General features: G+C 43.3%; 4 protein-coding genes across 5 annotated transcripts; 2 read left to right on the top strand and 2 right to left on the bottom strand.

Annotated features, from left to right (window-relative positions):
- Positions 1-13041: 13041 nt before the first annotated feature.
- On the top strand, positions 13042-14608 carry LOC115776297 (uncharacterized). The gene is made up of 2 exons (XM_030723913.1): positions 13042-13246; positions 13372-14608. Exons 1-2 carry the CDS (start codon positions 13146-13148, stop codon positions 14606-14608), a joined length of 1338 nt encoding a protein of 445 aa, XP_030579773.1. The 5' UTR covers positions 13042-13145.
- Positions 14609-64416: 49808 nt separating this feature from the next.
- Positions 64417-66774, bottom strand: LOC115776310 (uncharacterized). The gene is made up of 2 exons (XM_030723934.1): positions 66570-66774; positions 64417-66444 (listed from the first exon to the last, which is right to left on the bottom strand). The coding sequence occupies exons 1-2, from the start codon at positions 66668-66670 to the stop codon at positions 65208-65210; spliced, it is 1338 nt and encodes a 445-aa protein (XP_030579794.1). The 5' UTR covers positions 66671-66774; the 3' UTR covers positions 64417-65207.
- A 257-nt stretch (positions 66775-67031) lies between these two features.
- LOC115776309 (scavenger receptor cysteine-rich type 1 protein M130-like) lies at positions 67032-108481 on the top strand. Of its 2 annotated transcripts, XM_030723932.1 has the most exons (15): positions 67032-67272; positions 67431-67454; positions 73507-74323; positions 77498-77896; positions 79875-80030; positions 80316-81285; positions 91208-91240; positions 91338-91622; positions 92519-92824; positions 92903-93187; positions 97321-97626; positions 97705-97995; positions 101110-101436; positions 107926-108017; positions 108113-108481. In XM_030723932.1, the coding sequence occupies exons 6-15, from the start codon at positions 81216-81218 to the stop codon at positions 108164-108166; spliced, it is 2049 nt and encodes a 682-aa protein (XP_030579792.1). In that variant the 5' UTR covers positions 67032-67272; positions 67431-67454; positions 73507-74323; positions 77498-77896; positions 79875-80030; positions 80316-81215; the 3' UTR covers positions 108167-108481. The 2 variants fall into 2 exon arrangements, with proteins under 2 accessions (XP_030579792.1, XP_030579793.1); XM_030723933.1 differs by lacking the exons at positions 67032-67272; positions 67431-67454; positions 73507-74323; ... (1 more) ...; positions 79875-80030; positions 80316-81285 and adding an exon at positions 83325-83371.
- A 3825-nt stretch (positions 108482-112306) lies between these two features.
- On the bottom strand, positions 112307-123827 carry LOC115776296 (uncharacterized). Its single transcript, XM_030723912.1, has 3 exons — positions 123796-123827; positions 113250-114152; positions 112307-113123 (listed from the first exon to the last, which is right to left on the bottom strand). The coding sequence occupies exons 1-3, from the start codon at positions 123825-123827 to the stop codon at positions 112307-112309; spliced, it is 1752 nt and encodes a 583-aa protein (XP_030579772.1).
- Positions 123828-144179: the final 20352 nt, after the last annotated feature.

The following is a 144179-nucleotide window of genomic DNA, read 5'->3' as shown; positions in this document are numbered from 1 at the left end:
TAAAGAAGTGGAGCTGTAAATGAAGAGAATAATTCTCCTTTCTTACAGTATAGCCAAATGTACAATAACATTCTACCTTTCTTGTCATCAGTGTGATTTTAAAACCTGTTTTCTGTTTTTTTTTTTCTCCAACTTTCACCATGATGATCATCTTGGCTGTAATCCGCATCAGTAAAGACCACGGCGCGGGCCACCCACCTGTCGCCTCTTTGTCTGGAGTTCCCAACCTGTTCGGGGTGTGCGTCTACTCCTTCATGTGCCAACAGCTTTTTGAGGGATTCTGATGTGTTTCTTTTAGTCTCCACTTTGTCCGCACCATATTTACATGTTCTTGTTATTTTGCAGTTTAAATTGAAAGTTAATGTGCTGTGACAAAAAAATTATAATCTTTGTTTTTCTTTGTGTTCTTTTTTTTCTGTTTGTTCCATAAGTTCAAGTTCAAATAACAAAAATTTAATAAAAATAAACGATTTGTGTCCATCTGAACTGCATCAGACTTTTGGTGGCGCTGTCACTTGGTGTTGGCTCTCACTGCGGTATTGTATCACTTCCTGTTCCTGTTTCGGAGCACAGTGTTTTGCTGTCTGTTAGCTGTTATATCTGTATAACTCGATTTATCTGGATAATAACATATTTTAGTGTAATCTTCACCTACTTTAAATAGCATACTCTTTGCTGAATCACCTGTATTCACATTATTTGTTTTTAGAAATTCGCTAGCTTAGCTCAGCTAGTAGCTTAGCCCTTAGCCGACTCACTACCAGCATGGCTTCTTCTCCTGTCTCTCCTGCACTTTCCTGCTCTGGGTGTCACATGTTTAGTTACTCCTCGGCCTCCTTTAGCAGTAACGGTACTTGTAATAAATGTAGTCTGTTTGTAGCTCTGGAGGCCAGGCTTTCTGAACTGGAGACTCGGCTCCGCACCCTGGATAATCCTGCATCTAGCCAGGCCCCTGTAGCGGGTGCGGACCATGGTAGCTTAGCCGCCGTTAGCTCCCCCCCAGCAGATCCCGAGCAGCAGGGAAAACAGGCCAGCTGGGTGACGGTGAGGAGGAAGCGTAGTCCTAAGCAGAAGCCCCGGGTACACCACCAACCTGTTCACGTCTCTAACCGTTTTTCTCCACTCGGCGACACACCCGCCGAGGAACAAACTCTGGTTATTGGCGACTCTGTTTTGAGAAACGTGAAGCTAGAGACACCGGCGACCATAGTCAAATGTCTTCCAGGGGCCAGAGCAGGCGACATTCATGGAAATTTGAAACTGCTGGCTAAGGCTAATCGTAGATTTGGTAAGATCGTTATTCACGTCGGCAGTAATGACACCCGGTTACGCCAATCGGAGGTCACTAAAATTAATATTGACTCGGTGTGTAACTTTGCAAAAACAATGTCGGACTCTGTAGTTTTCTCTGGGCCCCTCCCCAATCAGACCAGGAGCCACATGTTTAGCCGTATGTTCTCCTTGAATCGCTGGCTGTCTGAGTGGTGTCCAAAAAACGACGTGGGCTTCATAGATAACTGGCAAAGTTTCTGGGGAAAACCTGGTCTTGTTAGGAGAGACGGCATCCATCCCACTTTGGATGGAGCAGCTCTCATTTCTAGAAATCTGGCCAAATTTATTAACCCTCCTAAAAACTGACTACCCAGGGTTGAGACCAGGAAGCAGAGTTGCAGTCTTACACGCCTCTCTGCAGCTTCTCTCCTCCTGCCATCCCCCCAAAACCCCATCCCCATAGAGTCGGTGCTGCTCCCAGACCACCAAAAAACAAAGCTAAAATCAGCAAAAAACTATTTAAGCATAAAAATTCAAAAACAATAAATAATACAGCTTCATCAACTGCACCAAAAAATAAAACAATTAAATGTGGATTGTTAAACATTAGGTCTCTCTCTTCCAAGTCCCTATTAGTAAATGATTTAATAATTGATCAACATATTGATTTATTCTGCCTTACAGAAACCTGGTTACAGCAGGATGAATATGTTAGTTTAAATGAATCAACACCCCCGAGTCACAGTAACTGTCAGAATGCTCGAAGCACAGGTCGAGGAGGAGGAGTAGCTGCAATCTTCAATTCCAGCTTATTAATTAATCAAAGACCCAGACAAAGTTTTCATTCTTTTGAAAGCCTGACTCTGTTTTATTTGTTATTATCTATCGTCCACCTGGTCCTTACTCAGAGTTTCTGTCTGATTTCTCAGACTTTTTATCTGATTTAGTGCTCAGTTCAGATAAAATAATTATAGTGGGTGATTTTAACATCCATGTAGATGCTGAGAATGACAGCCTCAACACTGCATTTAATCTATTGTTAGATTCACTTGGCTTCTCTCAAAATGTAAAGGAGCCCACCCACCACTTTAATCATACTCTGGATCTTGTCCTGACATATGGCATAGAAACTGAAGACTTAACAGTATTCCCTGAAAGCCCCCTCCTGTCTGATCATTTCTTAGTAACATTTACATTTACTTTAATGTATTACACAGCAGTGGGGAATAGGTTTAATTACAGTAGAAGTCTTTCTGAAAGTGCTGTAACTAAGTTTAAGGATCTAATTCCTTCATTGTTATGCTCTTCAGTGCCATGTGCCAACACAGTGCAGAGCAGCTACCTAAACTCTGCTCCCAGTGAGGTCGATTATCTCGTCAATAGTTTTACATCCTCACTGCGTATAACTTTGGATACTGTGGCTCCTCTGAAAAGGAAAGCTTCAAATCAGAAGTGCCTGACTCCGTGGTATAATTCACAAACGCACAGCTTAAAGCAGATAACCCGAAAGCTGGAGAGGGAATGGCGTCTCACTAAATTAGAAGATGCTCATTTAGCCTGGAAAAAGAGTTTGTTGCTCTATAAAAAAGCCCTCCGTAAAGCTAGGACATCTTACTATTCATCATTAATTGAAGAAAATAAGAACAACCCCAGGTTTCTTTTCAGCACTGTAGCCAGTCTGACAAAGAGTCAGAGCTCTGTAGAGCCGAGTATTCCTTTCACTTTAACTAGTAGGGACTTCATGGATTTCTTTACAAATAAAATTTTAGACATTAGAGAAAAAATTATTCATAACCATCTCAAAGATTATTCTTCATGTTCGGCTGCTTTCAGCACTGCTGGTATTTGTTTAGACTCTTTTGCTCCAGTTGATCTTTCAGAGTTAACTTCAATAGTTACTTCCTCCAAACCAGCAACATGTTTATTAGATCCCATTCCTACTAGACTGTTCAAAGAAGTCTTTCCAATTATTGATGCTTCAATCTTAAAAATGATCAATCAGTCTTTATTAGTTGGCTGTGTACCACAGACCTTCAAGGTGGCTGTAATTAAACCTCTGCTTAGAAAGCCATCACTTGACCCAGCTGTCTTAGCTAATTATAGGCCAATCTCCAACCTTCCTTTTCTCTCAAAGATCCTTGAAAGAGTAGTTGTAAAACAGCTAACTGATCATCTGCAGAGGAACGGTTTATTTGAAGAGTTTCAGTCAGGTTTCAGAATTCATCACAGTACAGAAACAGCATTAGTGAAGGTTACCAATGATCTTCTTACAGCCTCTGACAGTGGACTCATCTCTGTTCTTGTCCTGTTGGACCTCAGTGCAGCTTTGATACTGTTGACCATAACATTTTATTACAGAGATTAGAGCTTGCTATAGGTATTAAAGGTACTGCACTGCAGTGGTTTGAATCATATTTATCTCATAGACTCCAATTTGTTCATGTAAATGGGGAGTCTTCTTCACACACTAAGGTTAATTATGGAGTTCCACAGGGTTCTGTGCTAGGACCAATTTTATTTACATTATACATGCTTCCCTTAGGCAGTATTATTAGAAAGCACTGCATCAATTTTCATTGTTATGCAGATGATACTCAGCTTTATCTATCAATGAAGCCAGATGACACACATCAATTAGTTAAACTGCAGGAATGTCTTAAAGACATTAAGGCCTGGATGACCTCTAATTTCCTGCTTCTAAATTCAGATCAAACTGAAATTCTTGTTCTCGGCCCCACAAATCTTAGAAACATGGTGTCTAACCAGATACTTACTCTGGATGGCATTACTTTGGCCTCCAGTAACACTGTCAGAAATCTTGGAGTCATTTTTGACCAGGATATGTCCTTCAATGCACATATTAAACAAATATGTAGGACCGCTTTTTTGCATTTGTGCAATATTTCTAAAATTAGAAACATCCTTTCTCAGAGTGCTGCTGAAAAGCTCATTCATGCATTTATTACTTCTATTGTGGACTATTGTAATTCATTATTATCAGGCTGTCCTAAAAGCTCCCTGAAAAGCCTTCAGCTGATCCAAAATGCTGCAGCTAGAGTACTGACAGGGACTAGAAAGAGAGAGCAGATTTCTCCCATATTGGCTTCTCTTCATTGGCTCCCTGTTAAATCTAGAATAGAATTTAAAATTCTTCTCCTCACCTACAAGGTCTTGAATAATCAGGCCCCATCTTATCTCAAAGACCTCATAGTCCCATATCACCCCAACAGAGCACTTCGCTCTCAGTCTGCTGGCTTACTTGTGGTTCCTAGGATACTTAAGAGTAGAATGGGAGGCAGAGCCTTCAGCTTTCAGGCGCCTCTTCTGTGGAACCAGCTCCCAGCTTGGATTCAGGAGACAGACACCCTCTCTATTTTTAAGATTAGGCTTAAAACTTTCCTTTATGATAAAGCTTATAGTTAGGACTGGATCAGGTGACCCTGAACCATCCCTTAGTTATGCTGCTATAGGCCTAGTCTGCTGGGGGGTTCCCATAATGCACTGTTTCTTCTCATTCACCTTATTTACTTTGTTTATACTCCACTCTGCATTTAATCATTAATTGATATTAATCTCTGGCTCTCTTCCACAGCATGTCTTTCTCTCCCCTCAGCCCAACCGGTCGCGGCAGATGACCCCCCCTCCCTGAGCCTGGTTCTGATGGAGGTTTCTTCCTGTTAAAAGGGAGTTTTTCCTTCCCAATGTCACCAAGTGCTGCTCATAGGGGGTCGTTTTGACTGTTGGGTTTTCTCTGTATTATTGTAGGGTCTTTACCCACAATACAAAGCGCCTTGAGGCGACTGTTTGTTGTGATTTGGCGCTATATAAATAAAATTGAATTGAATTGAATTGAATTGAAGTGAAGTGAAGGGAAATTCAGCTTTCCAAACCCTGAGTGACTTCTGCCATTTAGTCCTCAAAAAACGGTCAGGGCAGAGAGCTGTCTTCTCTTAGACTTCTACGGAAATGGAAGTGTTTCTGCAGCCACAGGTATCGCCCCCTGCTGGCCTTCAAAAAGAATGCAAGCACACGTTACTACAAGCACCTGCATCGAGCGAGTTTGTGCAGCGTCTTCTCTCCTAGATAATCCACGATCGACTGTGAGTGTAGGATTATTGCAAAGTGTTTAGGAACCACAACAACTCGGCCACAAAGTGGTAGATCACGGAAAGCTAGAGTGCAGTCACCAAGTGCATAAAAGTCATTGATGCTCTGCTGACTCAATAACTGCAGAGCTCCAAACCTCCTCTGACATTAACATCAGCACCAGGAGCTTCATGGGATGGATTTCTGAGGCCAAGCAGCTCCTGTAGGTGTTTAGGTGGCTCACCGACAGGACACCAGTGCCCCTCCACAACTGGTTCCATGCATTTTTGGCAAGAAAGGCTAAAAACCATCACAGTGCACTAATTTAGTTTGTTTTTCAGCCATGTGTAAATGTAGGCTCCCAGCGAGTGTGTACCAACAGCACAAATGCCCCCATGAAATGGTCACATGTTCTACAGCTTTTCCAGATCCTCTGGCCGGATGAAGCAGCCAGCTGGGGCTCATTCAGTGTGGAGATGTTTGGTGGGCTGGTTTTCAGAAGGCACGGAGTTTCATCGAGGAAATGATTCGTATCGTGACCCTCAGAATGGCAAAACCTACAGAAACACGACCCGTTCTGCACAAATATCAAACCCTCCTGTAAGATTCTAATTACGAGAGTTTGTGTCCTGCTTGCAGGATTATTATATTTAACAAATTCAGGGTTTACTTCCAACACGATGAATCGCAGTCTGCCCCCCCAACTGCTTATTTTGAGGACCACATGGACTTCCCTCCTGGTGCCAGCAGAACTGTCGTTCCCTGGAACTGAAAGCATGACTCAGATCAGAGTGCCTCGGTCATACCACTTTCTTGTTTTCAGCCGTACTTCTGCGCAGTCGCACACTCACCGTTGGCAGTGTTTGCATCTGCTCTGCAGGTAATTGGCATCTTCTTTTTTTCTTTCCAGCCCTCTTCACCTCGATCTTCCCTGAAGCACGCGGCAGTCTTTTTTATTGATACTTGAGATGGCTGTTTTTATTATCGAAGCAAGCCCCCCCCTCTGAATTCCAATCTCAGCAGGGCTGCTCCAGCGTAATTTAATTTACCCTCTGCCCTTTTATGTATGTGGGATGTGCCTGCATGTTTGGGGGCAGAGCTTTAATTGGAAATGCAAACTTAATTAATTCAGAGTTTTTAATTGCTGCATGGTTGTGCTGGAAGAGGGAGCACATACTGGCTGCTTCTCACTTGCAAATATTTGATCACCTGGGGTGAAATTGAGGATTATTTTTTTTTTGGACTGCTGGCTTCATCAACATCTATCAGAACTAATCAAAAACCTCAAAGCTGCTCTCATCTCCACTGAAGCGTCAGATAATTGCAGAATTAAACTCCCGTCTCTCATTAAAGACCTGATTTTAACAGGTGGTTTTGGTTGATTTTGTGCATCCTTTAAAAAAAAGTTTTCTCTCATTTGTTTTTGAATTCATATTTAAGAATACTGTTAATAAAAGTATTTCAGAGCATTAGCGTTGTTTTTATTTAACATTTACATCTTTACATCTTCCTGCCACAATGGGACAGAAAAGACACTTCAGGATTTTCTACACCTATATATACACACAGATAACATACATACACATGCACACACATACATGCATATTTTTGGTGTTTCTCCTCCATTTCATTACATCAGCCATAATTTTGATTCAATCTATTGCCGTTCTATCATAACCCCCAAACCACTTTCTATCAGCAAACACATTCTCATCTATATGTAACTCAGCAACAGGCCATGTTAAAAGGTACCAGGTGAAAGTCAGAGATGGAAATCATCATTGTCATTTTGCATACACCACAGTCCTGGTTGGAGGTAGATATTACCGTTTAATTACCGCATGCATGGGGCTGTTGACCCCCCCGTTTAGAGCATCTCCATGTGTTCCTGCTCCACACTCGCTCTCTGAGAAGTATGCAGCGTCCACTTGTAGGAGCGACCTGTGGAACAACAACTGTCTCTCTGGCTGTAAGTTCCACTCAAAGAGAAATCTGTTGGCTCCATCAAATGTATTTAATTAATTTGCTTATTTATTTTAAATCTGGTAAATTTACAGATTCCTTTAAGACTATTCTGGGAACCAGGCAGATACACAGCAGAGAGATCATTGCAACTCACCCCCCCTTCTTCTTAATCCTCTGGTATTCAAAGAGTGCGCTGAGGTGAAGACGTCTTCTGCACTGAGAACACACACAATCCACCAAATAACACAACAATATCTCCCGAGGACCAGCTTACAGATTTTTCTCTTTCTGGGAACTCCTTTTAAATGTATTTTGGATTCAATCTTGAATTAAAGGATCTTGTGAGTTGTCAAAGCTTCAGGTTGATCAGCGAGTGTCCTGCAGTCTCAGAATCTGTTACACAGATGAATGTCTTATCAGATTATCTGTATTTAAAATTCTTCAGTTCTTTTATTTCCTCGGAGGCTCAGGTGCTATCTCATCCTCCCCAGTCTATACTCACCTCACTCACAACTACTACATTTATATTTTCAGTTCAATCTATTTATTTTAGGCTCAGTTTATGTCCAAGCTATCTTATTATTATTACTATTTTGTTATTATGTATCTTACTATTGATGTCTGTTTTATTTAGTTCTCTTTATACCCCTTATTCTCCCAAACATTTTCAACTTTATTTGCCCTTATTCATCCAATTTTACAATTTATTCTTACCCATTCTCTTAAGCTTTTAGTTTAATTTGACTCTCTCTCTAATTAATGCTACTTTTATTATTATTTTTAATTAATCCAGCATTATTAATCCAACCCCATCAGGGGTTCATCACACTTAAATGGGTTATTTTTTTTATTCAGATTTAGTTGAACTATTCCTGCTTTCCCTTTTTGATCTCTAATTTAACACTTCTAACGCCTCCAAATGATCTAATTTCAGACTTTTTACACTCTGCAAATTAACTTTAAACCCCAATGATTAATTTTCCTAGTTTACACTTATTTCTCCCAATTTTATGCAAACTTTCATTTCACACCCAAACACATTTGAGCCACTGCAGGCTGAGGCCTCACAGCCAGCAGCGGCTCCCTCCTCACTACATTTACCAAAAGTTTTTAAACGCTTTTGATCTGGTTTATTTATTCCAAGCTCGGATTATTTAAAAGATATTTTATTAATACCTTCACATAATTTTATCTGTTGTTCTACTACAGGTGTTACAGATGTTTTATTCACTTTTCCATGACCTTCTAGTTTCCCCCAAGTATTTCCACCCTTATTTTATCGAATTTACCCAATTGTGTCACTTGTTCTCACCCATCTATTTTAAACTTTTCATTTTAATCAAGTTCTTTTAATTTTTCTGTTGACTGATATCAATTTCAGTATTTTTGATTGACTTATTGGCTTTGGCAGAAACTTTGCCCTGTTTACAGGAATTATTATTTATTTAAGCTCCTCCAGATTGTTCAGTTTTAAGCCTTTTACTCTTTACAAATTTACTATTAACCCCAATTCTAAACGTATTCACCTTTAACCTTCAGTTTTACACAACTTTTCTCCTTTTAGACCAGAGTGCACTGCTCTCTGCCTCACACACACACACACTCACACACACTTTTATGACTGCAGAAGCTCGGTCTCCCCCTCTCTCACACACACCACTCACAGCATAACTAAGCATATACTTGAAGCAAATTTACAGCGATTAATGATGATAAATTAATCATATTTTTAAAGCAAAATTACAGCAAGGTGATTATATTCGTGCACGTGCTATATACAAACATTTACAACTTGACCAAGCTGTCACTTCTCATTCAGTGACACAACACGACGTCAATTCATCATCCAGCCCAATTTTCATGCGTTGTAAAACAAAGATCTCTGAACTTTAATCAGTGCAGAAATCCCCAAGAGCTCAATCCAGTTGGCGACCTGGGAACTGCCCACAGCCCGAGCTAAACTACTTCTTCTGGGCTCAGAACCGTTGGATCCAGAAAGAGCAGCGGTAACCACTCTGTGACATAATAGCTTTCTTATTCAAAACCTCCAAACCGAATTCTTGTGCACTGTAAAACAAAGGTCTGCAAATGTTACTTTAGAAACCCCCAAGAGCTTATGTAAACTCACGATTGGGCAGTATCTGTCATGTATCAGCTGTGTGGCGGGCAGGAAGAAAACCCCAACGCAGGATAAGCCAGACAGAAGTAAAATGTCAAACACAGCTTTATTGGCTGGCAGAGAAAACACAAGGCAGGGCTGGACAGGACCAGAGGCACAGAATGCAGAACAAAATTAAAGTCAACTCCAATCTCCAGAAAACGGGGTAACCAAACAGAAAGCACACAGCGAGGGAAACATTAGGGGAAGACGACTGACTGGAAACACTGGACTTAAACACACAGGAGGACTGATGAGGGAAGAGGAAACAGGTGGGAACACAGGTGACGCTGATTACCTAGACGAGACCAGAGGAAACAAAACTGAACACAGACAGAGACCAGACGACTATCAAAATAAAACAGGAAGACACAAGGAGGAAACAAAGACACAGACCTGACACAGAATACAGAGAGAACACCAGGAACTAGAAATAACAACTAAACCCCACAACCTAAAGAAACCAGAACAGAACAGGCAAAATGAAGCAGAACAAAACACACAGGGTCAAAAGGACCCTGGACCATGACAGTATCTTCCACCGACCCGACCCGAGCTCACCTGACTTCTTTCCGGCCTATAACCGTTAGATGGATCGTGAAAAAAGCCAGCGGTAACCGCTGTGGAAGATTTCCTTTTCCATCTCTAAAGCTCTACACAACACAACACTAACAACACAGACTAACATAAACAGAATGCACAACACAAACACCATTCACAGCAGCTGCAGTCACTCACACACATCTTTCCTTCCTGCCTGAGCTGCCTGACTCCGTCTCTGCCCAAACAGCCGATTTGGACCGAGACGAGACCAGTGACGGTCACCGTGAAGGATTTTTACTTCAAACCCCCCAAAAACAAAAAGAAACCAGCTCTCAGCTTCAGGTTAACCTTGTGACCTCTTCACACAAGTCTTATCTCTACCCCCTCCTGGCCGGAAGAGCACGAGGGTGGGGGGCCTACAGAACTCCATTTGAGGAATGTACCTGTCATAAAACACTGCTGAAGTATAACATAGTGTTACAGGTGTCATGAGGAGCAGCGCTTCTTCTGGCAACTCTCCAAAAGCCTCAAACGCACACCCAAGATCAAACAGGTCTCACCCTCACCCCAGTGACCCAGAGAACCTAAAGCACTCTATACGCTGGTGTGTGTGTCTTACTTTGCACAGGCCATAAAAGTGGTGCCTGGTACCTAAAACATGAGAATAATGACTCCATGCACCAGTATGAAGGCCATATAGAATACAAAACAATCTCAGCATAAGTAATAAAAGTAAGAATAGTGACAGTACCAATAACATAAGTGAACAATAAAAGCAGATATATTCCCATAAATGTGATGATAAATGAAAGTAACAATGACTCATCAGAGGCCTCTGGGAACAGGGCCAGTAATTATCCATGGGGAAAGTAGAGTATTGAGATAATGGATGAGTCCCCCCCCCCCAGCAGTGGAAGAGTGGCCCTCACAGTACACAGTATGAAATGATGGATGTCCCACTGCTGTGGGTGGGGAAAAGTCCCCCCCAGTATATGATGCAGTGAGTGTGTGGCTGCTGCCAGTGGAAAGGCCCCGCCAGTATACAGTACGAAATACTGAATGGGCCTCTGATTGCAGTAAGGAAAGTACAGATAATAAATGAAAGCAGCAAAAAATATCCCTACAGTATGTTTTACTAAGCCAGCAGCAGTGATGGCATAGTTACCTTGAAAAGGTAATATGATTACCCCTTTAACAAGTAACTTAGTTACTTTAAAGATTACTTAATTTTAGAAGTAACTAAGTTAGATTACAAGTTACTTTATTAGTTACATAATACAGCTGCCGGTTTTGCTCCAAAAAGTGATTATCTGCCAAAAAGCAATTTCCAGTGTTGGACAAAAAATGACTGCCTGTATCTAAAAGCTGTAAATGACTTGTTCACCTCTAATCTGTGAAACATGTGTCAAACATGACTCTCATGAATGATATGAAACAGCATTTCTATCACAAGGTAGAAGCTGCACTCAGTTTTTGGCAAATTGACTTTTCTGTACTTAGTTTTTACCTTGATTAAAAAAACATCATTGACATTAAAAATGTCTTTTTAAACAGAAATCTGGCTCAGAAGGCTGCAGAAATCACAACAAATATAACATCACAGTTCTATAAAGATATTTGAAGAGGTCAAAAATCACAGATTGATTATAATGTAGGTACAATAACACTCCTAAACATTGTTGAAAAACAGGTTACTGCTATATTTCATATATAAGCCCTTTGTTAACCTTTCCTGCAGCAGCTCTCAGACCGGGGTCAGAGAGCACAGGGGAGATTTACTCTTCTCCAGGGCCGAATACCTCGGGGTTAACTCCCTTATTCTCCACCGTGGAAACAACAGACGGGACACCACTGTCCGCTGGAGCAACAGCAATCTCCTTGCCCCGGGGCCCAGACCCACCTTAATCCGGGCCTGCACTGCTGTTCCTTCTCTCTCTCTTAAAGGGGCCACACCATTCTCATAACACCTTCATAAATCATGCTGACTCCACTCTATTTACCAATTTAAGCAAAGACATGGGGAAAACCCTTTATGGTGATACAAAGTTTCAGCAATAACCAAGACGTACGTGGAGGTGTAGTGTATTTCTGAGGGTGTCAGTGTACCAGTTAGTTGGGCTAATATCAAATCAGCAAACTTGCAGACGATGTCATCGTCACTTTGAGGATTAACATCCAGTACGGTTTTGATCAGTGATGGTTTCTTGGCGCTGCAGACACACACACACACACACACACACACACACACACACACACACACACACACACACACACACACACACAGGCGCATTGATCACTTACAGCAGCACTCTCGCGCTCTCTGAACAACTCACTTTTTCTTTCAAGAGCTGGTGAAACTGCGAGGAGAAAACAGTGAGCGAGAATCACATCTTCTCATTTATCAATGCAGTCACTTTCTAAAGGTAACAGGCTATAAACTGACAGCTACAGACGTGAGTTTGGTCGTGTGAATATACATAAGTGAATATACACAGTTAAACTCTTCCACACTTACTGACAGTGTGTTGGAGAAATCGCAGTAATTAATAAGCGGCTGTGTGCGGACTTTAAATCCGGGCCGCTACGTTAGCTAAACATCGTAAAACAACGACTTCACAAAGTCACAGTAAACAAACGCCAGGGTTAGCTCAGAGAGCCTACTGCGAGTCTGAAATAATATATTACTGAGCGGTTTTCTCAGTTTTTCCATTAAAATAAAGCAAAAAAGAATGAATGAATCGGTACCCCGCGATACTCACGAAGCGCTTCCGGTGGGCGGGTCAAAGAAGAAATCCGGCCCTCCCATTGGACGCCAAAGGTTTGATAATTGAAATTCACCCCCAGAAAGGGAAGGGGGGGGGGGGTGCTGCGGCGCAGCGATTGGTCACAAGTTGGAAGCGATTCCGCATGGAACCCGAGAGGCGCATGCGTAGAAAATATCTGACGTCACACAGAACAGAATGTCCAATGAGACTGGAGAAAAAAACCTTTGATCTGCCTAACCCTTAACTAGAACCCAGCCCTCTCAGGCGCTGCAAAGGTTTTTCGTGACAGGAAGAAACAAATAACCTCGAAAACGTGCGTCTAGCAATTTATAAAAAAAATCTGATTGTCTTTGTAAATGTCAGGAGAAAAGGGAGCACTGGATTGCTGGGATTTTCAGGTGAACCCGCTGTTCCTTGAGGAACTCATCAGCCCCTGTCTGAATGCTATTTCATACGAGTAAGTCACAAGTTCAAAGTCATCAAGCAAACAAGAAGCAGATAATTATCACTAAATATACGCATGCATACACTGGTCAAAGGTTTGTTTTTGCTCAACCATATTTGTCTGTTTTTTTGTTTCAGAGAGTGGATGTCTTTGGATACCAATGACAGTGGATCAGAAGTTGTCGTTCTGCTGTCGGACATGTGCGGTGCGGTTTTAGGTACTATTAGCAACTTGATCCTGGAGATTGTAGAGCCTCTGGTTATTACCTCGGGCCACGATCTTTCATGTGGCGATGATGTAACTGTGCAGGGTGGGTGCAGTAATTTCAAAGTGATGGAGGAGAATATCGAGGCCTGCTTTGGAAACAGCCTTAATCAGTATTTTGTTGAAGCCCTGGACATAGCAGAGGGAAGCTGCGACACCTTGGATGAATTAGTGAGACTGTTTACAGCAGAGGTTACTAAAAAAGTAACCTCATCACTGGCTCAAGTCACAGGGTCAACTCTTTCCCTGAACACACGTGACTCGCTGAGAGCAGCATCCACTTTACAAATGGTCGATACCGTAGGAAAACTGTTTAAAGATGTGTTGGAAGGCTGTAAAATAATGGATGAGTCATGTGATGAGCTGGCATCCCCGCCCTGTAACTCCCAGGAGCGTTTTGACTCTGAGGATGCTGAAAACGTTGAGGAGGACAGCACAGAAATCTCAGGGTTCAGTTTCTCTTTTTCAGAGATGCCAGAACTGGATAATTTAATGGCTGTGTCAGTGCCACAGAATTATGATGACTCACAATCAAATGATGTCAAAAGTCCCACAGAGTTAAATACTATTTCATCAGATCTGCCACCTCCTGATTACACCAAGACCTTTCTCACTGTGATTCTTTTGAAGTTAATTGACCACATTGCTTCTGAAACCGGAACATCCTTAGAAGACGTGGATTTCGATGAGATAGTGTACACTGTAACATGGTTGATTTTCGGCATGCTGGATCTTTCTCCCCTAAGAAGTGTTGACAATCTGCACATCTCCATTTACAAAAGTCTGTGCCAGAAATTTAGATGCAAATTCGTGCTGCAGGATGTCATGGTATCAGATGGTCATGCATTTGAGTTAGCTGTTATAGTGACTTTATTATTACAGTTCGAAAAGTACAAGACCTCTAAGAATATATGGGATATATGGAACCCTTTCAATCCCGGGAACCTTTCTCCTGTGATTGAGAGTCAAACACCAGAACCTCACAGAGAAGAAAGGAGCACACAAACAACGCCCTCACCTCCAAAAAGATCACTGTGCAGCACCCTCAGGAAGAAGTTTTCACGCTGGGCTTCTAATGTTGTGAATTTTTTTAAGAGGTCTGGACAGTGAAATTCACAGACTTGACTTTACAGTCACATCACCCCCCCCCCCCCCCCCCCCCCCCCCAACCAGTCACGGCAGATGACCCCCCCTCCCTGAGCCTGGTTCTGCTGGAGGTTTCTTCCTGTTAAAGGGAGTTTTTCCTTCCCACTGTTGCAGAGTGCTGCTCATAGGGGGTCTTTTTGACTGTTGGGGTTTTGTTCTCCTTTGCCTGACAGTATAAAGGCTTGATCTGATTATGTATATATATACATATATACAGAGTACCAGTGACTGGTACTCTGTATATATATATATATATATATATATATATATATATATATACAGAGTACCAGTGACTGGTACTGTATATATAGCATCAAACTGAATTATTTCTGGAGGAAGGCTGGGGGGTATTTTATTGCCTCAGCCTCTCTCTGGTGTGCAGTTTGCATGTTCTCTCATTGTTCCTGGATTTCTTCCATGAAACTCAAAAAAATGTCAAAAACAAATTGGAAAATAAAACTAATTGAAATTTTATTTAAATGTGCTTTTTCTTTTCTTTTACTATTTTATAAGCATTTAAGCTGCTGTATGTTTTACATAGTATCAGAATAGGCTTAGTCAAATTTGATTCATTTGCACCAACTCAGCTAAGACTCACGGTGCTCAGTTCCACTTGAACATGCTGAACAATTATTCTCTTTTGTTTGTAATCAGATCAATACGGGGTTAACAATTCTAGCAGTTCTGTGCAAAAGTCTTTGACTGCCCCCCCCCCCCCCCCCCCCGTGCCACAGAGACACAGAACATATAAACATACATACATGACGATCATTACAGTATGAGGCTACATTATCTTGTGACATCATTCTAATCTGACATCACATTGTCCAAGTGTCAAATGTACAAATACATTCACGACTGTGGGATCTGTACAAGATATTTATAGATGCCTTATAGATGTTGGCACTCACAGTACCCCAGGCAATGATGATGCAAAATTTCATCAAGATTGGTCCAGTCGTCTTGGAGGAAATGGGAACTACATAAACATACATACATGTGGTGATCCTTACAGTATGTTTTTGCTGGGAAAATGGGAAACAGGTGCAGTTATTTATTGAAATGAACAAACATGAATGGAAATACAGTAAATAAGACAAAGACAAGAGTTTGCACCCTGCCTCTCTCCCTGTAACAGCTGGGATAGGCTACAGATCTACTTTATTGGCCTAAAGATGGGAAATTCTTTAGTCAAAATATCTTAAAAAAAAATTAAAGTTTAAAACCTCAAACATGCAACAGATAGCATAAATAAGCAGATATCATGAGGCTTAAACATGTTTTGCGGCTCTAGATTAATGTTTTGTGTCAAAAATTGCTTTAAAATTCTTGTTTGTAGTAAAGTTGCCGACCCCCCCCCCCCCCCCCCCCCCCCCCCCCCCCTCCATCTTCTTCCGCTTATCCGGGGCCGGGTCACGGGGGCAGAAGCCTAAGCAGAGAAGCCCAGGCTTCCCTCTCCCCAGCCACCTCCTCCAGCTCATCCGGAGGGGCCCCAAGGCGTTCCCAGGCCAGCCGAGATACATAATCTCTCCAGCGTGTCCTGGGTCTACCACGGGGCCTCTTCCCGGTGGGACATGCCCGGAACACCTCACCCAGGAGGCGGCCAGGAGGCATCCTAATCAGAGGCCCGAGCCACCTCAACTGGCTCCTTTCGATGTGGAGGAGCAGCGGCTCTACTCTGAGTGTATATATGTATACATATATACACATATACACATACATATATATATATATACATATATATATATATACATATATATATATATATATATATATATATATATATATATATATATATATATGTATATGTATATATATCAGAGGCGATTGCTCTAAGACTGCAAGGGAAGCTTAGCTTCCCCTAAAATGTCAAAAAATAAGTGATCAAACATATACTGTAGTGTGTACATGTCATTGACTAAATGTGCACTACAACGCGCTCAACTTTTGTTCAGAATCAGCTTCTTATCACTGGTAACGACGCGGCTTTCCTCTCACTCATTCCCGCAGCTTCACAGTGCTTTAAACAGTGTTGACGCTGAGCGTCCGCAGAGTTCAATAGCGAAGCAAAGACTGCAGCGAAACGAGACGAGTCATTGGATAAATGCTGGGCTTTGTCCCGCCCATCGGACGCTCAGCGTCTCTGGGGGTCTATGGGGCAGTGGGCTGGCCTCGGCTGGCCCGGACGCTCAGCTTCTGCATGATGATTGGATGATCTGTCTGAGGCTGAATCCCTTTTTGATTGACAGCGAAATGAGCGAATCAGCGATCTTTTGGTGTAAACATCCATGGGAGCATTTTTAAATTTTCATTCTGTTCTGAGTTGAACTGGAGACTTTCCTAAACCTCTTAGCGTCATTTTCTTTGTTAAAAACGACTAGCGACAAATCAAGCTTCTATTTCTGGTGGTTTTTTTGTAGCTGCTTGTGTTTGGAGACTGACTTCTGTCACTCTTTCTTACTTCTATCGCAGTTTCTGTCCAGCGGGTGCTGCTGAGCCCCTCCACCGTCACAAAGCACTCACAGGCGGACACACTGAACACTAGCCTCGCGCCAGTCCCAGCTAGCAAGCTAGCTAGGTAGCAAGCTGCACATAATGGCAGACAGTTTGAATGTTGTGGACCGGAGTTGGACAGTGCAATGCCTCAGGTGTACAAACCATTGTCATTAGTGGCAACGATTGGAGCTACATCTGCAGGTGTAGAGAGGAGCTTCTCCTGTTTAAAGCGGCTCAAGTCTTACACCCACAACACCATGGGCCAAGGCCGTTTAAGCAGCCTAGCTCTGCTGGCCATTGAGAGGACACTAGTCAAGTCCCTGGAAAAGAGGCCTTGTTGGTAGACAGGGTCACAGATCATTTTCTTGAAAAGGAACGGAGGGTAGAATAAATAAGCCGACACATTTTACGATGTAGGCTGAAATTGAGCTTCCCCTCCTTGAAAGACCAGCATCCACCACTGATATATATATATATATATATATATGTGTGTGTATATATATATATAAATATATGTGTGTGTATATATATATATATATGCATATATATATATATATATGTGTGTGTGTATATATATATACATATATATATATATATATATATATATATGCATATATATATATATATATTGTAACGTTGTAAACACACTTCCACAGTCGGCGATGTTCACAACAAAGGTCGTCTTTATTAGCAGAAAAACGGCTGCTGTAGGCCACAGCCACGCCAACCACAACTACAACAACGGAACAGCAACACACACACACAGGCAAGCTCTCGGTCTTTTCTCTCTCTCCATGCTGCCTTCACGAACCTCCCGAACAGTCCGAAATCCCACAACATCAACACACTCTCTAACTAAGAGAATCGCTACATTGCCCCCCCTCACTAAATCCCTCGCCCCGAGGGATCCCGTACAAAGTCTCTGAGGTGACCTGGGGGTCTTCTCTGCCTCTGCAGCCCCCTTGTAGACGACACTTGGGGCTGTGTCTGCTGTCCTGCAGCACCCTGCTTTTGATCTGGGATGGGGTGCAAAAGTGGAGGAAGCTGTGGGGCAGTAGAAGGGGGCACAGTCAGTGAGTCTGGGGCTGTGGCTGTTTCATTTCTCAGGGGGGTCGACTGGACCGGGCGCACATCACCCTTATATGGAGCCAGCCTGTCTCTATGAAGGGCCACTCGTCTCCCCCTAGTCGGCAGCTGAACCCTGTACACCACTTCCCCCAGCTTCTCTACCACTACACAAGGCCCCACCCAGTGGCAGTCCAGCTTAGGGCACCGGCCTTTCTTCCTCCTCGGGCTGTACACCCACACAAGGTCACCGGCCCTGAAGTCTTTCCCTTTTACCCTCAAGTCATAATTCCTTTTCTGTCTCATTCCCGCTTTCTCCAGCTGATCACGGGCAAAAGCATGGGCCGACTCCAGCCGGTCCTGCAGTCTCCTGGCGTATTCCGGACCCGGTACGACTACCGGAGCGTCCGGAGGCCTCCCCAGTGCCATCTCCGCTGGCGTCCGTAGCTCTCGCCCCAGCATGAGCAGGGCAGGCGTACACAAGGTGGAATCCTGCACAGCGGACCTATACGCCAACAAAACAAGGGGGAGATGCATGTCCCAATCACGCTGGTGCTCTGCAGTGAGGATGGCCAGCTGTTTCGCCAGGGTCCTGTTGAAGCGCTCGACGAGCCCATCACTCTGCGGGTGTAACGGTGTCGTCCGGGTCTTTCGCATCCCTAAGCGCTCACACATGACAGAGAAAACAGCCGACTCAAAGTTCCTTCCCTGGTCACTGTGAATGGTTTCTGCCATCCCGAACCTGGCAACCATGCCCTCCACCAGCCTGTCGACCACCGTCTCCGCCTCCTGGTCGGGTATGGCATATGCCTCCGGCCATTTTGTGAAGTAGTCCATGGCAACTAAGACATAACGATTTCCTCTGTCTGTGCGTGGAAAAGGCCCCATCACGTCCACTGCTACTCTCTCCATCGGGGCTCCCACTGCTAACTGCTGTAGCTGGGCCCGGGACTGGTCTGAGGGACCCTTGTGCGCTGCACAGAGGTCACACCGGCGGCAAAAGTCCTCAACATCCCTCCTGAGCTGCCCCCAGTAGAAACTCTGCCGGAGCCGCCGAAGGGTTTTGGAAACTCCAAAATGCCCCACCCCGGCGGTTCCGTGGGAGGCCTTCAAAACTGCCTCCCTCAGGGCCCTGGGGACCACCACCTGCCACCTCTCCTCCCCCGTAGCTGGCTCCTTCCAGGCTCTCTGCAGCACTCCGTCCTTTACTCGGAGAGCTGAAAATTTCACAAACAGTCCTTTAGTTGCAGGTGAGTATCCAGCCACTCCGCTCCACTGCGGTCTTTGACCAGACTCCACCCATTGTAGCACTGGCCGGAGGTCAACATCCTGCTCCTGTTGCGCTCTCCACTCGAGCGGGTCAATCACCTGTGCCACTCTGCAGGCCAGCTCACCTCCGCTACACCCGGAATCATGCTCTCCCCCAGCCCGGAGCTCCTCCTCCCGGGCTTCCCGCTTTTCGCAGTACCGGCAACCAGCTGGAGCACAGGGGCGGCGGGACATGGCATCTGCGTTGGCGTGGTGAGCCCCCGCTCGGTACTTCACTTCGAAGACGTATGGCGCTAATTCCTCCAGCCAGCGTGCAATCTGCCCCTCTGGCTCCTTAAACGCCATTAGCCACTGCAAGGCTGAATGGTCTGACCGGACAGTGAAGGGCAGGCCACAAAGGTAGTACCTGAAGTGACTTATTGCCCGTACTATGGCCAGGAGCTCCCTTCGCGTCACACAGTAGCGTCGTTCAGCCTTATTAAAGGTTCTGCTGAAGTACGCCACCACTCTCTCCCCCGCTGGCCCCACCTGGCTCAACACTGCCCCCATTCCGACATCGCTGGCATCTGTGTCTAGAATAAACGGCAGACTGGGGTCTGGGGTGGCGAGGGTGGGAGATTCTGTTAGGGCGTTTTTCAGCCGCTCAAAAGCCTGTTCACATCCTGCTGACCAGTCAAAGTCACTATCCTTTTTCTGCAGGCGGAACAGGGGCGCAGCAATACAGGAGAACCCCCTTACAAACCGCCTGTAGTAGGACGCCAGACCAAGGAAGCTCTTTAAGTCCTTCAAGTTTGTGGGGGTTGGCCAGTCCTTCACCGCCTGCACTTTCTCCTCCAGCGTACTGATACCCTCACCCCCGATTTTGTGTCCCAGGAACTCCAGCTCTTTCCTCATAAAGCAGCACTTATCAGGGTGGAGTTTCAGGCCCGCTGCCGCTATCCGCTGTAGAATCTGCCGCAGGGATGCCAGAGCTGCCTCGAAGGAACTTCCGTGGACCAGGATGTCGTCCAAGTAGACCAAACATTCCTGTCGGGGAATATCGGCCAGCACCTTTTCCATCAACCTTTCAAACGTGGCCGGCGCATTGCATAGGCCGAAGCAGAGAACACGGAATTGCCACAGCCCCCTGCCTGTGCTGAAAGCAGTCTTTGGTCTGGCTGCGGGGCTGAGGGGCACTTGCCAATACCCGCTACGCAGGTCCAGCGAGGAGAACCAGGAAGAGCCGGAAACCAAATCCAGGCACTCATCGATGCGGGGCAGCGGGTATGAGTCTTTCTTAGTCACACTGTTCAACGGCCTAAAATCGGCACAGAATCTCATTTTGGGGCTCTTCTTCTTTTTAACCATCACAACCCCCGAGGCCCAGGGGCTGTCGGAGGGTTCAATGACGCCAGCCCTGAGCATCTCCCCGATCGCACTATCAGCCGCAGCCTGATGCGCCAGGGGGAGGCGGCGAGGGCGTGACTTCACAGGCCGTGCATCTCCCGTGTCAATGTCGTGCTGCAGGAGGTGAGTTAAGCCTACCTCGTCTTCTGACAGAGCAAAAATGTCCTTGAACTCCAGCAGCACCTGCCACAGCTCCTCCCGCTGTGGATGATCTAAATCTTGGCAGCTACGTGTCCATATGTCCCTCACTACTGCCAGTCTATCCCCCTCCCCCATTACAGTGTGCTGGTCTGAGGCAGGAGAACCCACCACGGTGGCTAAATCAGGGTCAGGGGACAGGGGTGCAGGGGGGTAGATCGGGGGCGGAAGGTGTGCCTCATGGTGCACCCCCGCTGCTCTCGACTTTGGCGGGTGTAGGTTCGGGGCCTGTGCGGGGCGCACCAGGTCAACCATGGGGCCCCCTGGAAAGGTCAGCGTGTTATTCCCCAGGTCTAAGACACTCTGTGAGGCCCGCAGAAAGTCCAGGCCTAATATGCAAACGTCCTGCACCGCTGCCACCCACACCTCCAAGTTCACTCCCAGGCCCCCCACCTGAATAGGGACCAGTCCTTTTCCCAACATCGGGGCTAACTCACCAGTCACTGTACGCAGTTTTACTGTAGTTGGTTCCAACTGGGTTCCTACCGGCACCACGTCAGGTCTCATCAAGGTCGCAGTGGAGCCAGTGTCGACCAGAGCTGTGCACGGAGCCCCTGCCAGGGTGATGGGGATGTGACAAAAATCCCCTGCACGCGTCCAGCCCACCACCCTCGCGGACTCTGTGCTGTCGTCTGCTTCTGGGGGGAGCTGAGCCCCGCACCCCCAGCTGTACCGTTGGGCTCTGTCCACCGGCGCCCCGGCGGATTGGGACACAGAAGAAGGGGCCTGCGCCGTCCCGCCTACGCAGGCCCTGAGGCGTTTCCCTGAACACCGGCACGGTCTGGGCATCGCACGCTGATGTGGCCCAGCTGTCCGCACGTCCAGCAAACAGGAGGGTCTCGGCGAGGACGAGCACCGCGGCGTGAAGATTGTAGAGACACGCCTCGAACCAGTTCGGTCAATTCGGCCGCCCAAGCTGGCACCCCCTGGCCCGGGGCCTCCGGCACCGCAGCCCTCACCACCGGGTCATACTCGCTATGGTCGCACCCCGCAGAAGCCACCACGGCCTCCCTCTCCAAGGCCATCTCCAGGGCCTCGTGCAGATTGCGGGGGTGGGAAAGTTGAGTCTGGATGCGCAGCTCACCAGGGATAATGGCGCGGATGAACTGGTCTCTGGCCAGCTCGTTCTGCACGTCGATGGGCATGTGGGCATATGCTTTCTTCGCTAGCATCTCAATGTCATTAGCCAAAGCGCGAAGCGGCTCACCCGGTTGTCTCCGTCTACTCGTCAGTTCGGACCGCAGGACAGCAGGCTGGCCACACTGCCCAAACCGCCGCTGCAGAGCACCAACCAGAGCCCTGTAGTCACCCCTCTCCGCTGGGCTAAGCAGCAGCAGGCATGCCAAAGCGTCGTCAGTGAGGCACAAGGCTAGCTGGAGTGCTTTAGTGTCTGTGGACCAGGCCGCAGCATGCGCTAACAGTTCAAATTGAGCATGGAAGGCCTCCCAGTCAGCCTTACCGGAGTACTTGGGGGTTTTCACATTTGCCTGGCAGGGCCGGGCGCCACTATCGCCAAGCACGGGCCCCGCGCTGTTCGGGGCGGGCGTCTCTGCGCCCGCGTATATTCCTGCAGTCGATGGGCTAAAGTCAGCGGCGGCCGCCAGGCCTCTGGCAGTCGGTCTGAGGCGGGCCAAACGCTCTCCGGCACTGTCCGCTCCCTCAGGACCCAGCGTGCCCCCAAAGTCACTGTCCATAGCCTCTCTCTTGATCTTCGGGCGGGCCCCGGCCACATCTCGCTGCGCTGCCATAGTTAGCGCAGGCTGTCAACTGAGGTAGCCGAAGCAGGGCTAGCCGACGGTTAGCAGTTTGACTTCTGACACCAATGTAACGTTGTAAACACACTTCCACAGTCGGCGATGTTCACAACAAAGGTCGTCTTTATTACCAGAAAAACGGCTGCTGTAGGCCACAGCCACGCCAACCACAACTACAACAACGGAACAGCAACACACACACACAGGCAAGCTCTTGGTCTTTTCTCTCTCTCCATGCTGCCTTCACGAACCTCCCGAACAGTCCGAAATCCCACAACATCAACACGCTCTCTAACTAAGAGAATCGCTACAATATATATGCATATATATATATATATATACATATATATATATATATATATGCATATATATATATATATATATATACACACACACATATATATATATATATATATATATATATATATATATATATATATATATATGCATATATATATATATATATATATATATATATATATATATATATATATATATATATATATATGCATATATATATATATATATGTATATATATACTGAGTACTGAGTACTGCTCCACCACTCCTCCAGCCCACTCCCTCTCCTGTGTCAGTGCTTGTAAACTCACCACCGTCGGATCAGAAGCATTCGCCAAATCATCTGCGAGCTCTTTGAGTTTCTCCCAGCTTTTCCGTGCGTGTGAAACACGCCTGCACACTCTTCACATGACATAATTAAAAGACACTGTAAAAACGTTGACCTAAAAATAACTAATTGCGTGTTTTTGTGTGTGTTACCTTTTCCAAGCCCGGATAAAGCATCAGTTATAACCACCACCTTGTTGTGTACTGATGTTTTGGACAACAGTCCCATAATTACACCATAGAGGTAGAAAAATCCAGCTGTTAGCAGGGCCGCGCAGGGCACCAGGAGGACGGTGGGGGTCCATGCTGAGTCCATCTCCTGGAGGGTGTCCTGAAAAATGCAGAAATGAAGTTTAAAAAAAGTTTCTTTCTCAATGTTCACACAAAATGTCAAAAGTGTGACATTTTAGATGAAAACATTGAAACACAGACACACTTCTCTAACAGAGGGAGGGTAACAGTCTGCATGATTATCAAAGTGTAAAAATGTCATTTAGCTTTTCTGGGATGGTTTTTGTGCTGCTGCTTAGCAAAAACATGAAGAAACGAGGCAGCAAATGAACCTTTATAGAACTTTAGATTGTCACTTTTACACTTTGGCTCCTGTGTGAGCTGCACAGGTGCTGGTAGGTAACTGTTTCCGATCTGTTAGGCTCTACCCGCCAACAGGAGCGGCAACAGTGTTGAAATGCCTACTTAAAGACACGGCTGTTGGAATCATGGTTAGGCACATGTTCTAGTGAAAAGCATGTTTCAAGGCTGAAACATCTGTTTTAAAAGAAAAGTGATTTGGATTCTACTGATGCAGATGCAAAGGGATGGAAGAGATTCACTACATTATAAAGAAAAATGAGCGTTTCATATCCCGAAGCTCTCCGGCTCCGTTACATGGGAATCCACCTCACCCTTTACAACCATTTTTAAGTCTAACTAGGTGTTCTTATCACTCTGAAACAAAAACAGAGAAGGCATGTTCTTACACCAGTAATCAAGGACAAATGACAAATCATTAATGCCTTTCTCCTGGATATACAGGCGGTATATTTATGCACATTCGGGGCTTCCTGATGAATAAATCTCTTCTGAGATTTGATTGGACAGAACTGGCTTTGTGTGGAGTTACCTTTTGGGCAAACTCTGTGTTTAAAAGGAGTATAAACTCATTAAATGAACAAAAACTATCAACAGGAGGTAAAGAAACAGCAGCTATACTGTTATGTTGAAGGTATCTGTGTATTGCTCTGCAGAGATATCAACTTACAGTAAAATACAGCTGGGTTGTACTCTCACGCAATACTGCTTTGAACCACACGGCGGTGCTCCAATCTATAGAACTTCAGACATCTAAACATTATTTCTGCCCATGTTTGCTCAACATTTGCACAGAATTCACTTGTGATAAAAGTTTTTATCACACTTTTCAGAGGTTCACTTGTGTGTAAATGTGTTTATATAAATGTGTGTTGCTACGTATGTGTGCTGAGATATGTAACTTTAACTTTAATGTGTGGATTTTATCTAAATTACAGCCTTGTGTTCACCCTGATTTGCATGAAGTAGCATTGAATTTGTGCTACCAGAATGGATTGTATGGCTGGCTGTGGATTTGACAGCTGACACAGAGACCACAGAGACACAAAAAGACTGCAACCATATAAAAACAAATACAAATGCACAAAAAATAACAACTTCACCAAGATACAAATGACAACAAAGACTGAAACTGCAGACAAAAAGAAAAAAATAAAGAGACACAAAATGGTTACAAAGAGATAAAAAATTGTATAAATAAAAACAACTAAAGGCAAAAAAAAAAAGAAAAAAAAGGGACTCCAAGCACACATAAATTAACAGCAAACTGAAAAAGACATAAAGGCACTTTAGTCTACAGATGCATAAAAAATACAAACATCCCATTACCACATCTGGAAGTCAGTTGCCGGTGGTCAAAGTTACTTTTTTCACATTCTTTGGTTGATAATCCCTTTGTGTAGCTTGAAACACTCCACCATATTTCTGTTTCCAAAGTGCGTGCGCATCGTTACCTACGTCATCATTGTTTACAAACTGTAAAAGGATCTATAGGTATTGATTTGTGAACACCTGATGGGAATAACTTGAGCGTATTATATATTATACTGCATATTTCTAACTAACCAGGCAGCTCTTTCTCTCGACAACACTTTCTTTAAATGTGGAACACGCTTTGGGGTCAGCTTGAAAGAAAGGCAGATGTGAAATATAAAAGTGAGGTCAGAAGTCAAATAATAATAATAATAATAATCCTGTCTTCTGCATTGTCGGTGTTTTTCTAAAGCATTTTCATTGCTGCTTCAAGTCTGTGTTGCCTGTGCGTGTGTGAGTGAGAGTTCAGGTCAAAATATATTGGATCCCACTGCCTGCTTACAGATGTTTATAATTCAGCAATAAAGCACACTGGCCTGCGACCAGCCACTCAACCCATCACTCTCTCTCTCTCTCTCAATCTGTCTCTCTCTCTCTCACACGCACAACACATGTGCAAAATAGTTCTGTTCTTATCAGCCAATCACATCGACCCCATCCGCTCGCATCAGCTAGCTCTGAGAAGAGCTACAGCCTGTGACAGTAAGTAAAGTAAAGTAAAGTAAAACTTTATTTATATACTGTACTTCCGGTGCCGCGCGAGCAGGCAGGCAGTTTCAGCAGCTCCGCACTAATTCCGTGTTTTTTCTCATTTTGTTTAGTATTAGATGTGTTTTTGTGTTTCTGTATCTTCTGCTCTTTTTCCTCATGATGGAGCAGACTTTTTTCTGGAAAACTTTGTTTTTATTTACCCTTTTTATGGTGTTTATGTTTGGAGACTGCGAGAGTGGCCACGCTCCTATTGTTTACTCTCGGGACCAGCTGATCTCCATCGGGCGCTCCGCTGTGCCTACTCCTGCTGAACGACTCGATATTCCCCGCGAACTGAGAAGGAAGAGACGCGGGAGACGTGCGGGCATAGGTCGTCGTTGCCAGGGGAGAAGGTACAGGCCCGTCATCCCGTCCATCATCATGGGAAACGTGAGATCTCTTCCCAACAAAGTGGACGAGCTGGCGGCGCTAACGCGACATCAAAGGAGCTACCGGGAGAGCAGCCTCATGTGCCTGACGGAGACGTGGCTAACCGAGCTAACCCCGGACTCACACATAAACATGGACGGCTTTCATTTGATCCGTGCCGACAGAACCAAGGAGAGTGGTAAGAAGAGGGGCGGGGGTCTGGCTGTGTTTGTGAACGATAGATGGTGCAACTCCAGACATCTAACCATCAAAGAGACGCTCTGCAGTAAGGACATTGAACTGCTCGCTGTTGGTATGAGACCGCACTATCTTCCTCGGGAGTTTTCACATGTTATTGTGATAACTGTGTATGTGCCGCCCTCTGCTAACGCTGCTGCAGCCTGCGATGTCCTCCATGCTACTACCAGCAGACTCCAAACACAGCACCCACAGGCCATCTTTCTGATCTCAGGGGACTTTAACCACGTCTCCCTGTCCTCCACTCTCCCCACCTTCACCCAGTATGTCACCTGCCACACCAGGAATACCAACACACTGGATCTACTGTATGCCAACATCAAGGAGGCATACAGCTCATCACCTCTGCCTCCCCTGGGGGGCTCAGATCACAACCTGGTTCATCTCCAGCCTGTGTACAAACCCTTGGTACACAGAGAACCAGTTGTGACACACACAGTGAAGAAATGGTCTGAGGAGACTGAAGAAGCTCTGAGAGACTGCTTTAGCTCCACTGTGTGGGAAGAGCTTTGTGCCCCTCATGGGGAGGACATCGACAGCATCACGGACTGCATCACTGATTACATCAATTTCTGCGTGGAAAACACTGTGCCCACCAGGAGGGTACGGTGTTTTTCAAACAACAAACCCTGGATCAACTCTGAAATAAAGGCTCTCCTGAAGGAGAAGAAGAGAGCCTTTAGATCAGGAAATAAGGAGGAGCTGAGAGCCGTGCAGAAGGATCTGAGAAGGAAAATCAGGGATGGAAAAAACATCTACAGGAAGAAGATGGAGGACCAGCTACAGCAGAGCAACATCAGTGGGGTTTGGAGGAGTTTGAACTCAATTTCAGGCCACAAACCAAGCCCTAGGGTTGTGGGAGACTTAGAGTGGGTTAACAACCTGAACCAGTTCTTTAACAGGTTTGACCAGCCACCCACCCCTCCCCCAGCCCAGTCCCCCCTGCTGTCAGCCCCACCATCTTTAATGACTGCCAACCTTTCTTCTTCTTGGGACCTCACACTTCTCAGCTCTCAGCCATCACCCACCCCCTTCACTTCTGAGGACTCCATCTCACAACCCCCATCCCCCACCTCCATCTTGTCCCTCTCAACTCATCATGTGAGGAAGGAGCTACGTAAGATCAAGGTGCGAAAGGCTGCTGGTCCAGACGGCATCAGCTCCAGGCTCCTGAGGTGCTGCGCAGATCAGCTGTGTGGCATCATGGGATACATGTTCAACCTGAGCTTGAAGCTGGGGAAAGTACCACAACTGTGGAAGACCTCCTGTGTGGTACCGGTACCAAAGACCAAACATCCAAAGGATCTTAACAGCTACAGGCCGGTAGCCCTGACATCGCATCTAATGAAGACCCTCGAGAGGCTGGTCCTCAACCATCTACGCCTCATGGTGTCGTCTTCGTTGGACCCGCTGCAGTTCGCCTACCGGCCTGGCATCGGGGTGGATGACGCCATCATCTACCTCCTGCACCGAGCTCTGACCCACATGGAGAAGCCTGGAAGCACTGTGAGGATCATGTTCTTTGATTTCTCCAGTGCTTTTAACACCATCCAGCCAGGACTTCTGAGAGACAAGCTGGAACTGTCAGGAGTGGACCACCACATCTCCGAGTGGATACTGGACTACCTCACTGACCGCCCACAGTACGTGAGGACACAGGGCTGTGTCTCTGACAGGCTGGTCTGCAGTACGGGGGCCCCACAGGGAACTGTGCTGGCACCGTTCCTCTTCACCCTCTACACTGCAGACTTCTCCATCAACTCCCCACGCTGCCATCTGCAGAAGTTCTCTGACGACTCTGCCATAGTTGGCCTCATCACAGGTGAGGATGACTCAGAGTACAGACAGTGGACTCAGGACTTTGTGGACTGGTGCCAGCGGAACCACCTCCTGATCAACGCCGCTAAAACCAAGGAGCTGGTGGTGGATTTCCGCAGGCGCAGACCCACCACACGGACACCGGTGAACATCCAGGGAGTGGACATTGAGATAGTGGACTCTTATAAGTACCTGGGTGTTCACCTAAACAATAAACTGGACTGGACTCATAACACTGATGCGCTCTACAGGAAGGGTCAGAGCAGACTCTACCTGCTGAGAAGGCTGAGGTCTTTTGGAGTGCAGGGGACACTCCTGAAGACCTTCTATGACTCTGTGGTGGCATCAGCCATCTTCTATGCAGCAGTATGTTGGAGCAGCAGCTTGTCTACAGCTGAGAGGAAGAGGATAGACAAGCTCATCAGGAAAGCCAGCTCTGTCCTAGGATGTCCTCTCGACTCAGTGCAGGTGGTGGGAGACAGAAGGACTCTGACCAAAATAACATCACTGATGGACAAGGGTCTCCCATCCCATGCATGAAACTGTTGCTGAGCTGGAGAGCTCCTTCAGTGACAGACTGCTGCATCCTAAATGCACAAAGGAGCGTTACCGCAGATCCTTCCTCCCAGCAGCTGTAAGACTTTATAACCATCACTGCTCCCAACAAAAACCACAATAACCTACACAATGTAGGATAATATATAATATACTGTAAATAGTCCGGCACATCATGCACATTGTATATAGTGTTATTATTATTAGTAGTATTAAGGTTAATATTGTTTGTTGATTTTATATATATTCTTTTCTTAATAGTGTGAATTATTATATCTTTATTTATATTTATAATAACTGCGGCTGCTGTTACACCCAAATTTCCCCTCTGTGGGACAATAAAGGCTGTTTCTTCTTCTTCTTCTTCTTCTATAGCACCTTTCACAGATAAAATCACAAAGTGCTTTACAATGTGCAAGTAAAATAAATAACAATAGCCGATAAGCCAAAGTAAAACATTTAACTAAAAGCTTGTCTGAATAAAAGTGTTTTGAGCTGCTTTTTAAAAGAATCAACAGATTCAGCCATACGGAGAGACAACGGCAGGGCATTCCACAGCCTGGGGGCTACTACCTGAAAGGACCGGTCACCCCGGGTTTTAAACCGGGTCTTAGGGACCCTCAGGAGGTTCTGGCTTGTGGACCGAAGAGTGCAGCCTGAAGACAAAGTGGTCAACATTTTGGTGATGTATTGGGGGGGCCTGTCCATTAAAAGCTCTGAAAGTCAAGACTAAAATTTTGAAATCAATTCAAAATTTTACAGGTAGCCAATGTAGGGAGGATAAAACAGGTGTGATGTGTGCCCTTCTGTTGGTTCCTGTCAAAAGCCTCGCTGCAGCATTCTGGACCAGCTGCAGACGAGTTACAGCAGATTTATTAAAACAGGTAAAAAGAGAACCCACATATGTCCATGCCAGAAAGCGAAGGCTAGTGCTGCAAAGCTGTCTCTGTGTTGGCAGCATCTGTGCCTCTGCTGAGCAGAGCCGGGTCCCTGATAATGAAATCTGACCACACAAGTTCATGATGTAAACACCGAAAACAACACACTAATGAAGAGTTTGCCTCACTATAGCTGTGCTAAAATATTGTGAGTGAACATCTGCCTGTGGTCACATGGAGCCATGGATATGTGATAGTGAATTTATTAGATGGGATAATGAGCCCTGATTGAACAGAAGTTTCCATATTCTGTGTGATATTGTCAGTCTTGCAGGACTCATGGCATTGTGACTGCTGAGGGTCAGAGATGAGGAAGAATGTTACAGTGCCAGCCATGCATTACTGTATGTGCATGCACACAGTGGCAGTCCTAGTGTAGTGGCTATCTCAGTTCTTCTCGTTCTGGTGTAATTGTATACTTAAAATAACCACACTCGGGACGGACTGGCAACTGTTTTAACGCGTCGGTTCATCAGCAACAACGACGAAGACGGTAAAACCATCGTGTCGCTCCACCGTCCGCTTCTTTATTTATTTTCACCAAAAAACTTTCAAAATAAAGTTCAACTTCCTGGAGAAACCTTCAAAATGAACTGAAATGACACAAACATTCTCAAACATAAAATTAAGAGTGTGCATCAAAATTGTTACTTCCACAAATCATGACTCAAATATAAATGGCGCTTACATTCAGGCCCCTAATTGTTACTGCTGGGCCAACAATTACACATTATCACATTAAAGCGTCATTTAATCTTAAACTCAAAAGTCATTCATTTAAAGTGGAATCCTGTGAGACATAAATCTTGTGCCTTAAACCCAAATCTCCAACACATAACATAAAATTTCAAACTTTCTCATCCATTTCAAGCAACAAACACAACTTATCTATTGGCCTCTCCAAAACACTGGTTTTGGTCTTGACAAACACACGTCTGACAAATCCCTTTGAGTCAGGAATAGTTCTCTCAACCTTTCCCAGTAACCAGGAGCTCCTTGGAGCAGTGTCATCAACTATGAGAACAACATCTCCTGGTTCCAGATTTCTCCTGGTCACTAACCATTTCTGTCTTTCTTGCAGAAGTGGCAAGTATTCTTTGATCCAGCGCTTCCAAAAGATTTCAGACAGGTACTGCACTTGTCTCCATCTTTTCTTGGCATACAAGTCCTCCTTCTGGAACAAACCAGGTGGCAGTATTGGTTGCCCTTTTAGAAGAAGTAGGTGGTTGGGTGTAAGTGCCTCTAAATCATTGGGATCGTTTGACACTCTTGTTATTGGTCTACCATTGACAACCGCCTCAACTTCACATAACAGTGTCTGCAAATGTTCATCGTCAAGAGGTTGCTGTTTCAGCATCTGGTTGAGAACTCTCCTCACTGAACGTATTTGCCTTTCCCAGATTCCTCCAAAATGTGACCCTGCTGGAGGATTAAATATCCAGGTAACACCTTTCTGAATCAGCATTGCTGAGATTTTTGAGTGGTTCCATGCTTTAATTGCTTCACGCATCTCTTTTTCCGCACCCACCAGGTTAGTGCCATTATCTGATCTCATGACAGATACCTGGCCTCTCCTAGCTACAAATCTCCTAAATGCATTTATACAGGAATCAGTCTCAAGTGAATGGGCAACTTCTATGTGTATAGCTCTAACAGTAAGACATGTAAACAATACACCATATCTTTTAACTCTGCTACGCCCACACTTGACCTCAAAAGGTCCGAAATAGTCTATGCCAACATTGGTAAAAGGAGGTTTATCAGGCATCAAACGATCTTGTGGCAAATTTGCCATCCTTTGTTCACCAGGTTTTGCAAATGTCTTCTTGCATGTAACACATTTTGACAGTATCTTTCTGATTGCTGAGTTTGCCTGTGGAATCCAAAACCTTTCTCTCAGGCTGGATAAGGTGTAATTCCTTCCACCATGACCGGTTTCTTGGTGAATGTGTCTCAGAATTAAATCAGAAATGTGATGACCTTTAGGAAGAATCACTGGATGTTTAGCATCTGTTGGTAATTCAGCTTTATGCAGTCTTCCTCCAACCCTTAAAATCCCATCCTGGATAAAAGGATCAAGCTTTGCAATGTGACTACTCCTTCTAAGGTTATCACCTTTCTGAAGAGTTGCAAGTTCATCACGGAAGCTCTGACCTTGACAACACTTAATGATCACAGATTCTCCTACTGCAACGTCCGTAACAGTGAGTGGCGATACCTTGATACCTGATCTAAACTGCTGCATTTGATTCGCAACTTTTTCAGCCTTTTTCTTACTATTTTCACAGTCATTTGGTTGTGACATGAGCAGCTTCCGATGCGTGCTCAGCTTGCTGAGTAGCTGCTTAAATATCACCATCCAGGAAACTGCCTTTTTTAGACGGTGCCAATCGGAATAGTGCCAGATGAGCTTGTTTAGTGGGCTCACATGCACCTCTGTAAATTGTACACTCATTACTTCTTTAACCTCAACATCATTCTTTTGTATTTCTCTAATATCCGGTGAAATCGGCCAGTTTTCCTGGTCCTTTGCTAAAAACTCTGGCCCAGCAATCCAGTCAAGACACTTTGTAAAAGTATCTGCGCTCATCCCTCTTGAAGCGTGATCAGCGGGATTTAGATCAGAGTTCACGTACATCCATTGACTTGTCCTTGTATTGTCTCTAATAAAAGACACTCTATTTGCTACAAATGTCTTAAACCTGACACTATCACTGGAAATGTACTTTAGCACAGTGGTACTGTCAGACCAAAACACAGATTCTTCTGACAGCATTTGCAACTCCTTTCTCATGAGCCTGTCCATTTTCACAGCTACTGCAGCTGCTGTCAATTCAAGCCTTGGAATCGTTGTTTGTTTTAGAGGAGACACTCTGGACTTGCCAATGATAAATGAGCAGTGAATTGCCCCTTTTTTATTTGTCATGCGCGTGTAAGTGACAACTCCATAACCTTTCTCACTGGCATCAGCAAAATGATGCAGCTGTGCTGACTTGACTGCTCCAAATCCAGTAGGTTTCAGACACCTGTCTACAGTGAAACCATGAAGTTTTGCAAGACCAGACTGCCATACTCGTGACCTTTGAGCTAGCTCTGACGGGATCTCCTCATCCCAAGAGAGTTTCCTGCCACACAATTCTTGCAGAATTATTTTGGCTGGTAAGATGGCAGGAGACAAAAATCCCAAAGGATCATATATTGCACTTACAAATGAAAGGATGCCACGCCTTGTATGTTTCATCTGCCTTTCATTCATTCTAATCTTGAACACATCTGACTCTGTGCTCCAGTTTATTCCAAGTACTCTCTCATCAGGTAATGTGTCATTACTCAGATCCAAGTCTTTAATCTCTTTTGCTCTTTCTGCTTCGGGAATGGAAGCGAGAACAACTCTGCTGTTACTCATCCACTTTGTCAAACAAAATCCTCCACTTTTACACAGTGCCGTTAAGTCCCTAACCATGTCACATGCTTTGGTTTCATCAGAAACTGAAAGAAGACAATCATCTACGTAAAAATTGTTCAGAACAGCATTAACTGCTGCTGCAGGCACCTTATCTTTTGCGTCTTCAGCTGCCTTCTTCAGTGCAAAGTTGGCACAGCTGGGAGAGGACGTTGCCCCAAACAAGTGCACTGCCATTTTGTATTCTTGTAGAGGTTCATTCAAGTTACCATTTGGCCACCAGAAAAACCGCAAAAGATTGCTGTCTTCAGGTGGCACTCGTACCTGGTGATACATAGCCTCTATGTCTGACATTAAAGCAATGTGTTCACGTCTGAATCGTGTCAGTACTCCAATTAAGGAGTTTGTTAAATCTGGGCCTTGCAAAAGTTCTCCATTTAGTGACTTGCCTCGATAAGATGCTGCACAGTCAAAAACTACACGGAGCTTTCCCTTTTGGGGGTGGTACACTCCATGGTGTGGTAAATACCACACTTGCTCATTTTCAGACACAGACCTTTCCTGTGGTGCCTCAATGGCATAGCCTTTGCTCAGTAAGTCATACATAAAGTTCTGATACTCTTTGTGGAACTCTTTGTTTCTGACAAGTTTTCTTTTCAGATTTTCTGCTCTCTGCATTACCACATTGCGGTTGTTTGGCATTTTAATGGCTTTGTTTCTCAATGGGAGACCTATGCTATAATGCCCATCAACCATTTTGACTGTTTCATTAACAGAGTCCAAAAATTGAATGTCTTCTCGTGACAGTTCCTGTTTTTCTTCACAAGCTTTCTCTGGAAAGTCATAGTTGAACTGTTGCATCAACAGATTTTCAACGTTTGTCACAGAGATGCGATTCACTGATACACTTAGCTCTCTGTCAAAGGGAGCAGAGCAATGACCTCTCTTGAGAGGACCATTGATAACCCAACCTAGCACAGTTCGAACAGCGTATGGCCCATCATCCTGACTATGAATGACCTCCCAGGGTTCCATAGCCTTATGCACATCACATCCTATCAAAAGGCCAATGTCTGCATCTACGTGTGGCAACTGGATTTGCTGGAGGTGTGGCCACTTCTTTAAGTCCTCCTGTGTAGGAATGTTCTCTCTAGACACAGGAATGTCTGAATGAGTGTAAATGTCAGGTAAGTCAATGTAAATGTTCTCATTCAAACCACACACTTCTAAGCCTGAAATCTGGTAGCTTATCTCCAATTTTTCCTGTCCCATGGTGCGGAGCAGGATTTTTGTTTTCTTACCCTCTATGTCAAGCTGTCTCATCAGCTTCTCTGAGCAGAATGTGGCTTGGCTCCCATTGTCCATGAATGCATAAGTTTCTATTATCTTGTTGCCTTTCTTTAACTTGATGCACACGGGAACGATTGCTAAAACATGAATGTTTCTTCCGGCCCCGGTGGCGCCACAAATTCTGCTAGAAACGTGTGTTGCATCACTTGTCATGGGGCTATCAGAAATGCTTCTCTGAGCACACTCATTTACCTTACTGTCCTCTTCCCTAGTGCAATGAAGCATGCTTGGATGTCCTTTGGAGCAGTGCTGACATGATGCTCTCTTCTTACAGTCCTTGCTCAAATGACCTTGCGTCAAACATGCGAAACACAGCCCTTTTACTTTAAGGAACTCTAGCCTTTCTTTATAAGGCTGGTTTCTGACCCTTTGACAATCTGCCAGTGTATGCTGTTTTTCACAGTACATGCACGGCTTCTGAAAGGCACTACTACTTTGACAAGAAAGGTTTTTGCTACTTTCATTTGCAACTTGTGAAACACTCGTGGCAAATGTGCTTCCCTTTGGTCTGGATGCTCTAGTCATTCTCGCATTTGGATACGACTTTGCTTTATCTTCAGCATCCTTAATGTCACCAAACATAGGATCTGCAGCTATTCTTGCTTGTCTGTTCACGAAACTAACCAGATTCGAAAACTTTGCTCTGCTTCCACTGGCTTCCTGAATGTCAAATGCACAGATTCTCCACATGTCTCTCATTTTATATGGCAACTTAGATACCATTACTCTTAGATTAGTGGGATTATCCATTTCCTGCAGTTGATTAATGTCCTGCATCGCATTATTACAGCTAGTGAGAAACAGAGAGTAACTATGAAGTGCCTTACCATCATCTGGTTTGATCTGTGGCCAGTTGAATGCTTGAGTCATGTAGGCAGTTGCAATTCTCAGTTCGTTACCATAATGATATGATAGCAACTTCCTCGCCTCACTATAACCTTGTTGAGGATTCATGTGTTGACAACTTCTTACCAAGTCTCTGGGTTCACCTCTGGTAAACTGTTCAAGGTAATACAACCTGTCACTGTCACTATCAGTTTTATCATGAATGTTATGGTCAAAGGCTCTTGCAAACGATATGAACTCAAGTGGATCACCACTAAAGATTGAAACATCTCTTTGGGGCAAATGTGACAGTCTATGCTGTTTGACTAACATCTCAGTAATGTCATTTTGTTTCAACATCACCTCACATAAGTTGTCTGGAACACCACTGACATCAGTTTGGTGTATATTATCATTTTGTTTTACATAATGATCATTTCCCTTTGACTGCTCATTAGGTTCACGATATACCTTTGGCTCTTGAATGCTTAACTGGTGAATACCTGATAATTCTTCATCAGCAGCCGCACAATCATATACATCATTTTTGCAGTTATCATATTCACAAGCTTCTAACACCTTTATCTTGGCTGTTGAAGCAGCAATAGCTGTCTCGATATCAAGCTGCTCCTTCTTTGCCTTCAACTTGCATTCTTCAATGTCTAAAGCTTGTCGCTGCTTCAGGGATGCTGCACGTGCGAGAAGACCAGCACGCTCAGCTTCTTCTTTCCGCCGCACAGATGATATGGATGAGACTCTGGATGATCGTGATGTGCCGCTACTGACTGCGCTTCTTGCTGCACTGAGACCAGATTTCTCGTTGGCTGGTGTATCGGTCACTGACACACTATCATCTGGGCTCACATCTTCTTGATGCTGCTGCCTCGTCGCAGTAATCCATTTTTCAACTTGAGTTATGAAATTGCTAAACTGTTCTTTCTTTGGTTTGAACCAAAATGTTTGGTCCGCCCCCTTTTCATCTTCTGGCAACAGCATCTGTACATCATCGTTTGCACGTATAAACTCGACGTGTAGTTTTGAGAGTTCATTTAACTGTTCATCAACAATCTCAAGACTCTCATTATCTTTCATTAGTCCATTAATTTTATTCATTTTCAAAGTTAATTGTGACAGCTTGGACCTTCTTGTGTTTACGTGCCTGCCCAGCCGTTCTTCCCGACCCTTTTGGGTGTACTTTTGTGCCCTCTTGTGGCCAGCCTCGCTGCTGCAGCTCCGTGCTCTGTACCTGGAATTGCTCATGTTTTCGTCCGCCATCTTAACTTCTTTTACGCAGCTTCCAGTTCAACAAGTATTCGTAGAAATGGCCTATGACACAAAGCGCAGGCTTTCGTAGTAAATGTCATCTTCTTAGGACCAAAACAAACTCGTTGTCTTATTTTATTAGAAGCTGAGTATCATAATTTCCTTCAATTCTGGCACACCTCGTACGGTAGCTCGCAGCGCATCACAGTCCAGAACATTTGCAGAGGCTTATTCCTTTATGTCTTCTTCATAGACACAACTCTTAAGACTTATCTGCTGTGTCGTATTCAGTCTTGTTCGGCTGTGCGATCTCATGGTGATGCAGTTGTCTCTCTCTGAAGCCTGATGGTTTTACTTGATGTAGTGGCTATCTCAGTTCTTCTCGTTCTGCTGTAATTGTATACTTAAAATAACCACACTCGGGACGGACTGGCAACTGTTTTAACGCGTCGGTTCATCAGCAACAACGACGAAGACGGTAAAACCATCGTGTCGCTCCACCGTCCGCTTCTTTATTTATTTTCACCAAAAAACTTTCAAAATAAAGTTCAACTTCCTGGAGAAACCTTCAAAATGAACTGAAATGACACAAACATTCTCAAACATAAAATTAAGAGTGTGCATCAAAATTGTTACTTCCACAAATCATGACTCAAATATAAATGGCGCTTACACCTAGCCTGTTTGGCGCCCTGGGCGAGCATCCCTGCCGGCGCCCTCCCACCCCCACCCCAACCCCCCATAGCAATCGCGCAGCAGCGCCTACCGCACTACTCCACTTGGGGGGTAATGAGCACCTGCTGTGTGGTGCATGTAGCTTTCTGCCATGGTCTGACAGACAGCTTTTAACTGAAGGTCTCCCCACCATCACAGGCACACTCAGAATTTCTTTTAAATTTTTTAAAAATTAAAAAAAAAAAAAAAAAAAAAAAAAGAATTTTTTAAATTTTATTTGAAAAAAACATGGAAGAAACTGAAATATTACACAGCTTCTGCTTACCTTCATCTTTGCTTATTTCTCCTGTTGTTCTTTTCTCTTTTTCCTAAACTGCACACCTGATGGCTTTGACCTTTTCCTTTCCATCTGCCGTAATTTGCACTGAAGCGGAATAGGTTATAACCACCACCCATCCACAGGGTTGTCAGATCTGACTGACAGTTGCCAGCCCAACACAACAAAACCTCCATTGAAACTCATGTTAATAGCACCAGGTGTGATATATATTTAACTAGAAGCACTCAGAGAGCGCAAACCTCCGCCAAGGCCATAGGGTCACTGACGCTGTAATACGTGTATCTAAATACTGTGAAATAATCTTTCATCTTTCCCAGACAACAATAACCCCCTATCCCGCAATAGCGTGTTACCTCGACCAGATCGCGGCTCCTAACCGTAGTAGGGAGACCTCTGGTCTCTACTTCGCTTGGCTCGTGGCTGGTAACTAACTTGCTCATCCATGTGGGTCACCTTTAGCAAGGCGGAGAAATGCAGCAAGTCGAAGGATTTTAGCAACAGAACTTTTATTCCTTTTTCCACCGCCACCGAACACAATTTTTCCCTCGCGCTCGTCTCCCACGCTAGCCCGCATACACACACACGGGGCAGAGAAAAGTGGGTGGTGTCTCTTAAAGGGGAAGGCTCTGCCTGTATCCCGCAATACCGAAGAATCCTTAAAAAAAATTCCTGGATCCAGATCGTGATTTGGATCGCCACCAAAATTTAATCACTTCTTCCTCTTGTCATTTCCAAACGCTTCACAAAATTTCAGTGACATCCGTTCATAACTTTTGGAGTAATTCTGCTGAAAAACAGACAGACAAACAACGCAACCGAAAACATAACCTCCTTGGCGGAGGTAAATATACAGAGCTTTGGGTGAGTTGCCTTTATTTATAATTCAGCAGTTACTGTTGGCTGTAACCAGGCCAAAACTGTACAGGCATGAATGAATGAACCCGGCTGACTGTCTCACTCTCACGCCATCACTGCTTCACTTGACTCGCACCCCAGGCTGAGAGGAGAAGGGGGCGGGGCAGCGCTGTGTGTGTGTGACGATCTAGTGAAGCAGTGACAGCGAGACAGAGAATCCCCCGCCTGCCCCTTTCCTTCTGTTACAACCTGTCTGACCATTGCAGAAAGCTACATGCAATACACAGCAGGCAGAGGGCGCCCATTACCCCACAAGTGGAGTAGTGCGGTAGGCGCTGCTGCGGCGATCGCAATGCATTGGGGGAAGGGGGGCGGTCATGCCGCCCTAGATGAAATGCCGCCCTGGGCGGCTGCCCATGTCGCCCATATCAGAAACCGCCACTGCATGCACAGATTAGGTTAAAGACTGCTTTATTAGGTATGTTACACAAGGTTACTAGAATTCAGCTTTTCAAGAGGATTTCCATCGATCAGCACAACCCTAAACCAAAGAGAGTTTCATTTGATTGAGTTAAAATCTGTGGAATCTGCATGGAAACCCAAAACCCCAAACTACCGATGCTGATACAGTACTACTTGTCATAGTCCAAGTTGTGTTGTGTGTTGTGCACTACCTAGTGGACAAACGAGTAGTAGCAGGCTCGACGGACAAGTAATGGAACAGACGCATGTATGTGAGTGCTGCTGTCAGTAATAAAGTCGACGTTATGTTATTACCCCGGTCGTCTCCTTATGGTCACCAAAAACACTACATTGGCGACGAGGAGTAAATTTGGATGCATAGCGTGTCAGCGCCGATGTTCCTTTAAGGAAGGAAAGGGTAGGAAGTTATAACCTCCCAGAAGCTAAGCTACGCTAACAACAACAACAGCAACAGACCTCTACGCACCAGGCAAGCATGGCGCAGATGACTGCTCTCCTATTCTTAGACACAGAAACTGATCCTGGCTCTGTTGGACCTCGCTGGAATAAATGGCTGCAAAGGTTTGAAAATGATACCACTGCCATGAACATATCAGGAGATGGAAGACTCAAAGCACTGTTATTACATCTTGCTGGAGAGCGGGTGCATGATATCTATGACACAGTAGCAGCAGCAGACGACAAATATGCTGACATACTATGGGGTAAGATAACTGTCAAAAAGAATGTATGTGTAAGGAGTCTAAATTGTACATGTAAGTCAATAAACGTACATAAATATAAGATTTGTATTTCGAATACAATCTACAAAGTTACAGCTTCGCAACAATACAAGTACAAATCACAAATTTACAAGTACAAACCTCTAACTATCAAACGTCATACTGCGCATGCGTTAAAAGACAACATTCTTATGGCGGATGGAGGATACTTCTTCCTGGTTGGTGGCTTATTGTGTTGATTATGAAGTATGATTCTGAGTTCCCTGTCATTTTTGCGGAGTTTCGGTTGAGGTACATAACCTAATATTATGTGTTTGCTAGGCTAGGAGATCTTGAACACCGCTCACAGTCTGGTGTCAATGATAACTAGCAGGTTAGGTTCTACAGGGAATGCCAGAGCCAAGGTTAGAGAGCCAAGATGGCGGACGGAGAGAGTGAACGTAATCAGGTAACAGATGATTTAATGTTGGAGTTATTAGAATCGGACAGTTTAATATTGTGTTATGTTCTATACTGTTTCTAACTCAGGGATGTAAACATACACTGTTGCCTGGAACATGGCAACCCCGGCCCACAGTGCATTGCGAGCAGCCTTTCGAGACCTGCTACCTTAGCTCGCTATACTCACCAACATAAAATATATAAAAAATGCTCTGGAAGCCAAATACACTACAGCGGTATAGAACATAATACCTATTTTCCTGCACAATGAGCTGATTTCAGTCCATGTGCAGAGAGGATGAAAAGGGTACAGCTAGTAGTGTCGGGTCGTGGTTGCGGCTCTCTTCCGCTGCTCCTCTAACCAGGCGGAAGTGAGACCAATGAAAACAAATGCACCTTGATAGAAATTCCACACGTTACAAAAACTCAGTGGAGATGAGCAGGTTTGGTTTCCAGGATTTATTGAAGCACAAAGTTAAACAAAGTACAAGAAAGCAAAAAGCCCTCCCGAGAGTGTGTGCCTTGGTGCCGTTGCAGGGGTGGTAGAGGAAGAGCAAAAAAGTAGAAGTCCAGAGTTTAACAGAGTGTAAGAAAGCAAAGAAGCCCTCCCGGGAGTTGAGTCTTGGAGCCGCTGCAAAAGGGGAGAGAGAGAGCAACAAGTGCGCTAAAAGGAGCCAAATAGAGCTACCAGAAAAAGCTCTCTCCCAACTTTGCCTCTGCCCTTTATCGCCCAAACTCGCACCTCCCCCTGCTGTTATCAGGAACAGTGGGCACAGAAGGATGCTCCCAATCCACTATGTATCGTACTAGTTCGATCCTCATGCACTGGCTCCATCACTGTTATCTGGACTGTCATAAACAAACAACTTCCCCACGTGGAAATACCTCCCACCGGAGCACTTCTATCCATAGTTTCACATTATAAGAAACACTTTTAGGCGGTCTTATCTCAATACTCCCTTACATTATTACAGTAGCTCAGGTGGAGCTTCAACCCCCCTTTTCAGGACACACACTCCCCGCTACTAGACCTTCACTCTAGCAGTGCTGTGTCAAAAGTGCACTGTGTACAAAGGTGAGGCTCTAAATATGAATGAGTGCCGTTCTACTAGTGGAAAAAAAACCCAAGGCCTGGGCTGAGCAGGCCTCAGTCCTTTCCACTCACTCCATGCAGTGTTCCAGTGTATGAATAACAATATAGGTGACAAATAATATAATGTGACCATTAATTCAGATTAATATAGGTACTAATAAATGATATAGTAAAATACCAATATCAGATGATAAAAATATCCGACAGTGGTCTACAACTTTTTGAGGGGATTTGAACTTTGTTTCTATTTTTATTGCACACAAGCTCAAGAGTGTTATGATAAGTGCGTCCAGTACAAAAACAACTGCATTGTACTGCTAATACAACATCCCCTCTTTGCAAGCATCTGCACAGACAGCATGCTAACCCAAAGGTAGCAAAGACTGAGTGAGTGTATGTTGACCTCAACCAAGCCCCAGAGGCCAGAGGCTGATCTTCCACAGGTAACAAAGGCTGTGATGTAGCAGTTAGGCTTGCAGCACTGCAGCCTCCATCTCTACCTGCACCTGTTTCCACAGTAGAATTGCTGTGGAGGTCGCTTTGAAATCTCTCCAGGCTGGTTTTCAACTGCTTTGTGTTGTTGTCTTTGTGTTCTTTGTGTTCAAAGTTAAACACTAACAGAAAGATCTTTTGTGTGTCCTCATTAGGATAGGGATTTGTGTCAGTGTGTGCAGCCTGGAGCCTAAGGTACACATTGTTAACTGGTAATTATGTGGCAAAGCATTTCAGGTTTACATGTCACATATTGTAAACGTAAAAATGTATTTCTTCAGGGAGTAATTAAGTAATGTAATGCATTACTTTAAATAAAGTAAAAGTAATGTGTAATACATTTTGTACTTTTTTTGAGTAACGAGTGTTTTTGGCATAATTTCATACAGACAAACATTTGTCTTGTTCTGATTTGGTCTTTGTGCTCAGCTGGAGAGAGCTGGAGGGAAGGACAGGATGAGATAAGAAAGGATTTAAAGTGAGAGAGAGAAAGGGGGGGCGAGGGGGAAGGAAGTGTCACTTTTAACATTCTTCACTGGAGAATCATCCAAACCTTAATCCTGGTTTATATTTAGAATCTCAGAGATAAAGATTAAAATTTTGCTCAGTACAGGTTTCAAAAAACATACATTTAATAATAATACATTTTATTTGTAAGCACCTTTCATGACACCCAAGGACACTTTAAAGGGAGAAAACAAGACAAACCACAAAAAAGCACAAACAAGAAACTGAAATGACCAAAAGAACGTTTAATAATCATAAAGTGTGGAATTGGGACATTTTAATGATTTATCAAAGAATATACAATTTGTGCAAAGGTCTTGAGCCACCTATTCCTGGGAAATAGGTGCAGCAATTTATTGAAACACATGCAAATATACATGGAAATACACACTGCTTTAATAATATTGAGACCCAGGATCTGGAGGCTCAGGAGTTTTGCACAGTACTTTATCATGTTTCCCATGATGCAGTTGATGCATGTTCTTTGTTTTCTTTTGTCATTAGTGTAGAAATAAGCTCTTCTCCCTACATCTGTTAATGTGTGACTTTTATTACTTGGAGCTATTATATCATCTTTGAAGTAATGTCTTAGTTGCCAACCAAACAACACTAAATGTTTTATTAACCCACAGAAGCTGCTTTATATTGGTAGAAGGACTCTTATGTATCAGTGAATATTCAGCCATTTTGCTATCGTCCCAGCCTTTCTAGTAAAGCTTTGAGCGTCACACTCTGGGTGCAAACAAAGCTGGGAATGCGATGGAGTCCAAAGATGTCTTGATCCTGGATACCTTTTTTCTTTCTCGTGCTCTCTGTCACACACATGCCCATCAACACACAAGCACGCACACACCTGGTTCCCTGGTGAGTCTGCTTGTAAAAGACTTCCTGAAATACCCTGTTATTGTCATCCTGTGGAACTTTGCAGCAGAATGATCTGATTTTCTCAGCTTCCCTTTATTGTGCCGCTTTAACACATGCACATTTATTCTGACACACAAGCAAACACACGGACGGACAAGCGGGATGGAAGCAGCCCCATCACCTCTCTTGCAGTCAGGCAAGCATGTGTGTGTGTGTGTGTGTGTGTGTGTGTGTGTGTGTGTGTGTGTGTGTGCGTGTGTGTGTGTGTGTGTGTGTGTGCTGCACCTAGAGACTCAGATCTGCAGGCTGTCACTTTGCTGTGAGAGTCAATCATTATTTCATCTATGTGAATGTGCATGTGGGGCTATGTGAGTGTATTTTGTCCCTTTTACTTATCTCTTTAGTCACCTAAAGGCTAATGTGAATTTACATTTACCAGTCTTCTTTTATAAAACCCCTTTCTTACACATCTGCCGTAATGTTCCATCTAAAACACTCCTACGGCCTTAGAAAACATGCCTGTGATGTACCGCAATCATATCACTGCTACTCTGTGCCTGAGCTTGTCAAATACAGACGTAACTGTCATCAAAATCCCACTTCCTTACATGCATGCCCCATGCTGCTGATGCATGTTTGTTGCAGTTATGCAGGGCGGGGAGCTTTAATGCAGTAATTACTACTCTACACATAATGTGTTAAAGGCCATTGCGACACTCAAAATTGCTATTCTACACAGCAGTGAAAGGGCAGGTCAGTTAATAAAAAGAATGGTAATCACTCAGAGTATTTATAGATATTTTATTACCTGTAAGCTTTATCTGTAACCCAGTAACCCACAACTTGATGTTTAAGTACTTCAAACCAGCTTGCTTGCATTGTAATTTGTGATTTATTTGGCTTTTTTATTCTTTAGCTTTTGCTGTGTTTGCAAATGGATAAACGTACTGGGACACCTCCACATTAATACAGGAGTTCCTTGTCCATAGAAACCCATGCCACGAAGCTCTGAGGTATAAAACAGCACAGATTTTGTGCATTTGTTAATGCCAGAGGAAGTTTGCAGCTGTGCAGCTACTGAGTCAGCAGAGCGTCGGTCACGTTTACGGACTGTGCGCCTCAGCACTCGATGACCCTGCTTTGTAATGTTACATGGTTTGACACTTTGCGGCTGAGTTGCTGTGGTTCCTAAACACTTCCAGTTGGCAATAAAACCGCTTAGAGTTGCTTGTGGAATATCTAGAATGGAATGAATTTAATGAAGTGCCGTGTTGAAACAGTGACATCCTGTTATAGTACCATGCATGAATTCAGTGAGCTCTTTAGAACAACTGATTCTTTCCCAAATGTTTGTCAGACTGGCGGACTTCATGGCCAGGAACTGAAAACACCTGAATTCAAACATTAACAGGTGTGGTCCAATACTTTTGAGCATATAGTCTAGAATGACCTGTGAGAGAAAAGCTTTGCTAAAATGGAAAATAAGTTTAAGTTTGGTCAAAATTCCTGTTATGGTGCAGCATCATGGACAGAAATTATACTACTGAGAAGTGGGAGAAGACTATATCTTTGTTGAAGCCAGTTACTGGTTTGAGCAATGACAAACTGGCGCTGGTAGCTGATAGGCTGGTGGTGGGAAATGTGGCGAGAACAAGCCACTGGATAATCTATTGACTTAGCTGGACATTAGCATGTCGAGGCTAGTGATTAGCATGTGAAAGCTGGCAGCTTGGTACTATTGACAGTATAAAATATGGAAGCAGCTTCAGAGTTGGAAAATTAAGCCAGTGCAGAAATTCCATAAACCTGCATTAACTGAAGGCCACCAGTTGGCAATAACTGGTTACAAACAACAATAAGGTGAATGAGGTGTGTTCAAAACTGAAGTTTAAACATTCTGTGACAAATTGTGTCAGAAGAGCTTAAGTTGCAGACTGGGCTACAAGCAGGACAAGTTATATATAAGGAGAAAAGTTTTGTGTTCTGGTTACTACAGCATGGTCATTTGCAGGTAGCTGCTATCCACACACACACACACACACACACACACACACACACACACACACACACACCGCTACAACAAAACATACTGTATGGAGATCAGTTAGTCTCCCTTATGGTTCTTGATCATTTTATTGAGAGTACAATTCAGTGGATCCACCAGTTTTCTAGATGCAGTGGTCTGATAATAAAAATCAATTTTTTCATTTCTCTATAGCCCCCCAACACATACACATAAATCTGTAAAATGACAGTACACAGATGTACACACGTAAATGTGTACACCCACAATGTGCACGTTTATCTGTCCCAAATAAAATTATTGTCACTGCTGTATCCTTGAGTTCTTCTGTTCTTTCCCTGTGTTTTCCGTTCCGTTAGTCTGAGTGTGTTCCATGTTTCTTTTTCCAGTTCCTCCCTGTTTTATTTTAAAGGTTTGCTTTCCTCACGTGTCATTTTTTTATTTGCTTGATTAGCTTCACTTGTTCCTTCCAGCCTGTTCCCATCCCGGTGTCTTTAACATTGCACTTCTGTGAGATGGTGCTGTGAGTGTGCAGATGCGTACACGGTGCACTTTGGCTGTTGTTGCCTTGATGCATCAGCTGCAGAAATATTGGCACTGAGAGAAAAGGTCCTCTTTTAAAGAGTGAGTGGTGGCAGTGGATTATGTCACAAGTTTGTAAGCCAAGGGACAGTGTGTGTGTCCTTTTTGAGAGCTACACGCTCGTACACACCGGACAGTTCACCAGTCAATCACAGGGCTAACGCAGAGAGAGACAACCACACTCGCTCTGCAGCTAAGGCCAATTTAGAATAAGCAATTAATCTGTGGGAGGAAAGGGGAGCACCCAAAGAAAACACAGGCAGGCACAGAAAGAGTGTGGACACAGAAATCATGATTTTTAGTGATTTAAAAAAAAAGAGAGCAGCACAAATTTACAGAATTCATAAGAAGACACGCAAGTACTTGAAACAGCAAAGAAACATTTGCAAATTGATTTTTTTTCCTTTTAGAAAGACAGAAACAGAAAACTCTGACTTTTGATTGGGATACAACATTTGGGCCTTTTCTGTTTTGTTTGGGGGTTCTTAACAACAGATGCACATTCATTATGGTCTCATCCCAATAACTTAATTCCCTTTGAAAAACCTATTCCGCTAATAAACAAACAATAACTTGTCACATTAATGAATGACAGCACATTAAAAAAGCCAAAACGATGGAGACGGTTGACAAGGCTTTCACATTTTGAGACATTAAAAACTTAATGTCCTCCTGAAATGATATGCAGACTTTAGAAATGAACTTCTAAAATTGAGTCTGAAAACAATCATTTGCAGCCACTTGGAGTTTGTTAGGAATCTCATTGTCATGCTGAAGTGAAACGACTGTTATTCTCATTTTGTGTGGCAGTCAGTAATACAAGACTTTGAGGTACTCAGCAGCATCAACGTACACCATTTCCTCTGCATTTCCTGACAAAGTACCTTTAAGCCTCATTAGCCACCAATGGGATAATGTGATGAGAACAGAAATGATTCCACTTTCCTGAGCAGCATGACTTCATCCTTGATTGTTACCTTTCCACTGGTTGCACTGTGAAATACCACAAATCTCGCCTCTTTTCTTTCACCCCAGCATTTACCATGAACTATGAACATGTGGAGCTCATACAGCCTCTCCTTGCCATCGAGCCCAGTGGTTTGTTGTATTTTTTTTTTCTTATCAAAGTAGAATTTTGTGCCATGGGAAGTGAGTCAACCATTGTGTTGCTATAATATGACATTCCTTCCAGATAAAGTGACTTCTACTCTTGCCAACCTCTAGATCTCTTACGGCACACAATGATAGCATGAGCACAGTGATATTACTGTACGCCAGAGCTCTCATCGCTTTATAGAGGAGGGGCTCTGTGTATCATCAAGTTTACAGTATGAAGCCCTACTTAAAATTCTATCAAAATAGTCATAAAAACACATATTCAGTCAGTCATGGTTTAAAAAAAAACCTGCTCTGCTCTCTGTTTCACCATGTTTGGGTCTCCTCTGCTCTGTGTGACTGTAGGGATATTCATGATATATGCCACATATATAACTTACATACATTTACTTCCGTGAGAAATTTGTCTGGAAAATAACGTAACTGATTAAAAATACAGAAGCTTATAATGTTCCATGTCATCATGAACTTTGTATTCTGACTGTACACTGATGGAGACTACACAATGATAGAAATGGAGACTTCGAGGTCACCCTGTTGTTGAATTTCTCTGTTTTCCACATTCTGTTTTGTAAATGATCAAGACTGATATGCTGTGACTATATGAAACTGTAATCTGAATTATAAAGTGCCAGTACTTCATGCCATCTCATGGCATGCAGTCTGACCCAGATATCTGAACTGTTTGAAATGGCTCTATTAAATTTAATAATTGGAATCCTTATTCTGATTGTTTTGTCATTCCTGTTCAATGAAACGAACACACAGAAACCTAAAGGCTTAAACAGCAGCACGTGTAACCGGTGGCTTCTACAGCTCTCTGCGTTGTGTGCATCAATGATCAGATCAGGCCACCGACGTGATTTGGAGGCGATCTCCTTTTATTTCTGACCAAATAGTAAACAAAACATCACAGTCTGGTTGGTGACGATCGCTTTAAGCCCCGCTCCCGCCGAATGCCACAGGAAGAAGGGGGCCGTACACAGCAACACATTAAACACAACAATCGATCATACAAAACATACCTGACCAAATAGTAAACAAAACATCACAGTCTGGTTGGTGACGATCGCTTTAAGCCCCTACACAAACAAAACACACAAAGACATTGTTGTCTAGTACAGCTGGATTTACGATTACTAAACTTCCTAAACTTTCACTCACCGCTCCCGCCGAATGCCACAGGAAGAAGGGGGAGAGTGAGCGCGAGACTGCTCCTTATAAAGGAGTTGTCCCAGAAAACTAAACGTAGGGGTACAGAAAACAATAACAAAAGAAAGGTTCCGCACACCAACCGGAGCTACACAAACACATCAGGTAAATTCAATAAAATAATCTTTGTGAAATTCTACATAAATAAATATGAACATAACTAGCAGAGACAACTGTAAACTATAAACACTATTAACAAAGAACTGGCATTGTTACATTCACCCCCCTAGAATTACACAAAATTATGGGTTGTACAACACACTACACTCAGTAATACACATAAAAACACAATCTTCAAGCAGAGAAAATCAACATCAAAAGTTTCCTATAAAAGGATAGGAGAACTAAAGGCTTGCTTGGCGCCCAGCAAAAACCTATAGTACTCCAAAAATAACGTGCGGTGCCTCATACACCGCGCATCCTCATGCCAGACAAAAGAGGGTAAATGAGATAAAGATGTACAAATAGCAGTACATCACTATTGCAATACATGAAAAGTTATGTAATATGCCATGAAACAAAAACAAAATTGCTAGACATGCAACTTTAGGCTTTACACATGAAGAACAGTAGGAGAACTTGGCTCCACCCCCAGAACAGACTCAAGTTGTGTCATGGACTCGATTAAGCGGCAAACGGGTCGAATAACCCTGCCAAAACTCGAGGTGAGTGGGTCTACTGCATCAAGTCCCCGAGGAGGACCATGGTAGACATGCAACGGTTGCTGCAGGGGGGCAGGGGCAACAGGTGACTGATCCACAGTAGCAGCAGGACCAACTGGAGCTGGGGCGACCACAGCGGAAGAAGGAGATGGACTTTTCAAACCAAGCGGTTCATCTAAAGATGACTGTTCGCTGACCCAAGCAGCAGTTCGGCCACCATCCCAGTCGTTAACCCCAGAGAGAGAACCAGCAAAGGAAGGTTCAGCTGTTGCTGCAGCAGTGTTCAATCCAGACATCTCAGTCACACTCCAGTCAGATGGACAGGCACTGCTCACACTACAGGCAGGCAAGGGCACACCTGCTTCATCACCGTCTGGAACTCCACTGAGGGGTAAGAAATTGACCTGTAGTAGCAGATTGCGATGGACTACCCCTTCGTGCCCATCCTGATCCCTGATCCGATAGATGTGCAAAGCAGGCTTCGAAGCCACCACAGTGTAGACAACCGGCTCCCACTTGTCAGAAAGCTTCCGTTTCCCTCGGGCAGCTTTGTTCGCCAGCAGCACCTTATCACCAAGTGACAGAGGCAGACCTTTGACCCTTTTGTTGTACTGGTCACGTTGATGTTTTTGCTCAGCTGTGCAGTTCTTTTGAGCCAGAGTCATTGCCCAGCGCAGGTCTCCCAAAAGAGACTTAACATAAACATTATAGTCACACACAGTCTCATCACGGAGTACATTCTTGAACATTAGGTCAACTGGCAGTCTAGGAACTCTCCCAAACATCAGATAGAAAGGTGCAAATCCAGTGGTCTCGTGAATGGTGCAGTTATAAACAAAAGTCATTGTGTGGATCATCTGTGGCCATTTCTGTTTAGAGCGAGGGGGCAGTGCTCTCAACATGTTGCCCAGGGTTCGGTTAAACCTTTCTGTATTGCCGTTCCCCATAGGGTGGTATGGCGAGGTATGCGACTTATCAACCCCTGACAACTTCAAGAGCTCGGCAATAAGCTCGCTCCCTGGTCAGAGTGCAAGCGCTGGGGAAAGCCATAAATGCAAAAAACACTGTCCCACAGCTTCTTGGCAACCCCTTTTGCGGTCTGGTCTCGACAGGGAAAGGCATGAGCCAACTTGGTAAAATGGTCCGTGACAACCAGAACATCCACCGACCTGTTGTTGCTGTCCTCCGCAGACCAAAAGTCCACACACACAAGTTCCAAGGGAGCAGAGGTCTTGATGTTTTCTAGTGGGGCTCTGGCAGAAGGTTCAGGAGTTTTACTGAGAACGCATCTTTGACAGTTCTTCACATGATCTCGCACATCTTTCTCCATACCAGACCAGAAGAAGCGCTGATGAGCCAGAGAGAGTGTGCGAGGCTGACCCTGGTGACCAGCATGATCGTGAACACCCGATAACACATCAGCCTTCAAAGACTCAGGCACAACAAACTGAAACCTCTTGTGTTTGGTTAAAGGGTCCTTTGTGACCCGGTAGAGAATCCCACCCATGAGTGTCAACCTGTCCCACTGCTTCAGGACCTTCAGGGTTGGCTGACTCTCATTACAACGTTCCCGTCTGGAGGGTCTGCGCTTTCTCTCAACATAATGAGCAACCCTCGAGATTACTGGATCCTTCTGTTGTTGTGCCTGAAGATCAGTGAGAGGCAAAAAAGGCCACATATCCTGACCAGCAGGTTCCAAGGAGGTGAGGTGGTCAGCAAGGGAGGCTGCTCGTTGTCTCGAAGCTGCGTCCCACTCCTCAAATGAGGAGAGAAGGGAGGAGACATCATCCTCAGACAGTGAGCCATGAACTGCAGCAGAAGTAGAGGGGCCCCCCATTGACTGTGGCTGGCAAGTAAAGCGGAAAGTGTCCTGTACTTGTTCGTCACTGACATCATGAGCCTGTCCCAGCAGCTCAGAGTAAGGGACACACAACAGCTGGTCCCGCAGAGGCTTCACAAAGGGGTCCCTGCTGAGAGCATCTGCCACCACATTCAGACGTCCGGGAATGTGTTTAATCTCAAAGCAGTAAGGGGCCAGTTTGGAGACCCAACGCTGCTCACAAGCATCAAGTTTAGGTTTTGTTAGGATGTATGTCAAAGGGTTATTATCAGACCACACAGTGAACCTGTGACCCTTGAGCCAGTGGCTGAATTTGTCACAGACAGCCCACTTAAGGGCTAGGAACTCTAGCCTGTGAGCAGGATAATTTGCTTGGCTTCGGGAGAGAGACTTGCTGGCAAAAGCAATTGGCCTTGCTCTCTCCTCGCCAGCAGGCACTTGGGACAGAACAGCACCCAGACCATCCAGGGAAGCATCGGTGGAAAGGATGAAAGGCCTGTCAAAGTCTGGGTGTGCCAGCACCACACTGTTGAGGAGGGCACTTTTAAGACCCTCAAATGCCTCATCACAGGCAGGTGTCCAGTCCTGAGGAGACAGTTCCCGGAAGGTACCCACTCTCCGCCGTCCGGGGGAGCCCTTAACCTTCCTCTTCTGCCCAGCAGTCAGAGCATAAAGCGGCCTTGCAATCGAAGAACAGCCAGGAATGAAATGCTGATAATACAGCACCATCCCAAGGAAAGATTTGACCTTCTTCTGAGATGGCGTGAGCCCATCAGAGTCCATGAGGTCCTCCTTCCTGAAAGCTGAGATGACCTTAACTTTGCCCTGGTCAACTGAGACACCACTGCTATCCACTACATGGCCAAGAAATGTCACAGACCTGTGAAGAAAGTGACACTTCTTTTGTGACAGCTTTAGATTGTTTGCTCTGAGTCGTGAAAAGACCATGTCCAGACGTTTCAAAGCCTCCTCTTCAGAAGGGGCAAAGACGAGCAGATCATCAAGGTAGCAGAGGAGACTAGAAAAGTTCAAGTCACCAAACACACTGATCATCATCCTCATAAAGGATGCAGGACTGTTGCACAGACCCTGGGGGAGCCTATTGTATTCGTACAGGCCCAAAGGTGTTGTGAAGGCCGTGTACCGTCTGTCAGACTCATGGAGGGGGATGTTGTAGAATCCCGATGTGAGATCCATAGTGCTGAAGAAGGCGTTCCCACCAAGGGCAGCAAGGCAATCAGCCTGATGGGGCAATGGGTGGGCATCCCTGACAGTTTTGGCATTGAGCCAGCGAAAGTCAGTGCAGATCCTCAAGTCACCTGACTTCTTCCAGACAAGGACCAATGGCGAAGCATATTCACTGACTGACTTACTGATGATGCCTTTCATTTCCATCTCCGATAAAACCTCTCTCAGCTTGTGATAGTGCGCTGGAGGGACCCGACGATAGGGAAGCCGGAAGGGGCGGTCATCGGTGAGGTGAATGCGATGGACAAAACCCTTGGCCTCTCCACAATCCAACTTGTCTTTAGAAAAGACATCCTGGTAGGTAAGTATCAGATCAGCCAGCCGCTGTGTCCACTCCTCTGACACCTCACACGCCTCCAGGTCAATATCTGCCAAACCACATTCCTTCAGCCGTTGGGATGGGTTTGACGTCCGATCTGGGATAGATTCAGCAGTCCAATTGGTCTGTGGTCTACTGACACCCTGAGAGATGGGCAAGTCCTCAACAGCAAGACATGGAAAGACATCTGCCACCTTTGCATTGCGACGCAGCGTCACAGGAGTCTTTGTTGGGTTCAAGATTTTCATTGGTACCCAGCGATCACCCCACATGGGTGTCACCACCCGTCCAACAATTATGTCTCTAGGGGCTGAACGGGAGGAGGTGGGCTCCACTATGACAGTGCTCCCAAGTGATAGATGGGCATTGTTGGGCAGCTTCCCCCACACAAGATATTCCTGTTGAGGTGCAAGAGTGATGGACTGTCTTAGCTTAACTGTCCCAACCTTGTCAGGCATGTCAGACCCAGACCAACGGGTTGTGCAACAAAGCAATTCGAGAAATTGCTCACAGTCAGGATTAGAGGTGCTGGAGCCTACAAGCTTCCAGTACTTTACATCAGACCTCATCTTTTGGATCAAGGGTCTGATGACATTGCTTCCAATGATCAGCTCATCTCTCTGCCCTGGAACAAGAAACATAGGGACAGAGAACTTGGAGCCATGAATCTCAATGTCGAGATCATAAATACATTTGGGCTTTGTTACAAGGCCACCACAGCCAACAAGGACCACCTTCTCAGGCACAGGTTGAGGAACAGTGAGAACACCTGCTGCTCTTAGTTTGGACTCCCCTTCTTCACTTAGCGTGCATGACATGCTTCCTGAATCAAGCATCCCTCTCAGAGTACACTGACCATTGACTGTCACCGAAGCATAAAACAGGTCACTTGCTTCAGCTACTCTGTGTGAGCCCACAACAATCACTTCCGTGTCATCTGGGAGAGAGCTACAACAGTTCACATAGACTGACTGCAAATCATGTTCTTTGTTGAGGGTGTCTCCGGCATCGCCCATGTTACCCCTCTCATCACACGGGCAGGCTAGTTTAAATCAGCACTGGAGGGAGGAAGAGTGGGAGTGGCACCATAACGGGTGGAACGTGAACACTGAGCCCTAATATGACCAGGACTGAAGCAGTTATGGCATAACCTATAAAGCCTGCAGTGTGCATGTGTCGAGTGATCCTTCGAACCACAGACTCTGCAAGGCTCAGGGCACCGTTTGTTACCAGAACAGGCAGGCTGACGTCCGATAGGCTGGTGGTTGCTTGGTCTTGCACCGGCAGTGAGAGAAGCATTGCACAGAGAAAGAACCCTGTCAAACATAGTTACAACTTGTGTAAGGCCATTGTCAGCAGCAGTTGGAGTTACTGCAACAGGAGGCACATCAAGAACAGCAGGGGGCACAGACAAGCGAGCAGATTGATTTTGGCCCGCCACAATATCATCAGAGTCAGGCTGACTGCAGACCACAGTGACTGCAGGTGGAAAGTTACAAGGAGTCTTTGGCTGGTTCGCTACTAGGGCAGCCTGAGAATCACAAGGGTGAAGAGAATCAGCCATAGTGTTCTGGCTCAAAGCTGACAACCCCACTGAGGTCTGAGGCTGTGAAACAGTCTTCCTCTTGTTCCTTGTGTGATTGTCGAGACGTTCCTGAACCTCAGCTGCGGTCCACTGCTCAGGTGACTTTAGCTGGAAAGTCAAGGCAAGAGTGGGGTCAGGACAGTGATTAATGAACATCATGACCACTTCAGCACTCGGGTCCTCCACAAATTTGCCTCGCCTCCGAAGACATTCATCAGCAGCATCGATGGATTTGTTAAGACGAATCCAGTAATCAAGAGCACTTTCATGTGCCCGGGGAGTGGTTCCATAAAAGTCTTTCATAGGCAGATTAGAGTATGCCAGCTCACTGAAGTTCCCCTTTAATATCTCAAACACAGCTGTGGGTAGATCAGACGTACACAGCTCAGGACGACTGCGGAGAGATACTTTAACCACATCTCTAGCTCTGCCTGTCAGTCTCGACATTATCAAGTCACACATTTCAGCATGACTGTCACACTTAACCCTCTTCAGGTAAGTTTTCATCATGTCTTCCCATTCATGAACAGAAAATGTGTCTGTGTGATCACCCCTGAAATAAGGTGGAGCTCTGGCATCAGACTGTACAACAACCTTTAGCTGTGATGTATCACTGGTAGACTGACACAGAGTAGGCTGAGGCTGGACAGCACTTGGTTGATGTATAGCACTAAGGCTTGCTGATATACTATCCCCTATTTGTTTAGCAAAATCACTAAACAGACTACCGAGAGCCTCAACAGGAACCACCTGTGTGGGCTCACAATTTGGCTGGGCAATGGGTGTGGAGCTAGCAGTGGGGACCAAAGGTGAGTTGACAAAAGACTGATCAGATGCATATTTGGGGACACCAGGGGACACAGACCCACCCCTACCAAAACACTGTGAAGGCATCTGTTTGCCCCTTCCCACCCCTAAGGTGACACCACGCCCACAACCCACCACAGACTGAAACTTAAAGGGGTCTACACCTGACATCATGAATAAAAATTATCAATGGCAAAGGAGAGAAAAAAAAATTAAATTTAAAAAAAAATTTTTTAAAAAGGATGATCAAAATACACAATCAAATATGCAGCAGAATGTAAATAAACACACACAAACCCTCAAAAAATTCAAAGCAATAAACAGAAATAAAAATTTTTTTACTTTTCTATGTAGAAGTCCAATATATACTCTTCATTCAAAATGCACATCCCTTATTCATGTTTATCACGTCTATTTCAAAACAGAAAAAGAGGGTTGGATTGTCGGGAACGTCCTCTTAACGTGCGGCAGGGCACGAGCAGTTCGATATAACAAACACACACAAATGAAATGAGGGAGAATGTGTGCGAGTCTCTCTTTATGGTGACGACACACCTTGCGTGCACGGCGACCGGAGGGCGCGCGCGCGGGCTGCGCCGCCCAGCAGGAGAGGAGACGAGGGTGACTGCAGCTACACCCGGGAGGTCAGACGAGCGCTGACCGGCGATGCAACGGGTCTCACGGCACCAAGTGTAACCGGTGGCTTCTACAGCTCTCTGCGTTGTGTGCATCAATGATCAGATCAGGCCACCGACGTGATTTGGAGGCGATCTCCTTTTATTTCTGACCAAATAGTAAACAAAACATCACAGTCTGGTTGGTGACGATCGCTTTAAGCCCCGCTCCCGCCGAATGCCACAGGAAGAAGGGGGCCGTACACAGCAACACATTAAACACAACAATCGATCATACAAAACATACCTGACCAAATAGTAAACAAAACATCACAGTCTGGTTGGTGACGATCGCTTTAAGCCCCTACACAAACAAAACACACAAAGACATTGTTGTCTAGTACAGCTGGATTTACGATTACTAAACTTCCTAAACTTTCACTCACCGCTCCCGCCGAATGCCACAGGAAGAAGGGGGAGAGTGAGCGCGAGACTGCTCCTTATAAAGGAGTTGTCCCAGAAAACTAAACCTGGGGTACAGAAAACAATAACAAAAGAAAGGTTCCGCACACCAACCGGAGCTACACAAACACATCAGGTAAATTCAATAAAATAATCTTTGTGAAATTCTACATAAATAAATATGAACATAACTGGCAGAGACAACTGTAAACTATAAACACTATTAACAAAGAACTGGCATTGTTACACACGCACACACTCTTATTATTTAAATTCATGACTCATGGTGAAGCAAACATGCTCGAAGCAGAGGAGAGAAAGAAGAATGATTAATTATAACAGAAGCTTCACACGTGTTGATGTCTAACTGCTTTATTTGTGGTGACAGTTTTAGTTTTTAACAGGTAGCACCTACACATTTACTGATATGCTCCAAGTGCTGTGGAGTGGCCTCTTCCACGACCCATTGCAATAGCGCCCTCTTTGTGTTCAGGAGCAGTCCTGTAAGTGAGGAGAGGTCTTCCTCTCTCTAAGAAAACACAAACTTTGCAGTGTGGACTGGTGTCGTCTCCCTCTGTATAGCAAGACAACTGAGTGAGTGGGATTCACAGATACAGAGGGAGAGTTAGGTCAGGCAGGGATTTCCATATTCATAGAGCTGCACAAACTAAATGAGGCAAAGTTGTAGAAGTACATCGAAGCACTTTTAGGGCTTACCACTGACCTATGAATCTCTCATGCATAAAAAAAGCACCTGACTCAAAGAATGAACTAGTGTTGCATCCACACATAACAGATCACTTAGCAAAGAAGCTATTTAAAATTGGATCTCTAGGCAGTTTGTTACGAGCAATTAAATTTTCAATTCAATTCAATTCAATTTTATTTATATAGCGCCAAATCACAACAAACAGTCGCCTCAACGTGCTTTGTATTGTAGGTAAAGACCCTACAATAATACAGAGAAAACCCAACAGTCAAAACGACCCCCTATGAGCAGCACTTGGCGACAGTGGGAAGGAAAAACTCCCTTTAACAGGAAGAAACCTCCAGCAGAACCAGGCTCAGGGAGGGGGGGTCATCTGCCGCGACCGGTTGGGCTGAGGGGAGAGAAAGACATGCTGTGGAAGAGAGCCAGAGATTAATATCAATTAATGATTAAATGCAGAGTGGAGTATAAACAAAGTAAATAAGGTGAATGAGAAGAAACAGTGCATTATGGGAACCCCCCAGCAGACTAGGCCTATAGCAGCATAACTAAGGGATGGTTCAGGGTCACCTGATCCAGCCCTAACTATAAGCTTTATCATAAAGGAAAGTTTTAAGCCTAATCTTAAAAATAGAGAGGGTGTCTGTCTCCTGAATCCAAGCTGGGAGCTGGTTCCACAGAAGAGGCGCCTGAAAGCTGAAGGCTCTGCCTCCCATTCTACTCTTAAGTATCCTAGGAACCACAAGTAAGCCAGCAGTCTGAGAGAGAAGTGCTCTGTTGGGGTGATATGGGACTATGAGGTCTTTGAGATAAGATGGGGCCTGATTATTCAAGACCTTGTAGGTGAGAAGAATTTTATGTATATTTATAGCAGAACTAGTCAATCCTCTTGAGCCACTGCAACTCGAGGCAGCTAATGAAACAGAAATGCCATATATTGGTTGGCTTGAGGTGAGTTTCAAACTCACTGCTAATGATGATGAGTTGTTAATACCCATGTTAGTATTAAAAGGCAACCAACAATCGTGTCCCATAATTGGTTTCAATGTGATTTGGCACCTAGTGAACAATGTACAGGACCAGACGAAAGACAGAAACAAAGAGAAGCTAATGAAAACAGTAAAGGTAGCTTTCCCTCACCTTAGGAAGAATAGAGCAAGGGCCTTTGTTAATGCAGTGAGGGTGGGACAGCCATGTGAGCACAGAGTAAGAACAACAAACGAGAGAGTCAGCGTGCCTAAACACAGCTCCATCCAAATCGAGTGTCGAGTGCAAGCTCCAGCTTTCAAGGAAGATAAGAATCTGATCTTTGAACCTCATGAGAACCCACAGTGGCCTGAAGGGCTCAAGTTTTGTGACACCCTTGTATCAGTGAAGGCCAGAGTGACACCAAAAATTGTTGTCAGTGTACAAAATCCCACCAGCCATGACATCGTACTGCCAAGCAGGACTGCTATTGGAACTGTGCAGCCCATTGGATCAATATATCCTGCTAATATATTCAAAACTGACTGCCTGCCGACTACATCAGTCCACCACGTTCAGGCTAAGAACCCCAGTGAGAGAGTACCTACCACCGAACAATGGAATCCACCTGTTGATCCGACTCACCTGAATGAATATCAAAAACAAGTTGTCAGTCAGATGTTAAGAGAAGAATCACAGTCATTCTCTAGGTCTGACGATGACATAGGCTGTGTGGAAAACTTGCAAATGAACATTTCATTGAAAGATAATGACCCAGTGACACAGACATATCATTCTGTACCAAAGCCCTTGTATCAGGAGATGAAAAACTACCTACAGGACCTGATAGCCCAGGGGTGGGTGGAAAAATCCACTTCATCTTACTCCTCCCCGGTAGTCTGTGTGAGGAAAAAAGATGGTACCCTGCGTTTATGCATTGATTACAGGGAGCTTAATAGGAAGACTCACCCAGATCTTCACCCCATTCCCAGAGTACAGGACATTATAGACAATTTGGGTGGAAACACACTCTTTTCACTGCTGGACCAGGGTAAGGCATATCACCAGGGGTTCATGGGCAAAGACAGCAAACATCTAACAGCTTTTGTGACCCCCTGGGGGTTGTATGAATGGGTCAGAATCCCATTTGGACTGATGAACGCCCCTGCGGCATTTCAGCGCTGCATGGAGGAGTGCTTAGAGGGATTAAGGGATGAGATATGTGTGCCTTACCTTGATGATGTCCTAGTGTTCAGCAGAACATTTGAGGATCATGTTGAGGATGTCAGGAAGGTACTGCGATGACTAAGAATGGAATCAAATTAAAACCAAGGAAGTGTGACCTATTTAAAGCAGAAGTACGGTACCTTGGCAGGATTGTTTCAGCTGAGGGAAGCAGGATAGATCCAGCTGATACTGCTGCAGTCACAGCTTTGAAAAACAAACAGCCAGGTACTATTGGTGAATTAAGAGCAATGTTAGGACTGCTAAGTTACTACAGGCTATACATCAAGGATTTTGCACGGATTGCTAATCCTCTGTATGACCTGCTCAAGGGACCTGGAGACATCGACACCCATCAAAACAAAAGACCAAAGTGGCAAATGAAACAGAATAATAGGAGTGTCCCTTCATGTACACCTATTGAGTGGACTGACCTGCATCAGTCAGCGCTGGAACAGATAATAGACTGTCTAACTCAGCCTCCTTTTTTAGGCTTTCCAGAGTTTTCACACCCATTCATCCTCCATACTGATGCGTCAAATCAAGGACTAGGTGCTGTGCTGTACCAAAAACAGAATGGAAAGCTTCGTGTGATTGCTTATGGTTCTCGTACTTTAACTGCAGCTGAGAAAAATTACCATCTGCATTCAGGCAAGTTAGAGTTTTTAGCTCTTAAATGGGCAATCACAGAGAAATTCCACGATTACTTATATTATGCACCATTCTTTACAGTGTACACCAACAATAACCCACTTACCTATGTACTATCCAGTGCCAAACTGAATGCAACAGGATGCAGATGGGTAGCAGAATTGGCAGATTTCCACTTCACAATTAAATATCGCCCTGGTAAGGAAAACGTGGATGCAGACAGTCTGTCCAGGATGCCTGTAGATATGGAAACGTTTATGGAAGAGTGCACGCAGGAAATGGCATATGATGTGATTGGAGCGGCCACACAAGCAGTGGAAAGACAGGGAGAATCCAGTGTGTCATGGTCCATGGGTGTCTCAGTCAAGTGTGCAGCCATGGCCACAGATGTCTCCATCATTCCACTCACAAAAGATCAAATCAAACAAGACCAGAGACATGATCTAACAATTGGACCTGTGATTCAGTGTAAACTAACAGAGCAAAAACCATTGAGCTCAGGGCTGAAGCAACTTAGCCCCCAGACCCTCTGTCTTCTAAGAGAATGGGACAAATTGGAGATGGATGAGAATGGAGTTTTGTACAGGAGAACAGCAAACAGAAAACAGCTAGTCTTACCAGAAAAACACAAAAATACAGTATTAAAGGAGCTGCATAACGAAATGGGCCATCAGGGTGTAGAAAGGACAATGTCACTGATACGGGACCGTTTCTTCTGGCCTTATATGCGCAGGAAGTAGAGGATTATGTTACGAGGAGATGTTTTTGCATAAAACAGAAGAAACCATGTCATGAGAGCAGAGCACCACTGACTAATATTGTCACTACTCACCCATTTGAACTTGTCTCTATTGATTTCCTACACCTTGATAAGTGCAAGGGCGGTTATGAATACATCCTTGTAATTATTGACCACTTTACACGCTTTGCCCAGGCGTATGCCACAACTTCCAAATCAGGTAAAACAGCAGCAGACAAAATCTTTAATGACTATGCTCTAAGATTTGGCTTCCCAGTACGAATCCATCATGACCAGGGTGCTGAGTTTGAAAATCAGCTGTTTGCACAACTGAAAAACTACTGTGGGATTGCTGGATCCAGAACTACTCCCTATCATCCCCAAGGGAATGGACAAATGGAGCGATTTAATAGGACGCTACTCCAGATGTTAAAGACACTCTCAGAGAGACAGAAAATGAACTGGAAGGATTCACTTAACAAACTGATCTATGCCTACAACTGTACCAGGAGCGAGGTAACTGGATTTTCTCCTTTTTACTTGTTATATGGACGCTCCCCACGATTACCAGTTGACATGCTGTTCAGTTTGACATCAGGGCAAGGAGACAGCAGTCATCATGACTACATGGAAAAGTGGAAACAGGGCATGGAAGAAGCATATGAGATAACCAGAGAAAACACTCACAAAACAGCCATGAGAAGCAAAAGTCATTATGACAGTAAGGTGAAAAGCTCAGTATTACAGCCAGGTGATCGTGTTTTAATCAGGAACATGACACCTCGAGGAGGTCCGAGCAAGCTGAGGAACCACTGGGAGGATACAGTTCACACAGTTGTCCATCAGGTCAGCAAAGATATCCCAGTTTATGAATTCAGACCTGAGAAGGCAAAAGGACGATCAAGAATATTGCATCGCAATCTTCTCCTACCATGTGACCATTTGCCGATTGAGACAGAAGTGAGACCACAAACAAAGAAAAAGGCTGTAGAGACAAGTGAGGAGGTTGAACCGTCAGAGGAAGAGGATGACGATGATGAATATTATCCAGTGTCACCTCAACAGCCATCCCAGCCATGCCATCATCAGATGTTGAATCCTGTGAGTACTGATAAACCAGCTGAGCACCTCCAAGAACACTACCACATCATTCACACTCTATGGTGCCGTGGACACGCACTTTGGGGGTATACTACCGCTGATAACTACATGGAGAGAGAAAAAAACTGTGATCACACACAAAACACACACTGCTGAACTGAGTTACTGCACATACATCTCACTCAGGTCAGAGCAAATGGACTGTTTGACACAGATTTCACATTCAAATGGACTGTTGAACATTAAGCAGATTCATACATTGTGCCTTCAGCTTCACACTTTTCCAAAGCACACCACATGGCCACAGTCACTTAAAACTCTGTCATGGACTTTTATCAGTTGAGAGCGTTGCTGCTTTAGACATGCTGCACTAACAGGACGTTATCACAAGTCACCTGCAGACTGTTACATGTCTAACTGAATGGACACTGTAATTCATGCAGACCATCAGAGAACACTGAAAGACTTGGGTTGTTAACCCATCCTAAAAAGAATGTATGAAAAGAGTTCCAGCCTGTGAAACAATATTTGTAGAGTCATAAGGTGCAACAGCAATTATAGTACAAGTAGCTTAATGCATGTTTCTTGATGCCATTGTTATAAGTAACCCCATATTTGTGTTTAAGGTTCTGTTTAGTTTTATATTTTTGTGCCGTTTACCACACAACATTTTATTATTGTTTTGACTGTGTTACTGTGTAGAATATGTAGCAGAAATGCAGAGCTGAGGAGTAAGTGTTTTTCTTGAATTGATTGTGCACTGATCCACTGGTAATGCCTTAGGGTTTCAGTAGGGGAAACCGCGCGTTCCTTTCCCTTACTCAATACAGACGAGTGAAGGCAAGAGCGGCGTGTCGACCTCTTCATTTATCTGTCACTATTCCCCTTGTTTAAGGGCACAACACTAACAGTTCAATGTCTTTGGTACAGCGCTGCTCCTTCACAGTGATGTGTCCTGGGTTGCACCATCTCTCATTAACGTACATCGCCAGTCCCCCACCTCTCCTCTTACCACTCTTCCTCATGCTCCGGTCCACTCTCACCAGTTGAAAGCCCTTCAATGTTACGACGGAGTTCAGTGTGTGATCCGATATGGTTAAATGCTTGAGCAAGTTAATGCATTTAAATTTCTGGGAGTTATATTTGATAAGCTCACATGGGCCCTGTACTACAAAGAACGGGTAATCAAGTCAACACAGGTTTTCCCAAGTTAGCCAAGTTAGTTATACCTTCATGCATTCAAAGTCATTTTTTGCAAAGGGCAAAATTAAATTCTTTCTTTTTTTTGTGGCCTATCAGCAAGATCAGGATGAGGAGAGATTAATTTTGGACAACCATATCCTGTTTCCTGGTATCACTCAATGAACAGCCCTGAAACTAAAATGACAACCAGCCATTATTTGTAACCATGCTATACAGCACAGTACAGACTTAGTCAAGGACTGACCTTAGCCATTTGTCCACCTTGGATATTGAAGAAGTGCAGGGAGGTGTCATGATCTTGGGCCTTATGCCCAGCATTTTGTGTTTTCCTTCTCATGATTTGGTGTTATGGTGTTTCTTAGCTTATTCATTTAGTGTCCCAGTTGTGTTGTGGTCCTTATTTGTCATTAATAGTGTTCCCTTTGTGGTACCCCTGTGTTTGTTTTGTTCCTTTTCATGTCTCTGGTCTTCTGTGTATTGTGGTGTTTACTTCCTGTGTAGTGTCAAGTCTGCATTTCTGTCTTCGCCTTGTTGTTTCCTGTTTTGTCAGTTCTTGTCCCTTGTGCCATGTGTTTAGCTTTACTTCCCCTTCTCATTTGTGTAATTAGTTTCAGCTGTGCCCTCCCCTGTCGCCCATTCCCTAATTACCTTGTGTATTTATAGTCTCAGTCTTCTCATTGTCCTTTGTGGGATTGTTGTTGTTCTATGGCTGTGTCTGCTCTCTGGCTCCCTGTTTCCAGGGTATTTCTAGTTTATTCCCAGTTTAGGTTATCTCATCTGTTTGTCTCATCTTTTGGTTTCTGTTGCCACTGCACTCCTACCTAAATAAAGATCCGCCCCTCATCACCCTTACCTGCCGTCTCCTGCGTCCTGCTATTAGGTCCTTAGCTCCATACACACCCATACAGCCCGGTCACGCACCGTGACAGGAGGACAGCAAAAAACAAAAGAAACAACTTTATGTGATTTGGGTGGCTTTCAGATTTCAAGGCTCAAAATAGAACGTTACATAATATTAAACCTTGTGGAACAGTTTCTTATTCTTCTATCTCGCCTCACCTGTTTGTGCCACTATCTACTGATTCATGCAAAAAGAAATATAAAGTGAACAAGCACCTTTTCAGGTTCAGTTTTAAAGATTGATATCCCTGATGCAGGACAGAACAACATCCCTAGATATCCATCACCAGAACATCTAAGGCAACATTATTGGATATCACTTCTTTTTACTCCACAATAATTTCATCTGAATTGGGTTCACCTTGGTGCAGGTGTGTAGAATTAAGTTGCTCATTATTTTTTATAATGTGTTTGGCACAAATTTATTTCATATTGTTCTCTTGACAATGTGAGATCTGTTTGTAAGCAGAAACAAAAGTATGTTGGATGTTCTCGATCAAACAAGATTCAAATGTTAAATTCCCTCATATCCATACATTCAAAGTCTGCGACTCTGCTTTTTTTTCTTTGCCTTTCCAACAGCACAGTGTTCATGTGTGCCACCATGATGGTGGGCTGATGGTGAATCATCAGTGTCTCGGATCTTGTGGTTCTTCAAACCAGTTCTATGATTGTTGTCACAGCAACATATATGAAGTCAGACCTTCTGAGAAGCAGTTTTATTCAGTGAAAACAAGATTAAATGATTACAATAGCATTTGGATATGAATGACATAAAGAAATTAAATTTTAATTAGTTTTATTTTCCAATTTGTTTTTGACATTTTTTTGAGTTTCATGGAAGAAATCCAGGAACAATGAGAGAACATGCAAACTGCACACCAGAGAGAGGCTGAGGCAATAAAATACCCCCCAGCCTTCCTCCAGAAATAATTCAGTTTGATACTATATATACAGTACCAGTCACTGGTACTCTGTATATATATATATATATATATATATATATATATATATATATATATATCATCAAATCAAACCTTTACATTGTCAGGCAAAGGAGAAAAAAAACCCCAACAGTCAGAAACGACCCCCTATGAGCAGCACTTGGCAACAGTGGGAAGGAAAAACTCCCTTTTAACAGAAAGAAACCTCCAGCAGAACCAGGCTCAGGGAGGGGGGGTCATCTGCCGTGACTGGTTGGGGGGGGGTGACTGTAAAGTCAAGTGTGGTGTCTGATCGATCTTTGTGTTAAACTGCTGTGTTAAACTGCATCTATGTATAGGTTTTCTCCTTTAGGATGATGGCCTTGAGTTCAGGGCTGCTTTGATCAGTAAATGGTATGAGAGTGTAACCTCTTGTTGCTTTCTCTAAAAGGGAATGACCTCACATACATGCAGGAAACAAGCTATACCTGGTTTTTCAGAAAATACTTTATGTAGTGTCTGTACTGCTATGCTAAAACTCTATGTATACATGTATTGTCTCTTCTTCCTTAAGGGCTCATGCAAAGGAAATGTGATTTAAACTTCCCCCACAGAAAGAATGCATAGAATGTCCTTGTAGGCTCTCTAGCCTGCCATATAAGGGATTGTCCAGATGTCTACTATAGGATAGGAGGCTGAAGCTGTTTTCATAACCATATATGGAAAGGCAGGATGTGGGGGTTTGCCAACATTATGGTATATAACCTTTGTCTCTTCTTTGTTTAGTGGAGTTAGGGCGATTGGAATTCCCTGTCCCTGATGGCTTTACAAAGCATCAGTTTTGACATTGTCTTTTTTGTAAATAAACTTTATGTTATACATTAAGACTGTCGGCGAAGGATTTCTTCAACTACACCATCATGCCACAGAGAAACAACATTTTTGGTCACACAAACAACTACACAAGTCTGTGAATTTCACTGTCCAGACCTCTTAAAAAAATTCACAACATTAGAAGCCCAGCGTGAAAACTTCTTCCTGAGGGTGCTGCACAGTGATCTTTTTGGAGGTGAGGGCGTTGTTTGTGTGCTCCTTTCTTCTCTGTGAGGTTCTGGTGTTTGACTCTCAATCACAGCAGAAAGGTTCCCGGGCTTGAAAGGCTTCCATAAATTCCATATATTCTTAGAGGTCATGTACTTTTCGAGGTGTGACAATAAAGTCATTATAACAGCAAACTCAAATGCACAATTATGTGATACCATGGCAGCCTGCAGCACGTATTTGGATCTAAATTTCTGGCACAGACTTTTGTAAATGGAGATGTGCAGATTGTCAACACTTCTTAGGGGAGCAAGATCCAGCATGCCCCTAGTACACCATGTTACACAAGACACTAACTCATCGAGATTCACGCCTTCTAAGGATGCTCCGGTTTCAGAAGTAATGTGGTCAACTAACTTCACAAGAATCACAGTGAGAACGGTCTTGTTGTAATCAGGAGGTGGCGGATCTGATGAAATAGTATTTAACTCTGTGGGACTTTTGACATCATTTGATTGTGAGTCATCATAATTCTGTGGCACTGACACAGGCATTAAATTATCCAGTTCTGGCATCTCTGAAAAAGAGAAACTGAACCCTGAGATTTCTGTGCTGTCCTCCTCAACGTTTTCAGCATCCTCAGAGTCAAAACGCTCCTGGGAGTTACAGGGCGGGGATGCCAGCTCATCACATGACTCATCCATTATTTTACAGCCTTCCAACACATCTTTAAACAGTTTTCCTACGGTATCGACCATTTGTAAAGTGGATGCTGCTCTCAGCGAGTCACGTGTGTTCAGGGAAAGAGTTGACCCTGTGACTTGAGCCAGTGATGAGGTTACTTTTTTAGTAACCTCTGCTGTAAACAGTCTCACTAATTCATCCAAGGTGTTGCAGCTTCCCTCTGCTATGTCCAGGGCTTCAACAAAATACTGATTAAGGCTGTTTCCAAAGCAGGCCTCGATATTCTCCTCCATCACTTTGAAATTACTGCACCCACCCTGCACAGTTACATCATCGCCACATGAAAGATCGTGGCCCGAGGTAATAACCAGAGGCTCTACAATCTCCAGGATCAAGTTGCTAATAGTACCTAAAACCGCACCGCACATGTCCGACAGCAGAACGACAACTTCTGATCCACTGTCATTGGTATCCAAAGACATCCACTCTCTGAAACAAAAAAACAGACAAATATGGTTGAGCAAAAACAAACCTTTGACCAGTGTATGCATGCGTATATTTAGTGATAATTATCTGCTTCTTGTTTGCTTGATGACTTTGAACTTGTGACTTACTCGTATGAAATAGCATTCAGACAGGGGCTGATGAGTTCCTCAAGGAACAGCGGGTTCACCTGAAAATCCCAGCAATCCAGTGCTCCCTTTTCTCCTGACATTTACAAAGACAATCAGATTTTTTTTATAAATTGCTAGACGCACGTTTTCGAGGTTATTTGTTTCTTCCTGTCACGAAAAACCTTTGCAGCGCCTGAGAGGGCTGGGTTCTAGTTAAGGGTTAGGCAGATCAAAGGTTTTTTTCTCCAGTCTCATTGGACATTCTGTTCTGTGTGACGTCAGATATTTTCTACGCATGCGCCTCTCGGGTTCCATGCGGAATCGCTTCCAACTTGTGACCAATCGCTGCGCCGCAGCACCCCCCCCCTTCCCTTTCTGGGGGTGAATTTCAATTATCAAACCTTTGGCGTCCAATGGGAGGGCCGGATTTCTTCTTTGACCCGCCCACCGGAAGCGCTTCGTGAGTATCGCGGGTACCGATTCATTCATTCTTTTTTGCTTTATTTTAATGGAAAAACTGAGAAAACCGCTCAGTAATATATTATTTCAGACTCGCAGTAGGCTCTCTGAGCTAACCCTGGCGTTTGTTTACTGTGACTTTGTGAAGTCGTTGTTTTACGATGTTTAGCTAACGTAGCGGCCCGGATTTAAAGTCCGCACACAGCCGCTTATTAATTACTGCGATTTCTCCAACACACTGTCAGTAAGTGTGGAAGAGTTTAACTGTGTATATTCACTTATGTATATTCACACGACCAAACTCACGTCTGTAGCTGTCAGTTTATAGCCTGTTACCTTTAGAAAGTGACTGCATTGATAAATGAGAAGATGTGATTCTCGCTCACTGTTTTCTCCTCGCAGTTTCACCAGCTCTTGAAAGAAAAAGTGAGTTGTTCAGAGAGCGCGAGAGTGCTGCTGTAAGTGATCAATGCGCCTGTGTGTGTGTGTGTGTGTGTGTGTGTGTGTGTGTGTGTGTGTGTGTGTGTGTGTGTGTGTGTGTGTGTGTCTGCAGCGCCAAGAAACCATCACTGATCAAAACTGTACTGGATGTTAATCCTCAAAGTGACGATGACATCGTCTGCAAGTTTGCTGATTTGATATTAGCCCAACTAACTGGTACACTGACACCCTCAGAAATACACTACACCTCCACGTACGTCTTGGTTATTGCTGAAACTTTGTATCACCATAAAGGGTTTTCCCCATGTCTTTGCTTAAATTGGTAAATAGAGTGGAGTCAGCATGATTTATGAAGGGCTTATATATGAAATATAGCAGTAACCTGTTTTTCAACAATGTTTAGGAGTGTTATTGTACCTACATTATAATCAATCTGTGATTTTTGACCTCTTCAAATATCTTTATAGAACTGTGATGTTATATTTGTTGTGATTTCTGCAGCCTTCTGAGCCAGATTTCTGTTTAAAAAGACATTTTTAATGTCAATGATGTTTTTTTAATCAAGGTAAAAACTAAGTACAGAAAAGTCAATTTGCCAAAAACTGAGTGCAGCTTCTACCTTGTGATAGAAATGCTGTTTCATATCATTCATGAGAGTCATGTTTGACACATGTTTCACAGATTAGAGGTGAACAAGTCATTTACAGCTTTTAGATACAGGCAGTCATTTTTTGTCCAACACTGGAAATTGCTTTTTGGCAGATAATCACTTTTTGGAGCAAAACCGGCAGCTGTATTATGTAACTAATAAAGTAACTTGTAATCTAACTTAGTTACTTCTAAAATTAAGTAATCTTTAAAGTAACTAAGTTACTTGTTAAAGGGGTAATCATATTACCTTTTCAAGGTAACTATGCCATCACTGCTGCTGGCTTAGTAAAACATACTGTAGGGATATTTTTTGCTGCTTTCATTTATTATCTGTACTTTCCTTACTGCAATCAGAGGCCCATTCAGTATTTCGTACTGTATACTGGCGGGGCCTTTCCACTGGCAGCAGCCACACACTCACTGCATCATATACTGGGGGGGACTTTTCCCCACCCACAGCAGTGGGACATCCATCATTTCATACTGTGTACTGTGAGGGCCACTCTTCCACTGCTGGGGGGGGGGGACTCATCCATTATCTCAATACTCTACTTTCCCCATGGATAATTACTGGCCCTGTTCCCAGAGGCCTCTGATGAGTCATTGTTACTTTCATTTATCATCACATTTATGGGAATATATCTGCTTTTATTGTTCACTTATGTTATTGGTACTGTCACTATTCTTACTTTTATTACTTATGCTGAGATTGTTTTGTATTCTATATGGCCTTCATACTGGTGCATGGAGTCATTATTCTCATGTTTTAGGTACCAGGCACCACTTTTATGGCCTGTGCAAAGTAAGACACACACACCAGCGTATAGAGTGCTTTAGGTTCTCTGGGTCACTGGGGTGAGGGTGAGACCTGTTTGATCTTGGGTGTGCGTTTGAGGCTTTTGGAGAGTTGCCAGAAGAAGCGCTGCTCCTCATGACACCTGTAACACTATGTTATACTTCAGCAGTGTTTTATGACAGGTACATTCCTCAAATGGAGTTCTGTAGGCCCCCCACCCTCGTGCTCTTCCGGCCAGGAGGGGGTAGAGATAAGACTTGTGTGAAGAGGTCACAAGGTTAACCTGAAGCTGAGAGCTGGTTTCTTTTTGTTTTTGGGGGGTTTGAAGTAAAAATCCTTCACGGTGACCGTCACTGGTCTCGTCTCGGTCCAAATCGGCTGTTTGGGCAGAGACGGAGTCAGGCAGCTCAGGCAGGAAGGAAAGATGTGTGTGAGTGACTGCAGCTGCTGTGAATGGTGTTTGTGTTGTGCATTCTGTTTATGTTAGTCTGTGTTGTTAGTGTTGTGTTGTGTAGCGCTTTAGAGATGGAAAAGGAAATCTTCCACAGCCGTTACCGCTGGCTTTTTTCACGATCCATCTAACGGTTATAGGCCGGAAAGAAGTCAGGTGAGCTCGGGTCGGGTCGGTGGAAGATACTGTCATGGTCCAGGGTCCTTTTGACCCTGTGTGTTTTGTTCTGCTTCATTTTGCCTGTTCTGTTCTGGTTTCTTTAGGTTGTGGGGTTTAGTTGTTATTTCTAGTTCCTGGTGTTCTCTCTGTATTCTGTGTCAGGTCTGTGTCTTTGTTTCCTCCTTGTGTCTTCCTGTTTTATTTTGATAGTCGTCTGGTCTCTGTCTGTGTTCAGTTTTGTTTCCTCTGGTCTCGTCTAGGTAATCAGCGTCACCTGTGTTCCCACCTGTTTCCTCTTCCCTCATCAGTCCTCCTGTGTGTTTAAGTCCAGTGTTTCCAGTCAGTCGTCTTCCCCTAATGTTTCCCTCGCTGTGTGCTTTCTGTTTGGTTACCCCGTTTTCTGGAGATTGGAGTTGACTTTAATTTTGTTCTGCATTCTGTGCCTCTGGTCCTGTCCAGCCCTGCCTTGTGTTTTCTCTGCCAGCCAATAAAGCTGTGTTTGACATTTTACTTCTGTCTGGCTTATCCTGCGTTGGGGTTTTCTTCCTGCCCGCCACACAGCCGATACATGACAGATACTGCCCAATCGTGAGTTTACATAAGCTCTTGGGGGTTTCTAAAGTAACATTTGCAGACCTTTGTTTTACAGTGCACAAGAATTCGGTTTGGAGGTTTTGAATAAGAAAGCTATTATGTCACAGAGTGGTTACCGCTGCTCTTTCTGGATCCAACGGTTCTGAGCCCAGAAGAAGTAGTTTAGCTCGGGCTGTGGGCAGTTCCCAGGTCGCCAACTGGATTGAGCTCTTGGGGATTTCTGCACTGATTAAAGTTCAGAGATCTTTGTTTTACAACGCATGAAAATTGGGCTGGATGATGAATTGACGTCGTGTTGTGTCACTGAATGAGAAGTGACAGCTTGGTCAAGTTGTAAATGTTTGTATATAGCACGTGCACGAATATAATCACCTTGCTGTAATTTTGCTTTAAAAATATGATTAATTTATCATCATTAATCGCTGTAAATTTGCTTCAAGTATATGCTTAGTTATGCTGTGAGTGGTGTGTGTGAGAGAGGGGGAGACCGAGCTTCTGCAGTCATAAAAAGTGTGTGTGAGTGTGTGTGTGTGTGAGGCAGAGAGCAGTGCACTCTGGTCTAAAAGGAGAAAAGTTGTGTAAAACTGAAGGTTAAAGGTGAATACGTTTAGAATTGGGGTTAATAGTAAATTTGTAAAGAGTAAAAGGCTTAAAACTGAACAATCTGGAGGAGCTTAAATAAATAATAATTCCTGTAAACAGGGCAAAGTTTCTGCCAAAGCCAATAAGTCAATCAAAAATACTGAAATTGATATCAGTCAACAGAAAAATTAAAAGAACTTGATTAAAATGAAAAGTTTAAAATAGACGGGTGAGAACAAGTGACACAATTGGGTAAATTCGATAAAATAAGGGTGGAAATACTTGGGGGAAACTAGAAGGTCATGGAAAAGTGAATAAAACATCTGTAACACCTGTAGTAGAACAACAGATAAAATTATGTGAAGGTATTAATAAAATATCTTTTAAATAATCCGAGCTTGGAATAAATAAACCAGATCAAAAGCGTTTAAAAACTTTTGGTAAATGTAGTGAGGAGGGAGCCGCTGCTGGCTGTGAGGCCTCAGCCTGCAGTGGCTCAAATGTGTTTGGGTGTGAAATGAAAGTTTGCATAAAATTGGGAGAAATAAGTGTAAACTAGGAAAATTAATCATTGGGGTTTAAAGTTAATTTGCAGAGTGTAAAAAGTCTGAAATTAGATCATTTGGAGGCGTTAGAAGTGTTAAATTAGAGATCAAAAAGGGAAAGCAGGAATAGTTCAACTAAATCTGAATAAAAAAAATAACCCATTTAAGTGTGATGAACCCCTGATGGGGTTGGATTAATAATGCTGGATTAATTAAAAATAATAATAAAAGTAGCATTAATTAGAGCGAGAGTCAAATTAAACTAAAAGCTTAAGAGAATGGGTAAGAATAAATTGTAAAATTGGATGAATAAGGGCAAATAAAGTTGAAAATGTTTGGGAGAATAAGGGGTATAAAGAGAACTAAATAAAACAGACATCAATAGTAAGATACATAATAACAAAATAGTAATAATAATAAGATAGCTTGGACATAAACTGAGCCTAAAATAAATAGATTGAACTGAAAATATAAATGTAGTAGTTGTGAGTGAGGTGAGTATAGACTGGGGAGGATGAGATAGCACCTGAGCCTCCGAGGAAATAAAAGAACTGAAGAATTTTAAATACAGATAATCTGATAAGACATTCATCTGTGTAACAGATTCTGAGACTGCAGGACACTCGCTGATCAACCTGAAGCTTTGACAACTCACAAGATCCTTTAATTCAAGATTGAATCCAAAATACATTTAAAAGGAGTTCCCAGAAAGAGAAAAATCTGTAAGCTGGTCCTCGGGAGATATTGTTGTGTTATTTGGTGGATTGTGTGTGTTCTCAGTGCAGAAGACGTCTTCACCTCAGCGCACTCTTTGAATACCAGAGGATTAAGAAGAAGGGGGGGTGAGTTGCAATGACCTCTCTGCTGTGTATCTGCCTGGTTCCCAGAATAGTCTTAAAGGAATCTGTAAATTTACCAGATTAAAATAAATAAGCAAATTAATTAAATACATTTGATGGAGCCAACAGATTTCTCTTTGAGTGGAACTTACAGCCAGAGAGACAGTTGTTGTTCCACAGGTCGCTCCTACAAGTGGACGCTGCATACTTCTCAGAGAGCGAGTGTGGAGCAGGAACACATGGAGATGCTCTAAACGGGGGGGTCAACAGCCCCATGCATGCGGTAATTAAACGGTAATATCTACCTCCAACCAGGACTGTGGTGTATGCAAAATGACAATGATGATTTCCATCTCTGACTTTCACCTGGTACCTTTTAACATGGCCTGTTGCTGAGTTACATATAGATGAGAATGTGTTTGCTGATAGAAAGTGGTTTGGGGGTTATGATAGAACGGCAATAGATTGAATCAAAATTATGGCTGATGTAATGAAATGGAGGAGAAACACCAAAAATATGCATGTATGTGTGTGCATGTGTATGTATGTTATCTGTGTGTATGTATAGGTGTAGAAAATTGTGGCAGGAAGATGCCTCCATCTTATTCTTTAAGTGCTGGAAAATATAATTTTTGAGAAGTTTGTCCTCTGAGCAAACTGCAATGAGTGACCTCACACAAAGGGGTGGATTGTGGGAAAAAAGAAAAACACATGAAGACCCAGTGTGATCTTAAATGACCAACAAAGAGCACAGGAAAAAGCAGAATGCAATCATGTCTGGGTCCAAATGCTCCTAAATGAACAGCAATGGTATAACCAATGACTGTTCACTATTAAAGATGATTGTAACACACCTTATCAACTGCAGCCATTTCTGCTTCTCTTTCTCGTCGGTAAAATGACAGCTGAGTGTTTGGTTTTGTTTGAGTTGGATCGGTTAAAACAAACAGGGACGCAGCATTGTGGCATATTGATCACGTGACAGTTTGGACCCGGAAATGGAATTCTACGTTACTACTTAACAACCGGATAGAAGGAAGAGGATGGACTTTCTTATAAACTGTATTATCATCCTTGGGAAATTTTTCATCCATGAGGCCAAATTCCATAAAACCCAGACAAAGTTTTATGTATTTCATAATGACTTTCTGTAATATCTCAAAGTTCTTAGTAGGATGCACAATAAAAATACCCTCAAACTTTTCTCTTTGATTGAAGAATATGATTTAAAAGCTACACCCTAGCCCTTTTATTTTGGATTTATTTTTTATTTGTATTGTCTTATTTTAGCCCCCCTTTTGTTTTCTTTTTCTTAATTATTGCACCCTTTTTGAACTTGACATTTGTTATATTATGCCTTGTTGTTTGTAAATGAACAAACTGTTTGTGTTTTTGCTTTTTGCTGAATTTAAAACAAAAGAAAAAAGTAAGAGGATGGCATTCCCGGGCCGGCAAAGGAGGAGCGAGAGGGAGACGGCTGAAGGATGATTCAGACACACAAGGACTCTTCCCTGCTGAATGGGAGGAGGGGGAGCGCAGTGTGCCTGTGGACTTGGTGAGACTGGCTGATAGACTGACATCACACAAAGACCAAGTAAGTCCTCATTTCCTTGGGAGAAAACCTTGCAGGAGCTGCTCTGTACTTGGGGACATTTAAGCTGTTTTGGAAAAATGCTGCTAAGCTGAGCAGATTATGCCAGACTAACCTGCATGATGATGTGAATCTGGACATGCATCAAATGTATTGTGGAGTTTTTCAGGAGACAGCATCCTGATGGTGGAGATCTTCTAAGCTAAAAGGAGAAATCCTGACAGGAGGAGGAGAGGCCAACAAAATGGCTGCATACATTCCAGCGGAGGAGAGACTGAGAGAGCTGACCAATCAGAGGAAGGAGAAGGCCAAGCAGCTCTGATAACTGCACACTGAGGCTCAGGGCCCAGTGCTGACTGCTAACACCGCTCAGAGTCGTGCAGCTCTATCTCAGCCACACCCAGCCTGCTCCTCCAGCTGTCAGCACCACACAGGTAACAGGTAGATTTCCTGCTGCAACTGATTCTAACACACTAACTGAATCTGCTGTGCCTGTTATACACGTGCATGTTAATCAAGGTGACAATCCAGACTTGTACACCTGTGGGAGAGATGAGAGGCAGAGTGAACCGGAGAGGACTGTCACAGCCAGTACAACCACTTGGACTCACTCAGCCTACTCAACAGAGGAATAACCTGCCTAGAGGTAACTTCATATGTTGTGGGTGTGGCCAGACAGGTCACCTCCTGAGAGACTACCCTATGAACCCTTGGGCTGGGCCAACAGCCCCTGAGCATGCAGCGTGCAAAAGGTTTAGTGTGTTGATAAATCAGATCATACAGACTAGCACGTTTTTGTTTTTTTTCATGTGTAAACTTTGTTTTTTTCTGTATCGTAGTCTGCATAGTGCACACAGGGCTAGCGCCAGTCAAGGATGGGTCCCGTCAGAGCAAAGGGTCATGGGAGTTCTCATTTCGGTGCTTATGTGTTTAGTTACAACGTTTGTCAGTTATGTTTTGCTGCTCTCTTGTCGATATTATTAGTTTGAGATGTGAATTACGCACGTTGCCAGGTATGGATGCTAGATAGTAATGGAACACCGTGACTGAGATGACTGTAGCAGCTAATGGTATACGGGCACCGGGGCTATTTCAGAGCACACCCGTGCTTTGTGTGAGTAAAGCAACAGTTCTTGTATATGACCAGTAGGATGAGGTCAGGAGTTCAAGAGTTGGTGATAAGCTTGTCTCTGCAGCGTATGCACAGTGTGAGGATTTTACAATGTCACAGGAGTACGATCTGGTGGAAGGGCACAACTTCCCTGTGGAGACGTGTCAGCTGCACGCGGTCGTGCTCGACTTTGTGAAACTTACGTCAAGTCCGTTCTAAACATGATTATTCAAAAACACAAAAGAGAGATTTGCGCAGGTTGTGAAACCTCTCACCCTCACAAAGAAGGCACACCTGTGGGTCTCCTTTAGAGAGGCACTACTTTTTCAAGTATTATGATCACCTGTCAAAAAGATTTTGGAATGGACATTTCATCCCTATATTGATGCAAATTTGGAAGGCTTCACCCCGGACACACACAGACTTATGGGTGCAACGGAGGCTTATCTCCATGAGTTAAGAGAGGTCAAAGATATTATTGGTTCGAGGGAAAAGAGACTAAAAATTTGTAATCAGTTAAAAGACTTAAAAGCAGATGTTGTGTTTCTACAGGAGACACGTGTCCAAAACATCTGCACACACTCTCTCCTCTCCACAGTGAATGCTGATGTTAGAAGTGTTTGAATGTCCGAACTGTGTGACAACACTGAGTGTGCAATGAATCACCGCAGTCATCTGACCTGCTGGCAAATACGTCATATCCTGTCATCATTCCGGTGTTGTGACCGACACCGCATCTTGTCTGCTGTATCAACCTAAACGAGCTAGCCAGAATCTCTTACCTCAGAAACACAAAGTATTAAAGTTATTAAAGTTCATTTGTAGTTCTAAACATATTTAGGGTATTTTTTCTTCACTTTTTGTCTCTCCAAAGATGTTTTTCTTCTCTCCCTCAGCCTCGACTGCAACTATAGTATATGAACAATTATGCAAATTAGGCGATGACGTCACAGCAACTTATATTTTCAGCAGCGTAAAATTTCCCATATTTTTAAATTGAAAACTTGACAGGTATGGAGATACCAGACTGGGAGGGGGATCGTATAAAAGGCCTCTCCAAAGCAAGCTCCCAGATTTTGGGATTACTTGACAAATCTCTTAGTTTCTGTTGAATCAAACACCTATTTTTAGCCTTATTTTAAATGGAGACGTCTCTCCTTTAAATCTGCTTTCAGCTTAATATCTGCGCTTGAATGTTTACTCTAAAATAATTTTACATCACCAGTTATTTTGAAGTTTCCCCTTCTTTTAATCGGAGCCCCTTTTCTGCACCCACTGTCGTCAGTCATTTTGTCAGTCAGTCCAAAGTGCAACAACAAAAACAATGTTAGCAAGGTACCATTTTTCTTTTTTCTTTTTTTAGGGATTTTATTTTTTATTACAAAAACTCTTTTTTCTCTTTATTTCTTTGTATTCTTTTATTTTTTCTTTATTCTTTATCTCTATCTTTTGAGGCTTTTAAAGGGTTTTAGTTGCTTTTATGGATTCCTGAGATCAAGGTTCGTGAAAAGAACCGCAGAGACCACCAGTGTTTACTCTATCAGCTTTTCTACCGGGAGCCGTAGACAGACGCGTCACTGTTACGCCGCTCAACTTTCCAAAGGATATAAGTAAAAGACAAATGTTCTGCTTTAGATTTCAGAAAAACCAAAGGCCCTCTAAACCCAAAAACCCCATGAATAGGTATTTTCAGTGGGTTGGCCAGTATCCCACTCGGACTCATCACCTGCTATTCGTTTTGCCTATTTTTCTTTACTCTTTTAAACTCTTTTATTCTTTTCAACTCTTTTTTTCTTTAACTCTTTTAAATTCTTTTTTTTCTTTCAAACTTTTACACCTGTGTGAAATGGCTCGAATTACACCTTCCTCCTGTCTTACCACCAGTGACCATTATAATTTGATACAATTTAATATGCAGATATTTAGAAAAGGTCTCTGCCAACCTTTAGGTGGAGATCTCCTGGTCACTGATAGTCTGGAAGTCAACACTGTCACATGGAACCTCGAAGCGGCGATTATTGGTGCCCAAATTCATTCCTTATTCCCAAGAAACTCAAAAAACACAAATAAAAACATCTGAAAATCAAAAACATTCCTGTTCGATCACGTCGGGCGTCACAATTGAAGGAATTTAAATAATAAGTGTGTGTGTGCGTGCTGCTGTTTAAGCCTTTAGGTTTCTGTGTGTTCGTTTCATTGAACAGGAATTGACACAGAACAAACAGAATAAGAAGTCCAATTATTAAATTTAATAAAACCATTTCAAACAGTTTACAGATTAATCTGGGTCAGAATTGTCGGAGCTGCCTGATGCAGTCGGTGCAGCTTCACACAAGTCTGAATCTGCTCTCTATCTTAGTTCAACTTTTATACACAGACTCAGACACAGTTACACAGTTATTGAAATATGCAAGCATGTAACAGCTTATCAGTTCCTCCTTCTGTGCCCTTCACTGTCGCCTGTTAACGGCCTCATCTGAGTCCTGTAGACACAAAACATCAGACCAGAACACACATTCTTTTCCAGGAAATCATCAGCATCTGATTTTGTTGTTTCTCTGCTCTGCAGTCTTATTTCTGTCTGCTGTACAGAGTTATTTCAACACCTTCACCTTGTTGTGAAGATTAATTCCGCAATATGCTACTTTTAAATTGTTATATTTATGGTATGTATAGTGTGCAGCATATTTACATTCATTCCTTCAACAGCTTTGGAGAGGAGTCCAGCAGCGGAGCCTCGCAGCTGCCGATTTTGGGTAATTCTCTGCCGATGGGACACTCGGCCACTGGCGGTGCGCACTGCAGCTCCAGCCCGGCCTCTCCTCCTCCTGCCGCCGCCGCGCAGAGTGGCCTAACAGCTGTTGTGGCCCCTCTGTCCGCTGTCACTGCTACCCCAGTCAGCTTCGGGAACACATTGACTCCCGGCTCCTCACCACCCGTCGTGGCCGTGTCTCCCAGTGTACATGCCTCCTCTCCTCTCCCCGGTGTTGGGCTAGGAGCAGCAGGAGCGGGCCTATCGCAAGTCAACGCCACTTCCTGGGACCCAACTCTCAGCATGGACTGGGACAAGGAGAAGGCTTCCCAGCAGTGCATCCTGAGGATAAAGAGGTAAATTTAAGAACGAATTACACACAGTCTGACGCAGGTGTGAATTTTTCAGGCAACCTATGACATAAAATTGAAAGTGAAATCTTTGACATTTGTGGGAGTAGCAGCATTTTACACAACACGCAGAGCCTGTGTTTCAAGATGTTGCTTTAATTCAACCCACACATACATGTACTCACTAATTTGATTTGACTAAATAGATATTGTGTGCTTAATTAAACAAGAATAATGTTATTAAGGGATCACTTAACCCAAGTTAATGTAATATACTAGTTCACGTAATCCTTTACCCGTTTACCCAGCAGAATAGCTTGAACATTCCTGTTGCTGTGGTTTTCTGAGATATTTCTGCTGCCAGCTAAACTTAACACAAAGTAAAGGAATTTGTGTTTGGTCGCTTATGTCTTTGTGGTAACAATGCTCCTTGGCAATAAATCTTACACAGTTTGGAAAGCCTGTTTTTTTTATTCCCCTTGAATGGAGCCACATTTACAAGGAAAATGCATTTGCAGGCTGAGCAGCATAGTTGAGTATGTGTGTTGCGCCCATGAGAAACTTGCCAAATCTCTGCCAATGCCAAACAGCTTATTCTGCTATGCTTGTTTTGAGCTTCTGGTACCCCAGGTGCTGACAGGCAGACTTCTCATCATTGGAGACAATCTCGATGCAGAGAGAGATGGAGATGATATTCTGCAGCCAGTGGCAATGCCATATCTCCACAGTTTGGGACCAAACTATCCTAGATGAGAGCACTCACCCTCACAGAGCGGGGTTTCTCAGAGACTACCTCCAGAATTTGGGAGTGGAGAGGATGGAATGGCCTTCCTGCAGTCCTGACCTCAACCTCATTGAATACATGTGGGATCAGCTTAGGCGTACTGTTTGTGCCAGAGTGACCAACACAGCCACATTGGCTGATTTGTGACAAATGCTGGTTGCAGAATAGCATGCCATCCCACAGCAGTGTGTGAGCAGCATGAGGAGGAGGTGTCTGCCTGTTGTACCTGTGTATGGTTCTTCCATACACCGTGCACCGTGATGATATCACCGAGTCCACTGCTGGCTGCCCTGGAGCTCCTCGCTCGGGGTGGGGCTCCTCGCTCGGGGTGGGGCTCCTCGCTCAGGGTGGGGCTCCTCGCTCGGGGTGAGACTCTGTGAAAGCTTTGCTTCAGGAGGATGTTTAGCTCATATGTAAAAACAGCAGCTGACCCATCAGAATTATGAGGTCCAGCTCATTTTTTCTCCACGTGTGGTGATACATAGAGAATAATATTTTACATTAAATCATACAAACATGTTTGCTGTAAGTGCTTCAGTGCAGCCCATTTCACTGTATCTGACTTCCTGACCTAAAATTAACCATGAAAGTTCATTATTAATTATTCCTCATTAACCCTGTGATGGACTGGAGACCTCTGCTTCGTGCACGCTGATCTAGACGAGTTCATCTCACATCCAAATGAATCTGAGAAACTCAGACTGAGCTCAGTACAGTTTCTACTGAACTCACACTTCTACAAACACAACAACAGTTTCATGACAAGTGAAACTTTTTCCTCATTTTGTGATTAGCTCATACAAACAGCAGAAACATGATCCAAACTCCTGACTGACTGGAAACAGTTCCTGAGTTTCAGTTTTCCAAACCTTTAACTGTGCAGCAGGAAGTCTCGATGACTCAGGGGTCAAAAATCTGTTTTCATTTGGGAACTTCCTGTTCCCTTCAGCGTGTTTGAGTGTTTCCTGTTTTCCACACTGCTTTCACTTCTTCATTTTCCACTGATGACAATCATCAACATTTTATTAAATATTTAATCAGCAAAACTTTATTTCCTGACTCAGTATCTACTTTTCTGATCATCATTTACTCACAACAGCTTTACAGTCACTTCATCATAAGTTCAAACATCATTCAGTCTAATATTTCTCATTCTTCAGCTTTTCAAGCTTCCTTTGTGCTCTGGTGTGTTTTTCACAGACGTTATTAGTTATTATTCTTATTGATGAAGGAGGCGGGACACAGAAACCATGAGGGAGGAGGAGTCCACAAATACGAGGGGCTTTGTCTTCATACGGTGTGTCAGATGAACCTGAACCATCACAGCTTCTTCTTCTGTGTGTGAAATTACAACAAGTATGATTCAAATCTACCTCAAGCTTACTCATTATAATCTGCCACAGTCACAGTTATTACACGATCTTCTAATATTGATTGATTTGATTAATATGATTACTGTCAGGTGATCTTGGGAGTTTTGAGATAAACAGATAAAATGTATTATTATTATTTTGTCTCATTGAGGGTTTGATCAGAAGTATAAAAGCTGTCACAAACATTATGCTTGTGTGACGTCTGCGAGCATAAACATCATATTTCTCTGATGCTGCCTTTAAATGAACTCTCACTTTGTTTGATCAGCTGCTGCCTCGGCTCCTCGTTCCTCGTCTCGTCCTCACCTTCTGTCTCTGCTAACTGATCAAAATCCATCTTCATGCAGTCTGATGATGAAGCATTGAATTGTCTGCAGCAGAGTGCAGCACAGAGGCCGCTGAGGTGATGCTGAACAGTAACCATGTGTTAGTCGGTGTTCACTGAGCCTGCACTCCTGATGTTACACTCTGTGATCACTCCTCTTTCCTCTTCTGTGTCTCGCCCTGCTTTAACCATCTTTGTCCATCAGCATGCTGCAGTTCACAGTCTCATGACACTTTTCTCAAATGCAGCCGGTGGTGCAGAACGATCAGCACTGAGCTTTCAGGTGGCTCTGGAGGCAGAGCGGGTCATCTATTAACTGGAAAGTCTGATGTTCAATCCCCGGCTCCTCCAGTCTCCACGAGACAGTGAAGAAATCAGCTGTGATAAAAGCTGATGGAGGAACACAGTCAGTCAGTTCAGAGCAAACCCACAGTGACCACATCCTGACTCCAAGGAAACTCTGAATGGTCTGACTCACCTCTCAGCCTCACCAACAGCACAAGGTTAACAGGAAGCTTTGAACGCAGGACAACAATCCCAGGAACACACAGGACCACAGCTTTGCAGGGACCTGCTCCTCCCTGCTCTGGGTTTGATTTCCTGATCACGTCAGCCTCCTTCTGTGACAGCGGTTCCCTCCGTGCTTCAGTTAAACACTGAAATGTTGTGCAGAAGGTCAGCAAGAAGAAGCAGAGCCTGATTCTCCATCAGAGCTAGCGGTCTGTCTCCAAGCTGAGATTCAGCACTCGCTTCAAGCAGAGACACAGTGGAGCGACCTGCAGCAGGGGTCACACAATCAGCCCCCCCCTTCCTGCTGGCAGCAATAAGCTGAGGACAGCGCTGATGATCAGAGCAGAGAGAGCCCAGCTGGACATGGATCACCTGCTGCTGTTGGTGCTGCTGTGGAGCTCAGGTAGGCAGAGCTCTGTCTCTCACTCAGAGTTCAGTTTTTAAAATTCCTTCAGATTTATTAAATCTGTTTTTATTCTGTTCAGTCACTTATTTTGTTAAGTCTGCAGCAGCCTGGCTCATAAGGCCATGACAGAAAGGTTGGACGCACCATTTAAAAAGGTTTATTAAACCAACTTAAACAACAGAAATAGAGACAGATGAGCTGTGGACATCAGTAGCTCAGTGTGTGTGTGTGTGTGTGTGTGTGTGTGTGTGTGTGTGTGTGTAGAGATGTTTGCAAGTGTTACAAATGCAGCAGATAAGAAAACCTAATGGAGAACAAACATAACACCCAGCAGGAAGTTCCTGCCTCAGGTGTTCCCAGCTGCTCTGACCAATTCTGCCCTGAAACACCTGAGGATTAAACACAGGGAGGGGTCATCACAAGCGTCACATGGGTTTATATTCAGTTATGACCTCCGTGCAGCAGGTCTCACTGTGAATGTGAGACTGCACTGGTTCAGAGATCTTCACTCATGAACAGGATTCAGTTTTAAGCTGTGAACAAGCAGCTGAAACACTCTGAGCAGAGTTTAGTCTCTAACAGTCAGAGAGGAGCAGAAATGAACTGTTAGTCCCCTACACAACACACTCACTGCTCAGCTAAAAATAAATAATATGAGGAACATGTTTCACAATAAAAGCCTTATTGTGAAATGGTGGTTTTCTGTGGGAAACAGGAAGTGCTGAGTTTGTGTTAGCAGTGTAGTTCAGGAACCTGAAGAGGGAAACGAGAGCGCCCCAAGTGGAAGCTAAATTTGAAAAAAAAAACTGCACCAACAGCCCACAATGCCACTGGGCATCAGTGCCAGATATTAAACATATTTAACAATCCTGATGACAGGAAGCAGCAGTGACTGAACTCTTTCCTCTTCTGGTTTTTGCAGTCAGCAGATCTGCAGTTTGGTGTGTGTAAAGATTTTAGTTTGAATTGTCAGGAAGTCATCATAAATCCTTATTAAGATGAAAATCAAAATGTCTTTCATATGTTTGGTAGCCTGGTTGTGTTGGAGATCTCTTCCTATTAAAATGGGACTTCTTCTTTACCACCAGTGCCAAGTGCTGCTCAGAGAGGATCATCATATTGTTGGGATCTTCTATTAAATATTACAGGTTCTTTAGTCTACTGAAAAAAAGCACCTCAAGATGACTGTTGTTGTTTCTGCATAAATAAAATGCGCTGATGGAGGATGGTAAATTGGGACAAGATGACTGCATCATTAAAGTAAACCATATGTACAGATGATATTTTTCAAGATGGCGCCGGTGAGGTCAGCAGCCGTCGTACCTGCTCCTACGCTTTGTTTGTATATATTAGGTTTAACTCTAATTTTTGACTTTATAATTCCGCCTGCTCTGTGTCATATCACGTATGACCAGAGGTGGGAAGTAACGAAGTACAAATACTTCGTTACTGTACTTAAGTAGATTTTTTAGGTATCTGTACTTTACTTGAGTATTTATTTTTCTGAGTACTTTTTACTTTTACTCCCTACATTTTTACACAAGTATCTGTACTTTCTACTTCTTACATTTTCAAAACAGACTCGTTACTTTTTAACACGTCAGGGAGAAGTTTGCGTTTCCGGTCAGTGCGCCGTCAGTCATCAAGCGATCTGAGCCTAAACGGAGGAATATTAACATATAAGAGACAATCGTACTGGCGTATCCTCCATCACCGGGGCTTATCGGGTACAAAGGGATTAAATACACAAACCCATATAATTAATGTCTCATTTTTAGCGCTATAATCAGGGGTCACAGCGGGCCGGACCGAATCCGTAAGTTATGCTCGCGGGACATAAACAGCTTAGCTAGCGCTACTGAAGAGGAGCGAGCATGAAGGGAGTAACGTGTGGCAGGTAAATGCAACGTTTCTAAATGCTCAACAAATATCAGCAAACACACAAAGTGTGTGCAGTTTGTCACACAGTGTGTCTGCTAGCTAAAAGAAGAGCTGCTGTTTTTCAGGGAGAGCAAAGAGAGAGAAGTTCACTCAGAGATGGAGAAAGAGGACAGGAGAGGAAGAAGAGAGGTTAGATTTAAAGGTAAGGACTGGAAAATAAACTGAAGTATGCTGACTTTGTGTTATTCAAAGATTGGATGAAAATACTGCAATTTAGTACATAATAAACGGGTTAGCTTGTTGTACTGTATTTACAGTAAAGCTCTGTGTTGGTGCACTTTGTGTTCATGGTCAGAGTTACAGGTTACATCAGTGCAGCAGAGATGAGTTTGAATCAAAGCTGCTGATGCTGAGATTCATTCACTGAATCCAACATTTCTACAGCCTGTATGCTGTCAGTGTAGGGGATGGAGATCAGCTCAGAGAGCTGTGAAATACTGGGTTACATCTTTGTGAGTTCACTTCATCCACACAGAGCAGTAAACCTCAGAGCAGCAGCAGCAGGTCAGCTGATCACAGCCTGCACACCAACATCATTTACTGGAGCTACAATAGAAAGCTGTGGTTCTTCTCCCCATGCAGAGCCACTACAGCTGATCTTAGTGTTCCTCCACCTTCTGAATCCCACTGTAACCCCTGAGTATCCTCATGTTTGTGTTTAGGTGGAGGCACAGTCACCCTCTACTATGGAGGACACAGAGAACAGAGCTGTGTTTAAATTCCCTTTCACAGTTTGTGATTCAAGCTGAGAGCATTCATTAGAATTAAAATTTAGATTGGAATAACGTTTGTGTTCTCATTTATTATTTTATATTATTACAATAATATATAATAAGTTCAGTTCAGTTAGCTTTACACAAAAATAGCAGGTAGAAACGTCCTCCAAAGAGCTACTTTTACTTTCTTACTTTGAGTAAATTTCAGAGCCTGTACTTTTTACTTTTACTTAAGTAAAGAACTTGAACCAGTACTTCGACTTTTACCAAAGTATTTTTTAACACAAGTACTTGTACTTCTACTTAAGTACAGAATGTCAGTACTTTTGCCACCTCTGCGTATGACAGACAGACTCTTTTTAATATCAGAATACAGCACTCTGGCTGTATTCTGACACCTTTTTCTCCCGACCCGACTTGGCCCCAGGAGATCCAGCGTTTCCAGTGGGCCAGCTCAAACAAAGGACGCGGAGCACCCAGGTCACGGACAAGGCCCCGAGGGAAAAGAGCCGGCGTAAGAGAGAGGCTGAGGCGCAGAGCGCACCAAACGCCACTGCCGAGCATCCTGTTGGCTAATGTCCAGTCACTGGATAACAAGCTGGACGAACTCAGGGCCAGGATACAGTTTCAGAGGGACATAAGGGACTGCAACATCATCTGTCTCACGGAGACATGGCTGACTCCCCTCATACCGGACCACGCCGTACAGCCGTCGGAGTTCTTCAGTGTTCATCGCACGGACAGAACGAGTGAGTCTGGAAAATCAAGAGGAGGAGGTGTGTGCCTAATGATTAATAACAACTGGTGTGACAGTAGGAATGTTGTCCCTCTGAAACAATCATGTTCACCTAACCTGGAGCTCCTAACCCTGAAATGCCGTCCCCACTACCTGCCCCGCGAGTTCACTTCGGTCATCTTCAGCGCCGTCTATATTCCACCTCAGGCGGACACAAACACTGCACTATCCGAGCTACATGAGGCTATTTCCACCTATCAGGCTAACCAGCGTGATGCGGCTCTCATCGTAGCCGGGGACTTTAACAGTGCAAACTTGAAAAAGCTGACCGGAATTGATTCAACACATCGACTGCCCCACCAGAGGAGAGAGGACCCTAGACCACTGCTACTCTCCATTCAAAGATGGCTACAAAGCAAAGCCTCTTCCGCCTTTTGGGAAGTCTGACCACACCGCTGTCCTTCTCATGCCGAAATACAAACAACGGCTCAGGCAGGAACCCCCTGCTGTGAGAGAAGTGACACGGTGGTCTGATCAAACAGAGGCCGCTCTGCAGGGTGCGTTGGATTCAACCGACTGGGACATGTTTCGCAGCAGCGCGGGCGGAGACATCGAGGAGTTTACGGAAACTGTCGTGGGATTTATTGGGAAAGTTGTTGAAGACACTTCACTTAGGAGGACCATCAGGACTTTTCCCAACCAGAAGCCGTGGGTGGATAAATCTGTCCGCGACGCCCTGAGGTCCCGCACCGTTGCCTACAACTCCGGCCTCGCCTCTGGGAACATGGAGGACTACAAGGTTGCATCATACAACGTCCGCAGAGCGGTGAAAGAGGCTAAACATCGCTACGGCCGCAGACTGGAACAGCAACTACAACAGTCTGACCCCAGGGGACTGTGGCAGGGACTACGCACCATCACGGACTACAAAGCACCACACACACACCCGGTGAGTGCCGACGCTTCTCTGGCTGATGAACTCAACATCTTCTTTGCGCGCTTTGAGTCGGGAAGCCGACAGCCCGCTGCGCTCCCGGCCGGAGGGGAGGAGACACTCACTGTGACGGAGCGCGACATGAGGAGGGCGTTTAGACGTGTAAACACCAGGAAAGCGGCTGGACCAGACGGTATTAGTGGACGTGTCCTTAAGACCTGCGCTGACCAGCTGGCACCTGTGTTTACACTGATATTCAACCTCTCACTGAAACTGTGTGTGATTCCCACCTGCTTTAAAAAGTCCATCATAGTCCCTGTCCCAAAGAAACCACACCCCAGCAGCCCCAATGACTTCAGGCCCATAGCACTCACCTCTGTGGTGATGAAGTGTTTTGAGAGACTCATCAAGACATTCATCATCTCCTCACTGCCCACCACCCTCGACCCACTACAGTTTGCATACCGGCCAGACAGATCCACAGATGACGCCATATCCTTCCTCCTCCACAAGACCCTTTCACACATAGACACTGGTAAGGGGAACTATGTGAGAGTGCTGTTTGTAGATTACAGCTCAGCATTCAACACCATAGTTCCCTCCAGGCTGGTCTCTAAGCTGCTGGACCTGGGCCTGGGCCCATCCCTGTGCAGGTGGGTTCACAGCTTCCTGACCAGCAGACCACAGGTGGTACGAGTGGGTCACCTCACCTCATCCTCCCTCACCCTCAACACTGGATCCCCCCAAGGCTGTGTGCTCAGCCCTCTGCTGTACTCACTGTACACCCATGACTGCGAGGCCACGTCAGAGTCCAACGTCATCATCAAGTTTGCTGACGACACTGCTGTTGTGGGACTAATCTCTCACAATGAGGAGACAGCCTACAGGAGAGAGGTCTCCCGCCTGGAGAACTGGTGCCAGGAGAACCACCTCCTGCTCAACGTCAGCAAAACGAAGGAACTGATCGTGGACTTCAGCAGGAAGCAGCAGAGGGACTACCATCCACTTGTCATCAGTGGTGCTGAGGTGGAAAGAGTGGACACTTTCAAATACCTGGGAGTGACCATCTCACAGGACCTGTCCTGGGCTCATCACATAAACATCACTGTGAAGAAGGCCAGACAGCGTCTCTACCTCCTCAGGCGGCTGAGAGACTTCAAGCTCCCACTCAAGGTGCTCAGGAACTTTTACACCTGCACCATCGAGAGCATCATGCGTGGGAGCATCACCACCTGGATGGGAAACTGCACCAAGCAGGACTTCATGGCCCTAAAAAGGGTGGTTCGTTCAGCTGAACGGACCATCAGAACCACCCTCCCCAACCTGCAGGACATTTACACCAAGCAGTGCAGGCTGAGGGCCATGAAGATCCTAAAACAGCCCAGCCACCCCGGACACTCTCTCTTCTCCCTGCTCCCATCAGGCCGGCGTTACCGCTGCCTGAGGGCTAAGACTGAAAGGTTGAAGAAGAGTTTTTACCCACAAGCCATCCGTCTGCTCAACTCTGAGCCCTAACTGGACCATTATTGCACAATGTAAATATTATAATTTATAAAAGTGTGTATAGTGTATAGTATATAGAGTATAGTGTATAGTGTGAATTACTTTTTTTATTTTTATTCTTTTTCTTATTTATATGTGTGTGTATATATGGTTGCAGGTACAAAATACATTTCACTGTGCATTGTACTGTGTATAACTGTGCATGTGACAAATAAAACACTATCTGATCTGATATGTTGCCCCCCCCCTGCTGGTTCTTGAAGGAATGCGAGCATCTTCACTTCTGTCACTAAAAACCTGAAAAAATGGCACCAAAATGGCATCATTGACTCTTCAAAATGTGGAACCCAAAAATCAGCAGCATCTCAGTGAGCATGTCCATCTTTTAGCTACAGTTCATGTATGATTGTTAGCTAGTGTGGACGTCACCTGCAGATGGTAGCAGGACTTTACTGGATAAGAAGCTGGACTCTATTTCTAATGAGATGAATCCTCGTGTTGATGAGCTCCTGTTTCCCTGTTAAACTTACTGCAGTACTCAAGTAACACAAAGTGAACACTGTGACACACTTTATTCACACTGCAGGTGCTGCAGGACTGAAGTCCACAGAAACACTGTTTAGTATTTATGTTGAGCATTTCTGAGCACTTAAAGCACTTTTACTCTGAAGGCCAGAATCACCCAGTGACACACACACACACACACACACACACACACACACACACACACACACACACACACACACACACACACACACACACACACACACACAACAAGCTGTGGATCAAAAAACTGTCCTGATTCGTAGACGCTGTACTATCACATCTTTGACTTCCTAGAGATTGTGGGGGACCGAGTCAGAAACCAAGAGGAGTCACAGGAAATATTAGAAAAATAGGGTTTTTTATTTTAACCCAAAAAATCTAAATTACAAAATGCTATACTCATAAAAGAGGTCAAAGAAACAAAACTGAACTCAGGCAAAAATGTGCACAAACACACTCAGTACACAAACAAAAGATAACCGACCCACCTAAGAAATGACACACAGGGGTTTATATGCTGGCTGATCAGACCATTGACACACACTAGGGGTAACTAAACAGAATACACCAATTACACCAAACACCACAATACAGCTAAGTTTGTTAATAAGCTAAACAAACAAAAAAAACACTAAAAGCAAAATCTTAAAGCTCCCATAAACAAATTATTCACTTAAATGGAAAGCTTTATTTAGCTAAAGAAACTAAGTCCCTCCCCTCTACAAGAACAGGTGGTGCAGTCCAGTTTATCCAGTGTGTACAGGTGTGGTCAGCCCTGGCCAACATCTTGTCAGGCAACTCCCCAGGATCAGCGCAGGTAAGCACCAGTAAAGAAAAAACAAACTTATTATGAGCATAAACAAAAATGAACCATGGGTTGAGAAAAATACAAGTGAACTAAATGTGCACTTACAAACAGAACAAATGCATTTAAACCAACCAATTTATTGCAAACTAAAATAATGGTATTTGTATGAATAGTGCATAAGGGAGTTACCAACTTTGCTGGAGTGTGGCCATAAGTTTGGCCATCACAGAGACCCTTCACCTGTTCAAAGGTAAGACATGTCTGATGCCTGCATATCTTTTATTATCTGTGCTTTGACACACTGGCTGTGGTTACATTGGCAGATCTGTTTATTGAAAGTCTCCATAAGTTTCATTTTTATTTGGATCTTTGTCTTTTCAGCTTTGTTTTTTTACCTGCTGATTTCATTGTTCTCAATCTTGACTTTTCTTTCACTCACTGATTAAGTTTAGACCCTGAATCTACTCGTTTGGGATGAAACGTGTCTTCACAATAGTAGCCTTTCAAGTATAAAAATGGAAAATCATTACCTGTTACGTAATGATATGATGCTTGTGATTAACTGATCCTCACAGCAGCTGTGAACAAACTGCTGTGAGGATCAGAGACCAGATAATCTGGAGCCCTGTGGGAACTAGAACAGAAAAACCTCACAATCCATAAATGTGAGATACAAGAAGATCATTTGGATGTTAGATTGTCAGTGATTACACAACTAACTGAAGAGTCCTGAAAGAAATTCATTGGTACCACAGATAAACCAGCCAATGATCTTACCTGTAGTTAAGTGATTTAAGTCAGTCATGCTCCAGTTTCTTCTTAAGTACTCAGATCCAAACCTCTGGTCAGTCTGAAGGCTACGTATCCTATATTAATGGATCCATAACACCATATGACAAAGCTCCTAATCAAAGGTTATGATGTTCAGAATGAGTGTTTGAAACAGAAGAAAGGCGCACTTATCCTACTACAAGGCTTCATTATGAACCACCATTACTTTGGTCTACTGCAGCACACAGTTTATAATGTCAGTCAATTCAATTCAATTCAATTTTATTTATATAGCCTTAAATCACAGCAAACAGTCGCCTCAAGGCGCTTTGTATTGTGGGTAAAGACCCTACAATAATACAGAGAAAACCCAACAGTCAAAACGACCCCCTATGAGCAGCACTTGGTGACAGTGGGAAGGAAAAACTCCCTTTAAACAGGAAGAAACCTCCAGCAGAACCAGGCTCAGGGAGGGGGGGTCATCTGCTGAGGGGGGGCTGAGGGGAGAGAAAAGACATGCTGTGGAAGAGAGCCAGAGATTAATAACAATTAATGATTAAATGCAGAGTGGAGTATAAACAAAGTAAATAAGGTGAATGAGAAACAGTGCATTATGTGAACCCCCCAGCAGCCTAGGCCTATAGCAGCATAACTAAGGGAGGGTTCAGGGTCACCTGATCCAGCCCTAACTATAAGCTTGATCAAAAAGGAAAGTTTTAAGCCTAATCTTAAAAATAGAGAGGGTGTCTGTCTCCCGAATCCAAGCTGGAAGCTGGTTCCACAGAAGAGGGGCCTGAAAGCTGAAGGCTCTGCCTCCCATTCTACTCTGAAGTATCCTAGGAACCACAAGTAAGCCAGCAGTCTGAGAGCGAAGTGCTCTGTTGGGGTGATATGGTACTATGAGGTCTTTGAGATAAGATGGTGCCTGATTATTCAAGACCTTGTAGGTGAGGAGAAGAATTTTAAATTCTATTCTAGATTTAACAGGGAGCCAATGAAGAGAAGCCAATATGGGAGAAATCTGCTCTCTCTTTCTAGTCCCTGTCAGTACTCTAGCTGCAGCATTTTGGATCAGCTGAAGGCTTTTCAGGGAGCTTTTAGGACAGCCTGATAATAATGAATTACAATAGTCCACCCTAGAAGTAATAAATGCATGAATGAGCTTTTCAGCATCACTCTGAGAAAGGATGTTTCTAATTTTATAAATATTGTGCAAATGCAAAAAAGCGGTCCTACATATTTGTTTAATATGTGCATTGAAGGACATATCCTGGTCAAAAATGACTCAATGTGAAACTAAGTGGTGGAAGCTGATCCTTAATTCATGACAACAAACTGTGTACATGTGTGCACACAAACTGTTTATCTAATACACCTTTTATTACACACTGTAGCAGCTCATTTAGGCCTGAGTGAAGCTGTGATGGTGACAGAGACCATTTCCACTTAGACCAAGTGATGATCCACAGCTGCTCAGTGTATGTTACTTTAAACTGTCTGTGTGCATGTGTTTGTGTGTGGGCATGTGTGTGTGTGTGTGTGTACACATACATCTCCATACTTCTTTAAGGGCAACACTGAGACTGAGGACAGAATTTTGTTCCACTGCATGTAAATCTGATGTGAATGGTAATAAAGAATCTCAGTTTTAATCTCAATTTTAGTTAACACAGGATGCATTAATGAGTACATTTGAAATGCTTGTTGTTGACTTTTGAATGATTTTGTTGTTGACTGCACTGCAGTAGGTTTTCTAATAAAAGGTAACTTTGAGCTCAGCTCCACCTGTCAGCCTGTTTTCTGTGGACTCGTGTTCTGTTGTGTCACATTTCCAAGGTGAGCTTACTGTGATGTTTTATTCTGATGGCTAATTCTTCACAAACCACCCTGAGAGGTTATTCTGTCCTCTGCTGAGCTCCACATTAAACCCTGCTTTAAACAGTTGTTCTCTGGTTTTCTTCCAGGAGTCCAGGCTGAAGGACAACACGGTTCTACAGGTAAAAAACAAATCAGTGAGAAAAAGAATTACAGAGCAGCAGTCAAGTATGAATTTAAAGTCACTTCTTTACTGACGACTCTCTGCTTTCTGTTCAGATCGTGTCAGGTTGGTGGGAGGAGCCGGTCACTGTGCAGGTACACTGGAGCTCAAACATCTGGGAGAATGGAGACCAGTGGAGGGCCATCTGTGGACCCTGAAAGAAGCAGCTGTTATCTGTGAACATCTGGACTGTGGCTCTGCTGTTTCTGTGGAATGGAGATATGAGTCCTCAGACAGATCTACGTGGATCATGACTCCTAGATGTTTTCAGACTGGATCTGATCTGAGGGATTGTGTTGTATCAGACTCTTCTTCTGTCAGTGTGAATCTCACCTGTGCAGGTGAGCCTGTCACTATGCATGATAAAACAGTAACAGTGCAGGTCCACAAACACATCGCTTAGAATAGTGACAGACTTTCCAGCAGGCCTGACAGAGCAGAGTTTCAGGAGTCCTCTGACCAGCCACCAGCCGGGCTGAACATCTCCATGTTCAGCTCCAAATCTTTCTGAGCTTCTTGGGTTACCAAACCAACAACCTGCTGACCACAAATCTGAACAGGTCTTCAGCCAAAATTGATCAGCACCATTAAACTCACACAGCAGAGAGTCTCACCACACTTGGCTTTTAGATTCTCTGACCCTGATCTCATGTCTGAAAACAAACTGAAGACCATCCAACAGTCCAGGGAAAGAAGACAGGAGGCACATTTAGGAATAAAACATGTAAACAGACATTTAAATTTAAAGAGACAGCCAAGTTAATATCGTCATCATCATCATCAAGAACAAATAAGGAAGCACAAAATGTACTACATCAACTAATATGTCATTTTCTAGCCATATTCTGTTCCTCCATCAAGGACCAGAACTGACTGCTTAATGTAGTCAGCTGTATTTGTTTTACTGTTTCCACAAGAAAAGAGGCAAAACTAAAAATCCACAAAAGATAAATCTCAGCAGGCTACGGCTCCAACAACAGCTGTTCCACTGTATGAAATATAAATGTGATGCTAACATGTCTCCTGTTATAAAGATGTGTTCTGCTGTTAATGATGAGCTCATGTTGTTGTGCTGAGTGTGAATCAGTGAATAGTTGTTTGCTGCCATCTTTTTCTTGTGTGTCTGCTGTCTCTGATCTCTCTGTGTGATCTTCTCTGATCTCTCTGTGTGATCTTCTCTGATCTCTCTGTGTGATCTTCTCTGATCTCTCTGTGTGATCTTCTCTGATCTCTCCAGACTCTGTCAGGCTGCTGAATGGTTCCAGTCTGTGTTCAGGCAGACTGGAGGTGAAGTCTAACCAGAGCTGGTCCTCAGTGTGTGAAGCTGACTTTGACCAGCAGGATGCAGAGGTGGTCTGTAGGGAGCTTGGCTGTGGGCCTCCTTCGGTCCTCCAGGGGGCGCTCTATGGAGAAGTGGAGGCTCCGGTGTGGAGCAGAGAGTTCCAGTGTGGAGGCCATGAGTCTGCTCTCCTGGACTGTAGAAGCTCAGGCTCAGCTAGAACCAGCTGCTCACCTGGCAAAGCTGTTGGACTCACCTGCTCAGGTAGAAGAGGAGCTGCAGCTTTGATTTGGTTCAAACTCACTTTATTCTGTTACTGATGACTCTCTGCTTTCTGCTCAGAGCCTGATGATTTTAGGTTGGTGGGAGGAGTCGGTCGCTGTGAAGGCAGAATCGAGCTGAAGCATCTGGGAGAGTGGAGACCAATGTATGACTTTGGCTTGACCTTGAAAGATGCAGCTGTTGTCTGTGAACATCTGGATTGTGGCTCTGCTGTTTCTGTAGAAAAGAGCACATCGTTCAGATCTGGGTGGGAGATCAGCTTTGACTGTGTTCACTCCACATCTGCTCTGAGGGAGTGTGCAGCATCAAGTTACTATGAACCCATCTTGAATCTTACCTGCTCAGGTAAGAAAACAGTCCAACATCTACATGGTTTCATATATTAGAGTAATGAACCATGAGACACACAACAGCTAAAGTTCCAGCAGATTGTGCAATCATGAGAGAGCAGAGCCTCAGAAGTCCTCTGAACCATCACCAGAGAGCTTCCTTAGTTGCTGATTTCAGTGTAAGTATAGATGCAAAAGCTGGAGGCAGAAATGTAATTCCATGTGTTTGAGTAGCAGTACACACACATGGACATGTAAACACTACATGCACATGCTCAGTCCAGCTGTGCTGCAGATCTTTGGTTATGGAACTACAGGAGCATGTTTACATACAGTAGCAAATAATCTCCGTCTCTGCCTGACCGTCTTTATCAGCCACTACACGTCTCTGGACTCTGTGGACTAAATGGGGAGTGGAAACAAGTGAAGGACCAAATACATGTTAACATAATTAACATAATCAATGTTTTTAATAGACAGGAAGTACAACAAGAAATGAGACACTAACAAAGTAAAATAGGAAATTACAAGAGAACTGCTCAAAGCACAGAGACAAGAATACTCAGACACAAAATAGGAGACAGTGGTAAAGCTAATGTAATAAAGCTAATGTAATAAAGCTAATGTAATAAAGCTGATGTAATAAAGCTAATGTAATAAACCAAAATGCACAGAACCAAACATCAATAACAAACTCCATAAAAGCTAATGTAGCTACAACTAAAAGACAGCATGACTAAAGGCTCAGGACCCTGGAGAGTAAACAAAAATCAAAACCTGAGAACACAGAACATCAATGAACTGAACCAGAAAATATTAAACTATAAACCAACCAAAAGCTGTTTGGAGGTCAACAACACATCTGTAGACTGACCTCGATCCAGGCTTTATGTTACAACATCATAAAGGTCAAAAGTAATAAATATTTTATCTGTCTTTGAGGCATAAACAACCAGAACATAACATTTGTGTCATAAATGTTTGTTACATAATGTAATGGAAGATGGTACATTTACAGTGTTTTATATTCATGCATATTAAAACTGCTCAGGGCTGCTATCACAGAACACTCTGCTGTGACAGAGACTGTACTGAGGAGGCTCATGTTCCTGTAGCTGAAGGTATTCTTGGATCATTCTTCCATGATTTGGGAATGGGTTTTACTCCCTGCAGAAGGAACAGTATTTAAAATTTTGAACAGACTATTTTAAATAACAGTTTAATTCTCTTTATTCTTAAATTCCCCTTTGAAACTTTCTGGTGCCAAATTCTGACAAACTGCCCATCGCGTGGGTTTGTTTTACATTTAGGCAGTTCATTTATAGGACACCCTAGAACCCTGGTTCTCAGAGGTTCTCCATCATTCTCCACTTCGCAGGAAGAAATAATTTCATGCCCCACCTGATGATGTGGTACGGGAGCCCTATGTAGACAAAACTGAGGACACACAAACCTTACTACACACAGAGTTCCCATAATGAAGACTCAGTCCAATGTTTTGCTGAACATCTCTGGAAGTTTTAAGCGGGCCCACAGGACACAGCCATCTTCAGCCAGACACCCAACAAACATGTTTGAGTTTAAAACCCAGAAGGTTCTATAAGTGCAGTCATTGTAACCACTGCACAAATATAATACAGATGTTTTATTTTTTCTAAGATAGTGGCACATGTACATGCGATGGTTCAGCACTCCTGGAAACGACACCTTCTAATCTGGTTTTTGTTCTTTTTGTGTTATTTCTTTCTGAATGCCACTGATGTTATGTTAAAGTAAGATACACCAGATGTGAACTGTTAAACATTGACTTGATGCTCAGTAGCTGAACCTTTGACAAGGGAAACCCTGAATAAGACATCCCTGCAGAACCTGTCAGCCTGCTGAGGTCCCCATGGATTTCTGTCCCAGCCATGAACCAACAAAGATGGCACAGAGAAATGAGGCTGCCAGCAGGCTCACAGGAGGTCCTCACAAACACTTGCTGCTGAATCTTTGTCTCTAATGCAAGCTCACTTCCTACAAACTGAGGATCTGTAGACTAGCTGCTAAGAGCAGAGGAGGAGGACTTTATTTTTACACTAATGGCAACTGGTGCACAAACACTGTGATCATTGTGCCAGCCAGCAGTTGTGCTGTCTCTCTTATCTATCCAGGGAATATATGGTAGTCACAATCACTGCTGTATGCATGCCTCCTGATGCTAACACTGCAGCTGCCTTGGACTCTGCTAGATGCTATTAACAAACAGAGCGCCCACTTAACCAAGTAAACTGATAGACTGTCCTGCCAAAGTTCTCCCAGCATGTCCTGTTCCCCACAAGAGGCAAAAAGACTCACAACCATACTTATAGTAACATCAAGCATGGCTTTGAATCATCTCTTCCACATCTGTGCCAGTCCAGGGACATGTCCCTGTTTTTAACTCCTGCTTACAGACCCATTATCAGCACAGTGAAACCAACTGCTAGAGTTATACAGGTGTGGCCAGATGTTGCTTCTGAACAGCTTCAGGACGACTTCTGAACCTGTTCAAGGGCGACAACAGTAACACCTGCACGTTCACTGTGCTGTTGTATATAAAAAGCTGCATGGACACTGTAACAATTACAAAACTCTGTTGTTCCAACAAGAAAAGATGGATGACAGAAGCCCTCAAACTCAGTGCTGCCATGCTGCAACTGAAAGTATCAGAGATACCAAGGCTGCCTTAAAGAGGTGGATTCATGCCCCTTTAACAACTCAGACCCCTGTATTGCCTGGCAAGGATAAATGGCACATCACAAATTAAAACATCACCTTAGTCACACAGAATTTAAATGTATTTACAGTGTAAATCCCTGTAAAATAAGCATACTTACAGCCTTGGGTGCAGCCCATATTATAAAGCTTTACCCAAAATGTTTCTCTCCAGTTCACCACAGGCTCCTCTGCCATCTCATTTGCTCCAGTTTATTAACTTCCTGCTAAACATGTGGAGTATTAGTTTGAAAATGATTAAATCTGAAGGAATCTCATAAAAAATATGTAGAAGGTTCTGGGTTCAAATCCTGGATGGGGCTTGGTGGAGGTTGTGAGTTCTTGGTACTCTGGCTTCCTCACACACTACAAAGATGTGTGTTAGCTTAGCTGGTGAAACTGTGAGTGTTTAAACAGAGATGATGACACACAATCCAAAAACATGAAAAACTGGGTGCTGGGCCAACAAAGAAGGAAAAAGCTCCTGATCAATGTGTGCTCCACCTCTCACAACATGACAGCTGGGATAGGCTCCGCCCCCCTTATGATGAGTGGAAGAAACTGGATGGATGGGATTTCATTAATTTCTAAAATGATCGTACTACTGATCATAAATCTATCAACTCTATCCTGTGTACAGTTACAAGTTATCAGATAAATTCCATGAATTTAAAAATGAACATCATGGAGTAAAACTTACTCAGCAAATATTGGATATCTTTTCCTCCTTTTTCCCTTATTTTCAAGGGATCACCTGATGTAGTGTCTTTACATTAGAGTGTAAAGTACTTTGAGATTTCTGTTGTTGTAGAAATAAAAATGAACTGAGTGTTATTACAAAGATGTGTTCTGCTGTTAATGATGAGCTCATGTTGTTGTACTGAGTGTGAATCAGGGAATAGTTGTTTGCTGCCATCTTCTTCTTGTGTGTCTGCTGTCTCTGATCTCTCTGTGTGATCTTCTCTGATCTCTCTGTGGGATCTTCTCTGATCTCTCTGTGTGATCTTCTCTGATCTCTCTGTGTGATCTTCTCTGATCTCTCTGTGGGATCTTCTCAGATCTCTCTGTGGGATCTTCTCAGATCTGTCTGTGTGGTCTTCTCTGATCTCTCTGTGGGATCTTCTCTGATCTCTCTGTGGGATCTTCTCAGATCTCTCTGTGTGGTCTTCTCTGATCTCTCTGTGTGATCTTCTCTGATCTCTCTGTGTGATCTTCTCTGATCTCTCTGTGTGGTCTTCTCTGATCTCTCTGTGGGATCTTCTCTGATCTCTCTGTGTGATCTTCTCTGATCTCTCTGTGTGATCTTCTCTGATCTCTCTGTGTGATCTTCTCTGATCTCTCTGTGTGATCTTCTCTGATCTCTCTGTGTGATCTTCTCTGATCTCTCTGTGTGATCTTCTCTGATCTCTCCAGACTCTGTCAGGCTGCTGAATGGTTCCAGTCTGTGTTCAGGCAGACTGGAGGTGAAGTCTAACCAGAGCTGGTCCTCAGTTTGTGAAGCTGACTTTGACCAGCAGGATGCAGAGGTGGTCTGTAGGGAGCTTGGCTGTGGGCCTCCTTCGGTCCTCCAGGGGGCGCTCTATGGAGAAGTGGAGGCTCCGGTGTGGAGCAGAGAGTTCCAGTGTGGAGGCCATGAGTCTGCTCTCCTGGACTGTAGAAGCTCAGGCTCAGCTAGAACCAGCTGCTCACCTGGCAAAGCTGTTGGACTCACCTGCTCAGGTAGAAGAGGAGCTGCAGCTTTGATTTGGTTCAAACTCACTTTATTCTGTTACTGATGACTCTCTGCTTTCTGCTCAGAGTCTGATGATGTCAGGTTGGTGGGAGGAGCCAGCCGATGTGTGGGGATGATGGAGCTGAAACATCTGGGAGAGTGGAGACCAGTGAGTGCCTTTAGCTGGACCCTGAAAGATGCAGCTGTTGTCTGTGAACATCTGGACTGTGGCTCTGCTGTTTCTGTTAATTGGAGATTTGAGTCTTTAAAGAGAGCTGCATGGAGGATCAAGTATGACTGTGTTCACTTCAGATCTGCACTGAGGGAGTGTACAGCATCAAGTTATCATACCTTCATCCTAAATATCACCTGCTCAGGTAAACATGTTGATATCATTTATGACAGTAATGTAAAAGGTTGATATTCACAGCAGCAGACCGTCTCCAGCAGTCATGACCTAGAAGAGCTCCAGACGTCCTCTGAAACAACCTCCAACCAGCCTGAAAGAGCTCATCCAGTTTAACAGCTTTGCTGGTTTCAGCAGCTGTTTATAGGCAAGTGAACCTGAGTACAGACACAAAGGAGGCAGAGACAGAGATCAGGGCATAAAGTGTGATGAAATAATGTGCCTGCAGAGGAGCTAGGCTGACACAAACTCACAGCTACGTCCCAGGAAGGTGAACTTGGGGCTGAAGCTGACATGGAAGTGTGGAATGATGAAGTGCAGGTAACTTGAATTAGAGACAGAAAGAGAAGGTGGGAGATATGGGAACACATGATGAGACGTCCATAGGAATCATATTCAAGGAAAACAGGGGTAAGAAAAAATTAATAATGATGCTACAATTGGTTAGAAGTGCTTTGTTTTGTTAATCCTAACCACCAATCACAGCAGTGTTCCTCCTGCTGCATCTGTAGCACGTTTGTCTCTATAATACAGAAATGCAGAAGACACTGGAGCAGTTGGTTTGTGGCAGTGAAAATGTTGCACACTTGGGCAGAAGACACTTCCCGGCACATAGACACAACAAATGCTTCCAGCCAGTGTTATGTGACACTTGACCCTTCACTGATCAAACTGGAGTTCAGTTAAAAGCTTTGTTTGCAGTTTCTCACCTAATTTTCTTTAATTATCTGTTTCTTGTGTCTTCTGTTTAGTGCAGGGCAGACAAACACATATACAGTGGGGAGAATAGGTATTGTAGACAGAATCAAAAAAAAGATCCCAAAAAATCACATTGTATGATTTTTTTTTAAATAATTAACTTGCATTTTATTGCATGAAATAAGTATTTGATACAACAGGAAAACAGAAGTTAATATTTGGTACAAAAACATTTGTTTGCAGTTGCAGAGGTCAGACGTTTCCTGTAGTTCTTGACCATATTTGCTCACACTGCAGCAGGATTTTGGCCCACTCCTCCGTACAGATCTTTCAGGTTTCAGGGCTGTTGCTGAGCAACATTGAGTTTCAGCTGCCTCCAAAGGTTTTCTGGTGGGTTCAGGTCTGCAGACGGGCTCTGCCCCTCCAGGACCTTGAAATGCTTCTGAAGGAGCCACTCCTTAGTTGCCCTGGCCGTGTGTTTCGGGTCATTGTCATTCTGGAAGACCCAGCCACGACCCATCTTCAATGCTCTTACTGAGGGAATCTCCCAATACATGACCCTATCCATCCTCCCTTCAATATGTTGCGGTCGTCCTGTCCCCTTTGCAGAGAAGCACCCCCAAAGTATGATGTTTCCACCCCCAAAGTATGATGTTTCCACCCCCATGCTTCACAGTTGGGACGGTGTTCTTGGGGTTGTACTCATCCTTCCTTCCTTCTAACCCTAACCCTACTGTATCATAGTTCCTTTGAGCAGTAGGTGGTTTCAGAGTGAGATTTAATTCTCACTCTGCAGTAAACAGCTGAGGAGACGCTCAGAGGCAGCTCAGGCAGGCAGTGTTGATGTGTAGAAACAAGTTGAGCAGATCTATCTTGTTTGAGACACAGGTGCAGTACCCATCCAGCTCTTCTTCATCTGATGAGTACTACCTGACTTTCTGCACCCCCAGACTCATCTCATCTGTCTCCCGTAGAGCAGACGACAAACACAAGAAAAGAATGGAATAGAATGCCCTTATTGTCATACTTATATTATATACTTATACTTATACTGTTATACAGGATGTACAATGAGATTGGAGACAATGCATAGTGAATATTCCTGGCAGTTAAACTCTGATTCATGTAGCAACAAGAGTTCAACATCGTGTAGAAGTTACAATAATAACACTTTATGTAGAAAGAATCACATAATATAAAATGGACGGGGATTAATAACCGTTTAGTTAGATTTAGTTCACCTGTTGTCTCCACTATCCTATCCTGGCTGCCTCGCTGCAAATGTGACAATTTAACTGAAATACAAATAAAAACTAGACCTTTGAAAATAAAGTTAAACTGCAGTACCGGGTATGGAGGCCCCGGGGTAGACCCAGGACATGTTCGAGATCTCTCGGTCAGCCTGGGGTGTTCCCTCAGGTGAGCTGGTGGAGGTGGATGAGGGGAGGGCAGTCTGGGCTTCTCTGCTGCCCCCATGACTCAGCCCCAGAAAAGCCAAAGAGGGAGGATTTGATGGATGGATGGATGGATGGATGGATGGATGATGGATAATTTGGGGGAAAAAAATTATCACAGCTTGCCTGATGAGGTTTTGATAAATGTCTTTATTAAGAATTTGGACATCTACTAGACTGTGAGACTGCTGCTCTGCAAAGCTCTTTAATTGTAATCCCTGTTCTAATTTTCCTAAATCTTGCCTCTGGTATATGCTCTCCATACAGTAATAATTAAAAATGATGAATGAAAATTAAACTAAAAAAATAAACACACTCTCAAAACTAACTGAAACTAAAGTGAATTAAAACAAGAGTCAAAAGTATAATAAAACTATAATAATAAATCTGGTCTCCAGTCTGCTCAGCTTTGCTTGCAGCTGGAAGATAACTGCCACCCCCTGGTACATGTTGATCTCAGACTGAAGGATATTCAAAGCCTTCAACACTGGTTTCATCACAGTGCACAGTCACTCAGTCAGGAACATAAAGTAATACTTTGGACGTTGTAGACCATCCAACAAGGAACAACAGGACAATTAACATGTTTCTGTATGCTAATATGAGGGATGTGTACAGAGTAATACCCCTCGGGGGGAAGGGTATAACCTACAGTCACAGTACACCCCCTGGTTCAAAGGCAGCCTGCAGCAGCCCTCCCCATCAGGAGGTGCTCCCTGGAATGGAAGATGCCCTCAGAGATTCCTGCCACACCACAGACTGGGAGATGCTGCTGAGCCCACAGTGTGAGGACACAGAGGGGATGACACACTCACTGTGTGACAGATTATCTCAACTTCTGTGCAGACATGGCAACGCTAGGAGGAAGCATTATGTTCAGTATTTGCTGCTTACTGTTTGAATAAAAAGTTGATGTAACCTTTTGTTTACAGACCTGCTGGTTCAGCCAAACATCTCTGTGTTCTTCATGGATGGGGTTTCCAAGGCCCAGCAGCAGGGGCTTCAGGTATCCAGGAGCTCCAACTTCACCATCAGCTGCTCCATCCAGCCACAGTACCCAGGAGGCTCCTTCCAGCTCACCTTCACCTCCTCCAACATAGCAATCAACTACAGCCAGCCAGCTGTCAATCACTCTGCCCACTTCCTGTTTCCTACTGCAGAGCCCGCCCACCAAGGAAACTACAGCTGTGTTTATCACGTCCATGTTTTTTCTCATAACTTCTCCTCTGAGAGCCGCCTGCTGTCTGTCACTGTCTCAGGTAAGATGAAGCAGAGCCTGAAATTTTCACTCTGTTTAAATCATATAAAAAACTATAGAAAAAAGCTCAATAAATCTAAATATAATACAATAAAGAAAGATTTTCAGTTTCTGTCCCTGTGACAGAAGTAATGAACAAAGAAATTCCAGAGTGACAGTTTGCATTCAGGTTTAGAAAAGGCCATCAAATCTAACTGAACGTGATTCTAAATCAGAGGTCACTAATAGGCGAATCTTGGTCCGAATCCGGACTGAAATGAGGTCTCATGTGGACCCAAACCTAAAACCAAAACAGAAATGCCCACTTAAAATCTTGAGGGCTTTCTGGTTTACCAGCACAGCTTTTACAGCCCTCACGGTAGTGCTGAAGCGTCCAAGAAAAGACACTGACCAATTGCATTCAAGTTTGGCCATATCACGTGATATGGCCAAACGTTGTAACAAACAGGGTTAAAGTTAACAAAAATGAACAAAATAACGAAAACTGAAATTGAAAAAACATTTTCGTTAATTCAGAAGACCCCTATGTCCACAACAATGAGGGAACAGTTTACCCTGCCTGGGATAGGGTTATTGGGGCCCCACCCTGGAGCTGGGCCTGGGGAGGGAGCTCGAGGGAGAGCGTCTGGTGGCCGGGCATTAGCCCGTGGTGCCTGGCTGGGCACAGCCCAAAGAGGTTACGTGGGCCTGCGGAGGCCCTGTCAGACCGATCCACTGCTATCGATACTGGCTATTGGGACATGGAATGTCACCTCCCTGGTGGGGAAGGAGCCTGAGCTAGTGCGTAAGGTTGAGAGATACCAGCTAGATATAGTTGGGCTCACCTCAACGCATGGCCTGGGCTCTGGAACCAGTCTCCTGGAGAAGGGCTGGACTCTGTTCCAGTCTGGAGTTGCCCGCTGGCTTGCTGCCTGTATGTCGAAGGTTTCACTGGTGTACGCGAGGATTGTTTCCCTGTGCCTTTGGGCCTGGGAACGGGTCCTGACTGTTGTTTGTGCTTATGCGCCAAATGAAAGCCTAGAGTACCCACCCTTTTTGGGCTTGCTGGGCGGGGTGGTTGAAGGTGCTCCATTCGGTGACTCCATCGTCTTGCTGGGAGAATTCAACGCTCACATGGGCAATGACAGTGAGACCTGGAGGGGCATGATTGGGAGGAATGGCCTGCCTGATATGAATCCAAATGGTGCCTTGTTATTGGACTTCTGTGCAAACCACAGTTTGCACACCATGTTTGAACACCATGTTCAAACATAAGGATGTCCATAAGTGCACATGGCACCAGGACACCCTAGGTCGCAGGTCGATGATCGATTTTGTAATCGTATCATCAAATCTGCGTTCTGGACACTTGGGTGAAGAGAGGAGCTCAGCTGTCAACTGATCACTACCTGGTGGTGAGTTGGATCAGGTGGCGGGGGAAGATGCTAGACAGACCTGGCGCACCTAAACATGTTGTGAGGGTGCATTGGGAACGCCTGGCAGAACCCCCAGTCCATGAAATCTTCAACTCCCACCTCCGGCAGAACTTCGACAGCATTCCGAGGGAGGCTGAGGACATTGAGTCCGAATGGACCATGTTTCGCACCTCCATTGTTGAGGCTGCTGCTCAGAGCTGTGACTGCAGCTCCAGCAGTGGCCAAAGCAAAAACTTGGGTGTGGGAGGAGTTCAGTGAGGCTATGGAAAAAGACTTTTGGAAGGCATCGAAGTGATTCTGGCAAACTGTCAGGCAACTCAGGAGGGGAAAGTGGTGCTCCACTCACACGGTTTATAGTGCGGGTGGGGTGCTGCTGACTTCAACTGAGGTTGTAGTCGGACGGTGGAAGGAATACTTCGAGGACCTCCTGAATCCCTCTGACACGCCTTCTGTAGTCGAACCTGAGTCTGGGGATGAGGGGGATGACTTGCCCATCACAGGAGGCGTGGTCACTGAGGTGGTTAAACAACTCCTTTGGTGGCAGGGCCCCTGGGGTAGACGAAATTCGGCCTGAGTTCCTGAAGGCTCTGGATTGTGTAGGGCTGTCTTGGTTGACACGCCTCTGCAACATCGCTTGGAGATCTGGGGAGGTGCCATTGGATCGGCAGACCGCGGTGGGGGTTCCCTATCTTTAAGAAAGGAGACCGGAGGGTGTGCTCCAACTTTCGGGGGATCACACTCCTCAGTCTCCCCGGTAAGGTCTATGCCAGGGTGCTGGAAAGGAGGGTCCGTCCATTAGTCGAACCTTGGATCCAGGAGGAACAATGCAGTTTTCGTCCTGGTCGTGGAATGCTGGACCAGATCTTTATCCTCCCAAGGATATTTGAGTGTGCGTGGGAGTTTGCCCAACCAGTCTACATGTGCTTTGTGGACTTGGAGAAGGCATTTGACCATGTCTCTCGGGGTATCCTGTGGGAAGTCTTGTGGGAGTATGGGGAGTCTGGCTCGTTGTTGCGGGCTAGTCAGTCCCTGTATAGTGGGTAATAAGTTGAACTCGTTTCCTGCGGGTGTTGGACTCTGTCAGGGCTGCCCTTTGTCACAATTCTGTTCATAATTTTTATGGACAGAATTTCTAGGTGTAGCCAAGTGGCAGAAGGTTTCTTCCTTGGTGGCCTCAGAGTCTCATCTCTGCTGTTGGCTTCATCAGGTGGTGGCCTCCAGCTCGCAGTGAAACGGTGAAATGGTTTGCAGCCGAGTGTGAAGCAGCTGGCATGAGAATCAGCAACTCTAAGTCTGAGGCCATGGTCCTCAGCCGGAAAAGGGTGGAGCACCCTCTCAGGGACGAGTTCCTGCCCCAGGTGGAGGAATTCAAGTATCTCGGAGTCTTGTTCACGAGTGATGGGAGAAGGGAGCGGGAGATCGACAGACGGATCAGGGCTGCTTCTGCAGTGATGCGGACGTTGCACCGGTCTGTTATGGTGAAGAGGGAGCTTAGTGTAAAAGCGAAGCTGTTGACTTACCAGTCGACAGTGGATTGATATGAAATCATTTTTTCCTCTGTAGCAGTTTAAGCTAGAGAGCGCCATCGGGCAACTTTTTGCGTGCGCGGGCTCACTGCGCTGTTCCACAAAGTAATGGCAGAGGTCTGCAGAGAAAGCGACAGAATCCCATAAAGGGGTTTTGAGTATGATAGCACAGATAGAAGCGAGTGTGTTTTTGTGGATGATGAAAACATGCGTGGAGCACTTCTCAAACGGAAAACCACCAACATCAAAGTCCACCTGAGAAGTGCACAACGGCTACACAAACTGTGGGTAATTAACACACAATCCAGCTACACAAGCATAAATGTGGACTAATTCTCACTTCCTGTGAGAATGAGCAAGATGGCGCCACTGTGTACGGCCTGCTGTCAGCTGTTCTGTGTATTGTTTGCAGTCACTCTGTTTATGGTAGTCATCTGCCCAGATGTGCGTAGGGTGGTAACAAAATGGATGGATGATAGTTTATCATCCGTCTTCTACTTCTTTTAATGACATGCAATCTACATTTTTTTTCCCCCAACTCCACTGGGGGTTCCGTGTGATCTACCTGCACTCCTCTTGCGATCGACCAGTAGATTGCGATCGACATATTGGGCACCCTTCCCTTAAATGAACTGGCACCTTTGTATCTCTCTGAGCTGCTTCACAGTCACACCCCTGTAAGAACTTTGAGGTCATCTAACCAGCTGCTCTTACAGAGGCCTAAAACTAGACAATAACAGAGAGGTGATCGAGCTTTTGCAGCAGCAGCACCAAAGCTATGGAACAATCTACCTCTTCATATCCACACAGCTCAGACGGTACACACCAGAGGTGGCAAAAGTACTGACATTCTGTACTTAAGTAGAAGTACAAGTACTTGTGTTAAAAAATACTTTAGTAAAAGTCGAAGTACTGATTCAACTTCTTTACTTAAGTAAAAGTAAAAAAGTACAGGCTCTGAAATGTACTCAAAGTAAGAAAGTAAAAGTAGCTCTTTGGAGGACGTTTCTACCTGCTATTTTTGTGTAAAACTAACCGAACCTCATTATATATTATTGTAATAATATAAAATAATACATGAGAATAGAAATGTTATTCCAATCTAAATTTTAATCCTAATGAATGCACTCAGCTTGAATCTGTTATGTAGGACACAAACTGTGAAAGGGAATTTAAACACAGCTCTGTTCTCTGTGTCCTCCATAGTAGAGGGTGACTGTGCCTCCACCTAAACACCAACATGAGGATACTCAGGGGTTACAGTGGGATTCAGAAGGTGGAGGAACCCTAAGATCAGCTGTAGTGGCTCTGCATGGGGAGAAGAATCACAACTTTCTACTGTGAGCTGCAGTAAATGATGTTGGTGTGCAGGCTGTGATCAGCTGACCTGCTGCTGCTGCTCTGAGGTTTACTGCTCTGTGTGGATGAACTGAACTCACAAAGATGTAACCCAGTATTTCACAGCTCTCTGAGCTGATCTCCATCCCCTACACTGACAGCATACAGGCTGTAGAAATGTTGGATTCAGTGAATGAATCTCAGCATCAGCAGCTTTGATTCAAACTCATCTCTGCTGCAATGATGTAACCTGTAACTCTGCCCATCAACGCAGCCTCTGTGCACCAACACAGAGCTTTACTGTAGTAAGTACAACAAACTAACCTATTTATTACACACTAAACTGCAGTATTTTCATAGAATCTTTGAATTACACAAAGTCAGCATACTTCAGTTTGTTTTCACTCCTTACCTTTAATTCTAGCCTCTCTTCTTCCTCTCCTGTCCTCTTTCTCCATCTCTGAGTGAACTTCTCTCTCTTTGCTCTCCCTGAAATACAGCAGCTCTTCTTTTAGCTAGCAGACACACTGTGTGACAAACTGCACACACTTTGTGTGTTTGCTGATATTTGTTGAGCATTTAGAAACGTTGCATTTACCTGCCACACGTTACTCCCTTCATGCTCGCTCCTCTTCAGTAGCGCTAGCTAAGCTGTTTATGTGCCGCAGCGCAACTTACGGACTCGGTCCGGCCCGATTATAGCACTATAAATGATACATTAATTATATGGGTTTGCGTATTTAATCCCTTTGTACGAGATAAGCCGATGATGGAGGATACGCAGTACGATTGTCTCTTATGTGTTATTATTCCTCCGTTTAGGCTCAGATCGTTTGATGTTTGACGGCGCACTGACCGGAAATAAAAACTTCTCTCTGACGTTAAAAAGTAACGAGTCTGTTTGAAAATGTAAGAAGTAGAAAGTACCGATACTTGTGTAAAAATGTAGGGAGTAAAAGTAAGAAGTACTCAGAAAAATAAATACTTAAGTAAAGTACAGATACCTGAAAAATCTACTTAAGTACAGTAACGAAGTATTTGTACTTCGTTACTTCCCACCTCTGGTACACACATATAAATCTCCTTCAAACTGATTCCTTCAAACAATTCAGTTTGTTTTTGTCCAACATTGGCTGTGTTCTGATGTTATACATCACGTGTACTGCACTGATGCTGAAGTTTGTTGTAGAGTTTATTGAGTTTTGGAGTTCATGTTTTTCTTTATGTTTCTCCTGCTGATGTTCATGTGTGTCCTTAATATTGCACATATATATATATGTTGAACGCACCGCTCCCACTATTGTAGCAACACCAGCCCAGAATACTTCCTCCAAGTACAACAACCGCGCAAAGGCGTCACTGACAGGTCAGAAACGTAAAACTGACAATGTAAATCACCGTTTTAGAAGAAGCTTTAATTTTACAGTTGTTAAATGTTCACTTGGTAAAGTTTCTTTTGTTGAAATATTTAATGCACTGCCTCATTTGGCCTTTATAGTTAGACAAATGCACTTTTGCAAATACATCTAAAATGTTAAAGAAGACTTTACTGTTGCAAAAGGTTGCTCCACATTATTTATTAAACATATGTGAGGTGAATAAATGCCTTGTTAAAAATATTCTGGTCAAGGTTTGGCCCAAATGTTAAAATTTGCAATGCACTTGAATTATTTTGCTCATCAATAAATGATGCAGTATAAAGCCTTTATTGTGAATTCCTGTATTTATTGATTATTTCAGGCAGTAGCATATTTAAGTCTCAAAAAATAATATAAGTAGGGGTCTTCGGCCCAGTGGCATCTCAAAATTTTCAAATCTGTCCCAGAAGAAAAAGTAATTGAATGGGCCTGATCTCTCATATTCTTTTAAAGAGATTAGAATCTGGTGTTTTCACTGGCATTCCTCATGCCTGGTTTAAATCATATTTTTCAGATCATAATCAGTGTGTTCAATTAAAAAATTCCAGATCACAAGCTTGCCCAGCTGTCATGATCTTCCCCAGGGCTCTGTCTTTGGTCCCCTTCTATTCATTATTTATCTTTTACCATATTATGGTTATTACCATGTTACTCTTTGCATTACTGTTTTTTTTATCTGAGCAGCTGTAACTCGGTTTCCTCTCAGGCTGATTCAGGTTCAGGTGATCTGAATAAGTTGAAGTTGATCTGAAGAGATAACTGAATATGAACATGTCCTTAATGAATCCATCAGATCCATCAGATCCAACAGTTCACACCATCACAGCAGTCGTCCTCCTGCTGATCCTGCTCTTTGTGATCGCTGCCCTTTATTTCTACTGTAAGGTACTGAAACATCTTTGTAGCTGAGAATGAAGCTCTCAGCCTGTTTACTGAAGAGAGGACTGATGCAGTCAGGCTGACCTGTAATGTCTCTGCAGGCCAGCAGGGGGCAGCAGCTGAGCAGAAAGGAGAACACTGAGCTGGTTTACTGAAACTTCAGTAATGATGGAGCGGTGAGCAGAGGAGGATCTCAGAGGACATCACTTCTCATCCAAATGAATTTCTCTGTGACCTGATGTCAGCTAACAGCTGTAAACTCACCTCACTGATGTTTGATTTGAACCTGACAGGAAAGCACCAACAAACATTAACCAATCAGGGCGTCTGGATCATTTCACATTTCAACCCTGGTAAAGTTATGCTGCTATTAAACTAAGTAATCATGTTAAATTTGATATTGTTATATCATTGCATCACATTTGGTAACATGCAACAGTTTTAGATCATATCCAGAGTTAATTTACTGGTTTAGGCCCAATTTGAAGAATCCATCAGGTTTCTATTCAAATAAATAAAAAGAAAACAAAATTTAATATTCAAAATCTCGTTTTTTTGTTTGTTTATTTATGAACAAAATAAATACATTTTAGTTGGTGCTGTGCAGCAGGATATTTGTGAACTGAAAAATGTTCTGTTGCTTGAAAACATGGAAAAACACTGACCTAGAAAACAGTTTAGTGACCTGGATGGCAGATCGGGGCTTCTTGAACTGAACATAATGGTAGAACTTTCTCTTACAGCATGTAATGATGTAATAGTGCTGTAATAAGGTGGAAACAAGCAGGTAATAATATGCAAACAGAAAGTTATTAACATTTATTTACTAAAACAATATCAAAGTAATGATCTCAGTAATTCATCTTGATGCTGCATTAATGAGGAGTTTTTATTTTAGTGTTTGTGTGCCTGCAGGTGAGACAGGAACATGCTGCTGTTTGCAGGTATTTAATAATCAGCCAGGAGCTGAGGAGAGACCATCCTGCTGCTCTCACAGTATCATACTCAGAATACAGTATGTAACAGGAATGTTAGTCAGCTGTGACTTTCCTCTGTTTCTCATATGAACCGTTTCAGTTGTTCATCTTCAGCTGCAGGTCTGAACACCCTTCAGTTCTTCAGAGCTCATGTCTGAACTTGAGCTCTGATTTTAATCATCCAGAGATTTCTTTACTCATTTCTTTATTATTCATTCTTGCGCACAGATTAGCTTTCAGCTAATCTTAGCTGCTAACTTCATTCCTGATCAGCTTATTAACTGAGACAGTGATGGAGCCTCAGCTCCTTCATGTCGGTGAGTCCGGTTCACCCTGTCGGTTAGAAACAGGCGGTCGTGGTTCTGGAGCTCCTCTCAGTCTCTGCTCTGTCTGTGATTCCTGAACACAGACACGTGAGTTTCTGCGTGACTGCAGCTGCCAATCAAAGCTGTCACTGTGACGTAGCAGGTCATTGCAGATATTCTGTGTATTCAGTATGAAAATGGGCCGTTAGCATTTCTGTTAACTGCCGTCTGTCACAGAGAGCAACAAATGTGTCAAAATGTTTTATTTTTACAATAATCACGGATTTTTAAAAATGTCCCCAAACATCTTTAGGACAATATTTAGGACATTATAAGTCCTAACTATTAAAAACTGCTGCGTAGCCTTACTTATAATAGTCTACACCAAATATGACCCTTTCTATGAATGAATTTTAATGCTTTGATGCTTTGATATTCAGCCTGGTTTCACGTCCACCCTGTTCCACTTACTTACAGCACAAACTCAAACTTTCTAACATTTTGATCATCAGGTTGACAAACATGCTAAAGCCCTGTTTGTGGTCTTCTTGTGTTTTTGCTGTTGTGTATCAGCTCCTCATTGGTTGCTAGGTTTCCTGGGTCTTTCTCTGCCTGCCTCTGGCCTCTGGTGGGCGGAGCTGCGGATTTCAGCCCTCATTAGTGGTTACACTGCCTGGTGGAAAAAAAAAAGGTCACACTAATATTTCATTGGACCGCCTTTAGCTTTGATTACGTCATGCATTCCCTGTTGCATTGTTTCGATAAGCTTCTGCAATGTCACAGGATTTATTTCCATCCAGTGTTGCATTAATTTCTCACTAAGATCTTGCAGTGATGATAGCAGATTCTGACCACTGCGCAAAGCCTTCTCCAGCACATCCCAAAGATTCTCGGTGGGGTTGAGGTCTGGACTCTGTGGAGGTCAATCCATGTGTGAAAATGATGTCTCATGCTCCCAGAACCACTCTTTCACAATTCAAGCCCGATGAATCCTGGCATTGTCATCTTGGAATATGTCAGGGAAGAAAAGATCCATTGATGGAATAACCTGGTCATTCAGTATATTCAGGCAGTCAGCTGACCTCATTCTGTTTAAGTGATCGCCGATCACCATCATTCAGGATTTTTTTCTGGCCACATTTCTTCCTTGAAGAAATCCTATCCTTCCAGTTTTTAACCTAATTTTATTAGTTTCTGCATCTCCTCAGATATTTTCTCTGCTTGATGCAGCCAATGATTTGACCCTTCTCAAACAGACTGACATCTTTTCCATGACCACGTGATGTGTCTTTTTACATGGTTGTTTAAGAAATGAGAAGCAGCTCATTGCACCAGTTGGGGTTAAATAACTTGTTTCCAGCTGAAAGATAATCGGCCTTGCAGGAATTATCCAATAGGAGGCCTGTTTGCGTAGTTAAATACAGGTATATATACACACACACATACATAAATAAAATAATAGTACTAATATTAGCCAGAGGAGTCTAGGTTAATTTATCATAAAAATCTTTCTTTTTATTTTTGCTCTTTATATCAAACCCAAAAGTTCATTCAGGTGAAAAAGTCTTTATATTCAAAGTGGATGCAGGAAATATGTTATTAAAAGCTTTGTAATTATCTATTACATTTATAGAATGAGTTTTTATTATGGTTATTATTTTATTTCATAGATGTTAGAACCTTCAAATAATTATAATTGAATTAAACAGTGGAATTATGAATGAAGGACGTTTCATCCAGTGAATGTAAATGAAAACTGAAGAGCTTCTTCATTAATTCAGGGACATTTTAGAAAGTGTAAATATGACAGTGAGCGTGCATTGATTATTAATAGAGATGAGACTGATAACAGCATAACACCCTGAGCTGGACCAGAATATCTTTGAATAGTTTAATCAGCCCTCTTTCAGATAAAATGATGAACTCATGGAAAATGTTACTAATTTTACAGCATCAGTTCTTAAAATCAAACTTATGAGAAAAATGACCCCAAATCAGAGAATCACTAATAATCAGAGAAACTTCTCAAAGTGGATCTCAGCAGGATCTCCTCAGTCATGGAACACAGCTCCCTCTAGTGGTCAGTGCTGAGCTCCTCACAGGTTCTTCCTGATCTCTGGATGAAATCTCAGCTCTGATGGAGCTTTGTGTGTGTTTGCTGAGTGTGTGTGAGAGCTGCTGCTCACTATAAACTGAAAGTGTTTGAGGAACAAAGAGAAACAGACGTTTGTTGGAGAAAGCTGAGCAGAAAGAAGCAGCAAACTGACTGAATGAAGCAGAGATTTGATTGAGGACTGACAGAAAAGTGCATCCAGCAGGAGATGATTTCATGTGGAAGAACAGAATCTAGAGAATCTGAACAAATCAAGTCCAACATCAAAGGATCCAAATGTTTCCACTCGGCCTGAGTCATCAGGAATATTTCAGAGTCATTAAGAGCATGAACACACATGAAGAATCCAAGAAGATCAGATTTCAGGACTCTTCACAAACACTGAAGAGTCAAAGTTGGATTGAGTCTTTCTGCCCTGTGTCTGAGTTCAGTGTCTCTAACATCCTCTGTACTCACTGATTAGAAAGACAGCAACATGTTGGACTGTTCCTGGATCAGTCAGTGACATGTTCCTGTCCCACAACCACTTTACTGACACTGAGTCACCATGAGAGGAGCAGCAGAATAAAGCTCACACTGACAACATTAGAACCACATTAGAACAACGAGACAGAAACACATGTATTTGTGGAGAACACAGAGACACTGTGGGTTTAGTTTGTGACATCAGGGAGGGAGGGGCTGCTCTCACAGACTGCTGTACTGATCATTAACCAGCAGGTGGCGCCCTCACTGCTGTCAGCTCAGTCCCAGCTGATCCACATATGCATTAATACACAATTTAATCTTCCTCCACCACATTTCTGTTAAGATATGAACATGATATTAAAGTTATTGGGGTTATAATAAAATACGTTTTTCATGATTAAAACGTTCTGCTTCATCTCCTTCACAGGTCCTTTAACTTCTTTTCCCAAATGCTGTTAGTTTATTCCACATATATCCCAGAGCTGTTCTGCTTCCTTCATCCACTCTGCTTCTCATCTCCTCCAGTTTCTGGACCTTCTCTGTGTCTCCTTCCTCCTTCATCTTCTCAATCAGCAGGCTCAAGTGGGCAACAGTGGAAACTGAATCAGCTTTCAGGGCGATCTGCTGCAGGCTGACAACATGTTGGTAGGACTCATCCAACCACTGTGATTTCTCTGCTGTCAGCTGCTTCATTTCTTCTTCAAGATTTTCCAAAAGACTCTTCTTCTTCTCATTTTCGTTTTTTTTCTTTTCATACTTCTGTTGCATTTCTGGTTTGTTCAGCAATGAATCAGCTGCTGTCAGGTTGTTAATGCCCCCTTTAAGACTTTCCATCTTAGTCTTCTTCAATTGACTTTCCAACTTATTTGTTTCGTATTTCTTTTTCATTTCTTCATTGGTCTTCTGAACTCTCCTGGTCTTGGTCACATATCTCCACTTTTCTTTCACATGAGTTGACACAGGACACTTCTTGGTACAAACAGTGCAGCGGCCTTTTTTCATGACCTCACAGTCTTTAGGATACCAGGCCACTGTGCATCCAGGATAGTGACAGTTCTCCTCACAGACTGTACAGCAGGTAGCTGCTTCATAAAAAGCCAACCCCCACATCCCACCATCAATGGGTTCTTTTTCTTTGTAGGGCTCATCAAATTCTACAGTGAAGTTCTCGTTCTTCATCATCTCTTCTTCGTGTTTTTTTAGAGTTTCTTGAATTTTTTCAAGTTCTTGTTTTTCTTGTTCTCCTTTACTCTTTAGAGTTTCTTGAATCTTGAGAATTTCTTGAATGTTTTGTTCTTCTTGTTTCTGTAGAGCTTCTTGGATCTCTAGAGCTTCTCGGATTTGTGTGATTTCCTTCTGTTTTAGTTCAATAAACTCGATTCTCTCTTGCAGGTTTTGGATGCAGGCTTTCAGTCTGATGCGTTCATTTAACACTTCAACTGTTTTCATCAGTTTTTGAGGTGCTGTTTTTTCCAAAAATGCAAAGAATTCTCTCATTCCTTCCTCAGTTACTCTCCATGCATTTTTCAAGGCCAGCTTATTTCTTTTTGTTCTCTCTTTCTTCTGTTGGTTATTAAACAGGAAGTGAACAGGCTCATTCTCCTCATTGGCACATTTAATTTTTGCACCTTTAAGAGCTTCAAGGGCATCCTCAGGCGTTACACCATCTGAATGTGTGATGAGAGCTACAATGTTTTTCTCCATGTTTTTTCCAAACAGAGACATCACTGAATCAAAGCTGTACATCAGTCGGTCACTCAGTCGATTATCTGTTGCCTTCATCACCAGACCCACTGCATGAACTTCTTGAACTCCATCATCTGATCGAAACAAATCCAATAATCTCTCACTAACAATGTCATCTCGTTCAATCCCTCTGGTGTCTCCATATCCAGGAGTATCAATGATGGTCAGAGAGTAGGGCAGAGTTTCACCTTCATAACCAAAGATCTCGTACACGATCACATCTGGTGTCTGACTTCCTGTCTGACTTCTTCTCTCCTCCTCTACGATCTGAAACCAGACTTCATCCTCAAACTTCACTCCCATGCTGTAGTTGATCAGAGCGTTGATCAGAGTAGATTTTCCTGTTCCTGTTTCTCCAGCAAGTAAGATGGTTTTATTGATCTTGTTCACATTTCTTTCACCAACAGTCATTCTGGTCAGAGTTCCAAACTCCTGTTTCTTTGGTCTCAGCTGGTAGACAGCAGGAGGTCCTGAATGGATCAGAATACTTCTGGAGATGATGTTCTTGTATTTGGATGCGACGCCACTGATCCTGAGAAGCAAAAATATTTATTTAGCACTAAATGACAACAGTCACCTCAAGGCTCTTTATATTGTAAGGTAAAGACCCTATGATAATTACAGAGAAACCCCAACAGACAGGGGTATTCAACTAAAAATTAAATAAAATTTCTTGAAGCCAAGGTCTGGAAGATGATAATGTCTCTCTCTATCTCTGTAGCATGATATATATTTAAGCAGTTTATATGTAATCAATACCTCACTGTCAAATTAATTCAATACAATTCAAAATCATTTTCACAATATTTATTTGGACATAACATATATGTGTGACTGCTGAAATCTATAATGTTCTCTCATTTACCAAATAAAATAGGCCTGCATTTCAAAATAAGAGAAAATAAGTGAAATGTGAAAAGTGTGCATGTGTGGCACCTTGATGGAGATGGAGGCAGAGAAATGGATGCCCCCCCATTTAATTTTTACTTACAAAAAGGACATATATATGTGGTACAGTCACTGTTAGTCTGTTTGACTGTCAAATTGTCTGAATGTGTGTTTTGGGGTTTGATGTGTAGTGCCGCCAGTGCTTACCGCATGAGCAGCTGACACCCAGAAGAAGAAAGCTAGTCAGTTGTGATGGCAGACTTTACAGCGAGTGCTCTCCAAAAATAAAACTCTCTTTATTTCCACAGGTAAGCCAGTTATACACAACACTTAAATGATAGACAACAGTAGCAATAGATCATAAATACCCAGGACTGTCAAAGAGATCGAGCTAAAGAGTAAAATGATAGGTTTGTGTTTTGTAAAAGAATCGTCACACTGTGATTGTAAAATGGCAGATGTGTCCGCGACTACCATGACGATTAATCAGATAAATGTTTACTGTTTGTGAAGGTTAAAATGATAAGAGTAAACTGCAGAAGGAAGCAGATTTTTCAGCACAGAAAGCATGAGTGGCTGGTGAAGAGTACGTTGGCTAGAACGAGTCTGTCAGGGTAATCAGCCTATATCAGAGCTAAGTGTAAAGCTAAGCTAAAGCACCAAGTGGTGGCTGTGTATTAGTACAGACCTAGTGAGTCGTGATGGAAGTCTATGGACTCTATATCCATGTTATGTGTGTTAAAAGCAAGGCTTTGTATTTTGTGTTCTGCTAAAGTTTAACATGCCTGAAGTTTATTTTAAGAAGGGTACATTCAACTTAACACTGTGTTTTGAGTTCGTAAAAGAATCTGCTTCTAGAGTTTTTGATTGATTGATTTTCTTTATTTTGGACATATAAACAACAAACCCGTATACATATATTGGCATACTTAAATACACACCGACATGCCTACGTATACACACATACACAGACACATGCCCATTCAAAATCAAACAAAATCCAACATACCATAGAACAAACTGTAGGACGCTATGCTGTAGTATCAAGAGACCTCGTGAATCTCTGCAGCATTGTACATGGCAGCGTGAGTTTAACTCCGAAATGCTTCCGTGATTTAGTTTTTTCTCGCCAACTTACTACTAGAAGGTAATAATTATATATATCTCTAGTTAATGTAAATTATTTTCAGCACTCTGGAGGACGGTGACGAGGACCTGCACAGTTTGCAACTTTATACTGACCAGTGTTTTGAGAGAGTCTTTATGGGGAAAACTGACAAGACGCCGACTCCCTGAACCAGCAAGGGAACTCCGTCCACAAAAAGAAGCCGCCCTGAAAATTCCCCAGAGGTGGTATCGCCACCCACCCCCAATATTGTGGGCATTCTGGAGTCCATAAGCAACAAGCTGTCCAGCTTTGACGCCCGCTTGGCCCTAGTTGAAATCCTCCACAAGGAGTTTCAGGCCCTGCGGGAGTCAGTCGAGTTCAGCCAGCATCAGGTGGAAACACTGGCTGCTGAAAACGCTGTCCTCAGAGAGTCGGTGAATTCCCTCACCGAGGAAATGACCCGGCTCTCAGAAGGACATAAGAAAATTAAAGAATCGGTTATCGAGCTTAACCCCAGTAAGCTTACTGGGGTTAGGTTAATTGGCTAATCTAAATTGCCCATAGGTGTGAATGTGAGTGTGACAGGTTGTTCGTCTCTCTGTGTTGGCCCTGTGACAGGCTGGCGACCTGTTCAGGGTGTACCCTGCCTCTCGCCCTATGACAGCTGGGATAGGCTCCAGCCCCCCCGCGACCCTGACCAGGATAAGCGGAAGCGAATGGATGGATGGATGGATGGTTATCGAGCTTCAGGCCCGCAGCCAGGGCCGTATTACCGACCGGGCGAGTGGGGCTGGCGCCCCGGGGCCCATGGATCCAGGGGGCCCAGGGGGGGGCCCAACAACAATCCAGATACCGATGTCGATGCTGATTGCGATAGAGCCCTCTATTCTAGGATCTTCTTTAGTTGTACTTCTTTAGTCTATAAGGGTTACCTGAAATGGGCTGGGGGTAGTGACAGCAGTCAGAGGGCCCTCGGCCACAGGACATAGGAACCAGAGGGCCCCTGGCCCAGGGGCCCTGGGCCATGTCGTACAGCAACCAGAGGGCCCCTAGGCCACGGAGGACGGCAATCAGAGGGCCCCTGGGCCACAGGGGATGGCAAAGGGCCCCTGAACCCAGGGCCGTATTACCGACCGGGCGAGTGGGGCTGGCGCCCCGGGGCCCATGGATCCAGGGGGCCCAGGGGAGGCCCAACAACAATCCAGATACCGATGTCGATGCTGATTGCGATAGAGCCCTCTATTCTAGGATCTTCTTTAGTTGTACTTCTTTAGTCTATAAGGGTTAACTGAAATGGGCTGGGGGGAGTGACAGCAGTCAGAGGGCCCTCGGCCACAGGACATAGGAACCAGAGGGCCCCTGGCCCAGGGGCCCTGGGCCATGTCGTACAGCAACCAGAGGGCCCCTAGGCCACGGAGGACGGCAATCAGAGGGCCCCTGGGCCACAGGGGATGGCAAAGGGCCCCTGAACCACGGGATATGGCAACCAGAGGGCCCCTGGGCCACGGGGGACGGCAATCAGAGGGCCCCTGGGCCACGGGGGACGGCTATCAAAGGGCCCCTGAGCCACGGGATATGGCAACCAGAGGGCCCCTGGGCCACGGGGGACGGCAATCAGAGGGCCCCTGGGCCACGGGGGACGGCAATCAGAGGGCCCCTGGGCCACGGGGGACGGCTATCAAAGGGCCCCTGAGCCACGGGATATGGCAACCATAGGGCCCCTGGGCCACAGGAAATGGCAATCAAAGGGCCCCTGGGCTATGCGGTACGGCGACTAGAGCGCCTAGGGGGACAGCAATCAAAGGGCCCCTGGGCTACAGGATATGGCAACCAGATGGTCCCTTGGCCATGCAGTACGAAAACCAGAGGGCCCCTGGGCCACAGAATATGGCAACCAGAGGGCCCCTGAGCCATGATGTATGGCAACCAGAGGGCCCCTGGGGCATGGGGGACGACAACCAGAGGATTCCTGGGCCATGAGGAATGGCAGCCATTGTAAGAGAAAAACCAATATGGATTTTCCAGTGGACTCAGTCCTGCTAAAAATCACAGAAAGTCGCAATTGGCTCTCTGAAAAGTCGCTTAAAGTCACCACATGACATCATGACATTACGTATGATGTCACAGCACCATGCACGCAATGCCAATCTCTAGAAAACGTGTGGGGACGGTTATGTCTGTAGTAGAAGAAGACAGTGCTAGCGGATTTTTACAGATCAGAGCTAATCTGCAGCACTGATTCACTGTTAGAAATGCTTCTGACAGCGGCGCAAAGTTACAGTTATGTTGAGAACAATGATTTTTGTCACTTTAAAGACGAGCAGCCAGATTCACCAAAAGGTTGCGAAAGTTGCTAAATGTTTTTTTGTCGCTAGGGACGCCCACAAGTGCGGACGTTTTTCCTTTCCAAAACCCCGCCACTCCGAACGGGGTTAGGGTTAGGGTAAGGGGGTAGGGATATGCACCCCCGGTTTCGGGTTTCGGAGTAGCGGGGTTTCGTAATGGAGAGGTGTAACCCCCACAAGTCACTAAATCTAACGGCAAAGTTTCTCAATTGACAACACCTGCTTCGTGACCACAACGTATCCTGGGCCTAACGCTGGCCCCAGTAGAGAGCTAGTAGAACTTGTATCTATTTTCTGTGGGAAGTGATTTCGATGGTGATTCACTTGTCATGATACCTATTAGTTGTCTTCGGGGAGAGTAATAGACAAGTAGACATTCACCTTCGGAACACCAGGTTTTGTACCACTTCACTTTGTAGATTACGCTTCCATATGTCCCACAGTTAAGTGAAAATTGAATCTAATATTCTTAAATCCATTTATCGAAACTTCTATCAATATTATTTTATTAATATCTCACATATCAGATTTAGCCACCAACAATTTGTTTAAAAGCTCATAGACATTTACATAATATTATAACTGTATTGGAATAAATTATATTGTACTTAAAGACTTATGTCATTGAAAGAGCAACTGTATTTTTTCAGTGAATAAATTTGGATTTCCAATGACGATTTTCCAGTGGACTCAGTATTGTTAAGAAAATCACAGAAAGTTGTTATTGACTCTCTCAAAAGTCGCTAGAAGTCGCCAGATAAAGTCATGACATTATGTATAATGTCACAGCGTTATAACGGGTGCACGGCTACGACTATCCTACAAGAAGGCAGTGGGATTCATGTCGCTATTGCGACATGCTGCTATGCCGACAATTGATGTCTATTGTCGGCATAGCGATATGTGCCTAACCCAAAACTATTCCTAACCTTAACCATCAGTGAAGAAGTGTCGGAATAGCGACATGTCGACATAGCGGGATGTCGGAATAGGTATTGCTAACCAAGGCAGTGCTAGCAGCTTTTTACAGATCAGAGCTAATCTGCTGCCCTATTTCTCCATTAGAATGGCTTCTGACAGTGGCGCAGGGCTACAGTTGTGTTGAAAAATAATGCTTTTGTCACTTAAAAGACAAGTAGCCAGATTCGCCATAAAATCGCCAAAGTCAGTAGATGGTTTCTTTTATCGCTAGAGATGCGCACAAGTTACTAGACCTAGCAACACTGTCGCTTTGTGACCACCGCATATCCTGGGCCTAACGCTGGCCCCAGTAGAGAGCTAGCAGAACTTGTATCTATATTCTGTGGGAAGTGATTTCGCTCCTGCACAATATTGTTTGCACACAAAATGACATGGTGATTCACTTGTCATTATAACCTATTAGTTCTCTTCGGGGAGAGTAATACACCAGTAGATATTCACCTTAAGAACACAAGGTTTTGTACCTCTCAACTTTGCAGATTTCGCTTGCATATGTCCATATGAACAAATTTGGATGTCCAATATGGATTTTCCTGTGGAAATCACAGAAAGTCACTATTGGCTCTCTGAAAAATCGCCAGATGACATCATGACGTGACATATGACGGCAAAGCGTCATACACAATGCTCATCTCTAGAAAACGTGCATGCATGGCTGCGTTCATAATGCAAAAGGGCAATGCTAGCAATTTTTAAAGATTAGAGCTAATCTGCAGCACTATTTCACCATGAGAAACACTTCTGATAGCAGCACAGAGTTACATTTATGCTGAAAAACAATGACTATGCCGGGTGCATGTCGCTATTGCCATTGATTTCTATTGTCGGCATAGCGGTATGTTTTGGTTTTGTTTATTACTGACACACTGTTTAATTAAATGTGCCTAACCCAAAACTATTCCTAACCTTAACCGTCAATAAAGGCATATGCCTTACCCTAAAACTATTCCTAACCCTAACCGTCAGTAAAGGCAAATATTTATTACATTAGTTGTTGGAATAGCGGCATGTCGGGATAGCGAGAATCAACGGACAATGCCACTGAAAAGATGAGTTGAGTCATCAGCTGACCAAAAAGTTGCCAAAGGCGCTACACGACATTTTTAGTTGCCAGGGACCATCAAAAGTCACTGAATTGGCCACAAGTAGTGGACTGAAAGAAGGGGTGGAGACTTTGGCTCTCTCTATATATATATAACCCCCTGCATCACTTCTGTTCACTCAGAACTTGACCTTGGCTTACTGCTTGACAAATTGCTTTGCATTCAACCTGTGCAACATCACTTGTTTAGTTGTAATAATCAACAGCCTTTTTAAAGGCTTGCATTCATTTGTATCATATTATATTAAGCTATACTATATCATTATACGTATAGTTTAATATTCAACAGCCTTTTTAAAGGCTTGTATACATTTATATTATATTGTATTATATTATATCATACTATATCATCATATGTAGTTTAATATTCAACAGCCTTTTTAAAGGCTTGTATACATTTATATTTTATTATTGTGTACTATATCACATTATACTATATCACATTATACCTTTAAAGGTTAAAAGCCTACCTTAAAAGGCTAGTGTATTTCGTGTTTAAATATAACACCTTCCGAACTTTAAGGAGTGTTGTATTGTATTTGGCCATTCTCTGGCAACTTCATTTAGTGAATTTAGCGACATTGCCTATTAGTTTTGATATGTAAACAACAGCTACTTTCTGCCTTTAAGCTTCACACTGCAACTTTTGGCCATCTTTAATAACTAAAAAGCTGATAAGCGACTTTTTCCCATTTTAATCATTTCATCATATTCTGTTCTGTCTTAGGAAGTCTTACACGGTTGAGATATTACCTTTATCTAGCTTCTGCCCTTAATCATATATCGTGTTGTCATCAAGTGACTTTTCACAGAGCCAGTGGCGACTTGGTTTTTTGTTTGTCTTGTTTTTTTTTTTTGTTTTTTTTTGCAACTGTCATTAATAGTAGGCCTATGGATTGCAAACAAAAAAGTGGCGCTTCAAAGCGAAGAGCCAAAAAAAACAGAGAGGCAAAACAGGCTGACTTCTTAAAAAATGTGCCTTCGATTTCTGGCTTTTTTGATAAGCCAAAGGATTCCAATGTTGATACCAATGTTGATAATGTCATCAGTGGTCCGAGTTGCAGCAGTGTAGAGAGCACCACTGATTTGATCATGCCGGAGCCCACACAGATCCAATCCGGTGTAGACCTGGCCTCTCAGGCTCAGGCTTCAGGGCCACACACAGAGCTCAGTTTCCACTCAGAAGCTGGGGACACCATCTCCAGTCATGGATCTTCTGCTTCATGCTCAAATACCACAGCCATTCCAGACTCGTGTACTCTTACAACAGCAGACTCACTGTCAGACCAGGAGGAGTACACTGAGACCAGTATCCCATTAGCAGCTAGGACCTCAAACTCCTGGTGTGAAACCGTTAATGACCCTACTTTGTGGCCAAATGCCATTACTGAACAGGCTAAGTCGATTCTGGTTAGTAGAGGAGCAGTTGCTTTTCAAAATCAGAGTGAAAAGTACCCTGCCTCAATTAGAGATATGACCATGGGGGGTGGCACTAGGAGTTTCACAAATTCCTTAGTCAAATGCTGTCTACCTAATGGTCAGTCTGTGGAAAGGCAGTGGCTCCTTTACTCACCTTCCTCTGGTTGCATTTATTGTTTTGCTTGCAAACTGTTCTCAAGTAAGTGCAATGCATTTGTCAATGGGTTTTCTGATTGGAAACATTCTGAGCGTATCGGTGAGCATGAGAGGAATGAGGAGCATAGGGCTTGCATGTTAGCATTACACAGTCGTTCCAAAGACACAGGAAGAATTGATTCTGATCTTATGAAACAAATTGATGCAGAAAGGCAATACTGGCGGGACGTTTTGAGAAGAGTTGTTGCTGTAATTCAGTTTTTGGGAGAGAGGGGCCTTGCGTTCAGGGGAGATGACGAGCAGTTTGGATCACCTCACAATGGTAATTTCTTAGGCATTATCGAACTGTTGGCCAAATTTGACCCTTTTCTAGCTGACCATCTCCAAAGGTTTGGAGGCAAGGGCAAAGGCTCTGTGTCCTATCTCTCATCCACAATCTGTGGGGAATTTATCCACTTAATGGGAGAAAGAACAAAGGAAGCGATTATCAGTGAGATAAAAGAGGCCAAATACTTTTCTGTTATCGTTGACTCCACTCCCGATCTTGCACATGTGGACCAACTCACTTTTATTTTCAGATTTGTTGAAGCTGGGGGAGACGTTGTTGAGCGGTTTCTGGGTTTCGAGCCTATTGAGAATCATAGCGGGAGCAATTTGGCTGAGTGTGTTGTTGCAATGGTGGAGAACCTGGGCCTAGACATAAGTAACTGTCGTGGCCAGTCTTACGACAATGCAAGTAATATGTCAGGAAAGTACAATGGAGTTCAAGCTCATCTGAAAGGCATAAACCCATTGATTTGTTATTTCCCCTGTGCTGCGCATTCATTGAATTTAGTTGGTGTCAATGCTGTTGACAGTAGCCCAGAAGCTGGGCGTTTCTTTGACTTCCTGCAATCTTTGTACACATTTTGTGCCTCTTCAACACACAGGTGGGGAAAGGTTTTCAGAAATACAAATGTGAAACTCACACTGAAGTCCTTGTCAGGCACTCGCTGGAGTGCAAGAGCTGAATCAACAAATGCTCTGTGGAAATATTATGCACAACTGAGAGATTCACTGAACAATATTTCCAAAGATCCACAGGAGAAACGTGACACTAGAAGTGAGGCCTCTGCACTTTGTGGCAAGCTGGACACCCTAGAGATAGCTGTCATGGCATACTTTTGGGATACAATACTGCAGCGGTTCCAAGCCACAAGCCTGCAGTTACAGAAACCTAACATCAACATAAATACGGCAACACAGCTTCTCAGTTCTCTTTGTGATTTTGTGGCAGCACAGAGAGACAATTTTGCCCATTTTGAAAGATCAGCCTTAAGTGTTACTGATTCAGTCTCCCAAGACTACAGACATGATCTCCAGCGCACAAAGAAGCGCAAACATATGGCTGATGAAAGTGCAGAGCCAGATGTTAAATTAGGTGGAAAAGAAAAGTTTCGAATTGAAACGTTCAATGTTCTAATTGACAAGCTTGTGTCCTGTCTTGACCATCGGTTAACTGCATACACACACTTGACCAATCTTTTTCATGTTCTTTTCATGCCTGATAATATGTCAATCAGTGAGCTCACTTCAAGGGCCGAAGCACTTGCTGCAGCATATCCCACTGATCTAACCATGAGCCTGGCAGATGAACTTGTTCAATTCAAATCATTCATTCCAAAAGAACAAAGATGCCCAAATACAATGCTAAAGACCGTGGTAAATTTGGATTTGCAGTCCACTTTTCCAAGTCTTTACATCGCACTTCGACTGTTCTTGACTCTGCCAATTACGAACTGTGAAGGGGAACGGTCATTCTCCAGAATGGCTCGAATAAAAAATGAGCTCAGGATGAAAATGACCCAAAATCGTCTGAACTCCCTCTCACTTCTTGCAATTGAATCACAGTTTGTGCAACAGCTGAACTTTGATGAGTTGGTAGATGATTTTGCACGAAGGAAGAGCAGAAAGAGACTTTTGTAGGGGAGTGTGTGTCGGGGGGGGGGTTGGGTTGGTATGGGCTCGGAGCGGGAGGGGGGGAGGGGGGGCCCTTGCAATCTCCTTGCCCCGGGGCCCAGACCCACCTTAATCCGGGCCTGCCCGCAGCATGAGAGAAAATCTCGTATTTTCAGGTATCCCAGAGAAGGCAGAGGAGGACCAGGAGGCTACAGTGAAGGAGTTTATCCAAACTCACCTGAAGCTCCCAGAGGACACCGTGAAGACCATCGCCTTCCATAGAGTCCACCGCCTGGGAGGGAAGCGACCCGGAGCACGCAGACCCAGACCGATCGTAGCCAAATTCGAACACTTCAAACAAAAAGAGCTGGTGAAGAGCCGCGGCCGGGAGCTGAGAGGGACGGACTTCAGCGTCAAGGACCAGTTTCCAAAGGAGATCCTGGAGCGACGTGAGGTCCTGTTCCCCATCCGGAAGAAGTTCATACAGGGAGGCTCCCGGGCTGTGATCGCAGTTGATAAACTTTATGTGAAAGGACAGCTTTACCACGACAAAAACACCAGCCATGGCTCTACTGATTGATCAGGTGATCTGTGTCCATACTGAGATTTCTGTCTTATTTTCTCCTTCAACTCTAATTTTCATTGGTTAACCGGGTTAATACAATAGTCAATGCTGAATTAATCAGCATAGTATGTTGTTGTCATTTGCTCATTTGTTTTGTTTTCTCCACCATTTTCAATATTGTTGTTTTAGATAAATAAATCTGGAAAATTTCTGGCCAACCAGTTAAAATTAAATAAAGAAAAAACAGCTATTCATTCTATGAAAGATTCAACTGGTAACGTTACTCATGACCCACAACAAATAAATAAATGTTTCAAAGACTTTTATTAAGCCTTATACTCACAGATTGATCCATCTGATGCTGAAATTGAAGAATTTCTTAACAGTATAAATCTACCAAAGCTAAATGATGAACAGGTTGCAGCTCTGGATTCACCTTTCTCAGTGTCTGAATTCCAAGATGCCCTACAGCATCTCCCAAATAATAAGGCCCCTGGTCCAGATGGGTTTCCAGCTGAGTTTTATAAAGAATTTTGGTCTGAGCTAGAACCCATTTTTTTCAGAATGGTAACTCAGATTCAGAACAATCACACAATATCTCCAAATATAAACTCAGCCAACATCAGCCTGCTTCTTAAACCAGGCAAAGACCCCACACTTCCATCCAGCTACCGCCCAATCTCACTCATAAATGTAGATCTTAAGATAATTTGCAAAGTCTTGGCCAGAAGATTAGAAAATATTACCCCACTCATAATACATCCTGATCAGACAGGTTTTATCAAGGGTCGACATGCAGCCAATAATACACGCAGATTAATAAATGTAATAGATTACTGTTCCATTAACAAATTAGAAACCACAGTTGTCTCTGTAGATGCAGAGAAGCCGTTTGACCAGGTTAACTGGAAATTTTTATTGGCAGTTCTACAAAAATTTGGATTTGGTTCTTCCTTCATTAACTGGATCAAAACACTATACAGCTCCCCCAATGCACGGGTTAGGACAAATGATCTTATTTCCCAAAGCTTTAGTCTGCAGAGGGGCACCAGGCAGGGCTGCCCACGCTCTCCTTCACTTTTTGTCATCATTATTGAGCCACTGGCAGCAGCAATTAGACAAAATGCAAATATTAAAGGAATTCAAACAAAAAGTACAGACCATAAGATAAGCCTTTATGCTGATGATGTATTACTTTTCCTTGGGAATCAATTATAATTACATTGATAGATAAGTTCTCATCAGAAGGTATAGTAAGGAGCAGTGACGAAGAAGAATGAAGTTGGCGTGAGGGAGTATAGTAATGGATTAGAACAGCAATGTAGGGGGAGCAAGGCTATGGAGAGTTTTGAAGGTGAGAAGAAGAATCTTGTATTTGATATGGTAGTCTATTGGAAGCGAATGTAGGTCCTGAAGGATGCAAGTGATGTGTTGAGTAGAGGAGGTTCGGGTAATGATATGTGCAGCAGAGTTTTGAACCATCTGAAGTTTATGGAGAAGTGTGAGCGGTAGACCAGGGAATTGCAGTAATCCAAACGAGAAGTGACAAGAGCGTGGACAAGAGTTGCAGTACTGGCAGGTGTAAGAGAAGGACGGAGGCGATTAATGTTATGTAAGTGAAAATAAGCAGACCGAGTGAGGTTTGAGCCTCAAAAGAAAGAGTGCTATCGAGGATGACACCCAGACTCTTAACTTGGGAGGAGATGGGGACAGGGAAATTATCAATGGGGAGTGTGAAGTGATTGGATTTTGCAAGGGTGGATTTGGCACCAATCAACAGGATTTCTGTTTTATCATTATTCAATTTGCAAAGATTGTCAGAAAACCAAAATTTTATTTCAGAAAGACAGTCAGAAAGGGAGGACGGGGGGAGAAGAGCATTTGGTTTAGAAGAGACATAGAGCTGGGTGTCATCGGCATAACAATGAAAATGAATACTGTATTTCCTAAAAATATGTCCTAATGGTAGTAAGTAGATAACAAAGAGAAGAGGACCGAGGACAGAGCCCTGAGGAACACCGGAGGAGACTGGGGTGATGGATGACTTGGCAGTTTTGAGCTGAACGTATTGGGTGCGACCGGAAAGATATGACTGAAACCAAAGAAGAGGAATACCTGTAAAACCTAGTGAAGCTAATCTGTGAAGGAGGATTGAATGGGAAATAGTGACAAAAGCTGCACTACAGTCGAGAAGAATAAATATGGTTAAGAGACCAGAGTCAGCTGCCATTAGTAGGTCATTTGTGATTTTAACTAATGCACTCGGTGCTGCGTAGAGGATGAAAACCAGACTGAAATTCCTCGAAAAGATTATTATTTGAGAGGTAATTGTAAACCTAGTTGGCTACAATTCGTTCAAGAATTTTAGCAAGGAATAGAAGATTAGAGATGGGCCAAAAATTATTCAAATTACTGGGATCGGCCCCCTGCTTCTTTAACAATGGAGAAATAACAGCTGCTTTAAATGGCAAAGGAACTTGACCAGAAGTAAGAGAGAGATGCATGATATTTGTTATAAGTGGGGACAGAAGTGATAAGCAGATTTTGACCAGGTAGGATCTAATTGGCAGGTGGAATGGATGGAATAATGGAAATCCTAAAGGAATTTGGTAGGATTTCGGGATACAAATTAAATCTATCAAAAAGTATGCTATTCCCTATCAATTCTAAAGCTCGGAAAAATATTAATGCATTTAAAATTTTCCCTTTTTCAATCTCAACTCAATTTAAATATTTTGGGATAAATATTACTCAAGAATATAATGGCCTCTTTAAACACAATTTCTTTTTAAATTATACCACAAAACAAAACAGAACATAGATACTAAATCTGCCAATCTCAGTAGGCCGAATAAATATCATTAGAATGAAAACGCTGCCTAAATTTCTGTTCTTATTCCAGTGTATCCCAATCTGGATACCTAAGGCCTTTTTTAATCTCTTATAACATATTTTATTTGTATTAGAAAAACGTTCCTGCAAAGATCACCTGATCAGCGTGAAATGAGATTGCCCTGTTTTCGATGCTACTATTGGTCATGTAATATTCGCTCAGTGCTGTTCTGGATATCCATTCAGGGGCCCGATTGGTGCAGGATGGAAAATGAAAGCTGTTATCCTTCCTCTTTAAAAGCATTATTATACTCTGCTTTCCCCATTGAAATAAAAGATTTTGAATCCAGTAATATCTCATTCGGTTAACCCTTTAACATTCCGGGGTTTTTTTTGTCAAAAACGCCTAAAAATGTACTCAAATTTTTAAGTTAAAGGTGTTCCTAAACCCTTAGGACTATGTGAAAAAGCTTGGGCATTTTTTAAAGGTAACATTCTGTATTTTGTAATACAAAAGTAAGATTTTCTCTAAGTTTAACTATCAGAAAGTTATACTCTTTGGAACAGACAGATTTGAAGATTTTTTTTCTCGCCTAGATCAAAAAAACAAGAGTGTAGACAGGTGAATTTGGTACTTATGGACTAAAACACACCATGACTACAAAGAATAAGGTCTTGGCTATTCCCATTTCAAATTTGAAAACAATAGCTGTAAAAATGAGCATTTTACAGTATATTTCATATGGTATAGGTTGTGCGTTTTTCAGAGTGACATTTTTGGAAAGTACAAATGGACACCTTGGATAACCCTGAAAATGCAATAACTTTTGAATGTTTCATCCTACAGACATCAATGAGGGCTCTAATGAAAGCGTACACTTAGAGGAATTAGAATATAGAGCAAAAGCCACTCTCCCTGTTTTAGAAATTCATATTTTATCATAAAAAGCAATAAAGAGAAAACTCATCATGTGCATTATAAAAAGTATTCCAAACCAGTGCTCTAGCCAACAAACTTTTCAATAAACACACAAATATTTTAACTATTTACATATTTATTGGCACATTATGATTTTACATGTTGTTTTCTCTGTGCCAGTCACTGTAGTAGTCAACACACATAAGGCATTTTGCATGTTGCACACTTGACTGGAGTTTTTTTCATGGCACTTTAGCCTTTTTCTGTTCTTTTCTTTGTGTTTTCGCATTGTTTTGAACTAAAAACCCATCAAAACAGCAATAGTGCACTTTTACGCATGAGCGCACAGAAATCCTGTAATGACTGAACTCTTTTACGCACGGTTCTCAAGTTTACATACCACAAGAAAGACCCATAAACTACACATCAGCGTGTTCAGAACTTCATTGGCTACACGTCTGTAGCGTCATTTTTATTCTGTGAACTGATATGTTGGATCTTTATGCTAAAAAGTTGGGATTGACCTTGTGCCAGTCTGTGACACTCATTGGCTGTCCCTCGGTACAGACAGCCGTCACAGTGTCCCAGTTGGTCAAGTTAGGTGTCAATCAAAGCCCAAGACTCCGGGCTGCCATTTTGAGCCGTGTTAGCAGCGAATACACCCGGTACAGGTACGTGAAGTAGGCAAAAAAGTGTCTTTACTTTTTTCAAGAAAAGTTTAGGCTCTGTTTTTGGTGCCCTTGTGGATGCGACTCGTGTTTTGGACCTCATGGATGTATTGGATTATATTCACTGGACTGTTATGGACAGAATGATGCCAAATTTGTGGGGAATTAAGAAGATTTGGACCCGAGAGAGGCTTCAAAGGTAACGATCGTCAAAATTCTAGTTTCGGGTATTAGTTAAAAATACCCTGTGGTGTATATGCTCTGATTGTTGTACCTGGGAATGGTATATATGGTTGGAAAGAGGAGAGCCGTGGCTTTCTTTTGATGTGTCTGTGGGCTAAGCGGTGTGTGAGAAATTTGGCTATAAACTTCGAGATGCTGCGGGACGGCCCGATCCCGGGCCGTGGATTGTTAATTTAAACTCTGGTCTCAAATAAGAAAGTATTATAGGTGGACAGACATGTCACCTCTTAGCCTACTGATAAATAATCACACGCTTCCTCCATCAGTCTTAAACACATAATTTATTCAGTGGGGCCATAAAGGAATACAATGTATAAAAGATTTATTTATTCAAAATGTTTTTCCCACATTTCAACAATTACAAAACAAGTTTGATCTGGAAAGTAAAGATTTCTTCAAATACCTACAGATCTGAAGTTACGTAAAAAGTCTATTTCCATCCTTCCCCAATCAGCCTCCATCCTCATTTATGGAGACAATCCTTTTGTTTGATCCAGTCAAAAAAGGTTTAATTACAAAGATCCATAATTGGCTGTGGCAGGAAGACTCAGCACGTACATTAGACCATCTGAAAAAGGCTTGGCAGGAAGATTTAGGAATGACTATCACAGATGATCAATGGTCTGAAGCCCAGAAATATGTTCATTCTACTTCTTTGTGCATTAGGCATGGCCTTTTGCAATTTAAGGTTTTACATAGGTTGCATTTATCAAAATTGAAAATGTCAAAGATGTTTTCCTCTGTTGATCCTTCCTTTGACAGATGCACACTAGTACCAGGCTCACTAGCACATATGTTCTGGAATTGTCTATACATTATAATATATTGGAACATTCTTTTTCAGACCCTTTCTAAAATCTTTAAAAAACAGATCAAACCTGACCCACTTTTGGCTCTATTTGGGTTGAGGTCGACTACTGTGCAGCTATCGGACAGAATGATGATGATTCGTCTTGTGACCTTAATGGCACGGAGACTGATTTTACTATGCTGGAAGCAAAAAAAACCCTCCTTCCCATTCTGCTTTAATGAAAGATATTTTGGGACATTTAAAATTGGAGAAAATTAAATATTCATTGAAGGACAAATCTAATATGTTCTACTCAACTTGGAAAGCTTTATAAATGATTTCAACACAAATATATGATTGTTAAGTTTGGTATAATGATGTATACAAAGTCCTCTGATGTGTGCTTTTTGGATTTTTATTTACTTTTTTTTTCTCTCTTGTTTGTTTGCATGCTTTGTTGTTTGGGGTATACTACTTTGTCACTTAATGGGAAAAAAATTCTTAACAAAAAGGAAAAAAATATATAAAAAAGAAGCAATATATTAAATTATAGAAGAGTTGCTGCTTTTTTTTTTCATCATATATCATAGAAATTTCTGTTTTTCAGTGTGCCCACAGTAACATAAAGAAATGCATAAAATATGACATTTTCTATGGATGGACATAAACTTTCTGTTTTAAAATTACATCTGGGCAATGAGCTACCACAACCTTTTCAGTAATTTTACACATTTATTTTTTACAATTTAAGCTCAATGAGTCATGCTGATAGATTTCCTTAAAAAACTGCAACCACATTTCTTTATCATGGGGAAAAACTGAGATGTACTGTTGCACTTCTTTGTCCTATACTGAGATATTGCAGGGATTTAATGTAAAGTTAAAACATCTTTATTTTGGGCCTAGTATAATTTGTTTTGAAATTATTTTTCTTTTTCAATCTTTCAATGCCCTCCTCCTAAAATAGTTTCATCTGCCTGCATTCCCACAGGCAATGTATTAATGTTCCTTTGAGTCACACTTTATATGTAATTTTAATTTTATTTATTTGGGACAATGCACATTAATAAAACAATCAATACTTAGTACAGATTGTAAATGAGCCAGATTATAGCATATTTGCTAATTTGCATCTGTAGTCCCTAAGCAGAAGGACAAACAACAGAAAACGTCATGAATATACAATAGTAGTAAAAGACAACACATTGACAAACATTAAAACAATATACAAATGGAAAAAGAAAAAAAGGAGAAAAAAAAAAAAAAAAGAAATTAGTGAAAGTGCGAACATGTCTGGGAACTTTTAATGAACTGCTTAAGGTGCTTTTTAAAAGTACTGTAAGTGGAGCATTCTCTGATGTTAGTCGGTACAGTATTCCAGAAATGACCCCCTCTGACTGACAGAACCATTTGTCCAAAGGTTGTTTTTCTACGGGGGATCTCAAGGTCTCCTCTGGAAGAGGCTCTGGTGCCAAAACCTCGGTCAGTTCTTGATTTAATGTATGTTGAAAGTGGAACTGGAGCTAGTCCATGAAGAACTTTATAGATCAAGCAGCTATTTTTAAATTTAATAAAATTTTCAAAATTGAGCATATTGTATTTTTCCAAAATATTACACTGATGATATGATAAGGGCTTTTGATCAAGGATTTTTATAGCCTTTTTAAATAATATTTCTATTGGTTTTAAGGACGTATCTCCAGTGAGTGACCAAGATGTAATGCAATAATCTATATGTGATAATATCATTGAATGTAGAAAAACCTTAGCTGAAACAATTGTCATTGATGGTCTAATTTGTTTGAAGTTATTTAAATTAAATTTAATTATGCTTGCTGTAAGTTTTATATGTTTTTTAAAAGACAGTGTGGGATCCAGTGTGACCCCAAGGTACCTGAAATCCTGCACAAGATCAAGCTCTTCGCCCCCCAGGAACACACTAGACCGCTCCAGTTTTATAGGTTTTTTTGTAAACATCATTGTAACTGTTTTTTTCTTATTCAGCAGTAAGGAGGACTGAAGGAGCCAGTGTTGTATATTCTCCAAGGCTAATGTGAGGATTGAAGATGCTTCCTGTGGACTTTTGGCAGGTGTAAAAATAACAGCATCATCAGCATACATTTGGAAGTGGACACTTTGACACACGTTAGGCAAATCATTTATATACAAAGAAAACAGAACTGGTCCCAAAATAGAGCCCTGGGGAACCCCTGCTGGACAGTCAAGGTATGACGACATTGTGCCCCTGACAGACACAGACTGTCTCCTGTTGGATAAATAAGATTGAAACCAAGCTAATGCATCTTCGGCAAAGTTAAAATAAGTCAGTTTGGACAGAAGGACCTGATGGTCCACTGTATCAAATGCCTTCTTTAAATCTAGAAAGACTGCACCAACACAGGTGGTTTTATCGAGCAGGGATTTCACTGTTTCTATAAGGACACAATTTGCCGTCTCTGTGGAATGATGCTGGCGAAACCCGAACTGCATGGGGTGCAGAAGAGAATGGTGGCTGAGATGTTTGTTCAGCAGCTTGGCAATCCATTTTTCTGCAACCTTAGAAACAACAGGGAGGATGCTAATGGGACGATAGTTAGAAATATTTGATTTGTCTCCTGATTTAAAAATTGGTGAGACTATGGCAGCCTTCCAACTTGCTGGGACTGTTGCCATTCTGATGGATAAATTTATCAGATGTGTTATTGGACAAACCAGTGCATCTTTGTGTGTTTTTAAAAAGTGTGTGTCAAGCCCGTATGCATCTTTAGTTTTTGAAGCCCTCATTGATTGAATTATACTAGCGACTTCCATATCTGTAATTTGATCTAATCTAAAAAGAGGCTGTCCAGAGTCATTAGAATTGCAAACTATCTCTGACTGACTATGTCTGGTATGTCTTCCTTGTTTTTATTTAATTACATAATATAACATTTGTACACATAAGCCATTTAAAATGTAGGACTTTAAGATGACTGTAGATATTATGTGAGCTTTAACACATGTTTTTACCACTTTAGTGTCAAATCTTCATTCTAGGACATGAGTTTGAATTAACTCTAAAATGTAGTGAAAGATGCACAGCTGAAATTGATTTTTGTTACATACAAAAGCTCCAGATAAAAATCTGTGAATTATACAATACAAACACACATGCAGTGAAGACCAGCTTACACTCATAAACATAACCATATTTCTCAATGATGTATTGTTTATATAATAAATTTCTAGGTGCATGAATATAGGTTCACCTTTTAGTAGAATGATGTTAAATTTAGTCAGTAAACTTAGTGGTTGATATATTGCGGCTGAGCTCTGTAATAAAGATATTGAATAACAGATCTTTCAAACATACACTTGTGTCAAATTGTTGTGTGTAGATTTTAAGCTGATTGTCTTTGTGTCAGGGTGTTGTATTTAGCGGACAGAATTAATAAATCAAATAATGTTGTATGTTGAATAACTAAACTTCATCTGACCACAGTTTTCATTAAATTTAAATACTGACCCCAAAGGCCTGCAGTCCATGAATCAACTTTTTAACTATAGACAGGAGGAACAATTAGAGTATTACTACACTGCACTGTTTCCATAGTTACCAGTAACACACACACACACACATTTTGTGGCCTTTTTAGAGAAAATGTGCCTGTTTTACCAGGAAGAACGTGTCTGTCTTTAGCAGTGCATCTTATCTCATCAGTGTGGGAACATTGCCAGTGTGACAGGCCTGGACACTATGATAAATGGCTTTAACACTTCCTGGTTTACCAAACAGAAGGACGATCCTGGGCCGGTGGCCCAGTCTTTTGAGTTTTGTTAAGTTCTGTTTTTTGTTTTCTGGTTGTTCAGCAATTTTAGAATTTTAATTTAATTTAATTCATTTTCTGTTTAGTTTTCCATGTCTGGTCTTCCTTGTGCTCCTGTGTGTGTTGTCTGAGTCTCGGCCCTTCTGTGTTCAGGTTCCCTCTCCCTTAGCTCTGGTTTAGTTCTCCCTGTGTTTCCCTTAGTGTCTCTCCCTTGTCTCATGTTTTGTGTTTAGTTGATGTCCCAAGGTTTCCCTGTGTTTTAGGTTTCTGTGTTGGTCATGTTCTGATTCCCTCTGTGTGTCAGTCTCCCTGTGTTATTTCTGCATGTATTTGGTTAGGTCACTTCCTGTTTTATTTTGACGATCCTGTGTTCCTTGTGCTTCCCCTTGTCTCGCTAGTGTATTTCATTCACCTGTGTTGTCACCAGTGGTGGCCAAAGTACTGACATTCTGTACTTAAGTAGTACAAATACTTGTGTTAAAAACTACTCTGGTAAAAGTTGAAGTACTGGTTCAACTTCTGTACTCAAGTAAAAGTAAAAAAGTACAGGCTCTGAAATCTACTCAAAGTAAGAAAGTAAAAGTAGCTCCTTGGAGGACGTTTCTACCTCTTTCGTACATCTTTCGCCATCTGAGTGAAGTTATTGCTCATTCTTTGCTGTCCCCTAAAATATAGCAGCTGTTCTTTTAGCTGCAGACACACTTGCAGACACTTTTTTGTCCTCTACGTTTTCTGTCATTTATTTTCCTCACCTTTCCGGCGTGCAGCCTCTATGTAAAGCGCAACTTCCTCTGGCTCTTTCCGGTCTCCGAGCGAGCGTTGCAGGAGCCTCTCCCTCTACCGTGCGGGGTGTCTGTGTCCAACAGCCCACCCTGTTGTTGCGACTTCCAAGAAAAAGACGTTCACAACCAAAAGCCGCTCCCTCACTGACCGGAAATGCAAACGTTTCTCAGACGTGTTAAACCTAACGAGCTTGTTTTGAAAATGTAAGAAGTAGAAAGTACAGATACTTGTGTAAAAATGTAGGGAGTAAAAGTACAAAGTAGTCAGAAAAATAAATACTCAAGTAAAGTACAGATACCTGAAAAATCTACTTAACTACAGTAACGAAGTATTTGTACTTCGTTACTGTCCACCACTGGTTGTCACCTGTTTCCTTTTCCCTTGTTATTGCTTAGTGTATTTAAGTTCTCTGTGTTGTTTAGTTCCTTGTCTCATCGTCAGTTAATCATTGTTTTTTCTCGCTGTGTGCTTTATGTTACGTTCATGTCTATGCTCCAAGTTCTCGCTATGTTTTGTTATTAAAGTTTTGATTTATTAAGCTCCCCGCGTTACGAGTCCTGCATTGGGGTCCACTGCCACACTGGCCACAGCCCTCAACCTGTCAGTATACCCAGTTTCCTGGGGGATGGGAGGGTACTTGTGCACTAGTCCAGGTTGTTATGTCAATTAAAAGAATGAAACAGTCAGCCCCACAGGCCCCTTTTTACTTTAGAAAAGTATACAGGTGCAATAGGAGTTCCTTGTGGAGTTCTTAACAAATTTAAGGTTAGAAAACAGATAGCAGCAGAGTTTGAGTCACTGTTTGCCTTGGAGGCCACAAGTAAACAAAAATCTAGATTGGATTAAATATATTACTATAATCAAGAAGGCTGCAACGATTCCTTAAGTAACTCGAATAATTCAATCATAAAAAATCCTCAAAGCAAATTTGTTGCTTCAACGCTTCGTTCAAACTCTGCAGAGCTCCTGTAAGTGGAGGGAGTCTAAGTGGAGCATTAGCTGCATTAAAGTCTTCTTCTTGTGGGTTTAATGGCAGTTGGTAAACCAGCTTAGAGCTGCATTAAGGCCATTTCACACGGATACGTTGTGTAAAAACAACACAAAATTCTGAATCTTTCAGATGCGAACTTGTCGGGTAACCTACATACACACACGACACGTTTTTGCGAATAAATCGCCCTCATAAAACGCACTGTGAAAGAAATGAAGTCAACATCAAATGATGATGTAATGAGGTTGTGATGTTTCTAAACAAGAGAAGGAAGAAACAGAGATTCTGGGTTCATCCAACTCATAAGAAAGCAGCAGCAGGGCATTGGCGGTTCGAGGGGTGGGGCCACAGGGGCACTGGCCCCATCTGAAATCTGATTAGCCCCCTGAAGTGCCCCTGTCCTGTCACTCATCTGTCCTTTGTCCAAGAGCGAGGATCAAATTATAGGTGGATGCAATTCCATGCCAAAACACCAGTAGCTCTAATGAGCCAAATAGGAATGTCCAGCATGAATAAAGCTTACAGAAGAAAAAGAAGATTTGAACGATCGCGCGGAGAAAGTTTTTTAACCGACAACTGATGCCAGTGTACATTTTGAGGAGTTTTTTAGTAACGATAATTCATAAATCCCTTTTTTACTCACAGCTGTCACAGCGTAAGTATGACAAACATTAAATTAAGAAGCAAAGTTAGTTAAGAGTAATGTTAACTGAGGCCCTACTTGTGTTTGGACATGAATGTTAGCATTTCACTAATTCATGTACTTCTTTGTAATTTGCATTTGTGTGTTAACATTAACTACAATGTTTGGCAGTCACAGAGAAGAATATGAAAAGAAAGGGTCAGTCTCAGGTGGGAATTCAGCAGTTTTTGAGCAAAGAGTGAGTCTGCAGCTGAAGATGAGCAGGGTGAGAGGAGGGAGAGAGCAGCAGGACACAGCAGACCAGAGGCTGGTCAGGAGCAGGACACCTCCAGTCCCTTTTCATCAGGTCAGAAATCATTTAGGGAGAGCAACAACAGTTAATGCTGTAATGTATGAAATGTCTGATATTGTTATTTAGTGAAATGGCACATAAGTTCAGTGAATTCTTACACCTCATGGTGATAAGATTTACCATAACTTTAATGTAATGGCTTAAATTTTCATTGGTCCGTATATCACCACATCTACCACAAATACTTGGCCCCTCTATGAATACTGTGGCCCCTTGAAGGCCCCTTTCTCAGAAAATCCTAGATCCGCCACTGCAGCAGGGAGAGTTTTATGGTTTGATCCAGGAGTTGAAGCTGCATCACGGCCGCTTTCGCGCATACTTCAGGATGTCAGTGGGCAGTTGTTACACACACAGCGTGTAGCTGTGTGTCTGAGGTAAAATAGTACGAGTTTACTGTTCCTACATCTCTGTATATTCAGTGCATCGGTGCGCGTTTTGAGCTATGAAATCACATGTTGCTAAATTCAGCGCTCTGATTGGTCAGACCTGTTCGTTCGCTTGCGAAAGTCAGAAAAATCGAACTTGATCCGAAAAAATAAATGCCGCAAATTCGTCCTGTGAAATGACGCGGTCGGTGTGAACGGCTGCTTTAAGAACAGGCGAGTCCGAAAAATGATTTTAACACGAAACATTCGCACGGAATTTACGCATCCTGTGTGTAAAGGCCTTTATTGCCACCTACTGGATTGGAGTGGGGATAAGGAGTTAGAAAAGGGAATCCGTCACTGTGACGGATTCCCTTTAACACTGAGTGGATCATCACTGACATGTTTTTCCGCCTCCACCGCTCTCTGTGTGTTTGTGTGTTGTGCTCGCTGTGCTGAGAATTTCAGCTGTTATTTTTCTCTACTTCAGCTCCCAGAATAGATCGCTATAACCAGACATATTGCTAGCGAGCACCGCTATTAGCACCAGTGATGGTTCAGTTCCAGAAGGACCCCTTCCCCGTCAAAATATTTTTTATACTTTAATCCCTGATAAGTGACTAAATATAGACATGCAGTAGAAACATATTTAAGAGAATGGTTGTGAATACAAAGCATTACAACCAGGGGCGGAGCTTCGCGGGGGTGCGGGCGGGGGGGCTGTGGCTGGGAGGGCAGCACGCCCCTGGCGTCTCCGTCTCTAGTCCCAATCCGGGACTAGAGAGGGCCCAGATTGGCGAGAGAATAGGATTTCGGGTACCCAGGCCTCTACCACTTTCGAGGACAGCTGGAAAAGACGGGTCCTCTCCTGAGTGTATTCAGACAAGCACAGTGATTGGCTAAAGGCACGTCTTACCTTACATCACCCATCATTCATGTTTTACACGGGGGTTTTAAAGGCTGCCACAGTCAGGACTGAGTCATGTTGCTAAAAGACCGACTGACTTTAGTGATGTAGTAGGTGTAAAATATTGAATAAAATGTTGCACGACTGGCTTTATTTTCACTCTTACATTTAACTTTATGACACGCAAATTTTCAAGTGGATCGCCGATATTTTCTCCAAGTGTATTGTGGGTAAAACTCTTCACCAACCTTCCACCAACGTCATCATCAGTCACTTGGCAACAGATTGTAAACTAAGTGGAGCATTTTTACAGACTAAGCTAACATGAGTGGCTCTTCATAACAGACACATTCCCACTGTTGCAGGCATGTGTATGTTGTAAAATGATGTTATGATGAGCTTTATTATTTGGGTATAAAGGGCCCGTCATTTGCCCTGCCCCCGGCCTGGCTCTGACTTGTTCCACTAGTGATACAAGATCACGCAACCCCCAGTTTTTCAACATAAACACTGATAACACAACAACAGCAATCAGCTGTTTTACGTGCAGTCTGTCTGCACAAGCGCAAAGAGGTGGAGCCGGCGAGCTCAGATGGAGCAGAAGGAAGCTTTTCCCCCTGTAACCTCCATTAACCCCTTAACTGGCAGCAAAAAAATCACCTGACAAAAACTACATAACACCCTCTGGTTATTATTGGCTCTGAACAACCCATTTCATAGCCTATTAATCGGCTGCGTCTGGTCCGCCGGCCGAATGAAGTGCATTTATATGGCAGGCTAGACCCGCCCATTTTGACTGACACCTCATTCGGCCAATCATGTTAAGAAATGGGTTTCCCAGAGCCAATAATACTCAGAGGGCGTCACGTAGCTTTGTCAGGTGATTTGGTGCAGCCAGTTACATGATTGGCCGAATGACGTGTCCATAAAAATGGGAGGGTCTAGCCTGCCATATAAAAGGGACTACAAACGGCCCGTCACCGGGCCCTTGCCAGTTAAGGGGTTAAACCTTTACTAGGAAACAGCTGGAGGTCCTTCATCAACCACCTGATCAGTAAGTGAAGAAAAGAGAACTTTGTAGCTTTGTTCCACAGGGTTCTGTGCTAGGACCAATTCTTTCTCTTCTTGCTCTTGTCGGAGACGGTCGCACTATCTTTCTCTCCCTGCCCTCCCCATCTCTCCGCTTGCTGCTTGCTGTGAGAGCCACTCTTACACACTGTCCAAATAAGAATAAGATTGAGAGCAACATGGATCTGGCAAACTGGGCCTTCACCACCATTGATCGAATTTTTTCCACTATGAGATCGGGGAAAGGGGAGCCTGCGTGGAACAGACCCGGTTGGATACGTCATCGATTCTTGGAGCTCGTGGAGACCTGTGTGCTTCTCAGCCCTTGAGGTTGAAGACGTGGAAGACGCCTACATATTTGGCCTTTTGGTAGCGGTATCTTTTCTGTTTGGGCTCAGAGGATACCTGATTTACCAGGAAATCAAGAAAATCTGGGCGGCAGTTCGACATCTGCAGAGGCTGCCGACCCAGGTGGACGGCCTGTCCAGAGCCGTACAGACTCAGACACTAAGCCTGGTGGACCTGAGCTGTAAAGTTAGCGTGCTCGCAGGCGAGAGGGGTTAGATCTGGAGATAAGGTTCGGTTCTGCACAGTGAGGACGGTAACTAATGAATTTGGAATATTGGATTTACTGAATGGGTTCCCCAGTGAGACTGAAGGCTGTTGGAAAATAACAAGCAGCCTGTTCCAAAAACAACATCTGCATTATAAGGAATTCGGCTCCCCTGACGGCCTTGGGCTGGAAATCATATCTCTCCAGGACTATGTGTGAGGCCCCCCCCCCCCCCTCTGCTTTGTGATTTGTGAAGCTGGATCTGGTGTACTATGGCCGCTGATGAAATTCCATCACTATCAGCGAACTGTTTTGGCTAGGAGCTGGCACCTAGCTCCACAATGCCCCCACCTTCTCGTCTCCGTCTGCATCCCCTCCTCACCCACCATATTGCTATCCTGGCTTTAAATGTGCAAATATGCTTTGCTAAGGTGGTTTTTTTTGGACCCTGGTATGGTGCTCTTTTTGAGCACTGTACCAGATGACTTTTTTTTAACCTAACTACCCCATGATGTGTGTTTGTTTCTTTTTCGGGGAACTGTAAAGGTAGCGCTGCAAGTCGGCTGCATAACCTCAGGACACCTGTCCCCCCCCGTATGGTGTTTGTTGTATTCTTGGATGGGTGCTCTGTTAATTGCAATTTCCAATGTGTGAACCTGTTCACCCACATGGCAATAAAACCTTCATTCATTCATACATTATACATGCTTCCCTTAGGCAGTATTATTAGAAAGCATTGCATCAATTTTCATTGTTATGCAGATGATACTCAGCTTTATCTATCAATGAAGCCAGATGACGCACATCAATTAGTTAAACTGCAGGAATGTCTTAAAGACATTAAGGCCTGGATGACCTCTAATTTCCTGCTTCTAAATTCAGATAAAACTGAAGTTCTTGTTCTCGGCCCCACAAATCTTAGAAACATGGTGTCTAACCAGATACTTACTCTGGATGGCATTACTTTGGCCTCCAGTAACACTGTGAGAAATCTTGGAGTCATTTTTGACCAGGATATGTCCTTCAATGCACATATTAAACAAATATGAAGGACCGCTTTTTTGCATTTGCGCAATATTTCTAAAATTAGAAACATCCTTTCTCAGAGTGATGCTGAAAAGCTCATTCATGCATTTATTACTTCTAGGCTGGACTATTGTAATTCATTATTATCAGGCTGTCCTAAAAGCTCCCTGAAAAGCCTTCAGCTGATCCAAAATGCTGCAGCTAGAGTACTGACAGGGACTAGAAAGAGAGAGCAGATTTCTCCCATATTGGCTTCTCTTCATTGGCTCCCAGTTAAATCTAGAATAGAATTTAAAATCCTTCTCCTCACCTACAAGGTCTTGAATAATCAGGCCCCATCTTATCTCAAAGACCTCATAGTCCCATATCACCCCAACAGAGCACTTCGCTCTCAGACTGCTGGCTTACTTGTGGTTCCTAGGATACTTAAGAGTAGAATGGGAGGCAGAGCCTTCAGCTTTCAGGCGCCTCTTCTGTGGAACCAGCTCCCAGCTTGGATTCAGGAGACAGACACCCTCTCTATTTTTAAGATTAGGCTTAAAACTTTCCTTTATGATCAAGCTTATAGTTAGGGCTGGATCAGGTGATCCTGAACCATCCCTTAGTTATGCTGCTATAGGCCTAGGCTGCTGGGGGGGGTTCCCATGATGCACTGTTTCTTTTCATTCACCTTATTTACTTTGTTTATACTCCACTCTGTATTTAATCATCAATTGTTATTAATCTCTTCCACAGCATGTCTTTTCTCTCCCCTCAGCCCCCCCTCAGCAGATGACCCCCCCTCCCTGAGCCTGGTTCTGCTGGAGGTTTCTTCCTGTTGAAGGGAGTTTTTCCTTCCCACTGTCACCAAGTGCTGCTCATAGGGGGTCGTTTTGACTGTTGGGTTTTCTCTGTTTACCCACAATACAAAGCGCCTTGAAGCGAGTGTTTGTTGTGATTTGGCGCTATATAAATAAAATTGAATTGAACTGAACTGAATTGAACAAGATTGGGATTGTAAATAAACAGTTTATTTTGTAATAAAGTGTTAGAGGTCAAATATCATATACTGGATAAAACAAATGATGTCAAACCTTGATGATGTCACTAGAAAGTAGAACAGGCTAAAAGACAAACATATTTAAAAAGGTTTGTGGACACTTTCTAAACTTAATAAATGATTTGGTTACAAAGAAAATGAGTCTGAATGATTGATTCTTGTAAATCAAGGAGCGTTTGGTTTGTTCTGTGCTTTGAATGGACAAAAAAAGAATTTGAAAAAGAAATCTGGCGAGTAGGTTTTTCCTTTTCTGTTTTCATTGTTGTTATTAGTGTCTATGCTTTCTGCTTTTCCTTGTTTCTTTATAGGGTGGATCGTTATAAGTTGCTGCACCTGAGAGATGGGAGTGGCCAAGGGAATAAAGCCTGCTGTCTTTTCTGCCCTCTCCCTTTTTCTCTCTGGGGCAGCATCTACCTCACTGCCCTTATGCTAATTTGTTGGGTCTTTTGGTTCTGGTAGTTTTGTTTAACACCTTATGTTAATCTCCATTCATGAATCAGTATGCTCTGACACTTTTTACACATTACTATATAGTTTGTTCCATAACTTGGAAACAGTAGATTCTGCAGGGTGTGGACTGGTAACTGTGTGTGTGTGTGTGTGTGTGTGTGTGTGTGTGTGTGTGTGTGTGTGTGTGTGTGTGTGTGTGTGTGTGAGAGAGAGAGAACAAGCTCATTCCATTGACCCGTTTACTGCCTAATCATCAAAAACATGCGTATACAGTTTGTCAGTGGAAATGAACTGTTACTCCATTCAGTCAGATAAGGATGATGAGACCACACAGCTGTACACCCTGATCTAGAAGTTATATCAGCATAAAATGTATTGATGAAAATTAGACTGAGGGCACAATCAGAAATGGTCGCGTTTGTGCCCATTTTATATTTGGTCCATTTATCTGCTCTGGTTTTACTGGAATGCCTGGTTTAGATAAATGCTAAGATCTGAAGTAAACGGCCGTCTATGTACAGGTGAGGCGTGTTAACATGAAGGTGATATTTGATTTTGTCTTAACTGTACATGTACTTGTACTTACGTTGCCATGGTGAGTGCTGAGATCCAGCTGTGAGGTGTCAGTGCAGTTTGTTCTGTGGATGAAGACAACAAAATATTCAAGATTCTACAATAATGAACAGTTATATATTTAAAAAAATAGAGAGTTTAAAAACAAATTCAGTGCATGAACCTCTAAACACAGAATCTCCTAAACAAGCTGCCAGTGATGTCACATCTGGTACTAAAGCCCCCGAGGCCTGTATCAAGCAAAGGGGGCGTTTCCAAATAAAGCCTGTATCGAGGTCTGTATCTTTTTAAGAATATCAGTGACTAATGAGGCCCTGTTTTATGAAATCACATGACTGCCTCATTATTTGATTGGAGATGCTGAAAAAGTCTGAGGCCACACCAGAATCCACTATTATACTGGGAAAATCAGACGCAGCATCGTCACCTGTACAAACTGGCACTTCAGTTTGTGTTTACCTCTGCTTCTTCAGTCCTCCCACAGGGAGTTTTTATAGCTGAGGAAGTTAGATCAAAATGAAGGAATCGCATGAGCCTCAAAATAAAATATTAATAATCAATAAAACACCCCCACTCCACTTGCCCAATCTCAATTATATCCCAGTCACACAAGCACTTCCTGTAACTGTTTATCCACCAACACATGCCACACACTGTCTATATACAACACTTTATTGATTATACCACAACCGATCTCTTGGTACTTTAATATACCACCAATATTACTTCATTAATATACCACAATCAAGATAGTTATTTAATCTGGCTTTGGAATACCTGCGTAATTATATTAAAAGGTCCACTCGGCCACATGTAACATAACAGTAGGAATGCTGTACAGCAGATGTCAGCACTCCTAAATGAGCTGTTAAACGGGGCTTTGTGTAATTAAGCTTCTAGTGAAGCAGCTGGCCAAAAAGATTCAACACATTTACAGCGTCTACAAAGGAGAATTAGAGAAAAAAAAGAGCATTTGGAGAATAAAATCAGAATTTTGAGAAAATAGTGGAAATACTATTTTGAGATTAAAGTCGTCATTTCAAGTCAAACAAATGCCGCGGCTGACATTATTTATTTTTTCTCAGTGTGGCCCTAATACTTCTTCATACCTCATTGCAACATCACTGCAAACTGATGCTCCATTGGTCAATCTTTCTGATTTAGTAAATAATTAGAAGAATAAATAACATCTTAATAAATTTACCTTTCAATCTCCTGATGCCAATATTTCAAGTCAGCTTACCAGTCCTGTTTGTTTCAAGAAGGTCTGCGAGGCTGAAGAGGCAGGAAGAGAAGATGAGTTCAGCAGTTTTATATCCCACCAGAGGAGGAGGGGCTGTAAGACATGTGATTTCTTAGAACTCCCAGGCTTAGGAGAAACTCAGACCAGAAGACAACACCCCATCCCCACTCCCCTCTTCAGTACATTCTAAACTGGTTTTGCAGATTTGTCTTTCAGTTTCTAGAAACCATCAATTTCATAAGCTTTACTATCAGTTAACTACATTCATCTTTTATATACAGTCTATGGTTAAGTATCTAGTACAAGAACACTTGGAGCCTATAACAGTTGGAGATACAACTTTTGCGGCAGTTGGTGGAGCCACGTTACCTCCTATGGCACTGCCATGGCTTAATCCTTTGATACAAAACATGGGTCTAAAGGGACCCGGCTGAGTTTTTATCTTCTATATCTTTGCAATAAATTTATTTCATCATTCAGTATTCAAGGTTTACAGCTGTTAAACCACAGATAAGGTTCAGGTCAAGTAGCTGTTATCTGTTACCTGGATTTGTGTGTGTGTGTGTGTGTGTGTGTGTGTGTGTGTGTGTGTGTGTGTGGTGTGTGTGTGTGTGTGTGTGTGTGTGTGTGTGTGTGTGTGTAAAAATGACAAACATGTTGCAAATATTAAATAAATAACTGTTTGGCCCCATTCACTGCTAAAGTAATTACTTGAAACAAATTTTTATTATAGTATTAAGACATTTAATTTTAAATCACACTTGGATGACCCATGTGTAGTAATATAAAAAGTATTTTTTTGTTCA

The sequence above is a fragment of the Archocentrus centrarchus genome, unplaced genomic scaffold (assembly GCF_007364275.1).
Source record: "Archocentrus centrarchus isolate MPI-CPG fArcCen1 unplaced genomic scaffold, fArcCen1 scaffold_30_ctg1, whole genome shotgun sequence".
NCBI lineage: Eukaryota > Metazoa > Chordata > Actinopteri > Cichliformes > Cichlidae > Archocentrus > Archocentrus centrarchus.
Note: the sequence above shows the minus strand (reverse complement) of the source record. Positions and strands in the feature narration are given on the sequence as shown.

Bases quoted from the DNA above. Each gene is read 5' to 3' on its own strand.
- LOC115776297 (XM_030723913.1), top strand. From the start codon at position 13,146: ATGTCAGGAGAAAAGGGAGCACTGGATTGCTGGGATTTTCAGGTGAAC. The intron at 13,247-13,371 runs GTAAGTCACAAG...TTTTTGTTTCAG, and splicing joins CTGAATGCTATTTCATACGA to AGAGTGGATGTCTTTGGATA.
- LOC115776310 (XM_030723934.1), bottom strand. From the start codon at position 66,670: ATGTCAGGAGAAAAGGGAGCACTGGATTGCTGGGATTTTCAGGTGAAC. The intron at 66,445-66,569 runs GTAAGTCACAAG...TTTTTGTTTCAG, and splicing joins CTGAATGCTATTTCATACGA to AGAGTGGATGTCTTTGGATA.
- LOC115776309 (XM_030723932.1), top strand. From the start codon at position 81,216: ATGATCAGAGCAGAGAGAGCCCAGCTGGACATGGATCACCTGCTGCTG. The intron at 93,188-97,320 runs GTAAGAAAACAG...TGATCTCTCCAG, and splicing joins CTTGAATCTTACCTGCTCAG to ACTCTGTCAGGCTGCTGAAT. The intron at 97,627-97,704 runs GTAGAAGAGGAG...CTTTCTGCTCAG, and splicing joins TGTTGGACTCACCTGCTCAG to AGTCTGATGATGTCAGGTTG.
- LOC115776296 (XM_030723912.1), bottom strand. From the start codon at position 123,827: ATGGTCTTCACGGTGTCCTCTGGGAGCTTCAG. The intron at 114,153-123,795 runs GTGAGTTTGGAT...TTTGCTTCTCAG, and splicing joins GTGTCCTCTGGGAGCTTCAG to GATCAGTGGCGTCGCATCCA. The intron at 113,124-113,249 runs GTTTATTGAACT...AACTCTAAAGAG, and splicing joins AACCTGCAAGAGAGAATCGA to TAAAGGAGAACAAGAAAAAC.